The 144,179-nt window shown below is 39.0% G+C and overlaps 2 protein-coding genes and 1 long non-coding RNA gene across 8 annotated transcripts; 1 reads left to right on the forward strand and 2 right to left on the reverse strand.

Annotated features, from left to right (window-relative positions):
- The first annotated feature begins 37,160 nt into the window (after positions 1 to 37,160).
- ECI2 (enoyl-CoA delta isomerase 2) lies at positions 37,161 to 70,822 on the forward strand. Of its 5 annotated transcripts, none has more exons than XM_059836211.1 (11): positions 37,180 to 37,257; positions 51,659 to 51,714; positions 55,874 to 56,036; positions 57,321 to 57,419; positions 59,052 to 59,243; positions 60,067 to 60,136; positions 62,016 to 62,118; positions 63,761 to 63,881; positions 66,978 to 67,067; positions 69,103 to 69,246; positions 70,072 to 70,822. In XM_059836211.1, the coding sequence occupies exons 1-11, from the start codon at positions 37,231 to 37,233 to the stop codon at positions 70,225 to 70,227; spliced, it is 1,221 nt and encodes a 406-aa protein (XP_059692194.1). In that variant the 5' UTR covers positions 37,180 to 37,230; the 3' UTR covers positions 70,228 to 70,822. The 5 variants fall into 5 exon arrangements, with proteins under 5 accessions (XP_059692198.1, XP_059692194.1, XP_059692195.1 ...); XM_059836212.1 differs by lacking the exon at positions 51,659 to 51,714 and adding an exon at positions 52,201 to 52,250; XM_059836214.1 differs by lacking the exon at positions 37,180 to 37,257 and adding an exon at positions 52,201 to 52,250 and having other exon boundaries at positions 51,676 to 51,714.
- An 11,660-nt stretch (positions 70,823 to 82,482) lies between these two features.
- Positions 82,483 to 86,014, reverse strand: LOC132316719 (uncharacterized). The gene is made up of 3 exons (XR_009483933.1): positions 84,588 to 86,014; positions 83,718 to 83,763; positions 82,483 to 82,668 (listed from the first exon to the last, which is right to left on the reverse strand). It is a non-coding gene; the product is annotated as an uncharacterized LOC132316719 (long non-coding RNA).
- A 5-nt stretch (positions 86,015 to 86,019) lies between these two features.
- Positions 86,020 to 108,089, reverse strand: PRPF4B (pre-mRNA processing factor 4B). Of its 2 annotated transcripts, none has more exons than XM_059815247.1 (15): positions 108,008 to 108,089; positions 102,922 to 104,115; positions 99,728 to 99,901; positions 99,304 to 99,459; positions 98,488 to 98,569; positions 96,688 to 96,898; positions 94,186 to 94,259; positions 92,596 to 92,686; positions 92,074 to 92,221; positions 90,715 to 90,852; positions 89,363 to 89,516; positions 88,249 to 88,363; positions 87,591 to 87,742; positions 87,044 to 87,130; positions 86,020 to 86,529 (listed from the first exon to the last, which is right to left on the reverse strand). In XM_059815247.1, exons 1-15 carry the CDS (start codon positions 108,043 to 108,045, stop codon positions 86,326 to 86,328), a joined length of 3,018 nt encoding a protein of 1,005 aa, XP_059671230.1. In that variant the 5' UTR covers positions 108,046 to 108,089; the 3' UTR covers positions 86,020 to 86,325. The 2 variants fall into 2 exon arrangements, with proteins under 2 accessions (XP_059671230.1, XP_059671229.1); XM_059815246.1 differs by having other exon boundaries at positions 94,186 to 94,253; positions 108,008 to 108,077.
- Between the last annotated feature and the right edge of the window lie 36,090 nt (positions 108,090 to 144,179).

Raw genomic sequence — 144,179 nt, forward strand, 5'->3', positions numbered from 1 at the left:
AGTATATTCTGTGCAACAGAGATTTACAAAGGAAAAAAACCACCCATGTTACCAAGAAAATACAGCTTTTCCTATCATGGCTATCAGCACCTTGGAAGAAACAGGCATACGAAGTAATCTAGAGATTAAGGCCATACCCTAGCCACAGATTTTTTTGTGACTTTGGATTCACCCTTTCTGTGCCTTGGTTTTCCAGATAGAAGATAACAACAATCGGTTTGGGTTTTTTTTATCTTGCAAAGGTTTTATGTAGCTAAATATGTCAGATGTTTCAATAGTGAGTGAGACGGGAACCGTAAAAATATCTGAACTTATACTACATGACTGCAAGCGGAGCGGCAGTTAAGTCCAGCTCTGACATTTCCAGATCACATTTGCTCTCCCCAATTTAAAGCATACAGTCTTTTTAAAAATAAAAGGGAAAACTAGCATGGTTCACTAAGAGTACTTCTTTAGAAGCTAGAGGGTGGATTTGCCCCACTTCATATTAAACCGTTCCTACCAGATGGTTGCAATGTCAATGTAAGGACGAAGCCAATGCAGATTTTAGAAAATAGCAGTGTTGTGGAAAAAGTGCTCCCTCTGGTTATTTTGCTGGAGAATTAATTGCTTTCAGCAGAGGAGAAGTAGGGCAGAGGGCAGGTGGGTTTACCTGCATTGTTTTCACTATTACAGTCAGGAACACGGTAGTTTGTCAAACACGCATTTTTGCTTTCCCCCCCAACAAGGGCACACGTTCCTGACACACTGTTAGTTTTCTGAGGAGGTGACAGACGGCTCTTTCTCAGAGGCTGTGCATTTTCTGGATGCAGTAGGGAATGAAAGAATATAGTTTCGTACCCAGTATGGGAGTCATTCATTTTACCTGCTACGTCAGCCATGTTGTTACCAGCAGAGACCCAAAATGACAGACGTGACTGAGGCAGCAGCTGGAGCTAGCACAGCTTCCTTCAAACCCCCCTGATCTGACACAACAACAGTGCAGCGTGCTGGCAGTCCTGGAGGATTACAGCATCACCGCTGACTTTTCTGTTAACCCTTTTGAGCTCACAACCTGCCAAACGACGTAATGAGCTGTTGGGTGAAAAATGATGACAGTACCCAGCACTCAGAGGCAAAGTGTCTCTCCAGAGACAGTACCTTAAATAACAACACGCTTGTATAGTATCTGTTGCTAGTTTGGCACCATAAACTTCACCTGCCTTAATAACAAAAAAGAAAATTGTCTTCCAAGATTTTGCAAATTGAAAGAAAAAAAACAAATAGGTCATGCCAAGACATTGAGTGGAAATAACAGCACTAACTTCAAGGGTTATCACTTCAGGAGGAGAGTTAACATAAATCATTTGTGCATCCACACAGCAAAGTAACAGGGCCAGTTTCTGGGCAATGTCATTTAGACCGAGTCAGCAGGTACCAAAAATTCAAGTGCAGTGTGCTTGATTGCTGAGAAGAGATCTTCACAAACTATCGATTGCCATGTTAAAAAAAATAAAAAATAAAAAGAAGTAGTAGTGCCCAAGAGAAGCGCTGAACCGAAAACCCCAGAGAGTAAGTATAATCTCAAAATACCTCTTTGGGACAGTAAGGTGGCACTTCTGCTCTGCAGGTGCCCACCAATGCTAATTTCAATCTACTGTACATATCAACAGCAGAGAAGTTTTGGCATCTCAGCCATGCTGTCCAGGACCACGAATACTCATTTTGGGTGTCTGAACAGTGTCATGATTCCAGGGTGCCCTTCCAAGCTAGGTGGATACTAATGGGTATCGTTATGATACCTCCTAGTTAATGGCAATCACGCCTCTGACTACAATACGTTTGCTCTCCAGAGCAAACACAGGTTGGCAGTGCTACATCTACATTTTGCAGGGGGTTACCACTCCTCCCTGTAATGATCGCGTCTTACAGCAATACTCTACTGATAGCCTGAGGAAGGACCAGGAAGTTGGCCTTTTGCCCATACCAACCCTCAACTGCTTTTGATGTTGATGGTATGGGTTGTTTTTCTTTTAATATGTGTTAATCACCATATCCCTTATGTTAGGTAGCACAACAGAAAAATCATGGACTTTTGTTACAGGCTGTACCTATAACAATCTGCAATCCATGACCAGGAAAAAATGTCTGTTTTCTGTGACAGTCTGTAAAGGGTTTACAGATAACAAACATGAGAAGTCAAGACCATCCTACTGTGAGTGCTCAAACCAGTTTGGTTTCGGAATGTAACATTTTCTAGAACACATGATTTAACCGATACTTTTATTATTGCTTATTTTGCTCTTTATACTCTTTCTTCCTCCTTCAACACCTTATATATCTACATATCAGCAGGTCCTTTTAAGTCTCTGTCATTCAACATCTTACCCCTCCTTTCCCTTATTTGAGAAATTGCCTCCTCTTTCCTTCTTATAAGGACAAGAATATAGTTCAATCCCCCTGCCAACTCTCCTTTTTTTTCCCTTTCTTCTGAAACTATCAGTAAGGATGACATAAGTCACATTGGATAACATTGGTTGGACAACGCTACACTAGGAATTAGTCATAGATCAGCTGACATCCAACCTTCTTTCATTCTTCTCTTTTTCTTACATTTTCCTTTGAAAAAGAAGACCTTTTCCCCAAACTCCCAAATGCACTAATCCATGAAGCATTCCAACAATAAGGAAATGAATATTTAATTACTTTAATTCTACTATGTTATTGAAAGCACAATTTCAGGCAAGTTCATTTTACATGTGGTGATATTAAGGCAGTCAGTTTCAGTCCCCAGGTCTCATCACAACTGCTGAAGCCATGAAAAGATTTGGGTATATGTTGCATTGTTTCAGCGCATTGAAATTCTGACTGTGTGTCTAGTTAGCATTGTTCATTACAAGTTAAAACCAAAGCTCCTCCTGTCCCTCCCAATTTGCAAAAAAGGGCTCTGCACCTCTTTCTGCAAATAAACTATATTGCAGCACACGCAGAGCACAGCTACCAATTCTAGATTTTATCTAATCAAAAAAGTTCAATTAGAAAGCACTCCAAAGTTGCACAGAAGTTGGCATTTCTGATTATTCGGGCTGAACGATTCCTACGGGCCAGTTGTCAAGCACAATTTGCAAAGGCTCCTGGCACTCTGACCAAGGGGGAATTCCCCAATTTATGTTATAACACAGAGACCAGCAGTAACATTTTAATCAGATGGGGGAGCCTGCTGGGAAGCTCCATTATAAAGCATTGTTATGCCCAACGGGACTGCAGTTTGGTATGGCCGGGGAGTCTACAGTGGGCTGTGTTTCCTTAGTGCAGCCACCATGGATATCAATGCAAAATTAAACAAAAGATGTTTCCCCTCTCCCTTGACACTTCCACACTACAGTAAGTGACTGTAGTAAATTACTCCCTCTGCATAATAGTATAAGCTGTTTTAAGAGCTATCTGCTCTGAAGTTAGATCAGGGAATATCTTGTATGTTAACAAGGGAAGTCCCAATTAGGAAGCAGAGACAGAGGTCTTAATCTGGAGGACTCACAAAACATGGATGAAAGATGGATCCTGACAGCTCACTTTGGGCATTTAAACGCCTCTTAAGCATGAGTTCTCCATCTATACTAAACTCCTAAGTTATGTTAGTGAACACATTTTTGCAATCAGGTCTTTAAATCAGAAGTAGAGTTTCTGATTTGCGTTTATGTCAAAACCATTCTATCTTTTAAAGACACTGAGGAATGGAAGGGCAACAATATTAGCCTTCATCTCATTGTCTAGCTGAGGAGGCCTCAGTATAAAACCAAAAATACTTCAAGGAGAAGGGAAGAGGAACAAGAAGAAACAAACATAAAACTATGGATTCAGTAGAAAAAGAAGTAGTGTGTTTAAAAAAAAACCACTGTTCAAATTGAATAAAAAATATATAACCTTGAAATTTATATCCTATAAGTACAATAGTTCCTAAGTTCATGTTTTAAATATATGAACTAGAATTTTTCTTGAAGCAATTACAGTATTCCTAATTAAATTGTGGCTCTTGTACAGTAATATCAATTAGCTCTTTAAAAACCATGTTATTAATTTATCAAGAAGACAACTTGATAACATGGTGAAGGCAATAAAATACATCAGTCTGTAATGCCCACTGCTTGAGGGAACAAAATTCATTCAGAAGTACACGGCCAGTGAATCTCCACTAACTTCTGTAGAGCTGCACTGATTCACTCCTCTCAGGATGGGATCTGCCTTATTAACAATAAAACTTTCTTCTTTATGTGTTCTGTTGCCTGTTTTCTTTATACACAGCCGTGAAGAAAATCATATTGCAATAGAGTATGATCTGTAATGAGGTTGTGTTATAATCAGTTCTTCTTAGCTGTAAAAATGCATGTTAGTGTGAGGGGAAAGAAGATAAGGCCAAAAAATAAGTTTGGAGAGGGAATGAGAACTGAAATTAAAAAAAAAACAAACCAAAACAACAACAACTGCATTGAAAGGTATTTTAGCTACTGATAATGAAGTTTCCAGATGAACCAGAAAAGAAAGGAGGATTGGGAAGTACCTCTGGAAGCTATTTCTGAACAGCAGACAGATGGTTGGGATGGCTTGCATGTGTTTGACAGCAGCTACTCTGTGGAGTAATAAAGGAATAATAGACAACTAGTTGATCTGCTAGTGGGTTTGGATGGCAGAGAACCATCTGCACTTAGTGTCACTACTTTATGGAAAGAAAAATGTATTAATGCTCTGAAGAAGACGAATACAAACAAACAAGTGCAGACAGAGAAGTGGAACAAGCTTCCCCCACTGCCACAAAAGTATGTATGCCTCAATCTCTCTCACATGAGTGTTACAGGAAAAGTTCTTTGCAGCTCCTTGTTTACCAGGCTATTACACTGGCAACTGCATTGATATATATATATATCTCTCTAGATCAAATGTTTGGTGAGTATTTCTCTCAGTTCTGTTTGTTATATCTCACCAATTCATTACTCCTTTCTGTTTCTTCTTTTGACCATATTTCTAACATCATTTCCTTTACGCAGTCTTCTAGAGACAGTTTCTTCAGCAGGGCCCCACAAACATCTTCCTGATTTGCAAAGGCATCATCTGTATTTACATTTTTGGTGATGTCGACATACACCTGTTTTGGGCCATGCACATAAAGCATAATGTACAGCTCCACCTGCTGCTGGAGGTGCCTCCTGCTTGGCTCATCACCACCCAGTTTCCTGCAAATGCATTTAGGGAGGATACAAAGTTTGTGCCGCTGAATGGTCTTTGGGACTTTTATGCAGTCTGCAGTTCATGCAGGCTTCCAGATGAGCCTGTCAGCTTTGCTCCCATGCTCAGTTACAGGGATGACCCTCAGCACCGGACTTAGACTACCAGCAAACATCAGGCCCCAAAGCTGCCCTGCCTATGCTTTACAGATGCTTTGTTGAAGGTTTCTTGCAAATTCCTTCACTTGTAAACCAGAAGTATAGTGTCTTTTTCAAAGACACTAAAGCACACTTTGTAAACTGGAATATATTTTCTTGCAGCTGCTCTGTAGATCTGGAAAGACCAGCAAAGAAATGAGTGTGAAAGTCAACACATTTGTGAAAAAAAATATAAAATCTGAGCTTCTGATTTGGTAAAAAATTATGAAATACTAATTTCTGCCAGGTTTGTATTAAAACCCTTTTTTTAAGGGGAGGAGCAGGAGGGGAAAAAAAGAAAAGAATGAGAAGGTAGAACAAAGAGATGTTTCCCTCAAATAAGAACATATCATTTATTCACAGCTTGGCATAATAACAAGGATCTAGTTCTCAAGAAGACTGGAACAGACTTCGTGCTGCTCTGTGGCTCATTACTGCAGCTGGAGGCCTTCAAGCCCAGCCGTGACACTGCCCAGCATGGCAGTGTCCCAGCAGGAGAATTCCCGGCTCAGCCCCGCCACGGGAAAGACTGTGCAGAGCTCCAGGGGCTGAGGCTGGGGCTTCGAGTCCATAGCTCTCAGTATCTGTCTGATAAACACTGTCTTGGGTACATCAAAAATATGGTTGATGAGCTCAGCCTCCACCAAATTAAATGTTTGGAGTCACAGAACTGTCATTTTCGGGGAGGGGAAAAATTGCACCACTGGAAGATTTCTGTTTCATTTTTACCAAAAATTCAGGGGTGTTTGGTGACAAAAGTCACTTGAATCCTCTGGAATGTGATATAGGAAAATGATTCCCACTCTTCTAAATTTCTTTGAAAGAAGGAGGTACGCAGGCAAAAGCTAAACTGGTAACTAGATACTAGAGACCCACAAAATATTCCAGCAGGAGCATGAAAAATACTGCAAGACAAAGTCAGCCAGAAATTTAAAGTATAATTTTGTTCCGTTAAAATTTTCTTCCAGGAAAAGTATTTTTCTTTGCAAGAAATCAGCTACCTGGCAAGACTATTCCCATTGTGTTACAGATATCTAAAGTTAAATAAAATAAAGCTATAAAAGTTGAGAGCACAGATTTGGGAACAAGTTTTTTGTAGTCTTAACTGGTCAAAGCAACATTATTGAGAGAACTAGGTAAAAGTTTTCAAGGAAAAGTGGCTTTTTGCAAGACTCATTAAGAACTGTGTTTTCTAAATGATAGTAATAATAAAGACACACACCATGCTTAGTTATAAAATTGTTTTCCTACTTCAAATTTGGAGATAATCACAATATGGCACAATGATTTCAATATGGCTGAAACAATCTGTTGTTCCCCATGACAGCATTCCAGATAATCAGGTAAACTTCAAATAGTTTCAGGTTTGGATGAAAACCAATATTTCTGGCAGGTTTGACCTGATATAGAATATATAAAACTCTGCATCTTCAGCCCATGTATTGAAAAATATATATTTAAGCTATCTCATTTTGCATTTAAGTCCCAAAACATCACTTCTCACACAACAGGATCAGGAGGCAATAAGATTGTGAAAGACCTCTTGTCTAGCATGCAGGCAAGCACTATCACAATGCAGGGCTCTGCAACAGAAACTTCTGCAATACGCCAAAGAAAAGGTGAGAAAAAGACGAGAAAGACCTACTAAGCTGAAATGAATGGGGTAAGTACATAAACCAGATGCTCACTGCCAAACAAGTTTGACCAAATCCAGGAAAGATGGAAATAATTTTGCAAATGGCAAAGCTCCAAAACAGTGATGCCTTACATAAGGTTCAGAGAATGTTTCCTTTGAAGATATAAGGTACCCAAGTGTGAAATCTGTGATCAATATAGGAAGCAAAATGAAAAAGCAAACCAGCCACAAAAAAAAAATTCTGATGGCATTTTAATTCTACACGCATTAGACAGCACCCAGGGAGAAGACCAATGACTGTATATACTTTAAATAACCTGCATGTAAAATATACAAAGTGTTCATCCTTGATAGTATACATGTTTCCCTTATCAGTTAGGGGCTCCTTCATTTGCATTTTCTTTTTATTCTCTGAAGTCTTGAAGGAATGAGATTTTATAACATTAAATAAGTCTATACTTATTTGCTAAGGAGTATTGCTCCTTAAGGAGCTTCACGTAGCTATAAATATTTGCTCTTGAAGCATTTAGCAACTTCAGGAAGTATCATCAGCAATTGGAAGAAGAATGGATTAAATTTTGAATTAGATGGGATAAAAAGTTGTACTATTCCCACTGAAATTTCTCAGGGTGAAATATTGGCTGTGTGATTTCAAGAAGGCCTGGCTCTCACTGATACAAATAATCTAGTTAGGGAAGGCCTCGTGGATTGTCTGAAACAGCTTAAAACTAATTTTCCCACTGCTATATCTTTCAGAAATTAAGTACTACCAATTGATCTCTTGACTAGGGACAGACCTAAGGAACAAAGCCTGGCTCCAAAGATCAATTTTCCTCAAAACATGGCAAACATCTGGGTTTGGTTTTCCGATTTGTTTTCTGACTCCTGAAAATGAGATACAAAATTAGACACTTGAATGTGATATCTTTTAGCTAATGCCTGTTTTGTTGTCAGTTAGAAAGGAAAGTGCTTCAGCACCTCAACTGAATGCATGTTTAATACCCTGTCCAATTTTAAGCTTGTGAACAGTCTTGTTGATTTTAATAGGACTACAGTCAAAGTAGTATCTCCTATGTCTCCTAACATTTCTGATTTCCAGAAAATGGCTTCCTTGGATATAAGCTTAGAATTCCAGGATGGGATTTTTGATGGGTAGGTAGACTCATAAAAATGTCTCAGACCTCTCAAATTTTTAATATGCAATTTAGGCCCCTAATTCACCTTGATTTCATGCAGTGTTTTGATGTGTTTCTGTTCCAGAAGCTAGATGGAAATTGTCACTTTCTCTTTTCTTTTCTTACTTATCAGAATATTCTCTGCTCCAGAGTTGGGTAACTACAGATGTCCTGAAACTTTTCTACATATGAGTTGGCACTGTGCTGTGCAAGTCAGGGCATCATGTTTGGTCTTTAAACTTCTGTATTCACCGCTCAAGTGACTAAGCATATTTGTCTAAAATGTACAGTGTATAGACAAATATGAAGCATTTCTAGCCATTTTTCCATTTCTTTACATATGTAAATAGTATTCTGAGATGTTAGTTCAAATGTTAACGCAAGTGTTGGGAAAGAAATCTCTTTGATAAAGTTCTTTTTTAAAACACTTGAAAATAATTTGTCTGGAAATACTCTTTATTATTCCTAGCAAAGTATAAAGCGTTTAAAAAACAACCAACCAACCAACCCCAAAAGATACTTCAAGCCTCCTGCTAGTCTCTGCCATGACTGAATAGAAGGCAACTACATGAGAAATTTCTGCATGACAGATGGTGTTGGGCATACCTCTTGGCACATACCCCTTCAGCATCCACTGTAAAAGATCTGGACATACAAGGGCTTGTAGTCTATTAATTTGCATAGGTCTGTTTGATGGTGCTGCAGCACTGCAAGTTTTGCTTGTTCACTTTGTTTCTGCCCTAAGCCTTCATGAAAAAACACATTGTGTGCACTGGATTAGCAGCTGCTCAATGCTATATGCATCTGGAAAGCCTTGAGGTGTATGCAACTCATCCCTAAGACCTCCTTCAAGCCAAATACAGTCATCTACAATAACACTTACAACAAATACCTTTTGATTATTTGAGGTTGATGAAAGACTACTGTGGAGGGCCCTGTGGATGAAAAGTATTGCATTCATATCCAGTTTTAGGTCTGCTTGCTGACTTTGTATCTCAGGTATGCACTAACGCTCTTATGGACAAGAAAAAGCTTGGACATAAAACACTGCCTGACTGAAAGCATCTGTTTGATGCTGGATTCTACTGGAATTGAGTTTCTTTTAACTATAAAATAAAATCCCTCCTAATTTTCTTATCTTGTTTATAATTTGAACTCATTCATTCAGGAAGACATTGACTCTGATAATCGTAAATGCAAATAAAAGACTCCTGCGACTTACCAATAACAGCAAAACCAAAGCAACAGTAAACTGCCCAGAAAAAGCAACGATACCAATCTTGTGGTGCCCTGAGTAATACATATACTGTAAACTACAGATTACCAAGCTTGTGCAATGAATTTTAAGATCTGTTCGAAGGACTGTCAAAAGCAGTTGCTGATCCCACTAACATCCATTGATTTCAACAAAAGTGTAATCAGGACAAAATGAAGCACATCTAAGCAAGTGTACGTGTCTATCAGGAGCATGACTAGATCAAGACTGGAAACAATGCACTGAACTTTTGTTCTAATCCAATGAAAAAAGTGTAATTTGTTACTGGTTTGCTCTTTTATAAGTAAATATTAAGTAGAAATACAGTCAAACAACATATATACTAAACACAGCAGTTTCCAAGACTTCCCCTTAAAATGTAACTATACATTTTTATCCATGCAAATAATATCTTATCACTAAACTTACTGATTTAAGTGGGGTTCCATCAAAAAGAACACCTAAACTTCAGCTAAGAGAGTAAAATTTCCAGTAAAACTGAGGAATATCGAATTTTGGATCCTATATGAGGCTATGGATTTATCTTTAAAAATACTCAAGGGACTGACTGAAGTCACCTCCTTATTCTTGAGCACCATGTTTTGTAATTATAGGTAGGAGTTTTGTTCCAGCCTGTGAAATTTGTTTTCAGAACAATGTCCTCTCAAATTAGTCCTGCAGTTTACAAAACATTCATACACTTGCCTTTTAGTAACTGAAGTTCATAATGTTTTTGTTGAAGTCATTCACTGCCAACTAATGGTTGGGAAGACAAAATAACATGCATTTGAAAAAGTAATCAAGTTTATTACACTTTAAATATATCTGAAATTGACGTAAGGGAAGGCACAAATACCTTAATATTTGCAATATTCTGTTTCTCACTTGCTCAAAAAGGATGGAAGGGCACAAATTGGTCTATGATTTGTTCATAAAACTATTCATATCAAATAGAATTATCACATATTTCAATAGCTGAGCTGAGTACAAGCCAAGTTCTGTTTAGTTGCATTTATGTAATCCTGGAGATAAGGGCAAGTAAAAGAACTCGGGAAGTCAAAGAACTGGGCCTTAAATTTATCCTGGAAAGCTAAACAACAAGTAATCTCATTGAAACTATGGGATCATTTATAATGAAGTCTGCTGGCTCTCAAGGTCTTGGCCCTGATTACACTTCTACCAGCACCAGCGATGTGTAATTCAACTGGAGGCAGTGTAAAATGAGTAGGAGAGACCACAATCTTGCCTTTTGAGTCCAGTATCAACCTCATCACAACTTTTATTTAAAACAAAACGTTTTTCCCCTTATTTCATATTACACTTTTCTTCCTAGAAATCCTGGCAGAAAAATGGTCTCTCTTATTCTTTCTTTCTCTTTTACTCTTTTTCCTCAGAGGTACATAGAAATTACACAGCACTGGGAGAAGCTGCCAAGGACAGTTCAGCTATAAGTGTCATAACAGGCATCACATTTCACGCGTTTCTTAGCCAGCCTTGATGTAATGCAGGAAAGATCAGATGATCTTTGGCATGTGCAAATAGAGGACAGACCAATCTACCAGGTCAAAGCTACAGCAGGAGGAAGCTGGTGTGAATGCAAGGAGTTTAGTTCCCTGGAAATATTTCAGCCTCAAAACTCATGGAAAGCCCCTCAGGAAGAGCTTCAAAGCTTAGAGAACTAGGCAGGGAGCTGAATACTTGCATCTTGTGCATCTCCTGAATCTCTCTCTGGGTATTTACTGTCAAACTTGCACTGACCGCGTTACTACACATCAGACCGGCTCCTCATTTCTGCCTCCTGCCTTGTCATGTACAGGCTGTAGAGTAAAACAAGGGGCTCCAGGAACTGGTAGGCCTGTAAAGAGGACAGGTCTATTAAAGGCCAGGCTGCTGGGGAACCGAGCAGGGACAGCAGGGAAGCATGGCCAGTAAGAAAAGGGAAACAGGGAAATGTCTGTGACCTCTGTTACAACTCAAGGCACCTTCAACCTCCGTAATGCTGTGTTACTGACAGCCAAAACTGAGCGTCTGGAGGAATCCTGATTAAAATAAGAAACAAACCAGCTGAGCCCAGTTTTATGCCTCATCACCACCAGGAGGGCGGGTCTGGATCCCTTACCCCATCACTTCCTTTGTGCCTGTCAGACACAGCTCCATCATCAGGCTGTGCCTGCTGTAAAAGTGGCTGAATCCCACCTTTATGAACAGCGTAAGTTTGCATTGGTGTGTTTTAGGAGACTTCCTTGTTGTTTCAGGAAGTGGCAATTACTACTGTCATGGGAACAACCTCAACAATTTTGCAGAAAATTTGGAGGGTGAGTAAATAAATTAAGAATGGCCAATTTTAAACTTTGGTCCATAAGAACCTGAGCCAAAGATCACTGAAGACAGCAAAAATACCCTGGTGCAAAACCTCTGCTGGTGCAGCTATGCTGTTTCCAGATCTCAGGTAATAGCTGTACTCTAGACTGAGCTACAGCCTACAGACAGAATGGCTAACGGAACTAGTTTGGAGATTTCTGCGTTGTTATCTGTGATATAGCCAAGCTATGGGCACTGTTCTGAGACAGATACAGATGGAGTTTGAAACAGCATTTGTACCATCACAGTGGTAGTCAGCTGTCAACAGTAGTTTTTTCTAGGAAACTTTATGAGAATTCTGGAGAAAATAGGACTGTCCCTACATTGGTCTATTTGCAACACAAGTCCCACAGCTTTTTTAGCATCTCCTCCCACTACAGATGTTAATTATTCATGTATGCAGCTTTATTTTACTGCATCTCAGACTCCTATAAAGGCTTTTGTACTCTTCTCAACTCTCATAATTCTAATAACAGTTTTCAGGAAAGTAAGTTTCTGGTCTGCTTACAAGGGTCTTCCTACATGGAACAAGATTTTTAAAGTACTAAAAGTCCTTCAAATTTTATTTAAGTAAAATGTCGAGCCACCCACAATGAGTTCAGAGGTAGCCGGTTTCTGTTGTGATTTACTCCTTTGCACAATGGTTGAGATAGATTGAGACAGGAAGGGCAAGTTCTTATTGCACCAGCTAGAGCAGCAGAGAGGCTCCAGGGCACATATGGAGGGAGGGAGAAAAGGAAGGAAATGAGGAGGGGGGAGCACAATTTTTCAAGACAGGACGAGGACAATAACCTCTCATCTCCTCTAGCAGAGAAACACAGGTCTAGATGGAATATCGTAAATTAATGCCTTCAAGTCCTTGCTAAGGCATCCCTGCTAACCTCAAGATTATTCTATTGATGGACAACTTATAGCCATTTGTTCTTGGGACGAGACCAGGAAGAGGCATATGCCTTTCCCTTATTTAAAACTCAGTGCTTCCTTGTTGATAATAAAGGCAGATAAAACAAGATCTCTGTTTCACTCTTATTTAAGCAACACTTTCATCTAATTAAACCCAGTTCTTAGGCTTCCCTTCCTCCCTCCCCAGAGATCTTAAGACAAAACCAAAATAGTCAAGATGTTCTTCTCACTTTTACTTTACTAAAAAGGTTGTTTAAAAAAAAAAGATAATTTTCTTCAAATGTCGCTGCAAGTTAAAAATAGGAAGGTACCAGAAAAGCCTTTTATAGTGCAGTCATAACAGTACCACGTCATTGTTGAGCACCACAATTAAAATGATACATTATGACATTGATGTGATACATCTCTGCATTTGGTCTTTCAGGATGTAGCAAAAAATCAGTACAATTTTTGTTCTGTCTACCAACCTTTTTTTCAAATGGAGTACTCATATACTTTGAGATGGTAAAGTATTCTTTCCTTTAGATGCTGTGATATGGGTATTTTTTAAACACATTTTTGAGGTGTTAAAGCAGCATTATTGTATAGCCACCAAACCTGCTAAGACAACAAAAGGAAGACTAAGAAAAACTCTGGGATACGTAATACTTTTAGCTGGACCCAAGAGCCACAGTTTGTTTGGAAGGCTGCAGCCAGGATAGTCATGTTGCCTTTTGTGAATTAGATAAGAGTTGCAGGTGTGAAATTACTTTTGATATTTAGATAATTAAATTAATTTAGGAGACAAATTCATGCTGACATTTGTGAATGTGGGTGCTGCTAGAGTTCAGATCGAAAATGAAATGTGAAAACCCTTTAAAACTGAAGCCATTTAATGAGGCATTTGTGAATTATATGACTACTGTGTTTTCTTTATGGTGAAGGACCATCACAAGAGAACTGTTTTCTTCAAAAAAACAATCCTGTTCTATAACACATAAATGATTATAAGTGTCTACGGTACACTAAAATTTAAGTAGGTCAATCTTAATTTATAAAGAGCCTTATTAAGATATTCATGAATATTTTGTTCCTTTATACTACGTGAATTAAGATCAAGGAAAATTGTAAAGTGAAATGGATTTTCAGATGCATTTAGTAAGTAGATAAAAGGCAAAAAATTCACCATTGCACCAAATCTTGACTATGCAATGAATCACACCAGTGAATATGAATCTAAGTTTAAGCGCTTACAGGTGTTTGCAGTACTGTGTTAAAAATCGATGAGAACCCCAGTGGGCAGCCTATTTAAGACCCATGCTCATGAAGCTGCCCTCCACGTTGACTTGGCCGTGGAATCATCTGTTTGTGATATGAATGTCATGTACTCCAAGATGTTTGGTTGATACTTCTTTGCAGAGAGGACTTTCAGAAACTGCAGATTGTTTTTTAATAGATGACACAAACTTGCATACAACAAGACCAAGGTGTCTAAGTCAGTAGTATTGCATAAGTGGAAAAACTGGTATAGGGAAGAATAACCTCAGAAGGTAAGAGTCTAATTGCTGTTTAAGCAACATAACTACTTTTTATAACTCTAAGGACTGGGAAATTTAGATTATTTATTTATCCAGGATCGATAAATCAACACTGCAATTGGTAACAACAACAAAAGTGATATTGAAACTAGAAGGTAATTCACAGAAGAGCATGCCACCAATGTGATAAAAGTGTTACATGGACCAACACTGAGAAGAACCAGAGTATATAATAATGACATTTAACTCAGAAAAAAGGCAACAGGGGCAAAAACCCCAAAAAACCACAACTAGCTATCCTAAGTGGGGCAGGGAGTGAGGGGTATGACTGGTTCACCAGGACAGAGTAAGTTACTTCATATCATTACATGTGAAAAGCAGCATTTATAGACAAAAATATTTCCTGATGTTAATTGTAGTGGTAGGAACAACTGGAATATGGGACAGTATAAAAGCCATTTGTAGAAGCTGTACTACTGGAAATACCCAAAAGTCAACTGAAGAATAAACTGAAACTATTAGAATTGGCAGTTTTTCTACCACCTAGACTGTAACACCCCAACCTGGGCAAAAGGATGCTGTGTGAGACCTTGTGATCCTGCTAAAGTCAAACTAGACAACATCCACTGCTCCTTCCTCATCCATAGATCTAGTCATTTCATTATAACATGAATCAGGTTGGTCAAGCATATTACCCTTGGCAAATCCACACTGTCTGTTCTGGGCGACCTTCTTCTCCTTCATGTGCTGAGAACTGGCTTCCAAGAGGACTTGCGCCATAATTTCCTAGGGACATAAGCTAGGTTGACCCATCTGGTCCCATAAATTTGTACGGGTTGAGATTTCTTAAGTGAAACCCTGACTTGATCCTCCTCCACTACCAGTAGTTTGTCTCCTGTTTGAACCTGTCTCCAGGCACAAAGACCTGGGAGATCCTGGTAAAGACAGAGGCAAAGAAAGTGTTGAGTACTTCAGTCTTATTTGTATCTGCTGCCACTGATATACCCAGCACATTTAGCCAGGGGCCTACGTTTTCCTCATTTGTTCTTTGGCTGCTAATGTAGCAGTAAGCTACATGTTGATGTTTCACCTCTAGCTGAACTTTTGCTTTCCTACTACCAGGCATGCCATCCTGGGCAACTTCTATATTCCTTCTTTGTAGTCTGCTCCTGCTTCTGCCTCTTAACATATGTTCTTTTTGCATTAGAGCTCAGTCACGTGTTGCCTATTTGGTCAAGCCAGTCTTGTGATACTTATACTCATTTCCCTGAGTCCTGGCATGGACAACTCTTTACTCCTTAAGGACAGTATCTTCTAAGTGAGTCAGCTCTCTTGAGCTCCTTTGCCCTTCAGTGCTGCCTTCTACAGGATCACACCTATCAGCTCCCCAGATAAGCCAAAGTCTGCTCTTCTGAAGTCCAGGGTCTGTCCCCTGTTCTTTGCCTACCTCACTCCCCCGCCAGGATCTTGAACATCCTGTTCCATGACCTGCTCCATGGTCGCTAGGGACAAGGCTGCCGCTGATCCCATCAACAAACCACATCATCTCAGATCATAGTGTTCAAAGGGCTGAGGTACTCAGTCCTACAACACATGTAGTAGAGATCACTCCCGTAAAGCCGAAGTCCCAGGACTCAAAACGCTTGCAGAGGAAGGTTCATTGTGCAGCAGAAAATGTGTTTATTTTCTTCTCCTTCCTAAAAAATGTAAGAAATGACAAAGGCTGTACTGTGTGTATGTATGGATTTCATTATTTATGGGAATTGGTATCAGGTTTTACAAGATACATTTCTCAATCCTGACATGTCACATAAATACATTTATTCTTTATAGAATAGGGCACTGGGGGATTTTGAAGCTGTGCTCTTATCCACTTTCTTTTAAATGCCCAGCAATGACAACTGTACCAGTCTCCTATGAATTCAGAGGCAGATGTTTATTTCTTTATGCTTCACTGTCTTTCTCCACCCTGTTGTCTCTTAAATTGTAAGCTCTTTGTGGCAGAAAAGCCTTTTGTTCATTGTTTTGTGGTGGGGTTTTTTGGACAGCACCCAGAACAATGAGGAATGAGGTTCCTAAGCTTTACCGTAATACTAAGTAACACATGTTCATCCATTGTTTCTTCTATTTTTATATCTATATAGGTGACATTTTTGACCCTTTTTACCCAGCTCAGCCAAACTCCAGAAACTGCTTCATACACATCTTCCCAAAGATAGTGGTTTCAGCTGCTGTGAGCAGAAGACTGTTCCAAATACTGTTCTTCAAATGTGTAATGTAAATACTGCCCAATATGTCATCTACAGATATAATCAGCTTTCTGAAGAGAGGCAGAGGCACAAAAAGATGACCAAGTTATGCGTTGCTATTGCCAGAGAGAGCAAAGTGACCTTTGTCACCTTTGTAACAGTGAGTGGTTTTGTTCAAAAATAACAGAAAGACAAATTGGAATGAACATGATATTGTTCTTCATGAGAGAGGAAGAGTATTCTTATTAACTGCCACTGAAGAACTGGCATATTTGTACTTAAGTTTTTACAGTATACACTTAGGCCCAGAGAAAGGTTACTTTTTATCTTTGAAAGCTTTGGATCACCAGAACACCCGTAGAATAAACCTCACCTTTAAAAAAATCACACATTCCCCACAAGCGTAGGTGTACATTACATGGATGGTGAAGAAAGTGAAAACAGTTTGTCTCCAAAGGCTTCATTTCCTCTTTCACAGGTACACACGCTGTTCCTTCTACAATTAGTTGGTAAGTTGAGTTCCTTCCAAAGCTTAGCAAGTGCTACCTAAAACGGCACTACCTGCTGGGGAGAGGCAACAAAATATATACCTCTTGCCTCTGGCGATGACACTACTCAGGTCAGCAGAGAGGCGGTCCAACTACCTGACACCTGACCCATGTTTTTCAGACAGATCAGTATTGACAGTCATTCTAATCCCAACAGCTGCACTGTTTAACAACACGGTCTACAGCTATGTAGTCTGTTCAAGCATAATCAAAATAGCACAGGATTTCAGGAATACTGATGAATGACCCTATAGTCTCATTTGTGTCTGTATGTCAGAATGGTTTCATTGTGGTGGTACTTTGGGTGGAATGTCTTTTTGTTCCAGCAGCAACTATCTATTCTGAGCAAGATTTGAATAAATTAGTCTCTCCTTTCACCTATGTGAATAAATTTCCCAACACTTTTAAGCAACTGCAAAACAAAAAAATTGACCTTTCTTGAAGCCTAACTTGCATAATATTTTGTACTTCGTGTGTATTTTTCTTGAGGGAATCTCTCATACTCTGAAACCTGGGTTTATGCCACATGAATCTGTTAAAATTTCAACTATTTAGGCCTGTAAACTGTATTAAATATGTCTGTAATAAACTCCTGAAGCAAATTCACCACATCTGCCTTACACCATGCAATTCTATCAAAGATGGAACAACTGAGAAACAAGTATTATGTCTGAAGTGCAGCTGTAAAGCTCTTGCAGCCTGCACATGCAAAACATTTAAGGTGTGCCTCTCAGAATTTGTTTCTTTTATCATTTATTATTTTGTCCCCAAGTCTGCTAGTTTTTCTGAGATACTCATAATAACCACTTTACTTTAAGACATGACTTCCTTTTACTGCATGTGAAAAAGAAACAGCTAGATAATTTGAGCTCATTTTTAAGTGATCCTGCAAGCAGCAAAGGATTCTTGTGCATCATCTTACAAGGCTGACTTTTCTTGTCTGTTTTACAGTGAGAATAGAGTCCCTCACATTTGTACTACCTTTCAGTACTCCAGGTATTTCAGCTGAGGAATCACAAGGGGAAAGAGACTAATGAAGCCACAGTTTTCTACCTCACCCCATCAGTACTGGCCATACCAGGACATCATGCAAGACAGAAGACTGTGCTACCTTTTCCCAGCCAACATCAAATCTCTTAGAGTGATAAAATTCCAAGGAACCACCGGTGGTGCCAAGTCTATTTATAGGGGTTATCAGAGTCTTATGGTATACAGCGTGGCTTTTCCATATGAGCAGCTTTTCCAAGACGGTCACTGAAACCAACACTGAGTGCAGCAAACTCAGTGTTGTTCCTGCATCTACTGCTACTGCATTTATTTCCATAATACTAGGAAGTAATTGATGCTGTTTACAATAATACTGAATGCATGTTTGAAGGCTAAGTGCCGAAGGTATGGAAGTAGCAATGAAGGAGGATCTAATGCATGCCATTCTAAACGAGAACATGTAACATAAAATTCACACAGCTTCAGAAGATCCAGGTGTCCACCTAGTGTTACTCCAAAGCATTAATTCATGGGATACTCTCCTAAGAGCTCCCCAGAGCTTAAATCATATTGTAAATCCACATGTTGCCTGAACACCTGAACTAGACTTAACTAAAGCAGATTCAATAAAGTGCTGCACCCCTGTTCTCAGTGAAAAAGTGTTCAAATATTACTGTGTCAAAAGAGCAAGGCAGCTATAATTCCAGCTAGGAATAAATTTGTAGGAAGTGACAAACAATAATACAGAGGCAGAATGTCTCTTTTGTCAGGCAAGAAACAAATGCTTCAAGGCACAAAGGAATCACAAAGGATTAATTACTTGGCTGATATTTTCTACTTGAAGTGGGCACTTCAACCAATCAGCAGTACTTAAAATGACATCTACCAAGGAAAATTTAATACCATCTTTCAGACTTAGTCTTTTTCACAAATCATACCTTTACTGAAGCATTTTTTGCTTGCCCATGAGACCGTAGTAATGGAAACCTAATAGTTTTTTGGATGTTTCTCCTCAGTATAATGCCCATCATGTCCATATGAGTAGAGGCATCTAATAAAAGAAAGTGGATGCTACAAGTGTAATTACTAAGGGGTCAGGGATTCAAGGCACAGAGGGCCAGACAAGCCGAACTATCCATGATATCTGTTTGTCTACAATGTACATACAATACCTAGCCATTCGGCTGCCTACACATGTATTGGAATAGAAGATTTTTGTTTAGATTGTTTTCAAAGCCCTTTTGAAAGTACTCCCTTAATCCAGGTAGTAAATAATGCTTCTCGGACTTCAGAGGTTTTAAAAGGATTTAGTTTTATGAGAGAACTAGGTATCACAGAATTGCTGACCACCAGAGCACTTGTATACAGACATTTGGATAAACGCAATACAGTTGAATAATTAATCTAAACTCTTGCAGATGACAGAGGCCTAGGATTCAGAGGTCAAGAGAACGTTGCGATCTTGCTCAAAATACTCAAGAACTGGATGGATCCAGCAAGCAGTGATCAGGTGGCTGTCAGCCTGTGAAACTAGTCCTGCCATGTGTTTCTACAGAGCAAAGAGAAGACAGCTTCCATATCTGCCTTGAAAGAAAAGAGAAATGGCATCATAATATATCTACTAGAACTTTACATTGTTTTGGATCTCATCTAAAAGAAAAGGGCGCAGAGCTCTCAGGAAATAATGTTATAGTCAAACAAGACTAGTGTATTTGGACCATGTTAAGTGTTGCTCTAACATCCTATTTTTGCTCTGAGAACTGCCCTCCTCCCCCCATAGTAGGCTCAATTTTTCTAGATCACGATTAAAAAAACAGAACGAAGCAAAAAGGAGCAGCAAAGAATGCAAGTCGTGCTAAAACCAGCCCCAGGCCAGGTTGGTATTATTGCTGGCGTAAGTCTGAGCCAAAGAACAAACACTGCTAATAGTAATTTGCAGAGTTTGTGGAAAGTGCCTGGTCACTGGCAAAGCAAAACAGTGCAAAAAACTAGAATTGATGTGGTAATCCACACATGCTGGGGCACGGCAGTAAAATGTGCTGACAGGTACAACAGAGACTTACGAAAGTGTTTGTTTTAAGAACACAGCTGCAGATCACAACATGACAGATGAATGCTTTTTTGCATAGCTTCATCAATAAACTGCATTTTATCAAATGCTTGACCAAAAGAACAGTTAAAAAGATATTATTACAAGCATAAGCATGACAAAGGTATCTATAATACTTCTAGAATACTTAAAGCAGTTTCTCTGCTTTATGCTAGCCAAACATCACTGTGAGGAAGCCTAACTCCTCAAATTATCTGTGGAGGAAAGATGCACTCCTGTTATTTTGCTCTTAGTAGGTATAAATAAATCAGTCATTTTTGAAGACACAAATGTCCCTGTACTCCAGCTGGGGGAGTACAGCAGTCAAATCCTGCACAACATACCAGAAAAGGAGGGAGCGAGGAGAAAACCAAACGGAAGTTTAGTAAAAGAGTATACTCCCTTGGAATCGATACCTGCAAACCAGTTAATGGCCTTTGTAGGACTCCTGGTTACAACTTGCATTAGCAGTGCAAGGGAAAAATGAAAACACAGCCATTTTTGCAAACAGGTGAATTTATCAGTAGACCTCTTCTGGGCTTGAGCAAGTCTCAAGTTTTCCCAGCTCTGTCTCAGAATTTGCAGGAATTCACATGGCATCTGTATGTCCCTAAAAGTGCAGCAACTGATACTAGTGAAAGCCATTAACAATTCTTCTGCTCCAGAAAGTTGCAGTTTCACTCCAGACAGCTCCTGCTATGCAAAAGCTACCTATACCAGCTTGTACTCTACGCAAAAGTAAAGCTGGATTTGGGAGATTTCTGCAGTATTGGCCCACAGTATCATTTCCAGACAACTAACTGGCTGGCTTGCAGCAAATGCCCTAGAACATAGAGCTGTATTAGCTATAAACTTACACCATTCAAAAGACCAGTGAAGTAAAGGGTGCTAAAGATCATTTTGAGGTGGATTGGTGGGAGGAGAATTAGTAAGTTGTCTCAAGTCTACATTTAATTCCTTATAATTAACTTACAGCATATCTAGTGGCCTTTCTCCAAGAAGAAAGATACCGTGTATTTTTATAAAACAATGGGCATGTGTTATATTTCCTAGATTGTGTTAAGAATCTTTAATTGCTAAAGAAGCATGGCTTAAGCATTACAACTTGTGTTTGCCAGTAGGGGGGAGGGTAATGTCATTAAAAATACACATCAATGCTGCTATGTCCCAGGTTACCAAAGGCTACTAAACCCTGGACGTAGAGATATATTTTCAGAAAGCATCATTAGAATTTATGCTTCAGATTTAACCGATTGCTAATGTTTCTGATCTTACTTCATTTACTTATTGGGTTTGCATTCTGCCTCACATTTTCTATTCTTTGCAGCTTGCAATCTGAAAGCTATTCTACAGGAAAGCAAGCATACACAACACTTATTTCTCTACACTCAGTTACTTTAAGGATTTCACAGATTATGAATAATTTGATTAGTGGAGGTTTTTATATTGTATTTGATTATCTGCGCTGCTCCAGTACAAAGGATACAGTCTTAACATCTTCCTTGTCCTCCTTTTGCAATGCTTTACCACCAGGAGGAGCTGTAAGGTGACTTGTAACGAGATAGAAAACTCCCGGAAAATTTATCTTTGAACACACACCCACACCCACACCCACACACCCCCCCACACCCACACACCCCACCCCATACCACACCCCTACCCCCATTTGCTCCAGACAGCCACTACTGGAACAAGTATTTCTGCCAACTGCTTACAACAACATTTATAATCAGAATACTTAGCACGGCTGAAAATCAAAGGTTACACTATACTCTTCTCTCCTAAAATTATCCAATGAAATTTCTATTCTTTTAAAAAACACTTTTAGGTTACTAATAAAAAGAGTTAGCTATTATTCCTAGCTTCTACTTCTTCTCCCATATCCAGGATGAGTGGAACCAATTGTTTAATATATTTATCGATGATCTGGATGAGGGGATTGAGTGCTCCCTCAGTACGTTTGCAGATGACACGAAGTTGGGTGGGAATGTTGATCTGCTTGAGGGTCGGAAGGCTCTGCAGAGGGATCTGGACAGGCTGGATCAATGGGCTGAGGCCAGTTGCGTGCGGTTCAACAAGGCCAAGTGCCGGGTCCTGCACTTTGGTCACAACAACCCCATGCAACGTTACAGACTGGGGGAAGAGTGGCTGGAAAGCTGCCCAACAGAAAAGGACCTGGGGGTGTTGATTGACAGCCGGCTGAATATGAGCCAGCAGTGTGCCCAGGTGGCCAAGAAGGCCAACGGCATCCTGGCCTGTATCAGAAATGGTGTGGCCAGCAGGAGCAGGGAGGTGATCGTGCCCCTGTACTTGGCGCTGGTGAGGCCGCACCTCAAATCCTGTGTTTTGGGCCCCTCACTACAAGAAGGACATTGAGGTGCTGGAGCGTGTCCAGAGGAGGGTGACGAAGCTGGTGAGGGGTCTGGAGCACAAGTCTGATGAGGAGCGGCTGAGAGAGCTGGGGTTGTTCAGTCTGGAGAAGAGGAGGCTGAGGGGAGACCTCATCGCTCTCTACAATTACCTGAAAGGGGGTTGCAGAGAGGTGGGTGTTGGTCTCTTCTCCCAAGTGACTAGCAACAGGACTAGAGGAAATGGCCTCAAGTTGCGCCAGGGGAGGTTTAGCTGGATATTAGGAAAAAATTCTTTACTGAGAGAGTGGTGAAGCATTGGAACAGGCTGCCCAGGGAGGTGGTGGAGTCACCCTCACTGGAGGTTTTCAAGGAATGTGTGGACATGGCATTGCAGGACATGGTTTAGTGGGCATGGTGGTGTTGGGTTGATGGTTGAACTTGATGATCTTACAGGTCTTTTCCAACCTTAATGATTCTGTGATTCTGTGAACTGTTAGCACCGGGATTCATGCATAGTCACATGAGTGTGTGCATGCGAAGGTCCCTTCCGTATGGGAGGTTGGGGTTTTTTTCAAGCAGGCAAGTCTGCCACAAGCTGAAGCCTATACTAAACTAGCTGAGTTGTCTCCAGAGAAGAAGGGAAAATGGATTAGCATATATTACATTCTAATGTCTTCTAAAAATTAGTGTACACATTATTTTTAAATCCCAGAGGAGAAATTAGTCAAGAATTTTGTTTGAAGCCTATGGAATTTTATGTTATTTCCTGATCAATTTTACAGCAGCTTTACTATTTAGTTCTAGAGATGTAAAACACCAATAGCATACTGTGAACATGCTATTCAAAGCAATATTCATAACAAATATTTTACAAGCCAACCATACTTTGAAATGTTTTCACTGTTTTCCTCAGACCAATGACAGATTTCTTTATGAAGCAGAAAAGGATGAGAAAATAACTACACATTTTTCACCAATTAACAGGAAATAAGTATATAAAGGAAAAAATACCACTATATCCTTCTTTTCATCCTATTTTCTCTGTTTCAGCACCTAGTCTTCTCTCTCCTGAATCAGATACTTCAGTCATTTGCCGATATTCTGTCCCGACCTTGCCTTCTCATTCTCCTTCTCCCAATGTATGAGCAGTAGAAATCAGTTCACTCTTCAAGTCTGTTCATCCTTTTGCTTCTCTACAGCATGCTGCTGTCTACCAGCATGACAACTGTTGCTAGTGACTGGTATGATCTGGACACCTACTTGCTAGGAATTAGAAGCAAGCTTGATCTAATTCCATCGTATGCCTTTTTAGGTTGCATTTTACTTTGCAAAAGAAATATCTATTTCCAAACTTGACATGTTGTTCAAATACATCATCCCAGGACATTCAGTAAATAATTAATTTTCATTTTAATTGCAGGAACTTTACAATTTTGCTTTCAGTGATATAACAAACAGGATAATTCAGAGCACTGAGATGCTTTACTAATAGCTTTCATCACTTATGCTGAGGGTCTCTAGGTCCTCATATGAATTGGAGCTATACATAAAAATGCTGCTGTCATGAATACAATTGCATAGACCACATAATCTTTCAATAAACTAACATTCCATGTTCTTTGTGTTTTGCCAAAACAAATCCAAAATCCACAACAGATATATTTAGGGTCTCCAAAGATAAATCAGTTCAAATCTTCTGAGAGGCATACTATGGCTCTGCACCTTCCAAATAAATAATAGTTCAATGTTAAGGCAAACAGGTGGAAAACATTCTCCACACATGACTAAAAGCACGTTTTAGAGCTGGACAATGAAAGGGTATCCACTCTATATCGGATGAAGAGCACCATTATCCTTTCCTCAACCAAGCATTTCCACCATGACAAAGAGAGTGAAATTCTACTGACTTATTGCAACAACACTAAATTCCTTGTCAGGCATGGTTTGCCCCTTTAAGAATGAGGCAATGCTTATGGCTTACAGTGTTTATAGCACTGGTGGGATGCACAGATTGAGTGCATATGTGCAGGAAGGAGGCATTGTTTTTTTCAGCAAACTTTACCTACTTGTTTGAGAAACAGTCTTACTTATTGCAACAAAACAGGTGATGTTAGACTGAAAGATGCTAACTACTTCTACTCCTGGCTATGCCAAATTCATTTCATGCAGCTTGGGCTTCCCTTTTGAGCAGAAGCAGTCTTGTCTTTCATTTCACTCACAACTCAAGGCCATTTACTGGTGATTCTCAGGTTCTGTCAATGAGAAGTACAGTGCCCCAGGATTGCCCCCGTTCATTCTGTAATCAAGCTGGAGCCCAAGTTCTCACTTCATTCATAATCATGAGATCCCTGATTTCATTACTGGTGCTTCCATGCAACAGAAAGAAAAGTAGCAAGGGAGGGTCAGATCATTGTCAAATGGATAAATGCAGATAAATGCGGATAAATGCGGATAAATGCAGATAAATGCCTTGGTCTCCATTACAACTACATGATTTAAAGATTTTCTCCATGATCTTAGCAGCCAGAGATTTGCACGAAAACCAAAATATTCTAAAACATAATTGGGAAAAGGCATTTTTAGAAACACTCCCCCCTAAGAAAAGCATCTCCACCATGTGGATTACCCTGTCTTAAATTATTGACCGAATTGATTTAAAACAACTAGTAACACAGGAGCAAGTCTGAGGTTGGGGGGGTGGGGGGGGCAAGGGAAGCACAAGAGAATAAAGACTGAGAGGGTAATTTGAGAAAAGGAAACAAGATAAAGGGAAGAAAAACCTACAGGAAGAAAGAGAAATTACTTAAAAGAAAGTGAAGAGAGACTAGATTTTAAGTATCAAGATTTGAAAATTTTGACCAAGTATGGTAAGTTTTTACTTGAATTGACTCGCAAGTTACAGGATTCTTTAAAAGGTTGGGGGGGAATTTCCAATAGGAAAGTACTGCTATTATTGTAATGATTAATAGATTCCTTTATACGAGCAGCTTATCAACCCAATTTAAAAAATTGATAATTTTAAAACAAATTAAAGAAATCGGTCAGATTAGTTACACATCAGTTCTGAGTAATATACCCCTAGTATCAAAGCATCTAGGTAGCAAGTATACTTCCTTAACCTCATAAGATGCATATGATGTAGAGGCATTTTGATCCAATTCATACAGATGTGGAACAAAGATGCATAGAGTCGGCTCTCTTGTTTTAATTGCTATTCAGCACAAAACTGATGTTACAACGGAACTATCTATTATAACTTCAGCTATCTATTATAACTCCAATTTTGACCCTGACTAGAAATAAACGCTTTAGCATCTCTATTCAAAATAACCATTTTCTTCCTCACATGTATATCATTCAACATTTATCTGGACTGAATTAATCTGCCTTTTTATCATCCAGTCACTCAATATCATGATGTCCTTCTGAACATCTTTGCCAATTGGCACGCGTCATTCCTACTGTGAATAATTCCATCAGGATTATCAGGTCAGTGGATAAGAAAAGAGCAGTGCATGTTATTTATCTTGACTAGAGTAAGGTCTGGTCCAAAGGGACCAGGGGTGGAAATTTAATGGAAATACCTTTAAATTGTTGCAACCCGGGATTTGAGTTGCATGTTATGGGAATTACGTTAGCAAGAATCCCTTGTTGCTAGCCAAGCTAGGAGCAAGGGGAGGAGTTCATTGCAATGTTAAACCCTATGGTCTGGTCCAAAGGGACCAGAGGTGGAGATTGTAATGGAAATACTTTTAAATTGTTGTAACCCATGATTGGAGTTGCATGTTATAGGAATTACTATAGCAGGAACCGCCTGAACCAATGGAGGACAAGCCTTACAAGAAGCAATACAAATGCAGCAGTGACCCAATCTGAGCTGGCTTTGGTGCTCAGTAACTCCATGCAACACACCACCTCTCCTGTCCTGAGTGACCACCATAGCAGATGGAGCCCAAAGTCATGGACGAAATGAACTCAATGGACAATTTGTGGACATTTATGGACATTTTACAGACATTTCACAGGGATGGTCCATAGACTAAGGGAACGATATCTGTATATTGTATCAAAGGATGGGAAGGAGGGTGGTGATTAATGAGGATGTATTGGATATTGTGAGACCTAAGCATGACATAAATGGTATGGAATAAAGGGTGGAGAATGTGCTGGTTTTGGCTGGAGTTAATTTTCTTCATAGTAGCTAGTATGGGGCTGTGTTGTGGATTTGTGCTGGAAACAGTGTTGATAATACAGACATGTTTTTGTTATTGCTGAGCAGGGCTTGCACAGAGTCAAGGCCTTTTCAGCTCCTCACACCACCCCACCAGTGAATAGGCTGGGGGTGCACAAGAAGTTGGGCGGGGACACAGCTGGCACAGTTGACCCCAACTGATGAAAGGGATATTCCATACCATATGATATCATGCTCAGCGTATAAAGCAGGGGGAAGAAGAAAGGGGAGGACATTTGGAGTTACGGTGTTTGTCTTCCCAAGTAACCATTATGCATGATGGAGCCCTGCTTTCCTGGAGATGGCTGAACACCTGCTTGCCGATGGGAAGCAGTGAACGAATTCCTTGGTTTGCTTTGCTTGCTTGCACAGCTTTTGCTTTACCTATTAAACTGTCTTTATCTCAACCCACGAGTTTTCTCACTTTTACTCTTCTGATTCTCTCCCCCATGCCACCAGAGGGGAGTGAGTGAGCAGTTCTGTGGTGTTTAGTTGGTGGCTGGGGTTAAACCATGACACGCTAGGCTGCCAGCACACATATATTTTATTCTGTTCAGCTAAACAGTCCCACTGAGATCAGCAAAAATAGAAAGCATGTTACAGTTCCACATCTTACAGAATTGACAACTTAGGAAAATTAATCAATTGCAAATTATGAGCTATACAGCACAGTTACAATCTAAAGGAAAGACTGTTGTCTTCCAATGAAAAAGGCTTAACCAAGATGTAGTGGCAATTTTTATTTTTTAACGAATATAGAAATCTTTACCTGTATAGATAACAAATAACAGTTGTCTTCTCTTGAGCTTGCAACCCAGGCCAAATGTGAATCAGCTATTACTGCCTGGCAACTTGTTGCCATGGCCTCCAGCCAGCCCAGCTGTGGCTAATTTAATTTGTCACAGGTGCAGCAGCAATCGGCCAGCAGGAGCCAGGTCACTAGCCACAGGCATCCTGCACAAACCAGCCACTCACTGCAGGCAGGGAGCTTGAGGAAGTCAAGGCTGAGAGGACAGCTCAAAACACAGCTGCAGCTCCTTCAAGATGCAAAGTTGTCTGGTTCTCTTTTCTATCTGCCCTATGCTAATCCTATTGCCATTAAAATCAGTATTAAGTGGACAGCTTGTACATGGCTTTAGTGCTGTGGAAACTGCAGAACACTAGTAAAGCAATACTAAAACAAATTTAAGGCTCTTTTGTAAGAGCTATAGGCTTGAACCTAAGCCTCTCAAAGCCTGGCTGGGTGCTTTCACCTGTAGGTAATGTGTAAAAGATGGGCAATGCCTACTTTTCTTGCTCCATCCTTTTCCCTGCCATCTCCTTCATTCCTGTGTTAAAGGAAGAACAAGCTCTTTAAAGTTGTCTTGAGAAATGAAGATAGGTACATACCCTTGGGGAAATCCTATGGACACCACCCCTCATTGGAGGGTGATCCTGTCTGCAACCCTGTGTCAGCTCTAGAGAGAAATGGGACTGAAAGCATTCCCCTAAACTTAGCAATTCATGCCAGTGAGCTTCAGGCAGCTCCCTCAAGAGCAGATAAATTTTAATGTCATCCTTCTGAGGTCTTTTTCTCTTGTACAAGTGCATGGGAAATTAAAAGTTGGGCAACAGTAGGAGGCACTTCAATCCTTTAGAGGTATAGATCTCTTAAATAAAATGAAAGCAAGTTATACACCACTTTTGGATGCTGAACTTATCAGCAGCTACATAGACTCATACGCCACTGTGACTGTGGTTATAGATGCCTTTCCACTGAGAATGTTTTAGAAGATCTGGGCCTAGAATTTATTTTGTTGGTTTCTTTATTTTTCCATCTGGTTAAAAATTTGTGACAGTTCATGCATATCTACCACCACTTCCTCAGAACCATCGTTTTACTAACCTTTCCCAGTATCATCACCAGTACACCTCAGAATGGATCCAGGTCTCAATGTAAAATAAATGGAGGCTACAAAAATTATAAAATATAAGTATTTTAATACTGTTTTGTACCCAACAGATATGAAGTACCTGACATTCTGGGACCATTGCCTGCTCCTTTGACCCGTGTTGTCACTGCTATGTCTTGTCTCACTCAGTCATATCTGTATATTATCTCTTGATTTACAGTCTTACAAGATACTGTAACCTTAACCCTTTCGAAATGGAATGTCTTCTTGTGTCTATACAAAACCTATCACTATGAGGAGCAGGCCTATGTCTTGTGCTACCACAAGACAAGTGTTAAACAACGAAGAAACAAAACTTGGGCTTAACAACCCTCCAGAAGAGATGAATGCTCTGCATAGTCCCCTTGAGAAATTCAGAGCTGTTCTGTGCTAAGCACAAACTAAACTATGCATATGTATTGACAATAAGGGACAATTTAAGCATGCACCTGAATAAATCAAGGAGTAATTAAAAATCCTAAGAAGTGAAAAAAGTATAAGCACTGTCATGTAAAAATGCCAGCTGGAATGCCAGTCCTCATTTAAAAAAAAAATTCCTTAACCAGAAATTCACTACCATTCAAGACCAGTGCTAAGTAATAAATACCAAATTGGCTGGATTCCAGTAAGCTGCAGCAGGTGAGCCCAAAACATTCTGACAAACATTCTTTCGAAAAAAAACCCCAAAATAACTCACACTAATAATTATCATTTTTCACAGATGTTGTCTGTGATTACTTTGGCTACCTAGTTTAACCAAAAACACTTCTACAAGAAAGCAGGAGAGATGCTGTTCAAGGATATCCTGGTCCAGACAAAAGCAGAGAGAGATTAAGGGTTGTGGAGGTGCAAGCTAGATATCAACAAATAATCATCAGAGTACAGTATGAAACCTGTTTACCGAAGTGACATTATTTTATAGTTTATTTAAAATTTTTGCTTTTTCACTGTAGATTAACTGTCTGAATGTATTATCCAAGCCTTATGTCAGGCAAGGTGAGAAACTGCAGGAAAGCACTGTAATAGAGCTAGATGAGTAACTGTCCATCAGACTGGGGGAGGGCAGGGGGGCGAGAAAAGAGGATAGTGGCATACACTAAAGGTCAAAGCAACACAGACACATTTTGCTAGACTGCAAAGTTACAACTTGAAAGAACGCAAACAGTTAAACTTTGTTAGGAGACAATGTGATTACCTATGACCTCCTAAAAGGTAATACAGAGAGAGGTGGAAAGATGTCTGTCCTCCCTCAAATGAGGAGGACATTACTATCATCTTAGAGAGCTCCACGAGGGAAGTTTTGAGGTGAATTTTGCCTTTACTGGAACAGAATTGTCCTAGATGAAGAAAATCAGATGAGAAATCCTCCCTTAGCAAAAAGATATATTAAGTATGTGCTGAAGTATTTTGGGAATATGCAGACAAAAACCATTGAATTACTTAGCAGTTTAATTCAGACCATCCTGAAAAAAACTCTGCCCTTGATAAGTAAACCAGTCCTGCACAACAGGTAGCCTGCAAAATAAATTACAGACCGAGCAGCCAAAAGTCAGCACGTACATCCTGCAGTCTGGATGCTCACTGGGCCAAACTGGGATTGCTGAAGTGCTGGAGTTGTAGGAGGTGCAGTCCAGCACTGGCAAACCCACGTCTTAAATGGTTTAACTGCTCTAAGTTTATGCTGCCCTGAACTCGGCAGCTTGGTAGGAGTAATTAGATAGTTGATACCTTTTCCACTAATGTTCATGTTAATAAACCCAGGCAGAGATCTACCCCAGTTAGACTGTGGTCACCATATGGAAAGTGAGATATACTAACCTAGTGAAGGAACTAAGTCTTATTAGACACAGCGATGTAGTGCAAATATAAATGTTTCAACAGTCATGCCATCTTGAATGGTGACTATGCTCTGAGCTGTATCAGCTCCACTGTTTTTGTGGAGAGAGTAAATCAAAATGGGAAACTGGTTCAGCTGATGGGTTTTCTTGGGTGGGTTATTTTTTAACTAACTGGATCAGTTCTCTGATCCGGTTCACTGAACGCCCACACAAATACTGGTGTCGGCACAGCACAACGGGCTATGCAGGGGTGAACACAAACAAGCAGAGGTAGAGATTGCTGCCACTTACAATATACATCAAGGCTCAGAGAACCCCACACATGAGAAAAACCTTTACTACAACAATCCTTTGATGGAAGGTGAAACTCACAATGCAGTCTTTTGCTTACTGGGACCACTAATAGTTTCACTTTCCTCTGTAAGCCAAAAAAATGTGTAGGGACTTAATATCTCCCCCTACCCCTCTGTCAACTTTGGTTTTAACATGCTAATAGATGCACATTACTATCACTTTATAACTCACTTCCTAGAGGAGCAAGCTAACAGCCCCATTTATACCTACCTTCAGAAATACTTTCTGCAATATGAAAGTAAAACATTTAACAATATAAACAGCCCAAGACAGAAAGCTTACCAAATCCCCCAGAGGCTATGACAGAAAGTGAAACAAATCTCTCAGAGGCGATGCGTTAATGCTTTAATGTCATAAGCTGACGTAACAAAGCACTGCTGCTGAAAGAAGCAATCCTACTGCCTGTCAGGCTCCATTACGTCTCCCTCCTTGGCACTGACACCAGCATGCATTCAGTTGTGTGATGAAAAGGATCAGGGGTTTGATCTGGGTCACAATTAACCTTTATTCATTTACTTACTTGGTTTTGCTTGGTTAATTGTAACTCAGATCAATTCCCTGAACTGGTTCAATGCTTGGCCATGAAAACAGCCGTGTCAGCAAAAAAGAAGGCATGGGAGTGATCCGTGAGGGACTGAGAAAAATAGAAAGACTGCTCCTTTCAGTAGCAGTGTTTGCTTATACTGGCTTAAAGTTTAAACTGTGAAATGATGGCCCAAACCTCTTTTTTTTAAAAAAGTAAAAGTACAAAAAGTAGGAGTCCCAGTTCTTTGGCAAAAGAGTTTGATGAGCCCACAGCCAACACCTGCATCGTTCAGGAAACGAAAAAGGATTCCAGCTTAGGATGAACAACAATTCTGTTATTAGTTGATTCATATGTAAAATAAGACTCCTGTAACCACATCTCCTGATTGAACTCCTGCCAATAATGTTTCTTTCCCAGGTGCTCTTAGTGTGAAAAACCTATGCAACCCAACATACCACTTCAGATGCATTCAAACAGTACTTTCTCATTTCCTGCATTTCACAGATTATTTTTAAGTGTATATCTTGCCAGTCCTAGCAAATAGGATATGATATGTAACCTTTCACAAATAATTGTGGCACTTCAGAACAGCAGGATGAGAATGTACACATTCCATAGACTGTTAATAGGGGTTGCAAATCTACAACATATTTAAAAACACATAGGTCTTTCAAAAGCGAAATATATAGATTTGCTGGTTACCAGGTAAACCTCTACAAAATCTCTTTGAGGTTGTTTTGTGTGTTATTTCCTCAAAAAAAATATTATTTGTAATTGCACTTTTGTTTCTTTTCTGGTTAAATATCTTAAGAATAATATCCCTATGCAGTTTAAATGTTCAGTCAATATACTGAGCAACCTGCTGAGGAAAGTCCAGCAATTTCTGAACACCAACACACTAGTTACAGAGACAAGCCTGAAAACAAGATTACCAAATATTTTATTTAAACATGCAACAGTGACTTGCAAGAGCAGCTTAGTGCTGGTTATAAGAAGCACAAAAGTTATTATGACTACAGAGTATAGAGCCTTCTCCTGTTTCTGAATACTGGAAGCAAATGGTGAATGACCAAAGTAAATAGGAATCTGCCCATGTTCTACCTAAGGAAAATTGTACTAGACCCTGCACAACACAGACACCTCCTGTAGCTGTATTGTAAAGGGATCAGAAAGACTGTACAGTGAAATACTGAGAGAAAATATTGAGAGAGTGTACAGCACATAGAGAGGAGGACTAAGCAATAAAAATACAATGTGACAGCTAACTTTATGGCACACTTGAGGCAAGTCCTTCAATAGTGGCAAAGTGCCTAAATAATTACAGCACTTTCCAGACATGAGTCTTAGCCCTTCAGATCCTCATTTGTGAAAATATTTCAGTGAGGTAGGCCTAAACTTGTAGTACAGCTCCTATTATCTTAATAAAAATCGTATGTGTTGTCCAACTGAATGCTGAGAGTTTTGGAAAGATTCGTAATTCAAGATGGAAGAGATTATGTTTTTATTAGAGGAGGATAATCTGCAGCTAGATGAGGTAAATTAATTTGCATTCATGGTAAAAACTGCAATGATTTGGAGTAGCAAGGATGTTTTTGGATGGAACACTATTGCAGAGTGTGAGAAGACACAGACAGCTCAAGGATTGCACCAGTTGGTCAGTGGAGGTGATTAATGAGAACTTCGTATTTTAGATCTGAACTAAGGACAGTGCTGCAAAAAGGCGATTCCTCCAGAATTACTGATTGCCTGAGAATGAACCAGCAATCCAGCCAAGAAAAGTGGAGTAGAGCACTATATAGTTAGCTGCCCATTAGAGCTCATGTTTATATTTTTTCATCAATAAAAATCTCTGCTTAAGTAAATGGGTCCGAATCTAATTTCTTCTTAAGTGTCGGGAACTGAGCATACCTTTCATGCTGAGGTAAGAACGTAGCCCACATAAACAGGGGTTTCCAAAACCAGGTTTACAAAGACCTCAGTGAGTAATGCCTTTTGCTAACATTGTAGTTTCCTACACTGTAGCAGCAAAACTATGAAAACCCCTCTCCCACGTCTGAAACGGCTTGTCATCATCAATGCAAAAACCATGATAATATCTTCACACAAGTAAGTCCTGCAGGATTTATTGGACTGATTTTCAAGGGGAACGTGAACAAATCATCAAGATAACTTTCTGTTAAATATGTATTCAAGTTCCCTGTAGTGATAATGCAAAACCATTTGCCAAGGAAATCAAATTCTGAATAATAAAGTACCTGACACATCTGCTTCCTGGATAAACAATTTCTATCAAAGAGAGAACAGCTGCCTTGTCATGGTAAAGGATGACAAATATTCAACTCCTTAATACTGAGTTCAGTTCCATGATATTAAAGAAAGCGTATTTCAGAAAATCTATGGGGAAAACTGGCAAACACTCAACATAAAGACTGCAGAAATTATTGCGAAGATACAAAAATTATCATTACAGCAAAAAAAGATGATTGTGCTGGTCAGATTGTAGAATATTTTGCAACCTTGAAGAAACTGGAGATGCAGATTATACAGAGATCACCTTGATGTATCAGAATCAGCTCCCATAATGTCAGCACTATTCCTCCCTCCCACCGTGAAGTTACGCAAAACTTTTTTGTTCAAGCTTGTATCAGCATGTCAAAGAACATGCAATTATGCTGAAACACGTAGCACATAGATATAGATTACAACAGTCAAACCACTCATTCTGCAACCAAAACATCAGGATCCAGTGGTCTGAAAACTTACTGCATGATTTTGTGTTTCATAATAAGGACACAATAGTTTCTCTAGCATACACATAGCTTATAGTTATTGTGACAGGACATATATGGTAAAATGCACTCATGCACATATACAAAGGGCCAGAACAAAAGTGTGTAACATCAAGCCACATTTAAATCCCATCCTGTGAGGTAAGTGACTTTGCTCCCCCAGGATCCCACTTCTACGAGTAAGAATACATTGCAAAGAAGAACCAGTTAAAAGCATGCTAAGAAAATAAGTGATATCATGTATGTAAGGAAAAGATAACAAACCCAATAGAATAGAAAGATGTTTATGTGACACGCTATTCACAAAATGCTTTTTTAGTATTTTAGCTCACCTGAGCTGTCAGATGAATGCTAAATAGTTAAGTAGTTGTAAGGAAGACAAGAGAAGAAAAAAGACAGAAGAAAGAAGGAAGGAGGACATCTGGAGGTCTAGGTTTCTAGAGACAGACACATATAGCAAACTGCACTCTTGTAGACACAATACATGGATTGTGATATGTATCTTAGAGAGATGATGACAAAAAGCAGCCACTGTGGTTACCATTTAGCTATTACTCTGTTTGCTCTCTGGTGAGCACTGAATACTGCTGGTGTCTGTATTTAATTCCTGTAGCATACAATCCATCTTTGGCTGAACCCAGAGATGCTTTTTTGCTGTCTTCAGGCAAAACTGGAAAATGTTCATTCTCAGAAGTTCCAGTGTGACTTCATTAAAAAGGCAAGCATATTTAAACTGATACACATTCAATAGGAAGAAATTAAGAAAAATAAAATCTAAGATAGTTAATCTCAGATATTTAGCAGCAAAAGCTTTCTGCAAGTGGTATTGGGTGAGACGGAAGCTCCCAAATAAAGCACAGCTGCTGTGCTCTGTATTCACTTGCATAGAGGCAATAGAAACCATACTGCAAGAGACTATTTTGCCTTGGAATTGAAATGGGTGAGATGGGTCTAATGGGTCTCTTTCATTACTGTTAGTTATCTTCAACTAAGCAAATATATAAAAGGCTCTTATGTTTTTAAGAGGCTAATAATTTAAAGGCAAAGAGAATTCAGGAGAAGTGCACATTTTTTTCCTCCTCATGTAGCTTCTAGACAGTAGCACAAAATGTGAAGCTGTACTATTTTGAACCAAAGGAAAGAATATGAGAATTTTACACAACGATAAAAATACAGCCAGGAAAAACCTTTCATCTTACCATTAACAATAAAATGCTAGAGAGGCCATTGTCATTAGGGACTTGTTTGTCAAACAATAAATCTGAAGCAACTTATACTAAATGAGTTCTCTAGGGAGTCCTCTCTAGATTCATTACATTAGTGCTAACAATACTACTACAATAAACTTTCAACTGTTCATTATATTACATTTCTGCAATGTTTTTTTCTGGCCTTTTCAAACTACAAGACTAAAACTGCTGTGTTCATAAGCTTTCAGTAAAAAAAGTATTATTATTTGACAAAACAAATGCTAGCATTTTAGAGCCAAATTCTCTTTCTTATTCACAGAAAGCTTATTGCTATATCTCAGAGCAAAATTTAGCCCATAGTTTGGTTTTATGCATTCAAATAATGTCTCTAACAAGGTCCATACTTAAAAGCCATGAGTTTTGCTTAATTAGGGCTAAGTAACAATGTAGATCAAAACCAGCATTTTACTACACCACTTTCGGGAAGGTGCTTTCAAAGTCTTCTACAAATGTGAATTAATTTCACCTCACAGCCCTGTGTAGCAGAGAAGGAAATTGCCACTGGAAGGCTAAAACGCAAATAAATACCCATTTTAAGTAGGTCAGCTAGAGGTGCAAACCAGTGAAGTTGAGAAATGCATTGAGAAATGTGAGTCTTTTGGATCTGTAATCGTAAGTTCAAGGTGTATCAAGTTCAGAGAAGAACACCCGTACTTGGAATCCAAGGCTACGTTAGAAAAAGTCAGCTATGTGTGATTTGACCAAGGTCACACATCACGACCTTGGCAGTATGAGGAAAAAAAAGTGCCTTCCTAATGGCTAATCTCTAACGGTTATGTACACTTTTGGAAAACTGTAATCAAACATTCAAGAAAGGAGAACCCCACAGTTCATTAACTGCTTTTAAACATTTACGCTTGAGGGAGAACTCAAAGTCTTAAATGTGTTTACTTTTGGGGAGAGAGGGGGGGAAAAAAACGGGTCTAAAAGATGATTTTATTGCATGTGTTTTGAAAGGAGACTGACAGAGCTGAGTATCCGAATCATGAAGATCTTCCCAGCACCTGACCAAACACAGAAACGTCCTTCACAGAGCAGATAACATCAGCAAGAAAAATTAAATATACCCTCAGGAGCTGAAGCTGAAAGAGCAAAAGCTTAGCAATAAATAGCATTATCTTTTAAGTTAGATGGGGCAGACGCTAGCGTTTACTCCACCTTTGCAACCCTACTGAGGTACAGACATGGGGCTGTTCAGTGGCCCGCCACACGATTCGTGTGGAAAAACAACGCCGCCAACATTTTTAAGAGCTACCTAGCATGCAAAAATAGAAAGGTAACACAAGTAATGGCCCTGATTAATAATGTGATGTATGTTACAAGGCACTTTTGGGGGGATGAGCCAAGTCCGTGACTTTTACCCATGGAGGGGTTCCGGTCTCGTGTCCGTTCATTTTCCATAAACCGCTCTGGCGACTTCGGCCGCCCGTCAGGTTTGCAGGACAGCCTGTTTCACCTCTCACCCCGAAGTGCATTTTCTAGGGTATGGCTTCAGAGCGCTGCCAGGCAGCTGTGCGCCGTTGCTTGTAGCGACGGGAGAGGGGACTTGCCAGCCGGCCTCTCCCGCCGGCGGAAGCCCAGGCAGCCGCCTCAGGGCTCCCGCCAAGCCCGCCTCAGCCCCGCCACTGCCCCTCAGCGCGACCCGGCGAACCCGCCGCCCGCAGCCTGGCCTCCCCACGGGGCTGAAGGCGGTGCCCGCCCCGGGGAGGGAGGGGACGGCTGCCACCTCCTCAGCCGCGGGCACAGCGGCTCCGGTGGGGCGGGGTTTGCCGTCTCCTCCTCTTCCTCCCGCCCTCACTCCCCCATATCATGGCGGCCCCGGCACTGACCTTCGCCCGCAGGTTATGCTGGTGGCCGCTCCGCGAAATAAGGTGAGCCCCGATCGTACTTGCACCGTCCCTGTGGCCGGGGGTTCTGGCGCAGTCCTGCCTCGGGGAGGGACCGCTCCGTGAGCCGCTGTCTCCCCGCCGCCTTGCCGGGGTGAGTGGCTAGCAGCGGGCCCGGGGCGGCCTTCCCCCTCCCGCCGCCCTGCTCCTCCGAGGCTGCCCGGCGGAGCCCCCTCACAGGGGTCGGGGGCTCAGGGGGAGGCTGGGGGCAGGCAGCGGCAGGGCCGCGGGTGTAAGTGTCGTGGGGCGGCGGGAGGGCCGGCCGTTGCTCAGGCCTGGGCAGCCCCTCTCCCTCCAGCCAGGGCCTGGCGTGGAAACCAGGTGCCCTCCTGCCTGTGCTGCCTGATGAACTGCGTTAACTTTCTCTGTATGGCCCATACGTACGTAGTTAATGTGTAGGACGAGACATTGCTTTCATCCTGAGACGAGGGAGATCGGAGAGGGCGAAGGAGAGGGACCCTTCTAGCCATACTGCCTGCCTTTTAGGTGATTGAACACCCTGTGGCAGTGGGAAAACTGTGTCTGATGCCCTCCTGGAACAGGGCCTACACCGTCCTATTTCTGTCTCCTGAGGCAAATGTTTAGCCCCCAAAGAAACTGTTGATTGGGCTGGGAGTAAGGCATCTGAAACCATACTGAAATGCGGAGAAGAATGTGTGATTCTATGTTTTCTTGGGTTTTTTCCCCTCATCAGTCTCAGGAAAACAGCTTAATTGTGTGTCCAACTAATTAAGGCTTCTTGCTAAGACTACTCTGGCTTTCTAAATAGTGATGTAATATCTGCTGTGGTGTGTCTTTATTATGTATCGCTTTTAAGCTGTTTCCAAAGAAAGTGTTGCGTGCAGTAGTGTGCACCGTGGCAGCTGTGCACCTTCAGTGTTCGTTGGGCTGTGGGAAGCAGCGAGGATTGCTTGACTTGTGAGTAGACTTAGAATTGCGGGATTGCAATTTTTATTGAAAATGGTTAAATTGGAAAGTCTACTGTAAAATTGCTTGTGTATGAATAAGAATCACAAAGTATGTCAATTTGTAGAATTTCCTCTTCCTATCAAAAATAGCTTAATACTCAACGAAAAGTAAGCATTTAGTGTGTTAAGTATACTCAGTAAGCAAGTTCCTAAGTAGAATAGTGAAGCAAGCATCATCATACCAATAGATTAAAGACCTGTGATACTCTGATTGTTAACAACATGCAAATTCGAAAGTTATAATGCACCCTTTCATAAGTGAAAGGCTTTTACTCAAGTATCCCAACTATCTCCATTAGGCATGAGTGCATCTTGACCAGAAAACTGTAGTTATTTATGCATTAAAGTGTAATATTTTTCCTCACAGAGCTTTGCAAGCAATTATTTGAAATGTGTACATCAACATCTTAAGATACAGAGAGAAACAAAGAGAATGCGAACTGTGTGATCAGCATGACTTCTGCCCTAATTTCAAAAAAAGAACTCTTTAGGCAAGCTTTCTAGAGATAAATACTAATTTAATATAGCTAAGTTTTTACAATGAGAGGGAGGGAAAGTAATTCTAAATTGGAAAACATGTAAAAGACTGGCCTGCTGGACATCATTAGGCTAGTGGAGTCAGATGTATTTGAAACGGCAAGATTCTGTATGTGAAATAAGGTCATAAATCAATATTAATAATGGGTTAATGTTTTTGTATATAATCAGATATAACACAAAAAAGGTGCAATTTTTCCAATGGTGGAACACCAGACAGGTGGACTTTATTTTCTATAGCAGCAGTATACTAGCAGAATTATAACAAAGACACTGGCAGCCTTGCTGCACCAATGAATTTAGGAAGCTTTTTTTGCAGTCTGAACTAAAAGAAGGCATATCCATGGAGCACTGGGAGAGGAAGACTCATACAAATATAAGGGCAAAACGCAAGAATTCCTATTACTTTTTTTGGTTTGGGTTTTGTTTTTTAACTACGCAGGACATTCCTAATCCTTTCAGACCTGGACTTGTGAGTTCCATGGGCTCTTCTCCTGCATGCCCACTTCTTGTCCTGCCCTGTCACAATATCTAATTTTTCCAAGTCTGAATTTGCCTGAGGAGGGGGAACGCTGACACAAATGCACATTCAGAAGAGTCTTACTGGGGCTGTAGCCATTTGACAGTGTTTGCATTCAGCTGTTTGAGATTGGAGGCTCCACTGCTATGAGGTAGGCTGTAGCTGCATTTACTGCAGGTCAGACCACTGGGAGCAGAACGTTTGCTGCTGGGAAACCGGCATCCATGCTATCCTTGTTTTGGGGGTTTCCTTCAGGCTGGTTGTAGTATGATCCCAGCACTGAATGCCTTTCAGTGGCTGGAGGACATCTCCCTACTTTATGTAATCTAGAACGGATCTAACTTGTATGTGCCAAGACAGATCTGCAGCACAAACCAGGGGAATGGAGTTGGCATCAACTTAGAGATTTGCTCCAAGAGTACTCTCCTGGTCCAAACTAAGTAACATAGTCACACCCTAACTTCCTAGTTGGTACAGTTATCTCAGCAACTTTAAAGGAGGTCAGATCTTATCAAAGATCAATCTTTCCATGAGCTACTCTTTTATTTCTCAGCAGGTCTGAAGAGCCTTTTTCAGAGGAGTGCTATTAAATGCTGGTCTTTAAATAAAGTGAATTAAAAAATGGCTAATTTTCTCTTAAGCTGCTGGCTTGTCCTTGCTTGTGTGGCCTTGTTGGTCTCTGCCCATGCCTGGAACACTTCATGCTTACAGTATATCTGTCTTTACTACACTATCTGCTCTTCAGCTTGGGAGGCAGCAATCTTAAGGGTTCAAGTTCACTTCTGTCCTGGCTTTTGAGCAGAGTCCCAAATCTCTTTTTGGCTTCCCTGCATCATTTCATGATAAAATATCTGCATGTTTACAGCCCACCCACATGGCAGAAGCTCAGGTGCTATTAAGTCCCAGCACAATATGCAACAGTCCTTATTCAGTCTCTGCAGCCCTTTTCTGTTTCTGCCTGGGAATTAATTGAACCTGCTCTCTGAATTGCTTATCCTTTACTTGGTAGTGCAGTTGCATTCTTTGGTCATTATGTCCTGGGCCCTTTGATACATTTACGGCAAAGCAGGACGTTATAACCCTTGCATCTCCTCCTTTTCCTGTCTCTGACTGCAGACCTTATAGCTCTTATCTGCCTTCCCTCCCACTAAGCCAATCAGATGTAAGGTCCTGAGAAAAGGCCCAGGGGGTTTGTCTTTGCCGTGGAACTCTGCGCATTATGAGAACTCCTCTGTTGAGGGTGGAGGAAGAACTGGTCTCTTGCAGCTGAGAGATTATTTCTGGCTTCATCTAATGGCTGTGCTCTGGGGCCCCTCTCAGTGAGAAAAGGCTCAGTATTCCAGGTTATTCCATGAAAATACTTCTTTATTGCTGTTAACAGTCTATCGACTGCATCATGTTTTTTTGTTTGCTTGCCTTTAGTATGTGAGGAGGATGTAAACACAGTCTTCCACTGCAACAGATACGCGATAGTTTCCTGCATTTGGGCATAATTGCAGATGTCAGAACGCCCAGAGTACATGTAAGCCTTGCCTTGTGGAAAACCTCTGAGGCTACTATCATCCTGGAGATGACCAGTAAGTTTGGTGGTATCCCTTCTTCTGTCCCGTTTCCTTTTTCCAGGCTTGGCCACGAGGAGCTAATCGGCCTCGGAGGGAGTCTGCCTGGTATCCCTGAAGAGGGAAATGTCTAGTCCTTACTGTCAATCCTATTCAGATAGCTGTGGTTGGATACAGACATACAAGTTTTAGTAGCTTTGTTCTGATACTCCCTTGCCGGCTGAGCAAAAATTATACTATGGCTTCTTCAATTCTCACCCACTTTCCTGCTGCCAGGCCCTATTTCTGTACTGCAGCAGCTGCTCTCCTTCTCTTTCCTACTGTCTGCTGTCACCCCCAATCCAGTCCCCTTTTACAAGAAGGAGGTCTGGATTTTTGTAGTGTTGCTCTCAAGTAATATATCAGAGTATATTCTTAAAAACCCTGTTTGCTAACACTCCTGAGTCTTCTCTGGGTCTGTACCAAAACCTCTGGTGCTGGCAGTAGAAGTTGCTTTTATGCCTGAAACTTTTGCCTAGATGTTAGGTCTTGCCTGAGTTGGATATGGTTTCCCTCCTAATCTGAGTGTGGCATAGGCAGCAGGTGTCCTGCAGCCTCCTGAATGTCTGCCCACCAATTTCCCCATCTGCTAGCAGTCGGGTGGGAATGCATCCTGGCATGTTGACATAGGAAATGTGTCCATGTACAGGGTTGTGTGTTATCCACAGCACAAAATGCATACCCTGATCCTACACCAGGGAGGCCCTGTGGAGTATGCTTTTTACTCCCTGTTGCTGTGTTACATGGGCTCTTGTGTTTTGGTTTCCGAGTCTTTTAAGTCATGCCTCTTGGTGCTATGTCTCAGGCTGTACTAGCTTGCCTTGCTCAGCTGTTTGCTATTCCCTATCAGCCAGCCACAATTTTCTTGGGACAGATTTCTGTTTATCAGCTCTCCTTGGCGTACGCTGGATTCTGTAGGTCTCTGGTGCTCTGCTCTGCTCCTCCTGCTCAAGATAACTGCTTATCTTTTCAAACTTCCCTTCAGTAGGTCAGGCCTCTAGTTCTAGTTGATGCTTGTGAGCCAAGTTGTCTTGCCCAGCCTTTGACTAACTGTGGACTACAGATCCTTGCCTGACCACCAGAAAACCAAGCAGAGAACATAACTGCCTTGATTTTAAACCTCTTCTTTTTTTTTTCTTCTTTCAAGCTTAGTCTTTTCTGTCTTGGTGCAAGTCAATAAAAAGTTTACAGAGTTCATCATATTTCCCTTACTTTTTAAGTAGTAATAATTTTCTCTTTATCTGTATTTAATAAAAAAAAAAAATCACCTTCTTTCCTTTCTTGAAACCTTGCCCAATTTGACTTTTGCAGTACCTTTTTGCAAAATACTGGTAAGATCAGCTTCCCCTAACATTGTGACTGTAAGGTAACTTTCAGAGTCTTTCAGAAAGGGTCTTCATACCACTGATGAATCTTGAATTTCTCTTCTTCTTTAAGGGTTGGGATTGTGAAACATAGCCATTAGAGTAAACTCATCCACTGTCTTTTGAATACTGAGCCTACCTAGTCAATGAAAAACAAACAATTAGATTTTTTAATGGGAGGCTTTTTCTGCAAATACTGATGTTAATTGCATGAGTTATTACATCTTGTTTGCACATGCTGGTTTACCAATACAACTTAAAAGACGAAAGGTAGTGGTGAAATGATTGAACAGTTGTCCAGAAAAGCATCTTAATAAACTTATGTACTTATTTAAGCACCCTATTAAACTGTTTTGAACAAAAATACACGCAGCAGTTAAAATCAACAAAACAAAATCTGGAGGAGCAAGCTCACTAACTGTATGTAATGGAGCCGGATTTGACGGTTCACAGCTAACAGCAAGCTAAGGTGTCTGGAAGTCTTGAAGATGGATTGGCTTGGAACACAGCTTTGTGTTATGGTTAACTTGCTTTGAAGCAGCTGTTCATTGTGACCTTGTCAGCTTTGTCTGCTTAAGTCAGTGATCACTAGGTGGTTCTGTAGCAGCTTTGCTGTGGCGTTCAAAAGAATCTGCTAATGTGGATGCAAATAAGGTGGTGGTGAACTACACTTCTGGCCGTTGAATCTTGCTAGGCTTCAACAGCCATTCTCCTGAAAGTGGGCTCTCAGGTAGATCCCACTTGACATGAGGAAGCACAGTTTCTTTCTGCCCTTGCTGTATAAGATTTCTCTCCCCATCAGAAGTTAGTTATGACTTTCTCAAGGAGAATGTAAATACATTTTCAAATCTTTGTGTTTTTTTTTTTAATTTAATATGGTGCTAGGAATGAATTTTGAGCTTTTGCTAGGGTAGAAGATGCTGTCTTTGAATAGGACCATTCTAAGAAGCTACTTATTTCTCTTTTCCCTTGTATTTCTCCCCCTGTGCAAATTATGTTCTGTCTGCAACTGCGATCTAGTGAAGAGAGCAAGTAAGCTATACTTCATTCTTGCATAGCAGTCTTCATTAGGATGGAAATTGGTCTATTTGTTTCTAGCAAAATTTTTGGAACATTGCACATATGAAGAAATGAAAAACACTTGAATGTCAGGAATTCAGAATTAGTAGTGCAAAACATGACATTCTACTTGGGCTTGATATGCACACTTCATTCACTGTAGTGAACCTTGTTTACAAGTAACCATCATTTATAGTAATGCCAAAGTAGACCCTAGAGGTTTCACTGGTAGTTATCCTTGTTAGAGTGAAGATTCAGTCTTCATACAGAAGATTGAACCAGTTATGTCAGTCTCTTCTTTTTTTTCCTTTTCTTTTAATTGTTGTATTCAGCATAAGAATAATTGTGATTTTTTTTTCCCATTTTGTTACTGTTCTATTTAAAAAGAATAATTTAAACGTTGATCAATGTGAAATAATCTGCCTAAAACTATTATATATTGATATTCAGTTCAGTTTGGATGTTTCTTCATTATTCTGATACAGTAAATGATTGAGCCTTTCTATTGTGATGGGCCCACTGATTACAGCTAACGTTTTGCAGGTTCCCTTGAAGTTCATTGTAATAAAATTTGGACTGTAATCAGTAAACTCCAGCAAAAACTGTGAGCTAAGATTTTTAAGGGTCTTGTTAAAGCATCCTTTATTTCACAGAGAAACAGAAACCATTGCTAAGTAACTCAGTACTAGATACTCCACCAGAAAAGAGGAAGCAAAAGCTCTCTTGGAATGTGTTCTGGTTAAGGCTTCTTTCTTCCATCAAAACTCAGGCTTTAAGTCACTGAATAAATGGTGCTATTTGGCTTTGGAGAGGTCTGGCAGTGATTAACATGTAGCAACTTGATAATTTGCCAACATCCTGGTTTTTAAATTATCCTGGCAGTAGTCTTTATCACTGAAAGCAATGATATTAAAGAAAAAAAACAACACTCTTACAATTGTCTGAATAGTATTTTATCAGCTAGTGCTTTTAATACGAGCAGTGTTAAGTAATGCAGGTTAGCCAGCCATGGAAAGGAGACCATAAGCATTGTTGGTGAGCTAATAACTTCATTATTTTGTTCATAGGCTGCTGACTTTTCATGTTGACATAAATACCTACAGAAAGGATAACAGCACTAGATAACAGTAAATTCAGTAAGTAGACAGATTTCGTTTGAGCTGAAATCCAGAGAGAACTAGTGTAGTATTTTCTTACGTTGTTGTTTTGCAGTGTGTATGAAACTACCTTTTTTCTGATAACATGGAGTAGTCCAAGTGGAAACTTCTGTGATCCAGTCAGTGAATGAAGTCTATTTTAATTGAAGATTAAATGGAAATTATCACTGTGTTAATTTAGAAACAAGTAAACACAACTTTGCCCTCAGTGCTATCTGACCACATAGTTCATAGTAGGTTTTTGACTGTGTTAGTACAAAGCCATGTTTAAAAACAAACAAACAAACTAAAACCCCCACCCCCAAAACCAAAAATTTCCTCCTATTTGAATATCGTAAAGTCCTTTTAACCTGCTCACAAAAGTGTTGTCTTCTATTGGCATCTGACTCCCCAGGGGGAAAAGGTTTTTTCCTCTTCTCTTCTTCCCCCCCTGCTTTTTTCAATTTTCTTCTCCCCCCGCCCCCCATAATCTTATTGCTCTGACAAAAATAAGGTTAGGTTGGAGAAGGAAGCAACACAAAAGCTGTCCCTTGTAGGTCCTGACATAATTCTTGATATTTCACATATTTTGTCTGTAGCTAGGGTAGCTTGCAGATGAACCTCTCTCCTCGTGGCAGAGGGCATGTGCATCCACCCTTCATCCCAGCCTGGTCTGTGATTGTCTGAGCAATGGCAGAGGGTGGACCTTCGCTTTTAGCAAGTGTTATGATTTCAAGGAGTTCATACTGTACTTTGCTCTGTGAAAGATCTTCACTAATTTAGGCAGCCAGTAGTTTGGGGGATTTCTTTTTTCTGTCATGATCCTGCAGATTGATCTTTATGATTGGACTTCCTGGCTACAAAGACTGGATGAGTGCATTCATCTCGCTACTGTTTTTGTCCTTGTATGTAGATTGACTTACAGAGTGAGCCTGCCAGCTGAGAATTTAAACAGTCATAGTTCAATAGCAAATGTAGTCTTCCTATTTTCTGAGTGTCCTAGAACAGATCATTCCAATTCCTCCCCTGAAACAGCCTCTGAAGGGTTTCACATGAAGCCTAGAAGAGCTGTAGCTTCAACGTCTGGTCTAGAGATGAACTGTTAAAGTTAGCGGGCTGCTTGTGTACTACTTCGATATAGCTAGCAGGTTAAGTGTATTTGTTTTTCAGAATCACAGACTGGTTGAGGTCGGAAGGGACCTCTGGAGGTCATCTGGTCCAACCCCCCCTGCTCAGGCACCTAGAGCTGGTTGTCCAGGACCATGTCTGGACAGATTTTTAATACCTCCAAGGATGGAGACTCTACCACCTTCCTGGGCAACCTGTGCTAGCGCTTGGTCACCCTCACAGTAGGAAAGTGTTTCCTCATGTTCAGGAGGAACCTCCTGTGTTTAAGTTTGTGCCCATTGCCTCTTCTCCAGTTGCTGGGCGCCACTGAGAAGAGATTGGCTCCATTCTCTTTACACCCTCCCTTTTGGATATTTATAAACATTAATCACATCCCCCCAGAGCTTGTTCTTCTGTAGGCTGAACAGTCCCAGCTCTCTCAGCCTCTCTTCCTATGTGAGATGCTCCAGTCCTTTAATCATCTTTGTGGCCCTTTGCTGGACTCTTTCCAGTATGTCCGTATTTCTCTTGTACTGGGGAGCTCAGGACTGGACACAGTAATCCAGGTGTGGCCTCACCAGTGATGAGTAGAGGGGATTCCATTCTTAATTGGGAATAAAAATTATTTCTTGAGGATTAGATTGTGTTGTATGGATTCTTGCTGACTCTTTGGCCATCCAAAAATGTGGCTACTGTTTTTGCAGTAATGTGCTCTGATAATATTTATGGTATAAGAGGTATGTAGCTTGTACAAGACACAATAATTCTTGAATAATTTGGTCCTTAGAAGCCAACCATTAAATCGGAGTAAAATCTTTATTTCAGGTATGCTATTGTTTTATACCATGATAAATGTGCTTGTAAAATGCTTCAAACACTTCAGTATAGCAAGCCTGTTCCTGGAAAAAAAAGAATCTTTCTGGTTGGTTTTGTGTTGTTTTTCTTAATTGCCAGTAAGATGCCAGACGAAACACACTTTTGTTCTGGGGAAGAACTTCCAAGTTATTTGCGTTGTCAGCCACTTTCCCAGACCAATAGTTCTTCATAATCTCTGCAATGACAGCAGAAGCCAATATGACTCTGTACATTTTCATCCCCACTAAAAACTGCCATAATCTAACATGCCTCTGTCCTGGGAGCTGCTGCTATAGGTGCAGCCTTCGAAATGCTATGATTTAAGCTTTTTACAGTGTTTTAGTAAGACATGACTATTTCATGTCTTTTCTAAAAGTGATGTTCTCCATTTCATTTCTAAAAGTGATGTTCTCATCACTACACTTTGTAGTGTGTCACATCTACAAGCTCAATTGTTTTCTGATAAAACTAAGAGCAAGGTATATTACAGAGGGTATCCAAAGAGAAGGTTATCAATTGGAAGTTGATGAAACTTTTCAATAACATTGTTGTTCACAGAGCAGCTGTAAATTCTGCTGTGACAGAAATGCACTTGCAAGTCTTGCATGTATGCAAGAACTTTAGCTCTGAGCCCAAGTCACCATCAGATTTTTATCGAGTAAATTGGCCCAAGTCTTTACAGGACACCTGTAAGTTTGTCTGGTTGTGGGTGCTGGAAATAGTGCCAAAACCAAGAGCAGTGTGCTACTTGGTGTTTAGACCTAATCTGTTTAATTCTAAATTATCTGAAATAATTCTGGATTTGGACAAGATAAGCCATTGACAAATACTGCTTCGTTACTGTCATATAGCTTGTTCAGTATTCTTTGTGTCCATCCCCATTATATCTAGGTGTCATGGATTCAGGAGAGAAAGTAAGCTTCAGACAAATTGTTTGTCACCTTTCACTGGTTCAGCTGAACTAGCAGAAGTGTTGGTGGGTTTTCTAATGCGGATGGGGGCTCCAGCTGGTTGTATCCTTGGGAGAAACCTACCTACCTTGGCCAAAAGCCATGAACATCAAAGTGTACGCTTTCTTGCTCTCCATACAGTCAGCAGGATTTGTCCCCAGAAGCCAAACAAAAATGGCTTTTTCCATTCTCCATTAGCAGCAAAATTATTTTGAGTGTTTGTTTTTAACTGTTTTGTTAAAGTCACCTTGGATAAGGATGTGTAAAGAACCTATGTGGGTTTGTTGCTCTCCAAATACTACAATGATCTCTGAGTGATTCTCAGCAAATGTCATGTGTATGAGTATCACAGCTCTATATTTTTCTGCTAACATTCATGTTTATAACTTTCAAATGTGCTTCAGAGGATATCTGTCTAAATCTTCCTTCTTGCAGAGATGTCTTACATGGACTGAGGGTGTACAGGAAATTCTCTCCATGTCCAGTTAACTTAAGTCTGCTGGAAAGAGAGAGCTCTTGCAGAGATTTCATGTGATCCCATTTTCCCTCCCAGCAGCTGCGATGAGAGAGAATATTAACTGTGCCTGCGAATAGCAGCCCATTTCAGAGCTCGATGAATGGTAATTTAGGTCTTTGATTCTTAGCTGTTCTTTAATATTGAAGAAAAACTATCAAGCACAGCTGAACCACTTACATTAAACAACAATGATTCAGCACTTCAATTTGCCAACAGATACATCATTATCTTCTAGTTTTTATATGTCAAAACAGTGTAGGAGTGTAAAATAGTAAAAGCCAATAAGGATTTGTACACCAAACTTGTGTTTAGAACAACTATTGCAATGTTCTAATGTAAAGGAGGAAGTAATTTGACTTTCATTTCTTTCTGTTTATTAAAGCAGCAGTAAGTGAAGTGGTTATAGAGTATTTGCACTGATCTTTTCTGCTAGCTAGATATATTGGAAATACCAGAACACTAGAAGCATTCCTCTTACCTGATAGCAATACATTTTAGTTACTCCATACTGGCTACAGTACAATGGCGTACTGCCAGGGACTGTGTTGGTAGAAAATAAATATCCCTCCCTGTTGTTATGTTTTTTTAGGAAAATTGGAGTTCTGTCTACTGAGACATCAACACCTCCATGTTATCACCTTGATTAATAAAACTTTGTGTTTCCCCAAGTGAACCAAATGCATTGATACCTAGAGAATAACCTTGGTGCTGATAAGACTTACTTAGGCTACTACTGGTTTTTGGTCTAAGAGGTCATGTGCTTGTTATAATAGGCCTTTCCAGGGGCCTCGTGAACAGTAGCGTTGCTTTACCAAACAGACCTGTGCATTAGTTCTTGCTGCATGAAGAAATAAAACGACTCTGGCTGCTAAGCTGGTGATAACCTACTGCTAACCTGCTGCGACCTCCTAACTTGGATCACTGCTAACCTACTGCCATGATGTATGTTAGCAGGTGATAGCAATGTAGGACTCAACAGAGTGAGCCTATGAACTTATGTGGGGAAAGCACAGACTGCTTTGTGTGCAGTAGTTACTGCAAGTTAGTTGGCTTGTTGATTGTAAGGTGTAAAAGTTGCTGTCATGAAAAGTGTGGGGTTTTGGGTTTAACTTGAAGTAACTCAATTATTTAACTGTTTCCTTCTTTTGTAGTTGCTAGATATTAGAAAATACGCCAGTTACTGAAATTTGAGCAGACAAACATTGTTAGAGGCAGTCTCTGCTTCTCCATCTTCTGAATGAAGACTGAATTTCATCTGCCTGTGTTCTGAATTGTTTTACTTTTAACTAATGGAGGAGGATTTTGAAAGAGGTCCATACAAATGAGGGGAAGTAGAAGTTTTCACATGGGATGGTTATGGAAGCAGGTGCAGGCTTTTTCAAGATGACAGAAGGTGCAAAGGACAATGTTCATGTGTCAAATATGGTTACTCCACATTTCCCAGTGTAAGAGAAGAAACTTGAAAGGATAGGACTAGAAATTAACAGCTGAAGTAATTTGACTTTATTAGTGTAAGAACTGTCAAGCTGAGGTTTCTTTAGTATGACACCATCCCTGCCTACTATACAACTCCTATTTGTAAGAAAGCTTGTCTGTACAACTTACAGGCATACTGCTTTCCACCTAAAAGTCTGACAAGATATTGTAACAGACATCGTATTCATTTGATAGACACTCATGAAAAACAACATAATTCTGTAAGGAGGAAAAAAGAAACGACCCGAAAAGATTATATGACAAGAAATAGTGTGTATAGTCAAATGATCTGAAGTTCTATGGGAGAAGCCTGTAACAGGATAGCATAAAGAAAGAGAGGGTTGCTTTGCTTCTGCAGCTGGAAGAACCTCTGCCCATAAATTATGTATTAATTAACCATCCACCCCCCCACATACCACTCCTTTTTTTCTCCAACAGCAAAGGAGGAATGATTGCTCCAAACGTGCCACAGGCTGCTCAGTTTGCTTTAGCAAACTCTTTTCCTAGCTCCGCTCTAGGTAGCTTGTATGGAGACAGTAACTGGAGTACTGAGGGATATGGCAGAAATTTGACATTAGCCCTGTCCACCTTCAGCTGTGTGGGGAAAGCTCTTACATTACCGTATAAGTGCTCAGGCTCTGTAAAAAAAATTTAGGAATCCTTAATGTGACATTATTATGTAGATAAATATCTGTTTGGATTCAGTAGTATAACCAATGGCATGATGATTTGCGCAACCTGCAGATTAAAATTTCTAATAATTTTTATGTTAGCAATGTAGACAGTAGCTTCCTCTCGCTCAGCAAAATAAAGTGAAGTACAACTTTATTGCATGCAGAAAATACTGCAAGTGAATATGGAAAACAGTAACGTTATTTTCCTAGTTACCAAGAAAGCTACGAAATAGTGGTACTGCTAATGCTTTGCTCATTGTCATTATTTAGTTATCAACCTTTCTTTTTCCTTTTTTAATCTTCTTTTTAGAGATTCTGATATGAAGTCTTGGGGGAAAAAATAAGAGGGGTTAGTGTATCGGGTTGAATTTCTTTTTCCAGATGATCCACTTATTTTCTCACAGTTGCAGTTTAAATACTCACAGTTGATGTGATTGCTAACGGTGGCAACCTTTCCCACCAGCTCTGCTCCTGCATCCCTTGATGTTGCCAAACTAATGATCAAGGGTTGCTATTCCTTCTCTAGATCCCTTTCTTTCTCCTCCATGGAGAAAAATCAGGATAATTCTGAGGGAGGATCAAAATGGGAGAAGTGCTACTGAAAGAGGGGGACTGAAGACTGATACTCTGCTTGGAGCAGGAATACTCCATAGTCAGGTGCCAGCAGGCAAGAATTACCCTAGTCACCCCACCAGGGAGGGCTTGTGGTTCCTCTGCTGTGGATGTGTATCCCAACAGTAGGACAGGAAGTGAGGAGGTCTCATTTGGTTGCTCTCCTGCTTGACTTTGGAGCAGCCTCTTGGAGCAGTGGTTGCTGGTGCCAGAGAAGACCTGGTGAAGCGTTTGGGATAAGTTTCGGACTCATGAACCTTGTAGAACAGTTGAGGCTCTGGCTGGTGCCTCAGAAATGGTGATTGGCCGGGCTGGGCAACATGTGCTGTCTCTTCTGTGCAGGGACTCTGGAGAGGCACAGAATCAGAAGCTTGGTTTAGGTTCTAACCAAACACTTGGTGCCTTGATGTTTGTAGGAGTTGATTGCTTTGTATCCTAACTAAAAAAAAAAAAAAAAAAAAAAAAAACAACCCACAAAAAAAACCAGCAAAACCCATACAACTCTTTCTACAGTAACAGCAGCAAAACAGTATTTTGTTTAACTTTTCTCTTAGATGGAAAGAACATGAGCGGAAATATTGCCGCTTTATGTTGCTGTAATACCAGGTCTGTGTGAAATGGCAAGGGGCAGTTGCCGTGCTGCTCAGTGTTCTACATGAGGAATGTATGGAAAGAGCAGTGCAAAAGATCACAGTGCCTCGAGATAGTGATGATGGCAAAGAAGAGATGTCGTATGCGTTAATCTGAAGTATTACACATAATGTACAAAAGATATCCACATCTTGTATTAAACGCATGTTCCAGGATTCATCTGAGTGACAGTTTAATGTACTGCTTATTTCTGTCTGCCACTTCCTATTCTTTTTTCTTCCTTGTCTCTCTAACGCTAGTTACAATAATGTGAAATGAGCATTTTCCAGTTCTGTCAGGAGTTTTAACCCCACATGTTTCACCCACTGCTTTTAATCCTAATAGGATTTTTAACTGCTTTTGTCTGTGCTTTATTTCCCCAGGATCTACTAATGTTTAAAAGAAAACCTTTATTAAGTAAATGGAAGATGGATTTCAGGTATATCCATCCCTTTCTTTTGCTGAGCATGTCTGATGTTTGCTATGCAAAGAGATCTTTTGGCTTCTGCTTAGTCTTCATGAGGAAACTGCTAAGTTGCTTTAAAAGTTAAAAAGTGAGCAGACAGCATTTTACAAAAAGTTGGTATTTTTAACTCTATATTATGAAGTCCTTGTGCAAGTGACAGAACTACACTGTAATGAGGGGCCCTGTCTTTAACAGTCTTTGCTAAACAGTGAGAAACTACTTTCAGTGTAATTGACTTTAAAAATCTTAAACATTCAAACATAAGACTCTTAATTATCAGGAAAATAGACATTTATGTGAAGAGGTAGAATGAATAGGATGGGATGGCCTTGCAAGATATCTAGAGTGACTGAATGGGAACAAAGAGATGTCCAAGGCAAGGGAATAAACATGATATGATTGTCAGCCTGAATGTTTCAGGTTCAGGCGGTGATGCCCAGGATTTATTTCTTTTTTCAGAGCGTACCGCTTGCGAAGTACCAAGTGAATGATCTTGCAGGAGTGTGCAGGTATTTGTCGTGGACTTTGTGGCTGTTCTGCCAAGTTGTGACTCCTCTTACTTCTCTCTCTGGTGGGAGCTGGCTTTTTTTACCCAGCTGGGGAGGTTGCCGGGCCTTCACCATTCTTCCATGGGTGCCAGTACAACAAAGGTAACTTGTAGCAGTGGGGCAGTGGCAGCTAACTGCCTGCAGGGTGCAGGGCAATAAAGAGAGGAAACTTTGCAAAGGAAATAATTCAGCTTTGTGGGCAGCAAATAGATGAGAAGGGGGAATACAGAGGGGGTTTTGATTGCCTTTTCTAGGCTTCTTTTTCTGCTTGGATTGAAACAAATGCAAGTTCAATACCAGTAGTTTGTAGGTCAGGTTCCCGGCTCGCTGCCTGCCTTGTGTGGTTTCAGTGAGGCCGCTAAAATGAGGCATGGATTTGCTCAGTGAGGGAGTAAGAAGGATTCAGTGTCACAGCAAGGGAGCAGCAGATGGAGGGAGTAAGTCCTCCCCATAGGAGGCTACAGCCGCCCCTCCTGCTCCTCAGTCTGGGATTGTGGCACAGCGTCACTGTGTGATCCCAGAGATGGCAGTTCTGTTGCGTGTGCTGACATGTGTCGAGTCGTCTCCACTTCATTCTATGTGATCTACTTGGGGTCAAGGAGCTTTGCTCCTGCTATTCGTTTATCTCTCTAAAGAATGAGGTCCTGCCCAAGATTAATAAATTATGAAATAACTTAAGTTTTCCTTTGCATTTTTATCCTTTGTTATTTTAATAGATAAATAGTGGCAGTCAGCTTAGTCTTAGCGTGTTGAGAACTGGTGATCGTCACTAATGTACACTAAATGTCCTCTGAGATCAGAAGGCAGAGAGAAAGGAGTGAATCATAGCTATCTTGCAGAGAACTCAGCTACAAGCAGCAAGGAAGAACTAAAGAGGCCTTTTCTTATGAACTTTAGACTTTAATAAATGGCTAAGTTGCACAATCTCCTGTTACAAAGCAGTAGGTAAGGAGGAAAAGAAGAATGAAAGATGGAGTATTTGAAGTGGATAGATGATATATTTTACCCAGACATTTTTGTAGCTAAGAGGTAAAACTGGGTATAACCAAACTGCAAAGGAAAGTAGCTCTGAGTCTGGACTTAATGAAAGATCATTCCACTTTTCCCCAGCCAGATTTTCTTATTCACCTAATTGTTTTCTCATCCTCTTCTAACTTGACCACTTTGTATTCTTAATAAGGAAGAGAACTTGTGACTTGCTAAATGCCAAAACCCCATAACCCTGAATATATGTGCCTACGTACCTTCAGGCTGGCTGTTATGCTGTTCCCATCTCCCCAACTGCCCATCCTCAACTCTTGTTAATTTATGGTCACTATCAAATTGTATATAAAAGAGATTCTTAAAGCTTGTTTATAATATTGGCTGTAGTCACTGGAATGAAGTCCAGATTGTCAAACATGTTGTAAACCCAAATTTCCCTTTTTAAACGTTGCATCCACTTCAGTATAGTCACTGCCTAGGCTGACCAAAAAAAAAATTTGTATCAGGTACATGGATCATCTTGGGAACAGCAGCATTCAAGTAGTTGCAAAGATGGCTAGCAAAATAGGAAGGGAAAAAAAAACCACAACCAAAAGAAACCGCTAGTCATCTTCCTGCACTCTCATTTTCTTCCTGTAAAAGTGACTTTAAAAACATGTTCGGGGATAGGATCTGAAAGCGAGCATCATGTTCTGTGACTCCAGGACAGACTAATCAAAGAAACTCATTAGTAAAAAAACTTGTATCTATATCCATTTAGGTACACTTTTTCCTGACAAAGGGCTTTTATTGTTGCTGGAGGTGAAATCCACAAGTTGGCTAAATAGCCTCCCAGTTGGTTAAGTGATAAACTTGTTAAACTCTGACAGAGTCTTTGGAACACATCGGTTTGAATGTTAGTTAAGCTGGCAGATGGTTAACCCACATCTGTCTGGGTGCACTGCTTTCTTAATAAAGGCCTACAGCTGATCAATTTAGGTAAGAAGACTTTCTGTTCCTGCAGCCTTTTTTGGTAGCCTATTCCATTTTGTATTATTCAGATAGATTTCTTTTTACTAGTTTAAGATTTTGAAGCAGCTTCTGGAATTCTTTCTTTTTGAAAGAGTTTCTTTATATAGCAGAAAACACTTTTTCTGTTTCTGTCATTCGAACTTGGTAGCCTCAAAATACCAGGAACTTAGAATTTATTAATACAGAAGGGTTGTAATAGGACATAAACCCAATAGATCTTACAAACATTTTTTACAAGACAACTAAAACCTTCTCTTTGCATGAAATGGAAGAGTAATAAAATTAATTAGACACAGTTGGCATTCTTCACACTTCCTGCCTGCAACTTTTAGGCTTGCAACAGAAAATAAATGTTACTTACGAAATAAGAGCAGTGAGGATGTAGGCAGCAGAATTTCTCTAAAATTCTCATTAGGTGTGTATAAAAAGGCAGAATTTTCATGTTGGGTATGATTTTTAAATGATGATTCTGTAACTGAAATGTTAACAGATTAAATTAATGATTAAACATTCTGTCAGTCTGCATTTGAGATAATTTTTCAAATATGACTGGTTATGAAAACTATCATATATAATGTTCTAACATGACAGCTGTGTCTAAGAATGGGAAAGGTTGGGGGCTTTTTTGTCTTTTTTGACTAAAATAGAGAAGGAATGTTGATACATAAACTGCTAACATTTTAAAAATAGTAAAAATACTTAAATGTATATTGCAATTTAACCAAAGAAAGCTGAGACGACGTGCTTTTGCCTTATTCAAACAAGCCAAAATTATTAGACTTCTTGGCTTTTGATTCCAAACTCTGTTGAAGTAAACCTGCTTTTACAAAGCATTATAGGGTTGGATTAGGTTTGGTTCTTTGGAGTGGGGTTTGGGGTGGTTTTTTTTTTTTGGATGGAATTAAGTTTGCTTCTGGTGGAGAGTTCTTCTCCCACCTCTTTTTTTTTTTTTCCCCCCAAGTGTCTTCAAGCTGTTTTACAGCCAGCCCTTTTCCAAAGTACATTTTGAAATTAGCCTTCACTTAATGCTGCCCTGATTGGAGAACGAGCCTTTCAGATTGAAGCGTTTCTAGACAGAAGCACACAAACCTGAAAAGTTCACAAAAAACAGACAGGCTGCATACTCATTTTAATTCATAGACATATAAAGCTGTTAATGTTGCATAAAGAGATTTAAACCATTATAAAAATGTTCTGTTTCTTATTTGTTTGTCAGTGGCAGAACCTGTAGGGCTCTGATTCATTCCAGAAACAGCAAAACATTAGTTTACCACTGCTGCCATTTAGTGGTCTATATATGATCATCTGGTATATTGCTGCATAGTTTCTTTGTCATCTGGCAGCATTAAATCTAGAGCTTTACATAGAGAGATATAATGTCATATTCTCCAAAGGTTGATTATGTTGCAGCTAAAGCAAACTTCTAAAGCAACTTTCTTGTAATTTTTGTTGTTGTTTTAATCAGTGCAGGTACAAATATTTAATGTTTTACATTTATGTTAAATGTCTTTTAAAAAGCAGCATATTTGTTTCTCCTCTAGTCTTACACAAAAACAAAGCAATAGTATTTTTTTTCCACGTACTAACAGGCGAGTGCAAGCTGTTTGCATTCCAGCAATTCACCTGCATGTGACTGCAGCCACCATGCAAGTCAGCCAGAAAGACTTTGAAAAGGCTCAAGAACAACTGAAGCTTTTGAAAAAGGATCCTGGGAATGAAACTAAGTTGAAGCTCTATGCTTTGTTTAAACAGGTAGGCTTGACTTAGTTTGTTTTGCAAGGGGCATTTATAGTTTGATGGGATGGACCTGTAAAATACTTACTTAAAATAGGGGTTGTTCAAATGTAGTGTGTCTTAACAAGCTCTTAATTTCAGGTGCTCAAATTCTGTTCTTGAAATGCCAGCCCCTGAAATCCTGCCTGAATTCTGATAGAAGCTGTACTTGTTTCATCTTATAAATCACGCTTTGAATAGAAACCTTTATTCAAAGAAATAGAGCCCTTATTCAAAGAAATAGAGCCAATTTACATGCCTTCCATATAATATAGCACATCTTGATGCAACTCTGCAAAATGGCTTATGCTTAGGAAAAAGAGTATGCCACATGCTTCCTCTTTAAATTTGTTGTATCTACAGTCAGTCAGATGGGCCTATAATATAATGCTGTTGACATTCAAAGGCTGGCTTCTGGGGGTTTGTTTTCTTTCTTTTTTTTTGAGTGGTCGTTGTAGTCTTTTTTCTTTTTTTAATTCAAGGAACTGTTCTTCCACACTTTGAGTGAAGGTTATTCTTTACTACGGTATGGAAGGAGACCTTTGTAGAAATAGCTGCAAGTCCTTAGCAGGGTTTGTACTGGTATTTGGGGAAGTATTTGTGAAGGTTGGCTGCAGGGTCAGTACAGGCTGTGGCTTGGTATATTGAAGGCAGTCAATCGCTCCTTTAAATAAAAACTTAGACAGCTGACTGTTCCAGGTAGTTTTACTAATTAATAATAATGAGCTCATAAATGTATTCTTTCTTTTCTGCATCCCACTTGAAATATTTCTCTCCGATAGAGTACTTTTCTTCAGGAAAATTGATCATGGAATACTTCAGGATAGCTCAGACTCTTTGTGATCCAACGCCCTTGCTCATAGTAGGGCCAACTTTGAAGTAAGATCCAGCTTAATAGATCCTATGCAATGGTTTCTTTGTTCACATGGCTTACAAGTCTTTAACTTTCTTTTTAAGTGTAAAACTTCCACAATTTTTGAGATAGGAGAACTTAACATGCATGGGCGTTTTGGAAGCTAGTGTTTCATATTGGTTAGGTGCTTTTGAAAGCCCAGCACCAGGTGTTAGGAAATAGCAGACACTGAAAACTTTATGGTAAGTGAACTGTCCAAATATTGCCCAACCACTAGGTATTCCTTCTGTCTCAGAGTTGAATTCTGTATCCTGATGAGATAAATATTCCTAACAGTCATCATCTTTTCTACCAAGGCATCTGAACTTTAATCAAAGGTTTAAATAAGTTTTGTTTCGCTCTCTTTTCAGGCTACTGAAGGTCCCTGCAACTCTCCAAAACCAGGTATGCTGGACTTTGTCAAGAAAGCCAAGTGGGATGCATGGAATTCTCTTGGCAATTTGTCTCAGGTGACAATACCTATAATCTCATTTAGATACTTTGTAGATTACTCTACCTTGAAATGCCTGGTCTGTAAGTGAATGACTGAAGTCTAAACATATTATATGCTAGTTGGGTGACTCTGCTTCAGACACCAAAATGTTTTGCACTGTATTCTACGGTTATTTCACTTCAATGTTTGGAGGTTTTTTACTCTGTAAGCCTAGTTTTACGTTGTTACTATCAGCTTATACCAGTGTAAGATATCTTAGGTATGTGTTGACTTATAATAAAAATAGTGTTTTTCACACTATGTTCAGTTCTGCTCTTCCCTTTAAGAAAGATGGATTGAGCTTCTCAGTTCTTACAACAAAGAGCAAATTTGTGAATCCAGCATATTGATAACTTTGTAATTTTAAAATCAGTCTCTTCTGCCACTGACTAAAAGACTAGAAAAAAGTGGTATATTGAGAGCCTCTCTTCATTCTTTCTCAGTGTATCTTGACACCTTGAAGTAAAGACTTCTATAAAGTTATGAAAGGTATTCAAGTGAAGCAAGCAGGAAGAATATAGATGCAAAGATACATAAGCATTCTTTTTTCATGCAGACTGTGGCAAGTCTGACATAGCATATAGCTACCACAGTTTCTTCAGCTACTATTAAATGAAGGAAACATAAGCTTTACAAACCAGCTGTGTCACTGCTGCATTAGACCTGCTGTTCAGGAGTTGTTTCTGAAGTCAAAGATATTACTTAATACAGAGGGGGGTTTTGCTTTTTTTCTTTTAAAAGAAAACATGCTTGCATATTTCATGAACATAACATATTCTTGTGCTGCTTTGGGGTTTTTGGGGTGTGTGTTGATTTTTTGATTGAAATTTTTTTTTTTAAATGGCTCTGCAGCTTTTAGGAATAGCCAATAAACACTTAGGGAATAAAATCTGCTCTTGAAGTTATAGTGGAGAGGGAATAGACAATTTCATGTCCTACAGATTATGGATTATAGAATTGTTCAAAGTATATTATCCTTTCAAGAAAATAGGTTGTAACAACGAAGAACTTAGAATTCTTTTAAATCACTGCTTGCTGTTGAAATAGGGAGGCAGTATTCTTTAGGCTTTTGCATGTCGTTTTTGTGCTAAATGAAAACTAGTGTCTTCAAGCAACTTTAAAATGCCAGAGACCCATTTCAGCACTCTTATTTTCAGCAACACATGTTCTAAAATACAAACTTCTATTTTGTTGGAGAAATGTCCACTGGAAAGCAGAAACAAAGGATCCATAGAAATGTGTAAATGCTGAGAATATGACAGAGGTCTCTCTGGTAATCTTAGGTGTGGATGGTGGCACTTCTCCAACAAAATAAACGTCATCATCCCAGCATCTATGCACTTTTATTTTGTGGATCCATTGCTGCTGCTTTCCAGATGACTTTCAGCATGATCTGCAGCGTTTAAATACAGCATGCTCCTCTTCTCATCCTGATTATAGAATGCTTTCTAGTTGACATTTTTTTCTTTTGTTCTGAAGCACAGTCCCCTTTTTTTTTTAACCCACAGGTACCCATTTTATGAATAGCGTAACAAACTGATTTCCATTTCAGCCTTTGATAATCTTGTGTGATTTTTTTTATTCTTTTTTTGCTTTTCTTTCATTACAGGATAATGCCAGACAGAAATATACTGAACTTGTCTCAAGTCTGGTCTCAGCAGAATCTGCTGGCCAGAAGAAAGATGCTTCTCCAGAAGAGGGCAGACATGATGGCTATGAAACAATACTAGTTACCACCAAAAACAATATCACAAAGATAATGTTTAACCGACCTGATAGGAAAAATGCCATCAACCATAAGGTAAAGAAATTAACTTGGGAGGATTAATGATTTTTTTCTTTCCTGGGTAAGCTACTTCAGTTTTTAGAGAATCATTACTACAGGTTCAGCAGAACTGACTGAAGCATGGTGGTCTGAATTTTATGAGGGCTTAGTATCTTGACTCTGATAACCTAAGGAATAAATATCCAGTACAAAAGGAAACCATTCAGCTAAAATTTTACAGATTGGGCTTTACTGTGTCTTTTGGTTTTTTTCCAAACTTATTATAGGATTACAGTCTGCACTAAACTAAAATGGCAAACTGCAGGAAGACTAGCCTGTTCTGTGGGTCCAAGATTTAACTATAGCCTTATGTATAACAAAGTATGTGTGCAGCCTACTTTGGCTCAGCGCTGTTGTGCGTATGACTAGATAGTCTTCTGGTTCCCATAGCTATCTTCATGAGGAAGTCCATCTTGTTGGAAATGTGATCATCCTGTTTCACAACTGCAAAGATACCAGAACAGGGGCTTCACCCCACTGCTGCGAATTTTTCAATATATTATTTTTCCCACTTAAACTACTTCTCAGGTTTTAAAACTGTTTCCCATTAATGTCTGTTTTCCAAAGGACTTTATCTTGTCCTTTAGATTTGCATCGGAAGTATTGAGTATTGCAAGCATGTGTCTTAATGGTCAGAAATACCTCACATGTAATACTTAACTTTCTGTGGATGCAAATTTTTTTTGTACTTAAAAGAACCATATTTAATCTGTCTCAAGTTCCTTGTTGTCAGTGTGAATCTCCCTTTTTATGATCTTTTGTAGCATCACATTTGTACTTTGGTTTTCCTCTTATGCAGATGTACAGAGAAATTATCAAAGCGCTTGAAGAAGCTGGAAAAGATGATTCTACCATAGCAGTTATTACTGGTACTCCTTCATATGCCTTTCTTAGATTTGTTTTATATTATGCCAAAGTACAGTACTGACATGAACTATCTACTTGTATTTAGACTAAGATAGAATCGTGTGAGTGAGGAAATTCTTTCCTCTAGTATAGACCAAAAATTTTCCAAAGTGTTTTGGCAAATTTCTTTCAAGGTGGTGTTTCAAGTTCTTTAGCAAGCTTGCTGTTACATCAAAACATCTTTCTGAGATGAGAAGATAGACATGGAATACTCCTAAGGGAGTACTACTTTTAAGTAGCTGATGTATCTGCTCCACGGCATCTTCACGACTGCTTTTGAAGTTCATTGGTATGGGTTTTAGACAATTTTACCTACCTCTGCGATACATTGAAACACACTAAAAACAAGCCCCTTAAATCCTGCACTGGCATGGCCAGTAGAAAGTTTACACTGCATATTACCTATGATCATGGGAAAAACCTGATCCTTTATGGGGTGTTTTTTCTGTGGCTGCCATAGGAAAGGATTGGCCAGGCAAGCTGCAACTTGGCCCAGCTATATACATCCCAGTCACCAGATGTGTGCAGCTGGATGACTGCAGCAACAATGTGAAAGGGCAGCCCAAATTCATGCTGCCTGTGAAGTCTAGCTGTTCTGGGGACATGTCATTTGGATTTTCTAGAGGATCCTTTGGTCCATCCCTGATGCTGACTGAACAACACAGTGGCAAGGGCAGGTGGGAGGGACAGAAGGGCTGAGGGCAAGCGCTACCTGTCTGGCTCATCCTTGTTGTAGATAGATGTGTGTTTAGCAAATCAGCCACAGCTCAAGCTTTGGCAATTAAGTAGTGTGGATGCAAGGTGAATTTGGGCTCAATCCTGTTTACTTGTTACTTCTGAGGTAATTGCATATGTATTCTTCTCCGCTGTATTCTGTACCAACACCTTGTATTCCAAGGATGCTAAATTTCCTTTCGGTAGCAATGACTAGGCAGAACAACCCTTAGAAAATGAGAAGGATAGTTCACACAACTGGAATGCCTGGCACATGTGTAGGTAGGAGTAAATAGCAAACACCCCTACACAAATCTTTCTGTTCCATTTTATGTAGTTAGTAAGAGCACTGCAGCACAAAGTAATGGATGTGCTAACCAGTGAAAGGTCCCATCCTGTGAATGTCCTCATGGAACATAGGATGATTTTGACAATTAAATCATGCAGTCTAGCTTTTAAATACTCCTTACTTTTTTGATGGTGCCTCAAACTGACTTATACATTCACTAACAGGTTGTCTGCTTCTTACTGAATAATACATCTTTCAGTACAGTGATTTCAATGCAGTGCTGTCAGTCTTATCCTTAGAATGCTATGCCTTTTCCTTAATTGGTCATAAAAAAAGAGGTGAAACTTCTACCACGTATTAAATAGGTTATTCTGTCTACTTTTGATTCCCTCATCAGTTTGAAGGGGGATGAAGGGAGATGCATAAACTCAAATTTCCCTTTTCCTGTTTAAAAAAAGGTTTCTCACATCCTACTATGTGAATGATTGTGAATTGGCAGGAAGAAAAACAACTGAGCAAGTATGGAGGGAAAGAAATTTTTTTTCTCTTTTCCATCTGAAGCTGTTACGGAAAAAAGAATATTTTTTTTTTTCCTCCCCTCCAATCTTTTAATATTCTTTGGCTTTTTACCCATTGTTTTTCAGTGAATTTTCAGTTAAAACTTTTTTTAAAACTATCCATGTCCTTTAAGGTAGTGTGTATACTTTGAGACAATCCCTCCAATTACTTAATAATGTTAGACACTTACAATGAAGTTCTCTTGTAAATCTTGTAAATAAGAGCTTCTCTTACGTACTCAGAAATCATTGGTGCATTTTTTTCTTATGTGTTCTCTGCAGGAAATGGAGACTACTATAGTAGTGGAAATGATCTGAATAATTTTACTAATATCCAACCTGGTGAAATGGAGAAGATGGCAAAAGATGGAGCAGTATTACTCAAGTAGCACATCTTGGTTTCATATATGCATAAGTTACTGTAATGGGTAAAATATAATTTGCAGGCATTGTTAGAAAACATGGCAGCAGGGACCCAGTTATGCTACAGTACATCCACTGAGATGACTGTGTCTAAGAGCTCACCATGTGCATAAACACAAAGATCATGTGGGAGAAGTAGTATTAATTGTGTGAAATAAATGAGGAAATGAGATTAATATTATAAATCTGAAGTACAGTGATGTTGAAGACTCGATTTTTATTTTTTAGTCCCCAAAGTACAGGCAGATATAATGACAAAAACATGATTTTGACTGTATAGTTTGTAAGCTGCAATGAGAAATTTGTGGGGTTTTTTATATCCAGCAGTGTCTACACTAAAAGGATATTCCAAAATACCTTCACTGTCAGACATCTTTGAATAGAGACAAGGTGTAATGAACTTGTTCAAAATGGCCCAGGAATTCTGACATCTTGCTTCCATCTTTGAGTCTGAATCTACCTGTTTAAACTAACTTATTTTCTAAGGCCAAGGACATCAGGGGCATCATCTGACACAGTGGCTGAAATGTGTTTTTTTGGGACAAATGACATGTTTCTTCCCTATTTAAGCAGATTTTGTCTTCTCTTTTTTTTCTGTATGCGTGGTGATTACATCTGAGAGATGTTCGCAAGTTGGATTGCTTCCTCAAGTACTTGCAATTGATAGAAAATCTAAAATACACAGAAAAGCAAATAATGTTTTTTATTTATATTTTAAAGATGAACTGCAAGTAAAGTACTCAGTTTTGCAGCTTTTACTTAAGCAAGCTGTGGATCGCAGTTGCCCCTACAAAGTGATAATCATGCAGTCCGAATCTGTTGCAAAGATGTTATTCAGTGGTATCTGGCAAGCGTTCCAGCCTGCAGTGTTTTGTAGGGTGTTCAACACAATGCATAGTTTCAGGTGTGCTTTATAGTCTTTCATCTTGCTCTTGTGAGAAGACTGTATTTGCTATGCTGGTACTATTACACAGCACAGTGCCTCATTACAACTGATGCACAGAGGTGCCGGAGAAGTAGAGTTTTTACAACACTGTTCACTTTTGAAAAATACTCTATTTTGAGAATGTATTTTCCACTTCTTGGATGGAGAAGTAGTTGTCAAATGAAACAAAACACTGTTTCTCAAAACCAAGCAGAACAGCACTAGGGAATTCCGTGTTGTGGTAGTATCACAGTTTTGGTGCCTGCTGGGGCTTCGCTGCAGAACAGAATCTGTGAAGGGAATGGATATCCCATGGGTGGAGTTTAGATGGGTATATAGGTGGATAGATAGACAGGGCAAAAGACTGTTCTTGTTAGTGAGCTGTATTCAGTAACTGTAGCTGAAGAGGACAGCACTTTCATAACGTGATTGCGGGAACTAGGAAAGCTGTGCTGTCATGTACGTGTTTGATTCTTAGTTGGTAAGAAAATGTGGGTATTTCAAATAGTTCTTATTTTCTTTGTCAGAATTTGTTTGGGAAAGCGACAAAAACATGCTACACAGAATCTAGCTCATGGTTTTTGTTATAGAGTATCTAATCGTGTGTTTTGCAAGTTTTTTATTTTCGATGAAAAAGACTAGGATGTGTCTCTTAGATTCTGTTTTTCCTTCTGTCTAGAGAGTTCGTGGGTCGTTTTATTGATTTTCCTAAACCACTGATTGCAGTGGTAAATGGCCCAGCTATTGGAATCTGTGTAACAGTCCTTGGATTGTGTGACATTGTCTATGCTTCTGACAGGGTAAGTATGTTACATAGCTGATCTCAGGGCAGTCTTTAAACCTCTTCCTGTAGCAAATATTATTTGGTTTGGGGTAATCTGACAGAAAAGAACACACAAGTGTAAAGGCTTTTTATATCACATCAAGGAACACCTATATTGCACAGGAGTGCATCAGTCAGTGGTTAACATGCGTGGAATTTCCCTGCTGTAGTTATGGTTTTCAAGTCACTGACTCCAGTTTAAAAACTCTTTACTCTATCAGTGGGTAAAGTAAAGAATAGCTAATGTGAAATAATTGTTGTAAGGCCCCTTTCAGGTGTGGCCAGGGGAGCACAAGATTATTACAGAATGGAAGTGCAGTAACTGGCATTTTATCTAACCTGTGTTCCAAGGTAACTTTGGAAAAGCTTTGGTTTATTCAGCTTAAGATTTCCTTTTAAGGTAACTTGCCAAATACATAACCAAAAGCTGTATTAAGGCATAGCACAGAATCCCATTATATGGCTTATTTTTTTTATGTTCTGTACTGTTCATTTGTATAAGGTTATTAAGCAGCTACAGAACTTAACCCAAGGCCTTAATTAATTTCAGGCAAGATTTTGCTTGCAGAAGTGTCTATGATGGGTGGTACTTTGACTCCTGCTTCAGCACTATGTCAGATTTTTCCTCAAAGTCCCTGCTGGATTGGGTTTGTCACTATGAGACTTAGGAAAATCCAGCTGCAAGGGACCAGTTCCTTCTGCTTGCCCCATAACAGGATCAGCTAGGACCATGTCACTCCTGACATATGGTTGTATAATATGCATGATTTATTCAGTCTGTTCTGGTCCCTAGATCTTTTCTTTTACTAGAAAATTGTTGGGTTCTCCCTCTTCCTCTCCTCCCATCTGATTTTTTTTTTTTTTTTTTTTTTTGCTGCAGGGTGAACCTATTGTTTCTGTTTCCTGAATTTAAGGAATAGACTATTTTCATCCTCCATTAAAATAGCCATAAGTGTGCTTAGTCATCAGTATACTTAGGCTGTTAGGTATTATCTTAGGTTTACATCCACTCTCTCAATCTTTTCTTTTTTTGAGCTAAACAGCTGCACTTCATTCAGTTTTTCCTCATGTGCTTTCTTAGGCCTGCAGTCACGTTCCTCTGGACTCCTTCCAGTTGTTCTGTCTCTCTAAGCATAGTGGTACAAATTGGACACATCACTCCAGCTCGTGTCTTACTGATGTGAAATAGCGCAGAACTTATCCACATTCTGTAGACTGTATTTCTGTTTTGACATCCCACAGTCCTACTGAATTCACGTACTTGTGATCTTCTATAACACCTGGATCCCTTACTGTAGAGTTGTCAGTTAAACAGTTGTCCCTATCATATATTGGATATTGCATACCAAGTTATTTGTGCCAAACTTTAACTTGTCCATATTAAATAGCATCTTCTTACTTGTACATCTCCACTTTATTAAGACTATTTTGAGTTCTAATCACTTCCCCCTCTACATAAGATCTCCTACATCCGTAAGTTAATATAGGTTTAGTTGAAGTTTACTCCAAAGAGGCATTAAATGTTTTGTCCTGTTAATAGTATCCTTCTTTCTTGAAGGATTCATACTTTGAGATTCGTACGTGAACTTCCTTTTACTAGTCGTATACATAATCATTGGTAAATGCATCTTATTTTTGTCTTGTATTTCTATTTTTTTAATCTCTGCATGCTCATATTCATTTCATACTTAGTTGTCTGATGTAATTTTCACTTTCTGTGTACTTGTGTTTAAAGTCAGTGATGAGCTCATGGTTTAGCTGAGACAATCTGTTAGTACCGTCCTACCTGCATGGGGACAGCTTTTGCTTGTGCTCTTGGTAACAGTTCTTTGAGGATTTCTGTAGGGTCTAACTTAGCTTTTCACTTAGATTAGTCTTCATGAGAACTTCCCTATTAACTTCAAGTTTATTGAAGCCTTCTCAAAGGTGATTGTTCTCTATTCTTCCCTTTCTAGGGTTGTGAACTCCTGTGCAGTAAGGTCGTTCTCATCCAGATTACTACTTAATTTCACATTCTCTGGTTGGAGTGCCTTAGGCATTGACTACCTACTCCAGAAGTGGCCAGTTTTACTATGTCCAGGATCTGGTTTTATTCTCAGTCAGGTACTCCCAGAGTGGATTATTACCAACCACATGTACGGGACACTGCACAGCCCAGTCTGACAACAGATCAGCATTTTGGGCAGTCAGTTAACATTGCCTTCTGCACTGGATTTTGCTCAAGTTCCTGGGGCACCAGTTTGTACCCCTGGTATAGTTCATCTCCCCTTGCTAAAGCAGGACCAATTATATTAGTCTGTATCCTGGCAGATGTTGTCTAATCTTTTCTTATAGTGATATAATTGTCAGTTTCTTCCTAGGAAGTCTATTGGCTATCTGCAGTGCAGTAAGAGATTATTACCTTCTATTACAGTGAAAGCTGCACTGGCAACTTGTGCACTCTTTGTTTATTAGTTCATATTTTTAAATAGAAATAAAGGCAAGCGTTACGTCTTCCTTGCTTAAAGTTGATGTAAGTTGTCAAAACATAAAATTCTGCAGTTCAGTTCTAACTTGCAATTAGGGTATTGTTTTGTGTGATCCCATGATGCATTTCTGCCACAGGTTCTTTTTAAACTTGCATAAAATTTGAGGAAATAATATTCAATGACTTGAATTTTTCAGGAGTAGAATAAACTTAGTGTGTATTCAGTAAGCGAAACACTCGTTACCTCAAGTTACTTGGGGTATGTATTAATAACTTCTAGCACAGATGAGTATGAACATATTTTCTATAAAGATTTTGCACATGCAAATTACTTTCTCTAAGCACTGCATTCAAATAATGTAACTTCATCAGTGGGGTTGTTATGATAAGGGGATTGAATTAGACAGATAAAGTCAGCTCTTAAGTGCCTGAGAGGATGAAGCAGTGTTAACGGATGATATTTAAAGACTATTATGGTAACGATTCAGATGTATTTCTGGTGAACTCTGTCACAGTAGAAGCTTTAAAATGAAAACTAAATCCTAGTACTTTAGTCCTGTGCTCTGTTGTGAGATTTGCTTGTTTTGTTCTCTTTTTTTTTCCCAGGCCACATTTCACAGCCCATTTAGTCAACTTGGACAGAGCCCAGAAGGATGTTCCTCTTACCTGTTTCCAAAAATCATGGGCTTAGCTAAGGTAAGAATGTCTGCACTGTATGTGGTATCATCTGACCTTTGTGTGTTGGGTGTCCTCCAACTGTAAGAGCAAGTGGAATCACAGCAAGAATCCTCAAAGAAAGCTCCTGTTTGCATCTTTTGAAGCGAAGATGAAGAGTGTAATGACAGTGTCAGCACAGGCACCATAACAGAGTAGTGACCACTTGTAAAGCCATACTGTGATACTGATGAAGGTTTTCTTTCTCATGGCTTCCTACAGCTTCTTGAGATAATTTCTATATGGCAAGACGTTGTATCTTTCTTCCAGCAATGGGAAGGAATGATGTAAAGAAGGATTTAAAAAAAAGAAAATAAGAGCACTCTTAACAAATGTCTTGGTAAGCTGCCTTTATCAGGCAAGGGAGCAGGCGTTGCAGTGGTTTCTGCCAACCCTGTGGGAAGCTAGTATTCAACCATTCCTCCAAATGTGAATTTGAAGCAATCCATTTACGTATTTACTTCCAGACCTTTTATACTATCTATTTTGTTCTAATATATATTGGTCTTCTGTAAATACTTATTTTCTCTGTCTACTGTAGAAATAAGGAGACTAAATAATAGTAATTCAAAAAAAACCAAACCACCAGGAGAGACAGCAGAATCTAAATTTTCTTTTCTTAGAATGGCATAACTCCTTTTCTGCTGCTTTTGATGTCCCACAGAAGAAAACTGGATAGTTTCAAATACTTGTCTGATATTATTGCCGGCATTAGTATAATGTATTTTTGTTGAGCAGGGTTTAAATCTGTAAGGAGTAGAGCAATTGCTTCATAAACATCCAAGTATCAAGGGTAGTCTGTTGAGTGAGACAGAACCTACCAGTACATGTTCTAGAAATCTTGGAGTCACTGCAGGAAGCGAACAAACACGTTTATGATGAGGTAATTTCAGGTGACAACCTTGGAGCTCTGCTCAAAAAGACATATAGACTCTTGGTGAACAATAGGAGCTGGAGGCCAGTCAGTAGTGGTATAGCCCAGGGGCTGATACTGGGTCTAATACTTATTTAACCTCTTTGTTATGGCCTGGATGATGGGACTGAGTAGATAACGCAAAACTGAGAGGAATGGTTGGTAACACCAGATGCATTGCCATTCAAAGGGACCTGGACAGGCTGGAGAATTCAAGAATCTCGTAGAATTCAGCAAAGGAAAAGACAAAGTCCTGTACCTGGGAAGAAATAATCCCATGCACCAGTGCATGCTGGGGGCTTACTGGCTGGAAAGCAGCTTTGCAGAGAAGGACCTGTGTGTCCTGGTGGACAACAAGTTGCCCATGAGCCAGCAATGCACCCTGGCAGCAAAGAAGGCTAACGGTATCCTGGGTTGCATTAGATGGAGCGTTGCCAGCAGGTTGAGGGAGGTGATTCTTCCCCTCTGCTCAGTGCTGGTGAGACCACAGCTGGAGTGCTGTGTTTGGGTTTGGGCTCTGGCTACAAGAGAGACATGGACATACTAGAGCAGGCCCAGCAAAGAGCCACAAAGGTGATGAAGGCACTGGAGCATATTACATATGAGAGAGCTGGGACTGTTTTTCTGGAGCAGAGAAGGCTTGGGGGTATCTTACCAATGTTTATAAATACCTGATGGGAGGGTGTAAAGAAGACAGAGACAGATTCTAGTCAGTGGTGCTCAGTGACAAGACAAGTGGAAGGGAGTACAAATTGAAACACAGGAAATTCCATCTGAATGTAAAAAAAATAATTTTATAGTGAGAGTGGTGAAACACGGGAACAGGTTGTGCAGAGATGCTGTGAATTCTTCATCCTTGGAGAAGTGTCTTCATCTGTGGAGGTATTCAAAACCCAACAGGACACAGTCCTGGGCAGCCTGCTCCAGCTGACCCTGCTGGAGTGGGGGGTTTGACTAGACAGTATCTGGACGTCTCCTCCAACCTCATCTCTTCTGTGATTCTGTGTTCTTTTCAGAGGGTAGACATTAATGAGCAAGAGAGTAAAATAAATTACTCAAGTCTTGTGTCTCGTTGAATCACACTTTTTACTTTTCTTTACATAGGCAAGTGAGATGTTGCTTTTCAATAAAAAGCTGACTGCAGCAGAAGCCTGTGCCCAGGGACTTGTGACTGAAGTCTTCCCTGACAGGACTTTTCAGAAGGAAGTTTGGGCAAGATTAGAAGCTTATGCAAGCCTCCCCAAAAATGTCAGTATTTTGAATTTTTCTCACCTTGTAAGCCTGTAGCATTCCCAATCCTCCTGCCAAACCTATCCTGTTACTTGGTTTCATTTCATCCCTAATTGAAATAGCAAGGCTCAATATATTTTCCTTCAAGCACAGATCTGTCCCTGTCCCTCTGCTGCTGTGAAATAGATACCTCTCTTCTACCCTGGCTGAATCTAAGACAGTGCACTGTACACAGAGATTCGATGGCTGAAAAGCCTTAAAAACTAACTAACTAATCCACTTGCAGTCTCTGTGTGTATGCCTTGATGCCTTCTCTTAGATTTTTATTTTGGCAATAGTTTAGGTTTAAGAGCCTTACCATCGGTTCTACAATATTAATTGTACTGTGTGCACTGTGGGTGCTCAAGATGACACTTGGTGGCTTTACTTTTTGCTGAATTCAGTCATCCTGCTCACTAGTTTAGGTTTTGCAAAACTACTTGAGTCACAACAGTGTTCTGTTACCTTGGACAAGAGGAGGCACTTGTGCCAACTGCTGATAACGTAGGTTGCATTTGGCACTGCAGACAGTTGAACAGGTTTCACTTCTTATGCCCATCTACTCTGATTATGAGCGCTTAGTGGACTGCTGTTTCGCTTCCCATGAACCTCCTGCACCTTATTAGCAGCCTTAGTAATTAAATGCAATAATAACTTCCAGCGAAAAGGTTGACTAAAAGTTAAGAAGTACAATGTTAATACAACTGTGTTGGAACGCCAATGTGTTTATTGTGCTATTTGCTGAAACATTAAATTAAGGTACAGAAAACATAACTTCCTAATGTTCCTGTCTTTCTCCTCCAGTCCTTGGCAGTGTCAAAGCAACTGTTACGAAGTGTGGAAAAGGAGAAGCTCCATGAAGTCAACAGTAAAGAGTGTGAAGTCCTGAAGGAGAGGTGGTTATCTGATGAATGTGTAAATGCTATTGTCAACTTCTTTCAGAAGAAATCAAAACTCTAGTCTTCACCAGTAGAATAATTCACCTTCTGGCAATAGCTTAATCTGCCCTTATTGTTAATAAACTTTCTCTTCACATAATAATTCTTATACCTTTTGATGTGGTATATTTCTGTTCTGAGTACTGGGTTAAAACTGGTTCGTAAAATTAATACAATGTTATGTGCCTTGGATCCATTATGGATGTTTAGGTTGGGGGAAAAAAGGTTCATTATTCTGTAGGCAGCAGTGATGTTTCTGAATAATACTAAAGTAGTTTCTCTTCCAAAAGAAGCAACAGATTCAATAGCACCATATTTTGATAGCTCTTCAATAAATGTCTTAGATTCTTTTTATTCATCTGTGAGGAAGGAAATACTGTATTAATGAAAAAATAAACAGAAGTATTTAATTTCTGTTGTGCTGATTCTTACTCTTTCTGTAGGACAGCCTCCGTGAGAGGGAAAGTAGTTCCTGGAGGTGTGTTAATATAATAGAAGTATTCACTTGACTAACTTGAAGATTCTCAAAGATGTTTGTTGTGAGCTTTATGGTTCTAATCTTAAATATTTTTTTCTATTAATTGCTTCATATTTCCCTTTTTCTGTGAAAAATCCCATTAAAGATAGTATGACCTTTTACTGTGGCCATTTTGGAGTTAAATTAACAAAACAATTATTTTTCAACAGAAAATTTTTCTGTTGTTCATGGATGTCTTTGGGTAGAGAGTGTACCAGGCACTGCAGAGGACAGGGTCAGACTGCTGGGAGTAGGTAGGCATTTAGCTCCTGCCAGCGAATGGGAATTGTGGAGAAGCAGCAGTTACTCACCAGGAAAAGCCTCTCAATGACAAGGAGCTGATTGTTGTGGGGAGGAAAAAAAAAAAAATCAATCTTTAAGTTCAGTGCTCTAGACTCTGATTTCAAGAGCATTGATGTTGAGAGATCCAAAAGGCGACACTCTGGTTCTGGCCCCGCACGCGTAGGCAGGTATCTACATAAAAGCAGGGGTGCAGTGGGTGCCTACAGGCAATGTGGAGAGAGGCTGGCATAGGTGCAGCGGAGGTTGAAATGGATTCTGGTTTCTTGTATGGATGCAAGTTGCCAGAGCACCGGGGTGCAGCACAGGGGTGGGAGCTGCTGGGGCAGAGCAGCCAGCTGCGAGAAATGGATGGCTTTGGGTGCTGCCAGCAGGCCTTGGCTGAGACTTGCAGTGCCGCTGTTGGAAAGTCGCCTGGGCAGCATGGACGTTCAGGATGGCTGCTTGGCTATGGCACCACTACCTGGCATGGTAAGTAGGTCTTAAAATCCAGGCTTTGCCTCGAACATGGTACCTGGCCCTTGGGATTTAACCACTGAGAAAGAAGGAAAAAAACAAAACCAAAAAAGTGGGTTCAGAGAAAGAGAAAATGAGAAGTGTGGGTATGCATTGCTCAGCTATGCTATAGCAGTTACATTTAATATTTCTTAGCATCCAATTTACTTAGGGTCCTCCTTAGCCTTCTGTGAGAGTCAATGCTGCCACACAGGATTATCAGCAAAAAGAAGTCTGCTGTCACACACAGGATGGCAGAAGCAGGGCCAACAGAAACACAGGGAGAGTGAAGCAGTAGAGAGGTACAGGGGAGAAAGAGGTTAAATCTGCCAGGGAGACATGAGACCAGCCTTGGACCCAGCTGACAGGAAAGAGGGAAACCAAAGTAATTTCCTGTTAATCATGAAATAACATAGAAGAGGGCCAGGGAGGGCATGCTTCCAGCAGATGTGAAACAGCCAAGGGGCAGGGGGGCTCTGCTGCCTTCCCTCCCTGCACCAGAGAGTGGATGTGGCCCCAGGACCCAAGGTATGGCGGTGGGAGGAAGGATGTCTCTGTGAGGCAGCGTGCATGGGCAATGCTGCAGGGCAGGTGCAGCGGTGGGACTGAGGGGTGGCTGAGGCCTGGGGAACGGTGGCAGGAGATGCAGCGAGAGAAGAGTCTGGGATGGAGACCCAGGTGGGAGGCGAGTGCTGCCACAGGCTAGGCAGGCTCTGGGGCACCATGGTGTGGATGGGGCAGCTGCTGGGCTGCTGGCAAAGAGCCTTGCTGAGGCAGCGGGTTGCCCACTGGGGCCACACTGGCTCAGGGCAGGTGTTGCTGGGGTGCCCCAAGGTGTGAAGCTCCGTGCTGGCTGCAAAATGGCAGCAGCTTAGTGGGGCGAGGAATAAGCCGAGAGCATAGCCAGGGATTAATGGTTGTTCAGTCTTTTGAAAGTTCTTTATTAGCAATAATGTTTAGTAGTACATGAGCTATGTCATCAAGTGTATTTTGTGTGTGTGTGATGTGTTTGATTTCCTCGAAGAAAAATGTAGCCATTGATAATCAGTTGATGGATGAAATAGCAGAAACAGGGTTTCCTTGATCAGTAGATGCCAGCATACCACTCACAGCAATGGGAGATGAACCATTACTGGTTTTGTAATGAATTAGATCTGCCGAAATATTTTTTCCTGTTCTGACTCTCTCTGAGTAATGAGACTAAACTAACATTGTTTCTAGGGAATAGAACTCCTGGGTGTTTTTAGTTAACTTTTTGAAAAGTTAAATCATTGTCTCGGATCACTTACAAAGTTCACTTCATAGCTTCTTTGTTCACAAAACCTTTGTTTCTGATTAGCAGCATCTTTAGCAATTTTTACATGTTTTGTAGTTGCCTGGAATTAAGAACAACAAGATAAGTCTGATGAATCTCTTCAAACAATTTCTACTCACTCCTTACAACAAATTAGCAACTTCAGATAATTTCTTCTGAAATACAGTCACTTATTAATTATATTTGTTATAATTGGATTGTGAGGATTACATCAAATGTTCCTGAATACTCCTTATGTTCCCTTCAAGGTATCACCGTTGGGTGGTGTACATCTTGCTAACATGGGGGTGCAATGTACAATAGGATTCGGGTCATGCTTGGCACAATTATACATGTGCTTAATAATCTGCCTCTGTGTTTGTATAGAATCACAGGTGAAGAATCAAATAAATCTCATAGAAATACCAATGGCAAGATACCAATGGCAAGATATCTGCACCTGGTTTCAGAAAGTAAGTTGTTCTAAGCTTACACTGGATATAAGACCTGCAACATTCATTGATTATATTCATGGTAGTTACTGCTGATACAACACCTGTCTGATGAAAAGCAAGTGTGAGACCAGCAATTGGAAATCCAAAGTCTGTCAAAAACACAAAACTGCATGTGAGGGCATTGTGAAACATCACTGATATGCTCCATATTTTTATCATAAATGATTCAGTATTTTCAGGCTGCATCATGATGCTGGCTTTTATGTTTCTATGCTTCTCCTGTGTTACAGCTGAATGTGAATACGTCCATGGGAGTAATGTAGTAGATCTCGTATCTAAACAAGGACTTTTAAGTTTTTCAAACAAGTTAGAATTTTTGATGAAGATGCAGAACTCTGAACCATGGCCATTCTTAAAAGGTTTCCTCCATCTATAACTTCCCTAGATACTTAGGGACAGACAACTGTGAATGTTACATAATTTTCTTGTAGTAACTAAAGAAAATATTTTCATTCACAATATTTTCTCTTGGAGGATTAGTTTTCCTCTTTGATTTGCAGTTGAGCAAACTTTAAAACACAGTCCGTATCACCTGCAACAACTGAAATGTAATATCAATACATTTTAGCCCGAAGTAGGAGGAATAGGTCTAGAATACAACATTTAAAAAACCCCAAACCCAAATCCTTTTGTGACTTATTAACTACTTCTCCATTCACTATAATCAAGACGTGTACAGTTGAAAGCAGTTTGTATAGAGTGTTTAACATGATATTGCTTTAATTAATTAGTTGCAGTGGAACACACCTGGGATAGCAGTTCAGCAACTTCTCACTGAGACAGTTACGCAGCACAAGACGACAAACAGAACGGGCAGCAAACCTGCAGAGCTTCGCGAGGCAATCAGTTCAGGGTTTGCAGAGCACTGGAGCAAAAAGGCTAAGATTGCTATTGTTGCATTTTCCAAAACTTTGGGATTGAAATATAAATCTGTATGACTGAAAATTCAATAGTAGCTTGTCAGGCAGTAGCTACTCTCTGGATCAAAGGGTATTTTTTCCTCTTCTGACAGAAAACCCAGACTGTCCTCAGGCCTTCTCTCATTGCCACCCAAAGATCAGGTTGAGAGCTGGTAGGATGCTGATGAGGACCTCTATCTATTAGTCTGCCACAAGTGGGTACAGGTGAGAAGCATCATCTGAAGGAGCGCCGAGCTGCCTGCGGATGGTTGGTCTTAGCACTGCTGCAGAGGGGTTGCAGCACAGTGTGTGTCCCTACATGAATCCTTCTGCCATCCCAGGGGCGCCCAGAGCTCTGCACTCCGAGCTGAGATGTTCTTTTCTGGGACTTTTCCTGAACCAGCACTTTCCATGAGTGCAAAGTTTACATGCACCTGTATTGTGTTAGAGACATAATGTGCTAAGAATATAAACAAAATAAGGTTTGTAGGAAGATATCCTTTGTCAGAGTGGTTAGGGTAGTGTAAAAAGTTGAAAATTTTTCTGGCATATAGCTCTTTCTTCATGTGTCCTCAAAAGCACACACCTTTTCTCTGACTATGGCAATTAGTTTTATAGAAGTTATTTCTCCCTACCTGAAATCCCCATCTTGTTCAAATGCGGACACAACATTTGAAGTCTGTTGTTAAAAGCCAAGTTCAGCTCACTGAAACTAACAGATACATGCTTGTAACAGGTTAAAACTTTCTAGTAAAAGATCATACAAAAAAAGTGATAATTTCTGAGAAATTCTCACATGCACTATATCCCAAATTGGTTTGCTCTCTTTGCGGGACTCTTGCAGACTTCCAGTGCACCTATTGTTAGATTTGAGGTCATCTGAGAGTAAGTGTAGCATGACACAGGTGGACTTTTTTGGCCAAATAAATTAAGTATCCTGTTTTATTTCATATTCCTTGTGCTCATTCTGAAACATGTTTCTGATATTTAAACAAAACTGTTTTCCTTGCTTTAGCTAACTCAAAATATCAGAAGAAGGAATGTTTCATGCCTGGAAGAAGACACAAATGAAGCCAAAATTGCTGTAAGCAGGTAAAATAATGTTTTAATAATTACATCAAATTAAGTTGAGTAGTTAATGTCATAGCCATCCAGCCAGGCTGAACAGGTGAGAGCAGTGCATGCAAAGACATGTTAATGCTCTGTGGAATTAAATATCAACAGGTAATTATCAGCTTATATATTTTCTAATTGGAGCACTCAAAGGGCTTTTATTAATTGATGTAAATTTGTTTTCATTAAAGTTAAGGAAGGGCACTTGGGAGGTAACAAACAGTATGTTCAAGTAAAAGCCTTTAGTCTCTTCTAGAGCATGTTATTTTGTACTATAGTCACACCCTGAGGATGCTTGTACATATCTAAGTATATGATCCATTAACTCCGTTATTAGTGTAATTTCTTCAGTAGACTCTCTGTATACTCTGTCTGATGCTGGTTTTCATTATTAAAGGAGTAGTATACAGCAGAGAGGGAGATTCTTGTTTGGCTGTTTTGCTTTTATTGGTACTGGGCTTTCTCTTCCAATTTAGTTAAGACCCTAGAACGGTAAGAACCACGTCAGTACTTTTGATTGCAAGCAGCATTTCTCATGTACCACATCTTCTAACGTATAGGAAATTTTTATGCAGATTGAAAACTTCAACCTGAATTTTGAATAATTCACTTCCCTTGTTTTTTCTAAATGTATATGTAAATAAACTGATGGTATCTCTAGTTTGCATCCCTCATGATACTATATGTTCACCTTAATTAACCTTTTGTGATGGGTAGGGTTTCATATTTTTCAGCCAGTAAAATATCTATTGCAAATGTATTTTTTACCTGGCATTTTAGATAAAAGAAGTATAACTGATCTTACAGATATGAAATAAGGAATTAATTACCTATTGATATGAAGGTTAATTTAAAAATCTGGAAAATATTTGCATAGATAAAAAAAAATTAGAAATTAAAGTACTTACTTAGAGAAATTCTGTGGAGTTTGTAACAACATACCTAAAAGAAGATAATGGAACAATCTGTAAGTTGTTACAATTTGCATTGATTGAAGGGATATTTTTGCTGTCTCACAGCACTGCTGAATATTGTTCTACTTCTGACATTTAAAGTGCTTAGATTTGTGTAACATCTTAAAACTTTTCTTTAAAAAAGTATCTGAGCAAGAAAAGGGCGGAAGCTAACTTCTGATCACATTGTTCCATTAGCCCTGATCTTCTAAATATGTGTGGCTTTACCTTTCATTTGTGATACAAGGACAGAATGCTTAATTTTTTTATCAAGGTCTACTATTGTACAAGGACAAGTAGCAGAAGGTACAGTTAAGTACATAAAGCTAGTGGAGAGAGTTTCTTGGAAATCTCCTCCCTACTCTGCAGTAATAAACCAGCACAAAACATAGTCTGTATTTGTCAAGGAGAAACAATATCAAACTGACCTAATTTCCTTCGTTAGTGTGACTGGCTTGGTGTATAAGCGAACAGCAGTGAATGTAGTTTAAAGTTTAGAAAGGTTTTTGTGCTCTCCTCTATGCAGCTGCCATAAACAGTTCTGGGAAATGTGATCTAGATTAAATCACTATTGTAGAGTTGTAGTATTGGCTGAAACACTCTACTAAGCAGTAGCCATCAGGTTATCAAAGTGAGAGGGCATAGACTGGGACCTGACAGGAGTTTATTATGGTGTTGCTTTTTCTCAGTGTGTTCATTAATGAGTTGGATGTCAGGAGGAAGCATGATGTTATAAACTATGTGGCTAACACCACGTTTTAAGATCATCTTGTTGAGTTGGATTGTTCATAATCAACAGAATTAATTTCAATAAAGAGAAGCACCTTTCTGCTCATAGTACTACTGCTGAATTTTCTTTTGATGGTTCTACTTATGATTAGATTATCTTCTAGTGATGATGAAATTAGATACCCCAAGAACTGACATAATTGCTCTAAAATGGTTACCTCAGAACTATTTCAATGGCGATTATCTTATTTTAGCAAAACCCTAATTATGTTAGTTTGAAATTTAGTTCTCACTAATCTACCCATCAAGGGAGAACAAATTCTGCCATATAGGTAAGAACCCAAAATACATGCAAACAAACACTTCTGTTAAGCACTTCCCTTTTCCAAGCCCTCCACTTCCTTCATAGTTCTTCATCTCCGAGAATGTGCTCTTCCTTTGTGCTTGTTGGAAAACATAGAGAAAGGTGAGTATAATGGGGTGGAGTGGGCAATTGTCCCAAGTTTTGCTACTCCGTGCTGTAGCTAGCAGAGAGCACACTGGTAAGTTTTTGAAGGGTTTTTCATATGCTTTTGCAAGCTTTTTGTAAACTACATATTTCAGAAGATTTAGGAAGAATCTCCATGAGGTTGCACTTCCCATTACAGGACATTCCTGTGGCAGGTGTGCCATCTGCTTCTATAGGAAATCAGGAAAGCAATGAAAATAGGCTTGATTGTCCCTTCGGGGAGTCAACTGGAAACTAGGAGAACCATGATGATGGATTCTGCCCATCTCTCCTTCCCTACTCCGTAAAACCTTGTGGAAGTCCAGTGGCTAAAGCAGTGGTCAGTAAAGGTAGATAATATTTTACTTCTCTGATGGATGGTAAACCAAGAAATGACTTCAACTTTTTTTAGTTCCTTTCACTTGCTTTGGGTGCAAAATCAGCTTTAAACAAACTAGTTTCCCTTGTGCCTTTCAAGCTTCATTTCCTTTTACCATTCCTACTGCAGATAAACACCTTGATATCACTTTGTTTTCTTCTTCTGGAGAGTATCTTAGCACAGGTATTCATCACAGGGCACTAGGCTTCTCCTGGTTATTGGAACAAAGGAGATTGGAGCTCGAATACTTTTTAAACCAAAACCAGACTGCTCTGGGTTTTGTTATTTTTGCCCAGTATCTAGCTGTGTTACGGTAGTTTGGATAGTTTTTAAGTCATAACGTTGCAGGGCATACTCTGAACAAGACTGTGCTTTGCCACAGTAAAATTTCTTTCATGGAGGGTCAGCTGGAAAGAAGCAGGGAAACCTAGAAGGTGATACATTGGTGGTAGTTTGTTTCCTGTGGTTTGATGTCTTGGTCTATGCTAGTGTTTGCTTTGTTCTGTGATTGGTGTATTAGAAAAGCAAAAATACGTACTGTGTTGTGAATCCAGTAGGAACAGTGCAGAAAAAGGTCCTCTGTCTCCCCCAGCCCCCTCCTGGCTCTAGGAGCATAAGAAGCTAAATTGGGTGTGCATCTTCTCATGGGAGTCCGGGAGAAACTTGGAAGTCTGTTACTGTTACACAGGATTGGTTTCAGTCTTTGGAGCTGAACATGGCTCATGTAGACTACAAGAATGAATGTTCCTTTTGGGAACACCCATTTTCATGTAGAAGATAAAGAACACAGGATTACATTTTTAAAAATAAAATTTACATTACATTTTTGACAATAGAGTGGATGAGTTGCAAGGTGAATATGTAATACCCTGGAGAGAAAAACAGAAGATAGGTAACTCAGCATGACATTCAGCTTTTGATATTTTAATAAAAATAGCAATCTTGCATTTATACTTGAGTGAGGGAAGTAGAGTTGGTTTTTAGTTGCTTGTAAGCATTGAAAAACAGTTTGAGCAGTTAGTCCACATTTATTATATGCTTAAATCAAAATAGCAGCAAATTCCAAACAAATCTATTGGAGTACTGCTTGCTTTCTTGTGACGTGGAATACCGACAGCTGCACCCTTAGCATACAGACTATAACGACAGTCAAGATCTTTACTGGATTCAGCGGGGCCACTATTTCACCTCTAATTGGAATCTCCAGTTTATTTCTCTCTTTTTTCCTTCCTCAGACACACCAGTAAGCCTCCAACGGAAACTCCAGCTCACATAATTCTTAAACTTCTTTGCTGGTAATCATGCAGTGGGAGGTAATGTGAATGAATATTAAACAGCATCTTATACTGATCTTCAGCAGACATCAATAGTAATCTGCTGGACAAAAGGAGACTGGGGTGTTTTTTCAGTACTAGAACTGAAGCCGTTATTTCTAACTTTGAGCCTGCTACTGAATGCAGTGCTGAAGATTCCCTGTCTGTTTCCAAATGTAGTTTTGGGTAACAAAACGGTAACACGGAGGACAGTCTTTTAAGAGAAGAAAATAATGCAGCTGAGAATGAAAAGATAAATGATGGTTTGCCCAAATCTTTCAAAAGCACAGATTTGAAGTTAAAGCCATAAGCAATAGAGAACAACTGAGGAACTAATACCCAGAAATGAAAACAAAATATTCCTCTCTCCTCCCTTCCCCACCATTCATTAGTCTTTACAAAAGGCAGTCTTTTCAAAATAGGATAACCACAAGTTAGGTTTTGCTCTGTCCCCAGAAGGTGCTAATGTGAAACTGTTCTCTCATCTACTGGAAATGGAAGGAATGCAGCATCTGCCTACATTCCAGGAGAAGACCAACACCTCACAGCTTTTCCCCTGAGGGTTGTTGGCAATCAACCTATTTCTTCAAAAGTCCACCCATCAGTCAGCCAGGGCTGTCTCATGCTCCCGATCTTCAGACAGCTTTTAATCAAGAAAAAAATTCCAGCTGCTGTACCCGTGAGCAGAGCTGTTCACAAAGTGTTTGCCCGTGCTGTGGCACAGGCAGGTGTGTAGTGGAACACCCACCGCTGGCAATTCAGTGGTGAGGGACACTAGAGCATCACATGTTGCTCCAGAGAGCTCTGAGATGCTCACGATGTTAAACTCAGACATATGCCCATGAGGAGATCTTCCTCCTACTCTGTTGCTGAACCAAGCTCTCATTTGGCTGTTCTAGTAACTTCAAAGTTACAGTCACCAAATACGGCTGCCACCTACTCTTTCTGTGCCATGGTATATGAACAATATAGGACCCAAACCTCTTCAGAAAGAGCTCAGTAATGAGTAAGCTTGTGTCTTGGCAAAAAGATAGAATCTGTCTCTTGCCATGGCAAAGCTGAAATACACTAATACTGAAAAATATTAAATGTCTTGAATTCCTACTTGTTGTGAGTGAGTCTCATTCAGCATTGCTGGTTTAGTGTCATTTGTAAGTTAAATCAGTAAGTGTTCTCTTACTGTTTAGAAGTGATGGGTAAGACCTCATTGGAATTGAATACAATTGTTATAAAAAAAATAAATTTCATCCAGTTTATGTGCCAGGAACTTGAGACATTTTGTAAGACCTCTTTATAAAACTAGCTGGCACATGACTGTCTTCCAAAGGGCTTATCCTTGCTACAATTACAGCTTTTGTCAAGTATTTGTAAAACAGTAATAAAATGTAGCATACAGACTGCTTGTTAATTACAGTTGTATTACTTAGCATAAATACATTGAAACAGTGTAAAAGTGGTGGTATGACTTACAGTCTCTGGATCACATTCCAACTGTCTAAACCTGGTGTGGGCTCAAAGCTTCAGGCTCCAGTGGGGTTACTCATATTTACCTTGGTATAAATGGAATAATCTGTAAAATAGCTTACTGGTAGCCTGACTGTTCTGCAAGTGGCAGAGTTAAGAGCAGCTATGGAACTGTTAGAAAAGTGGATATGTAGAGTGTCAAAACCAGACTATGACCCTTTCTCCTGCTTAGACAGTAGCTGACTTCAGGTAGTTGCCACTGTATCAATGCAGAAACTCACCTGCATCCTCACTCTAAGAAATTGTACTCCTGCCCGATAACGTATCAGGTTCTACAATAGATCTACCTATCCAAAGGGACAGGTCTGTTGTAGCTGCAGGTCTAAACAGGCTGTCAAAGAGACAGCTTAACTAATAGTCTATTAGAAGATCCATTTCCTGTAATACAGGAGTAGGGTTTTTGACATGTTACAGGAAATCAGAGTGCTTTCTTTTCTGAAGAGCAGGATCGGTTTGCCCCTTGCAAATGCAGAGAAGGCTTGGTACAGGGGTACCACAGGCTGCAGGTGCCCACTTTCTGTCCTTGTTCTTAATGGGAGCCCTTGGAGAGAAAGCCCCCCCGAAACACCCGGCACCTTGCACATGCAGCTAGTGGCAGGGCAGAAGAGTCAGGAGTCATGCTTTCTTCATTCTGGCATGACTGCAGACACCTTCTTGTGCCCAATAAACTCCTTTACCAGCTCCACATTTCTTTTTAAAGCCATACAGATTTTCTCCGATTACTATTCTTGGTAGCAATTATCAGTCCTGTTCTTTTAACAGGGTGTACTTTAGCTGTCCCCAGTTACCCCCTCCTAGTTTCTTTTTACAAGAACACAAAGCTACATTTGTTGCACTCTCATTTGAAAAGTAGCACTTTTGAGACTGAACCATGAATGGTTGTTAAGTAGACAGTGACTGTACCAGTATCTACTTTCTGGGTTATGACCTATACATTTCTACCTGCCCAGAAGAAGCTTTACATTATGTCTCATTAACTTATACTGAACACTGAAACTTTGTAAGTATTCTTCATGTGTTTTCACTATTTTATGAGTAATTAACTCATACCCACTTTATAGAAAGTTCTGGGCCACAATCATCAACATCAGTGTTTATGAGGAAATAATTGAGACAATGAAGCATTCAAGAGGTGTATCATGGAAGGAAGGGCCAAGTTTTTCATTTAGAGAAAGTAACTATTTGTCACAAGTTGAAATTTAGTTATTTAAGTACTTAGATTAACAAAATTAAGACATGGCAGTCTGAGACATGTTTCGTAGCTTTGCTCCTGTACTCACGTAAAGAATATACTTAGATTAATAATTTGAAACATAATTCACAAGTCAAGTGAAAATACACACTCCATCCCACTTCACCATGCTGCTTTTCCCTTTTGACTAGCCTCAACTTTTTTGTTACAAAGATTAATCTATAAATACACCTGGCTTCCCTTCTGTACTACAATGTAATTCTTTCATCCCCTAAATCCCACAGGCTAGTACCTCCCTATAAAAGATGAGAAAAGGCATGGGGAAAATCAAAGCGAAATCCACATGCAATCTTTGGCACTGGCAGGGCTTCCAAAACCAGGAGAGAGGCGACTTAACAAGAGACAACAGCTCTATTTTACACATATTCAAGAAGATTGTTTTCGCAGATACCTAAGCAGACCCCCCCCCATTCAAAGAACTATGCTTTTAGTATATTTAAAAATTGTTCATCTATTTAGCAGCTTTGCATTATGACATTTGTAAACACAACAGAAGACAGGATGCAATTAAGTTTTAAGCATACTTTATTAATTTCAAGCCATTGCCACTTCCCAACATCCTCCACCCAAGTTACAACTTTACACATACTGTAGAAGATCGCTCTATCTCCAGTAGTATCACAGACCGGTCTGCCTTCTGTGTATGGGTCAATATACACATAAAGGTTCTTCAGAGGTTTAATGCCACTTACCCTATGTATGGAGATAAAGTATTATTAAAAAGGTTTTAAAGGAATCATCACATTCTATCAAAAACAGTTTTTAGTTTTTACATTACAGTAGTACACACCAAGGTAATAAAAACACATTCTAACTGCATAGGGCTGGTATCTTGTTTTTTCTGAATGCCTGGCAAACTATGTTAAACGTGAAACTCCTTGTCACCATGAGGGAGAAGGAAACAGAAATTAGCACAGTAGATTTAGCCAAACTTTCTGTATGTAGGACCTCAGGTGAAGATGCAAATGACATCTTCATGTACAGGAGGAAAAGATAAATTATCCTCCCTCTTACATCAGCTGAGAAATCATTCAACATGAAAACTTTGTTGCACAGCTGTTCTGTTTGCACCAAGCTGTGACCACTGGAACTCAGCTGACTGCAGGGGCGCTAGTAGCTACACTGCTACTACAGCCTACTGGGACAGGTATTGCCGAAAACTGCAGAGGTTCCTTAACAGTGCCAAAAAGTCCCCAATTCCAGAGGCTTCTGAAGCCAGAACTAAAGATTTTCTGTCGTTACCAACAACAAGTACCAGCTGAGGCTGATACTGGATGGAGGACTGAAATCCACTTGTTTTGAATAACCCCTGTCAGCTAGTCTCTGTATCAACAAAGTTTGACAAAATTAAAATGAATAATGAACCTGCTGAAGTTAAAGAAAAAAGTGGATCATCTGCTTAAATATTTACTAGTTAGAACACATGTATTTTAATCAAACAGAATGGCAGATTTTTTTCCTAAATTTCATAGGTTTTGTACTGATCATTCTATCATTTTAAGAAAACGGCATTTAAACAGTAATGCTTATTTACCTACATTTAATCACAATAAAAAAAAAATCTCTTCAACAAGAAATTAAAAAAGCACATCTACGTAACAAATTCTAATACAGTAAGTATGTTTCAGGAATTATCAGTACTGCAGCAGTGCTAATCAATTCTAAGTTGGAATGCTGGAAACCAAAAGATTAAGACAGAACTACGCGAAGAGTATTTTTCGTATCTTTTATAGGACAGAAACCTTTGTTCATGTCTTCTGGTAGCCATCATCTTCTTTTGAACTGCACCTACAACACAAAGAACAAGTAAACGAGCAACTTTATGCTTCTCCAGAATAGCTTAAAACAGTTCTGTAGGCATTAAGGGGAATCTTTTCTACTGCTTTGTCTCTGTATCACCAACTCATCTCATTGTTCTATATTCCTATTTTAAGAATAAAGTACAAAGCAACAGAAAGAATAAGCTATTATTACATCTGTGTAAAATTGCCCTCAGAAGTGCTGCCTATGTTGTAAAAGTGCAAGTTACTTTCTGTATTTAACTAGCAAGCAACTAGTATTTCATTAAACGTGAAAGCTAATTTTTTTTTATTTCCTGTATGAACAAGATACCTTAATATGTGGAAATAAGGAGAGATTATTTTTTATTTAGAATTTTACAATATAAATTGAGAAGAGACAGGCTGAAGGTTCCAAATAGGCATACAAAACCACCCATCTCCTGCTTGTTTTCGTAGTTTAGTTCATTACATCTCCTCGGTGGGGTATTCCCCACCAGCAGAATGACTGCTTTGTGTCATTTTTCCATTCTTGAGTGCACTAAGAGTGCCATGATTGTTGCCATTATGCACCTAGATGGATACAAAAACCCTTCTTAGTTCAAAGAAGTATTATAAAGTACGTGAAACCAGTGGGGTTTTCACAGCTTTTCAAAATATATTAATAAAAATGAAAAGATGAACTTCTTAATATTGTCAGAGAGAACATTAAAACAGTAGAATGGACCTGAAAAGTTCGATTCTGGTTTCCTCACGCTGTATAACCAACTCAAATGTTTCAAGCTGTTTTAACTTGTTGCTAAATGTTTATCTACACATGCTGTCAGAAATAACCTTGTTAGGAAGGTGAAGTTGGTGTCTCAGCAAATCAGACCCATGGAGTAGGCGTTGAGTGGCCTGTGACTCGCTTTCCTTTTTCTCTTTCAGCACCATCAAAAGGAAAAGTGAGAAAAACAGCACAAACATTAGTTAAAGCCTGAACTTAATCCCATGTCCTACAGGAATAATTTAATTACAATGAAAGCAGACAGACATTATCTGTAGGGTTTTTTGCTTTGTTTTTGTTTAAACAGTGATAATTATATATTGAATTAATATAGCCTATAGCTCTCCCAAAGATCGTAACGTTTAATAATCCCTTTAATTAAATGATTAATAGGAAATGCAGGGGTGGTTCTTACGAATTACCTGATTTACCATCACTGAAGACAGATTCTTTTAAAAATGGCTACAAATGCCTTGTTCACAAAAGACTTTATTATCTAATGATGCATACTGAAAACATACAGGAATCTGCATGGTCCACTTTACATGCAGCAGAACAATCTTCACTTTACAATAAGTAAGTGTCAACTGTTTTATGCAAGAGACAACACTTTAAAGTCACATTTCTTAAAGAAAAGCTTCATTTACAAAAGAAATAAAAGGTAAAGAAGCAATTACCGCTTTTAAAAAGCAGCTGCTTTGTTCAAGAGTGGAAGGTTTATGCCTGTATTGAAAGACAACATGATCACAAATAATGAAAACAATGAACAAATGAAACACTTTTAGCATAAAGCAGTACACTTTCAAAATGACATACAAATAGTTAAAAATTTCATTATGTTGTCTAGCTATCCTTTAGATGTAAGGTCTTTCGAATGAGATCCCAACATAGGTAATTACTAAATGAAAACTCTTCTGTAAGTATTGGTTCTATGTCATAGTGAATTGTATTTAACAAAATGTATACAAAGTCTATATAGCAAGTTGATTAAAAAAATTAAAGTAATAAGAAACAGTACACTGAAGGCGCTCTATCCATCAAGTGCGCACTCTCAAAATTTTAAATGTGATGAACAGAACAGAAGTTGTAACTATGCCACGGTTGCAATGCCAGAAAATAAAACAAGATCATTTATCACACATGCAGGGAATTCTGCCACAATGCTATTGTCTCTCATTTGTCAGTTGTTCCAGTAAAATAACAGCTTAAACACCAGTGATGTTGATGGGTTAGCTTACCTTCAGTGTACTGAAAGTTGTACACAACCTGCTTTAAAAGAGGAGACCATCCCTGCGGGCAGGCTCAAGAAGGAACAGACCCCCTTCGGCACTGACTACACCAAGGGCATGCTGCTGTGGCCTGCACACACACACCTAGGAAAACGTGAATATAAACAGCATTTATGCTGGCCATTTTTTAAAGACAAAAATGAAGCCAAGTCTGCTAAAAACAAATCAACCACCCAGTATTACTGCTCTTTTTTTTTCTTTTTTTTTTTTTTATAACAGATGCTTTTTTCTTTTTATAATATATACGAACTGCAACCATATACATTAGCATTGTACTTCTGTGCAGTCTTGGCAATTAAAACAGTTCTACAGTGAAAATTTTCACATAAGACACAAAACAGAATTACTCTAACATTTCTAAAAGAAATTATCAGCCTTGATGTTAATTCAAATGTATCATTTCTTCCTCAACTTTGCGGGGGAAATATCTTATGTTTATATACATTAATAACTGCTGTGAAATTTCTTCAGTCTTTGTATCTTAATTACTCAAACCCTTTGAACTTCTTCATCTGGTTTAAATTTTTTCCTGGATGAAGGCGTGCTGCAGAGCCTGGTTGATGCTAATCCGTTTAGCTGGGTCTAACATTAGAATCTGGTCCAACAAGTCCTTTAGCTGGTGTACTTTTTTACGCTGGTCTTCAGGGAGTCGTTGGCACCCAATCAAGTCTGCTAACAGGTCCTTGGTTGGATTAATGGTGCTCATAACAGTAACTTTCTCCTACAAATACAAAAACGGCAACCTTGTAGGAAAGAAGTAATGAACAAAACCCCTATCCCTTTTACAGAGCTTCAACGGGAACTCTTCTGCAGAGTTATCTCACATCTGATCAGCAACGCCCTTTGCCGTCATACATCATCATTAACATATACTATGTCAAAATGATACACAAAGTAATAGTGACCTCCTACAACATAAGCACATTATACTGAAGTTGGACATCCTTCTCTAAAATGAAGGCAGAATTTCTTTTATTAGTAATTTAAGGATAGATTATGTGGAGATACCCTGTATAGCTACCAGGATTAAACTTAGATTTCTCTTAAACGCGTTCCTAAACTGTAGCAAAAATCTCTGTTGCCAGTTTATAAGCATGTAACCTGTCCATACTGCTGCAAAAGGACATTCTAATAGTTTATAAAATTTTATTTTTAATTAAGGTACATTTGAAAGACCGTAATAGTAGGAGAGCTTGGAAAGAAGTAATAGGTTAGTTGACACATTAAGGACTTACCCTTTCTGTCACTTTATCTACTTCTATATACATAAAGTTGAGATTTTGATCAAAGTGCTGATCTTTGAACACACCTTTTCGAATCATCTGGAAAACGAGGGAGAGGCAAGAGTTTCAGGCAAGTTCTTTGTGTCTTACAAATTCCACAATTAGCATCAATGTCTACTAACTTATTGCAACATGGCTAATTTAATACTAATGGAAAATCTATCAAAAGGACAGTAAGAAATGTCTAGATTGAATAAAAAAAATACAGTTCAAACCAGCTGAAAAAGGACACAGTATCTTCCATTGACTTACGTATTTTTTTTCAGGTCAGTGCTTAGAAGGTTTCTGCTTGCACAGAAAAAGAAGCTGTATACTTTCACTTCGTAAGATTTTAAATCAATATTAATTATACAGACAGAGCGATGTATGATATTTACTTGCTGTTAAGAGAAGATGTATATGATAAACAGAATTCAGGGAGAAAAAAGAAAGTGTGTTCTACTGTTCATTAGAGCAGTTTCAGACATTAATTAAAAATCATACACTTATTTTTTCTTACCTTGTTTGGCATCTTTCCTTTGAGATCCATGGCTAGTTTCAACATATGGTTATTGGTTTTGCCAGGAAAGAGTATTTTTCCTGTATAAAGTTCATATAATGTGCAGCCTACAGACCACATATCTATACCATAGTCATAGATTTTTCCTATAACTGAAAAAGAGCAATTCCAGTTAATTCCATAAAGGCAGCCTTAAAAGATGTAATAACACAAAACCAGACAGATGAAAAAATTCTGATACGTAAACTATATTGGTGCTCCTCCTCTTAGGAATAAGAAGTCACCATAAAAGAAGGATGCAAGCTTTTTAACTTTTACAGTATCCCTATTTTAGACAGGGAGGTTTTTACCTAACACCCAAACTAATCAGCATGAATTAAGTTAGTAAAAAACAAGAAGTCACAACAATACCTCTAAATTAAAACATAACTATAACCAATCAGAATGACTTCTCCCTGTCCTCACTGAGCTGACCACCAACATACATGAAGAGTCACACAAAGCTTTCAAAGTCTGAATTTTTGACTGCCATCATATTTCCAGAGTGAGGTTTTGCTAAGACCAAACAGAGAGTAAATTCAAGTCAAATTCTCATTTGCTAGTACCAGTATATCCTGCTGCCGCTTATGATACATGTAGCCAATCCAAATGTACTTACTGATTTCTGGAGCTCGATAAAATCTACTAACTAGATATGGTGTGATGTCATTATCTGCAACATGCGAAGCTGATCCAAAATCACAAAGCTTTAATATTGTTTTAGACTCATTCACCTGAAAGTTAAGCATAAATATCCACTAGCACTATTTGTAGACAGAATTACCAATAGCACTGTGAAAGTAGCAATAAATTTAAGTCAGAGATAAGAAAAACATTCAGTCTTGAAATTGGAAGTTCTTCCTATATTTCAATCCTTCCTCTCTGTATTCAAAGGAAACTGTAAAACCTTCTTAAATTGAAAGTGACAGTTAATGTCTTCAGATCCTAGGAAATACAAAAAAGGTCAGTTTCACATACTTTTCCCTTACCAAAATATCCTTGGTGGACCTGGATTTCATTCCAGATACTGAAATTGTATCAGTTTAGACTTCCAGCTCTACTATCCAGAGTACCACTCATAAACCAGCAGATTATTCACATATCTCATGCTTACATAGATTTTATTGTTGTGATGGCAAGAAGCAAACATTTTAAATGAAGTGAAAATCTGAGTTTTTCACAGGGATGACTACCAAGAAAACCAAAGGAAACATGCTTGATTTGTTTGATGGAGCTCTCATGCTCTGCTAACCAGAATGTTTAATGGAAACAGAAAAAAAAAAAAGGGGGGGTGGGTGGGAAGGAAGGCATTAAGTACATTAAGTACTCTTCCCCATTATCTCATGCACATAAACAAAATCTCCATCCAGACTCAAACTACTTCCATTTTGCAGAAAGCAAGAACATTTTTCAACCATTGATGGAAAAAGTCCCAAGATTTCTCCTAAGAAAGGATACTGCCTTACTTTGGAAGATCTGCTTTCTAAAAAGATACAAGTGGATGCAGGTTTGTTTTAGAAAGACTGTACTAAAGATAATATTTTATTTAGATGCTGTATTGTATTTCTTACTATTTACACCACAATAGCATTTTATATCAAAACATGAACCCTTAACGTGTTCAGTCATAGTAAATTTTGACTTCATCTACATTAACAGAATGTTATTAATTTGAAATACTTAATTTTACATGATAGACTGTGCAAAATAAGTTTCAATTATTTATCACTTACCAAAATATTATCTGGTTTAATATCTGCATGTAGGATATTGCATCTTTTGAGAAGCTTTAAAGCCAGGAACAACTGCTGGCTGTAGGAACGCACAGCTTTAATATGGAGTCCAACATCCTTCCCATACTTTTTCAACACCTCTCGTAAATTCATACTATTAGAAGAAAGAAAGGGAGAAAGAAAGAATAGAAAAGAGCTTAACAAGGGAAAATATAGTGGCCTCCTAAACTGTAAGACAAATTTGAAGAAACCAGTTAGCTTTAGACGTTTTTGGAGAAAAGCAACATTCAACTTAACATACACACCCCTCTGCAATGAAATGAAAATGCTGGTCAATCAGATCTATCCTATATTGTATGATTACTTACTAGACTGGACTTACTTAGTTCAGAACACATTTTTAATCAAGATTAATTTGAGAGGATTTATTTGCACATAAACAGCATTTTCTTAACAACTGTACCACCTTTGTACTTGTTTTCTGAAGAAATAAATAAAAAAGGAAGTACACAAAAAATACAAGTGGAGGAGGCTATTTTTTGATGACTTAAACAGCAGATAAAAAGACCACAATTTCAGGACATAAACATCATTGGATATAAATAATGTACAAGTGTGTTATAAAGAGATAGTGCAGCACAAGAAAATAATTTGTTGTATTGCTTATTAATGAAAATATAATAGTAATTTCATAAAAATTCCTTTGCTTCAGCATATAACTTATCTTCAACTCAAATATGGCAAAAATTAAAATATGACATACACAGAAAACTTAGGATACAAACAACTGATGTCTCTAAGCAGGAATGGGAACTAAGGCAATTAATATACCCAGATCTATCACAAAACACAGTGTCTACAATTAACCTGTCAAAAGAGCCTAATTAGTTAAAGGAAAAAGTGAGCGTGCAAAGCACTAACAAATTTCTTCCTTAGACTGCTGTTATATATGTACTCTTCACAGAATGTACAGCATTTGCTAAACCTCTCTGGGAATGCATTCTTAATCCAAACCCATAATAGGAAAACTAATAAAAAAACTGTCTCACACACACAAATAATTAAGGACAGCACTGGTGAGATGATCCATCTTTAATAATACATTATTTTGTTTCAAATATTGTCCAGACAAAGTTCACAATGATGCTTTAAGTAAATCAGAAATCATTCAGTAGTCTATGGATTTGTGCCTCCAGACTATATATATATATATTTTTTTTTTTGAAGTTCCTTGCATTCTTGAATCTTGGCAACAGAACAAGGTATCAAAATAATAGCCAAGAACAGAAAGGCAAAGATCACTCAATAGTACTTTACCTTTTACGGAGAACCCCAAACTTTTGTCGTCTTACCTGAGTGGCTCAAATACCAGACAGAGATGTTGTTTGTGGTAGAAATGCCTAAACAATCGTAGACAATGAAACTTGTCATCAGGATCTGCATCATTGAGCTTCTTCAAAAATTCCAGTTCTTTCAGGCCAGTTTTTTGCCTGAAAACAAAGACATATGATTAGAAAACAAAATCAGTGAAATTCTAATACCTTTTTTAAACCTAGCCATTCACTTGCATGCTTATAATGATCAGGAAATGAGAAGCATCTTGTCATTACTTAATGTACCACTGCTTAAAAAAAAAAAAAATCACAACAGTGGTCTACTGTCAGCGTCTACTGTCTTTGTAACCTACTTATCCTTTCCTCCTCCCTCCTGGTCATGTGTAAAGCTAAAATTAGATTTCCTCCTGTAATATGACACCTTAGTTTCAAACAGCACTCACTTGAGAGGTTTACTTTTTTAAAAAAGTACTTAACCTCGTACATTATTAAAAAAAGTTTTAAGCTAAACTGACTATAGAGTCAAGTACACACTCAAACTGATTATCTATACAACATAGCAAACTGAAATAGCTTACCGCCCCCCCTTTTTTTTTAAAAAAAAAAAAGCTTTTCTAGATACCTATTCATATAACTTGAAGTAACTCAGTTATACACACAGTAAGACAATTTTTAAAACTTCCAAGGCAAAACGCATGGAAAAGATTTTCATTTAAGTTGTCTTTAATGGAAGAGGACATAATACATGACTGTAGAAATACTGCAGCAGATACTGAAAATGAGTATTATAGACAAGTCCTCACATAACGTAGTTTAATATATCATACTTTTTAATGTTCACTCATTCTGAAAAACCTCAAATTTTTTTCTTATTTCAACAGAGAGAGTCCCACCCCTTTTTATATATCTTATATACATGTAAACATATTGAGAATATAAAAAAATAATTAATGTACGAATGTCTTTTTTTAAGTTGCAGATGATCGATTAGGATCAAATCTATCGCCTGCCAAATCCATTTGGTCCATCAAAGAAAAATTTTTACAGTCCACAACTCCCATCTCAAAAAATTTAGGGCTGGGCAGGCCTCATAATTAACTGTAACCTTGTTTCGTGTTACTACTGTTCCCTGCAGTTTTCCAAATGTGAAAGTGCCTGATGAAAATGCAAGTACCCTTCTCCTGTGATAGCTGTAAAGAAGCGTGGATACATAGTCCTCAAGCGCTTCCCATTATCTGGCTCATATTAGCAGAAAAGGCAGGAATCACAGCTGTAATCTGTTACTTCACTTGAAACAAAGGGAGATTCAAATCACATCAGGAAAAACTTCCAACTGTTACATATGCTTTATTATTATTAAACAAAAACATTACTTACATAAGTTCATTGTTCCTGATGATTTTAACCGCTACTTCTTGGTTTGCTCTTGCCATGTCCCTGGCTCGCACTACGTTACTGAAGACTCCCTGACCAGTGTAACCATAGACATTGTAACGTTTATCTAGAACTTCACCTATATTAACACCTGAAGGATAAAAATCAAGCAATTTAAAGAGTTGTGAGCGACATACATAACGCAACTTTTTATGAAAACCATTCTGTATCATTCACAAAAACAGGATAAATGATATAATCACTTAATTTCATAGTGTACAATGTTTTATATCACCTAGCTTTGTGGAAGTTATGGGGAACAAACTGTGATTCTGTAAGTCTCGAATCTTTTCATAACTGAGGTCAAAACCTGCATGCTCATTTCATCCATTACATTACACACTCAGTGAGGGCACTGTGGTACATTTACATTAGAATAACGTTTCAGTACTTTTCACCATAAGGATCTTTTCCATTCTGCACCCTCGTTCTCACTGTCCTTGCGAATCAACAAATACAACTTACGGTAATAGCCTTCTGCATCGGTCCAGTTATCCCTGAGATTGGGGTTTTCTTTGAAGTCCTTTCCAAACCCAGCAGCCCTTAGACGAGCACTCTGAAATAAAAAGTAACAGCTTTGCTTGTGTGCTTTGTGCTTTTCCTTGATGTTTACTTACCAAAAGCTCTTTTTCCCTGCCAAAACACTGTTCCTCTCCACAGTACAAATACCCTTATCTTGTATGAGAGAGAAAGAGAAACTACCGAACACAAAATGCTATTTACATACCAGTATCTAAAGACTGATACAAGGAAAGAGGATGGGAACAACCAACAGAACTGTTATTAAACATAAATGGGCAAAGTTTCAATCAATACCCACAAGAAATTTATACAAGTCATGTCAGAATGCACATTTTGGACCATCTAAATAACACTTTTTACTTACAGTATGTTTGTAGTAATAAAGTTTAGCAATTTGCGGGGAAAATGTAACTGTTTAAGCCTTGAATTTCTGTTCATTCAATGCCACTTCACAGATCTCATACTATTACACTTACGATCATAAAATTACTACAATTGCTGTTGACATCTCTTAAGAGATTTGGCAATATATTTTCACAAATTCAAATCTATGAGTAGTAAAGAATATCTTCAATTGAGCAACAGTTTCTGGAAGGGGGAAACTGCTCATTTACAAGCCATTTAAATCCTACTTGTAACTTTCAAGTTTTTAAAAGCACACACACCACACCCTCCCCCAGTATTCTTCAAGTATTTATCTTTTTCCAGGTCAAAGGGGTTTTGATTTTTTTTTTTATTTTATTGTTATTGCCAGTGTTACTAGAGGGACATCATGGCAGCCTTTTGTCACCAATGCTTCTGTCATAACTAATAGATTATGTCTGCCATAAACCAAAATTAACCGGAGAATTTCTAAGTTAAGAAGAAAATTGTTGTCTTGACTTATTTCTCAGTGTTGTGCATCAGCAACAATGAGGTAGATTTACAAAGAACAGCAAGTCGCAAAAGTAGTCACTGGACTGCCAAGATTTGCAGGCCATTTCAGCACATTTAGAGAAAAGCTGTTGGAACAGTGCAAAAGTAAAACCAGGAAATGCACCTCTTCATTCAAAAAAAATAAATCCACAACCCAAAACACAACCCACCAAACAAACCACCACATTACTCCAACACAGCATCATTAGCAAATCAAAATATCTTACATAGACGCTTTCTAATTAACCATACATGAACCTCCGAAAAAAGCGCATATTTAGAACAGTGCAGCATGGTAACATTAACATAAAGCGTAACTTATTTATAAGTTTGTTACTGTGTGCCATTATAGGTCCTATTCAAACAACAGGTGAATTCCCTAATTGGTTACTCTGGTAAAACTCCCACTAATTTCAGCAGGCTTTCTTTCACTGAAATACTAATTAAGAACTACTTTGTCTGCCTTGGCTGATCAAAAGACTCAGAACATACTATCCACTCAGTTACACATGCTTTTACAAATCAAAGTTCCCACAAACCTCATCTGACAGTAACTCTCTAACAAAAATCAAGCAAAAAAAAAAAAAATCATACATCACATCTCCAAGAATTACCTACATCAAAGTATGCAGCGAACATATCATCAGATTCTGTGAACATATCAGGAGCTAGCAGTTTCTTCTGAGCTGAACCTTAAAATGAAATGTAGATTACTCAATACGAAAAAGACGACAAACTAATAACTCTGTTACCAGTATAATTTGTGACTTGGTATCTTTACAATATAATCTAAGATCAGTATGCTGGCAAACAGGTAGCTCTACTGATGTTTCTAGCAAGCACCATTTTACATTCTAGAAATACAAAACTCAGATTGGATAAGTTCTTTGAAGCACTCAAAAATTTACACCTCCTTGAAAAATTAAGTATAATAGCTTGCAAATAATTCACACAGCAGAAAGCAAAAAGTACATACTTACATGATCCCTACAGATAATGACACTATATATATATACGTATAAAAAGAAATATAAAATGACTGTGTGTATGTATAAAAAAAATAGACATGTTTTCAACATACAAATTCAGGCTTCTCTGCTAATCGCAAGGTATTTTACTAAAAACCAAAGTTGTAAAGCCTAAGAGTTGTTTCTTTGGAAAACGTTTTCTTCAACCCTGTCGAAAAGGACCTCGCACATAGCTTTTAGTTAAAGATAATGTTAAGTATTATGTTTACAAGAAACATTTTTGAAGTGGGCAAGATTATCCCTTTCTCACCTTTTAATCATCTTTAAAGTCGCAAAGACATTTTACTTGGTTGATAAAAGCAAAGAAATATAAATTAAGTACACATCAGTGAAAGCAAGTAAACGTCAAACTATTTCATAACACACATTATGGTAGCATCCCTTCAGACACTCCCTTTAGGGTATTAAGCAATGGAGAAAAATAAACATTTAACCTCAGATGCTTCAGGTCTCATGACGCGTATAGCCAACCACTTTCATACAAAATAACTAGACTGAAATCTTCTGACAGCATCAAAACCCCTCATCCACCATGCTGACACCGTTGTTTCAAGGTATAGACCCTTCAAGCATTTTCCTCAAATCTTCTTCTTAGTTCCAGTTACTCACACTTGCACTGGACTACAATGAGTTATTAACTAGTTCCTTAGCAACTTACTATCCTGCCTCTATATGAGGTCAGGATATAAATAAAAAATGCCTCTTACAAAGAAAGATGATCCACTGCTTCCATCTGTTGTTATAGCCACCTCCAACCCAGAATCCTACCAATATATGAAAATTCCCAGATTTGAGTGTAACTGATCTGTTTTTGAAAACAAACATTTTTCATAGCTTCAAAATGTCTAAGTAGTTAACAGTTATATTTTCATATACTTTAGTGGACAAAAATAGAAAGCAGTACATGCCTCTGACAAAAAAAAGGAAAAAGATATTGTTTGTTACACATAAGAACACTAAGTCTAAACTTGTGGTATGCAAATAAAAGAAAAGTGCTTAAGATAGTTTCCACCTGCATTGCAGGAGAACAATCTGAAAACATACTGCTCAAGGGAACACCAGGACAAACTACAGAGCAGTACACCAGTCCCAAAGAGATGCAGCTTTATTACTTCAAAGAGAAGCATCCACTAGAACATAGCATATTTAGCCCCCAAGGATACATCTAGCACATGACATGAAATACAAGCTAACTGTCCAACCACTTCCTGAGGGGTTGGGCAGGTTTCACAGCCTTTGTTAAACAGCGTGCTGTTGCAATTAAACTGTACAGCGAAACTGAATTAGTAAAAACTAGCTCAAGTATGTCCACACAGCCACTAGTCACACCTTTTGACTACTTGGAAGATGTACAGTAATCCACTTTCAGAAAGACAACAACAACGAAAAGCACATTTTCAATATTACAGGGTGCACTGCAAGATGCTCTATGTTCCTTTTGTTGCACCAGACACAAGGCAGGTTTTATATCAAGATGTATTTCATTTCAGTATTGTTGTACAATAGATTATGTGCAGGGAGGAAGACGAGGAAATAGCCATTTCTTCAGCAAGAAGTTATGCCACCAAAATGGACTTACTAGCAATGACTCTCAAAAGCCTTAATCATTCTAAACTACTACAGACCCACCTATATTCTTCTAACACAGTGGCTTTGACAAAAAGAGGGACAAAAGGAGCATGGTTTCCAGCCCAAAATAAAGACTAGGACTATATTAAGCTTCTAAGAAAACAACAGGCATAAGTGAAAAGAAAAATTTTGAAGTTAAAAAGGGTGATTCTTAACTATATAAAGACAAACATAATTATTTGCTCTTCCAAATTTATAGCATGAATTGTATTAAGAGTTACTAGAAATATAGACAGCATATTCCATTCATACCATCCCCCCCAGTGAGCAAGCTTTGTTTTAATGTTACGTTTTAAGTACCATAATATTCATGGAAACATTCTCAAATTCTGTCCAAAAAGTCAATCTACTTCCAAGCCTGCAAGTATATAAGGAAACTAAGCAAAATGCCTCTTCTGAAGTGCTCTGCTTAAGAGCTGAACTTCCATAAATTGCACTACACAGTGAGATTTCAGATTCTTACCGTTGTTCTGTTCAACTGTCATCAGGTTGTGCTTGGCTTTTACTGATGCCTCAAATGTGTCCACATTTTCCCGTTCATATTCCTTAACATCTGCAGCTACTCTTTCTAGGATGTCATCTGGTGAATTTGAGCGACTACGCGTACTACTTTGAGGACTGCTTGGTTCAGATGGTACAGATATATTACTGTCTTCTGTCTGGCCTTTGTATTTCTAAAAAGAAATTTAATTATTAATCTCACCATCACAGCTTACCACAATTTAAATATTTTTATACTCAACTCTTTCGATGGTTTGTGCTAAACCTTAATCTTTGCTTTCATAATCACCTACATCTCTAATGGCAACAGATTATTAGTAGAACGGGATACAACTTTTGAAAACTCATTTTGCTACAATGCACCACAGCCCACACCAAAAAAAAGGACCAAAAACTTCATGTGTGTCCTTGAGGCTTTTACATTTCTGTAAAAAGCTATTTTTATTGAAGATTAACTATTTTGTTCTGCATGACAAAATGTCAGTACCAATAGATTTATCAGTAAACCACTCCGGCACACAAGTAGTGAAATAAAGTCTTTAAGGAAAAATTAATGATCTTATATCTTACGTCCTAGAATCTTCTCCATTTTTATTAGTGTTATGGTACAGAAAAGTAGTTTTTAGATTCAGGTTTTTTATTTTAATTGGAAATCCTGTTTATTCATTCCTCCTTGTTGAAAATTTTCAGATGCATTAAAAAAGTTCAAGACAATGCCTTTACAAATTATTTTTAACTCAGCTAGTATGAAATTATACAAATGTCACTTCCTCTCCCAAAAGTTAAAAATCAAACTGAATAAATGCTGGTACCACTCAGTTATCAAGGTCAAACTATTCAATAATACAAGCAGAGGTTTCCTATTTAGGGCATGAAGTTCTGGAATTTGCGACCTGCATGGCCCAACAACAGGTGTAACCGGCTTTTAGAAATAATTTACTTTACATGGTTTTGCTCAGTCACAGTTCTGAAGGATTTTACAATGGGCTTTGCATAAAAGTCAAAAGATGAACAGTATTTTTAGTGCTGCTTAAAATAAGCAGCACATTATAACAGTTGTTTTTATAACTAAGTATTAAGTAAATATGCTACAGCATTTTGCTTACTGTGATCTGTGTGCCAAATCCCAACTTTAAAAAAAAGTTACCCAACTTGTGCTGTAGAATTACATCCCCTTTGGCCGCAGCTCCCTTTCAGGGGTCTCAATCACACGTTACCTGTCACTACTGTTACCTTCTTACCAGGAATAATTAGTTCATGGGAACTCACACGTGTAACTGAATACATTCTCTACTTCATGAAGAGGGAACCTATGTCAGTGGCTTTATGAGGTTTTGGAAATGGACAAGGATAATTCTACTTGAAACAAACTGACCAGTTAGGTTAATTGATATGTAACTTAATCCTATATTGACATTATGGAATCAATGATACAGCTATGAAGAAAACCTACAGATTAAGGTAATTGAAGAACATTTTTAACATATCATAGGACTGCCAGAGAATGTTTAACCATAGCACAAAAATGACTCACAGAAGATTTGCTTCAGTCTTAAATGCAAGGCTGTTGCGATAGAAGTGTAAAGTTTAACTGAGATTAACATCTACAATAAATTAATTGGAAAAAATATAACAATAGTAAATATTACTGTAATAATTATTACTGTAATGTAGTAATAGGCTAAGACTCTTCCTTTATCACATTTTATGCTAAAAGCATAAAATTAGTTTCTGTAACCCACATGATAATATAACCGTGTACCTGAACAATTGCTTGCCGCTGTAATCTTCTTTGTCTTATCTCTGCTTCCTCATCCTCTTCTTCCAAATCAAAGTCTTCAAGACTATAAAAATATAATTACTTCTTATATAACATCATAAACATAAGATTATCTACTGTATTTTACCAAATGCTGTTCTTTGGTGTAGAAAGCACATAATATATTAAACAATAGCTGTTCAACTGATTCAGAAAGCAAAGTTGTATTAAATCCCAGTGTGCGTATTTACATGTCCTTACAGAGAAAATTTATTTTTTGGTATCTCATTGGGACTTTGAGTATTTAATTTTTAACTGCAAACAATTAACAGTAACTGCTTTTAAAAGGAAAAAAAACAAAAAAAAACTTGTTCATTTTCATTCCACCATCATTCCTCCTTGATAATTTGATTAAGAATGCATACTCTTGTGCAACTGGATTAAGCAGATATTTAGCAAATATAAAAGCAACCTGCAGACAGCAATTAATCCTTTCAGCTGTTACAGTTTTTCCTCAAGCAGTAAACTTGAGGAAACAGACCAAATATTTTCACAAGGTACTGATCAAGTTGAATTTAGAAACCGAACAACACATCATCTCCTCAGGTCTGCCCCCTAGCCAATAGGTCTTGGTATCTCTTGCATACTCCAAAGTTTTCCAGATCATCCCAACAGTAATTTGACAAGATCATAAGACGTAAAACATGATTAAGGTTTTAGGTGACAACCCAAAATCTACACCATAAATGTCAGTTCATTCTCCATACCAGTGGATCTGTATTTTTAGATAATCAGCACAAGTTGGAAATTAATTCTTACTTTTCATCTGATGAAGACTCCTGTTCAGCTTTCATACCCTCAGAAAGACTACCTTTAAATTTGTCTTCTTTAACTTTGCTTCTGCTCCTACGTCTATGGCCACCGCGTGACCTGGACCTCCTTCGAAGGCGAGATCTACTTCTTCGGCCCCTATCCCTGGTAAACGATAAGAGGGGGTTGGTTCTTTAGGGTTTTGGTTTGTTTTTTTGAAGAAAAAGAGGAAAACCTATTCATAAAACATAAAGGTACATAATGACTCCAAGTAATAAACCAAATTAATTAACGGAGGACAAAATTAATTCAACTATGCTAGTGCGTATAAATGTTGACAAAAAATGCATCATTTTTTTACACACAAGATAGCAATCTTTATTCTTTTAGTAATATTTTACAAAATATATTAAAAAACATAGTGTGTCTTTACCTTCTCCGAGGAGACCTACTCCGCCTTCTTGGAGATCGGCTACGTCGAAGGGGTGAGCGAGACCGCCTTCTAATGGGGGACCGAGACCTTCTTCTGGATGGCGACCATCTACTGGGTGGGCTAACATCTTTTGATCTTTCACGTCTAGACAAAAGATCGTCTCTGGTCCGCGTTCTTAAAATAGAGGAATAGAATGGTAGTAAAATCAGGAGCAAGCTGAAAACAAAAATTACAATTCCCTCTAAAAGTTCACTTTAAAATCTTACAGCAGGTGAGGGACCACCAGTTGGGCTTCTGAGGGAGGGATGGGTAAGTATGCTGCAGAGCTGGCTGCCCTTCTTGTGTGTGTCCGCCCACCCTGGGAAATACATGCCCATACATAGGTCTAGTTCAGGACAATTCTGGAAACAGAGCTTGTTAATTAATACCACAAAGCTAAGAGAGGTTTTAAAACAAAGCTTGTGTTTAGGTCTTACATTAAGTAGTGGCCTGTTTTCACATGTTTATCATAAAGAGTATTTAAACAACAAATAAACCCCCAAAACTAATTCTTGAGCATTTTCTCAGCAACTTTACAACACAGTCTTGAAATTTAGGACCACGCTACTCCACAACAATGACTTCAATGTCTATTTCAATTTGGGCACTAGAACTGGACAGCTTCAACATTTCACACATTCTAATACAGCAGCTGGAAACTAAAATTCTTAATTAACATGTAAACTAACACGTCTCAAATTAAAAAATAATTCAAGTTTGACACTATATACCATTCAACATTTGTTCATTCTTGTCTACACAGAGCCACAATTATTCAAGAAAAAAAATCCTTGATGGGATTAAAAAGCTTAACAGTATTCCACGACAGCAAGACTTCAACCAAAAACTGGAAAGGATAGAAGTTAAAAATATTTAACAACTATTCTAGTGAGGCTACAACAAAAATTCTTGGAAAATATTTCTACACCATTGTTCAAAGAAAATGTTGCTACTCTATTTCTTTTTCTTTTTTTTTTTTTTTGATCAAATTGGGACAAGTTATTTCAGGTGTTATCTCTCACCAATGATTAAAATCTCTTGGGTCTGAAAGATTAATTCCACCCATTCTGTAATAGTTTGTTGTTTGTTTTGAGACTGTTATATCAGCTTCAGTTACCTTAGCTGCATATAATGACCAGGCTTACAGAACTGATGCAAAATAGTAAACAGTGGGACAGAAAGAAAATCTATGCACACATAGAAGTACTGGCAGTTTCTACAAGAAATTACTGTAGACTCAAATGCTGGAGCAGGCTGATCCCTTTAACCCATTTAATTTATGTTACGTTCTTGTGAACAATATTACAAAAAAAGTCACAGGATGAACTGACAGTTCCAGGTTTCCTGGCTAACAAAGTGGCTGTACTACCAAAACCCAATCCAAACAACTGTAAAAAATTAAATCAGTTCAGGGATCATAGGTATGAGATAAAAAGTAGAAGCTGATTAAGAATTCATAGTAATGTCACATAATGAGTAACTTCAGCCAAAGACCCAAGAAGTATCTTACATGATTAGAACACTGGAAACAAATATGACAAATAAAATTACTGGGAATTTTTGGTTAAAACTGTTCATTAAAGCTCCTGAAATTCTCTGGCAGCGTGAGTAATTACAGGTAGTTAAAACTCAAACATAGTTGGAGTTAATTCAGGATGTCCGAGAAAGATAGATTACTCCTGCTGATTTGCAAACACTTCCAGCAGAAAATATTTCCTAGTGGTCCCCCACTCACATGCTGCTCACCATGGTGTTGTACACAAGTATGAATTTGATAGCAAAATTCTATACACATGCATCACTCGAAATAGCGTCTAGACAACTAATTCAAACTGGCTGCAGTGCAAGCTGTCATGAGAAATGAAAACTGAATGATGCAAAATGGTACGGAAGACAAGTCAAATACTATGTCTCTAAGAAACGTAGTTGTTGTACCGATACATTCCTGATTCGCTAGAAAGCAGTCAGATAAACAGCTAGCATTTACAATACTTGCTTAACCTGGTTAACACCAGTGGGGCCATCCTCCAAAGTACCTGCAGTACTGCTATGCAGTAGTACAGACAAATAAGCTGATAATGCGCCCATAGAAGACATCCCATACTTGAAACCAGAGTAATGTTCAGTGATGCAGGCAGAAAGACTTTGACGTTTATTAGGCGCTTATTTACTGAGCTACATCTTCGTGGTTCCAATACATGGTTTTAAATTCATACTTCTTTGTTCTTAATTCACAGAGTGGGTGAAGCTAAACCCCATGATAAAAAGTTTGAAATTATTCATTATCCAAAAGTAATGCTGAACTCTTCTGCCCGTTGAACTTCTTACATTTAACAACTTAACTTCCAAAAATGTATACATTTATATTGTTCTCTGCTTGGGAACTTAACATCCAGGCCTTATCAGCTTCAGAGAAGGAGATGCTAGTTAATTATTTCTCATAGTTTAGATTAAATTTTAAGGTAACTGCTTTCATGGGCTAAATTGTCTTTTTAAAAGATACTAAGACTAAAAATACATTAAAAAGATTTCAGTCTTTCTCCTTTAAGTGTATGCAAAATATCATAATGATATACAACAGACTAATAATGAAGCAACACTACCATACCTCTAGCAAATGAAAAACAGAAAATATTTTTAAGAAAAAAAGGACCGTGAGAAGGACATCTTGATATAAAAGATCTGCTCACATTCACACATGTTGAGTATCGTTACAGGGTTTTTTTGTGGAAGAGGGGCTAATTACCCACTTTTAGCCAGCACTGATACGTAAGAGTGAAGGGGACTCTCACTCCACAGAAATTCCTGAAAGCAGCAGAACTATTAACTAAGAAACAAAATAGCAGCCAAATTCTGAATCCAACTGAGTGACAAAAAGGAGAACCTGAGCTACAGAACTTGTTCCCAGTAATGGTGTGAGCAGCAAATAACTCAGCACTTCAACAAACAAAGCTGGCATGTCTGACAGCTGGGGGGAGTATTTTTTAAAAACTGAATACATACAAAGTAAGCTTATAATATAATGCACAATCTGATTACTTTTTTTAATAGCTATTTTCAGAATAATAATAAAAAAAAGAGAGATAAACACAGAACTAGAAGATAGTTCATCCTGTAATGCATTTTTGTGATGGTTCATGACATCTTTAAGTTACCTGGGAGAAGAAAGACGCCTCCTTTCTGATTCTCTTCTTTTCCTTTCTGCAGATCTACTCCTCACTCTTCTAACTGGAGACCGAGTTCGAGAGGGGGATTTACTCTGTTTAGATCTACGATCATTAAAGAGAGGGGATCTGCTTCTTCTCGACTTTTCACGTTGTTTGGGAGACAAGCTTCTTCCTTTTGGGCTACGGCCAGGTCGTCTAGGGGACCTGTTTTCTTTCCCTGAAGAAGCGTCTTTAGAAGGAGATTTAATTGGCTTTTTTTCTTTCTCAGTCTCTGATCTCCTAGGTTTTCTATCTTTGGACCGTGATCGTCTATCTTTGGATTTGCTTCTTAGTTCTGTTGGTGATTTAGATTTTCTGCCACGATCTCTGCTTTTGTTTTCATTTACAACTGGAGACTTTCTGCGATCTCTTGATTTACTTTTATCATCAGCCTTATTTCTATCCTCTGGGGGAGACTTAGACTTTCTGTTTTTCTCCTGAGATCGCCTTTTAAGCATTGGAGATCTAGATTTCCTTGTCTGATCTTGAGATTTACTTCTCTTATAAGGGCTTTTGGATTTCCTCCTCTCTTTTGACTTGCTTCTAGTTGTCTTCTCTTTGATTCCATCAACTCCTACCTTGCCTTTCTTTTTGTCAGATCTGTGCCTAGTCCTTTCTTTCGATTCACTCTTACTTCCTTTCTTGGAACTAGTTTTGTTGTCCACAGGTTCTAATTTCCCCTTAGTGTTTGACTTAGCTGTAGGTCTCGTTCCATTTCGCACTTTTTCATTAATCTCCCCCTCTTCTTCAGATCCTGACTCATAGCCTTGTAATATTAATCCCATCCCAGACTGGACTTTTCCTTCCATTAATTCATTTTCAAGTTCAGCTTTCAGTAATGCTCTTTGTTTCTCCAAGTCTTCCAAAGGAGCTAAAAAATCAATTTTAGTTCTTTTAGCTGGTCCATCTTCCTTGTCAGAGGTATCAGCTACCTCTTTCCGTTTATGTTTCTTATGTTTGTGTCTGTGTTTATGTTTTTTGTCCTTATCTTCTTCTGAAGAATGTTTATGTTTCTTGTGTTTACTTCGGTGTTTGTGTTTCTTTTTTTTGTGTCGGCTGTGCTTGTTCTGAGGTTGGTCTGCCTCTGATACTTCCCCATTTTCTTCATTTACACTTCTTTCAGATGCATCAGCATCCTCAACCCTGCAAAAAATAAAAACTACACATCAGTACTATCAACTCACTGCAGTCCTTAATCTTGTGTTAAATTGACATTCTTTTTTATGATAGAAACTAACTGGCACTTAATTACCTACCTTTGGGAGAATTAAAAATGTATGACTAATGTAACCAAGTTATAACAGCAGACACACTTCCTCATGAACAGACAGCGCTGACTACAAAAAGAAATACTACGGAAGGAAGACACAGCAAATGCACTAACAAAACAAAACGTGGGTGAAATCAATGCTTATGCTTTTAGGTTCAATACTGACAATATCTGTTAATAGTATATAACAGTGCTGCATATTTATGCATCCTGTCAGTCCATCACCTATCTTATCTGCTGCTCCACTCTGATGCCTAACCCAAGCTATGCCTTTTAAAATTATTTTCAAATGGCAAAACACAGTTGTGCTCCGAAGATCAACCTTATTTCAAGGGATGATGCTGACCGCCTAATGAAACCATCTTGCAGAATCTCACACAGAGTCAACTGATTCTCTGAACTGCTATTTCTTTCTGTAAGTGTAGCCACCTGTTAAAAAATCAAGAACGATTCTTATTGTGCGTTTATATTATTCATGCAATACAGGGAACACTACTGAGGAACAGGATAAATTAAGGAAGTCTCATTTCGGAAAAGCTTTCTGACAGTATACAGCAGACTGTAAGCTTCCCAAGAAAAAAGTGGTAATCTTTAGACCGGTAAAACAGCATTGGACAAAAAAGCAGAAAATAAGTCTACAGCAGGTTATTAAAATAATAATGTATAGTGTTTTTTCTAAAAAAAACCCACAAAACTTCAACTAGCTAGTCACAGCAACAAGCAATTTAAATAGTGTACTTCATAACTTAAAAAAATTCTAAAACTCAGTCCTGACATTATGCATTCACTTACATTATCTTCCTCAGATGCTGAAACTGGTTTACCAATATATTTTTTTACAATGTTTAGCAAATACCTCATGATCTCCTTTAGAGTATCAATTAAGTTACTGTCTGTGGTAAGACGGATATTTGCCTTTTGAAATCTGTTGCCAGATACTATAGGTGCCAGAGTTCACTATTCTACAAACTCACCCCACCTAAGGTACAGTTTTGGAATTTACTAGCTAACACTTTAATAACTTAAATATAGCTCTTTCTGTATCCCAAGCCTCATTCATTGCAAAGAAGTTCCCTAAACATGATGGTCAGAAGTGGTGGTAGGATGTACACAAAAACGTAGAGGTCTCTTCCCAACTCTACTAGTTTCACAAGACAGATGTTTCTGAAGAATATATTTATTCTATGGGATCATTCATCATATCAGAGGTATTCTAAGCCAGGTCTAAAGGATGGACCTTCACTATAAATTCAATTAGTGTCTTCCTAATGAAAGACAGGATCTTCAAACAGTGCACAGTTACTGATTCTCTCCTGCTTGATTTAATGCAAATTCTAGAACTAGTAGATAATCCAGACTTTTCTGCAACATACACTAAAATTACTTGCTAAAACCATTAACACTTTAGTGCTCCGAAATGAGAAACTTCCTAAGGGAACAGACTGTTTGAGTTAAAAATATGCAATATTCAGAGTCTTAAGTCAGAATGCTGAATATTTTTTCTTCTACATCTTTCTCACTACTTCTGCTTACTCAAAGCATATAGAAAGGTGTTTTTCTTAGTTGCTTCCTTCTGACACTCCACACCATTATGACAACAGAATATCAGAAAGAAAGAGGACCAACTGCCTTAAAATGAGTTTGCTATATGTTGCATTTGGCACAAAAGACACTAAAAAGAAGGAAAAAATATTACATGCAAAACTTTCTGAACTTGGATTTGCAAGTATGTCAATGATATAAGTTGTCTAAAGGGCAGAGAAATGTCACAAGGAGAATTTTAAGGGAACTATGCATCTTTCAAGATTTTTTTTTTTTAATCAGATACAGGATGCTGTGTAAGTCCCCAATAACACATTAATGGTACTTTAATACATTATAAAAATATTACAGAACAACAAAAAAATAACATCCATTCAAGCTGCTCCAGATTAAGTCTTCCTTCTCTTAACAGCAGAAAGTGGCACTGAAATCTATAAGGAAGTTATTTTGTTATCGTATGTATTTCAATATTATGTAATAACCTCACCTTACATTCCGTAAAAGCAAGTTGGTAGCGGAGGCAGACAGATGAGATACAGCACCACAGCAGTATCTCAGGCCACTACAGACTGCTAATACGACTGCCAGCTTTCTTTGCATTTGTACCTCAACTATAAAATTACTTTAAACTTTGTTAATATGCATTAAATGTTTCGGAGTTTATTCATGTACAGGAATCTGTTTATTTCAAGTAATTCCATCACAAAGTGGTTAAACTTTTACTTCATTTAAATTCTTCAGAGGTGTAAGAACATGGATGAGAAACCTTTTAAGAAGATTTCACAGGGTCATGAGGCAGATAGGTAACTACATGTTTAGGTGGCTTTAAATAGGGAGGAACTGTGACATGATCTTGTTATAGCCCCATTTTCTCTTCTGAATTCAAGGAGAAGAACAGTAGGAAGTTCATGAAGATCTGCAAAGAGATTTCACCCATCTTTTCCTACATTCAGGCGTCCTATCAGCAGTTTTTACCTTATTACTCTTAGTTATATTTCACTATACAATACTAAATGCTCTTCTTCATGTGCTCATGCGTTTTACATGGTTCACATGTACATCCACTGCTTTTCCTCACCTGTTTTCTACTCCCACTTAACAACAACAACAAAGCCTCAAATCGCTGCTTTTTAAGGGAGAAAAAAATACAGAAAGCCGTTTATATGGCTAAAATATTTATACAGTGAAGAGAAGCAATAAAGTAAACATTAGGTTGTCAGCTCCGGGCAAAAGTTCCAGAGAAGAAAGCGTTCACAAGCTCGTGAGTGTCGACAAACCTAAATCTGACGACGCTAACCGGGGTGCCAGGAAAACACAGCCCCGGAACCCCGGTCCGGCGGGGAGGCGGCAGCTCGTTCTTCGCTTCCCAACGGGAGCCGGGAGTTGCCAGTCATTTCAAGGGCTGGAAGGAGGGGCTGGCAGCAACAAATCGCTTTTTGCTTCCACCAGCGCAGGCACTTCTTATAACGCGAGAGCGCCCGGGACTCGGGGGAGGTGGGCTCGCCTCAGGGCGGGCAGCGGCTCGGCGGCAGGCGCAGCCCCGAGGCACCCGCTGGCCCGGCTCTCCCCTCGCCCGGGGAGGCCTCGCTCCGACGGAGAGCCGCGGCCCGCAGCGGGGGTGGGGGCGGATCCCGGGGAGCGCCGGCCCGGCTTCGCCTCAGGGATGCCCGAGCTCTGCGCGCCGCCGGGCACCCGCCCGGCCCGGGAGGGCAACAGCCTCGCAACCGTGCGGAGGAAGAGGATCCCCCCTCCCTCCCCGCGGCAAACCCGCTTCCCCGGGGAAGGGCAGGAGGTGCGAGAGCGGGAAGGGCAGCGCCGGAGCCCCCGCCGAGGCGGGAAGGCGCACGCGGAACTGAGGACACGCGCCCGCAGGTCCCGGCTCCGCTTCCCCTCCCCCCGCCCCCAGCAGACCGCCTCACGCGCGCCCGGCTCGCGGCCTCCTGCGCCGCCGCCCCCCCCCGCCCTTCCCGGTCCCCAGACGGCGGGAGGCGGCTCCCGCGCCCCGGCCCCGCTGGGCCGCCTCGCGGCGGGGCGGCCGGCTCCTATAGCAACCCCTCTCTCCCGGAGCGGCCGCCTTCCCCCATCTGCCTCCTCCTGCCTCGCATTCTCCACACGGGCCGCTTCTCGTCCTCCCCCCCTCCCCTCGCCCGCGCTTCCCCCCCGCCTCCCGCCTCCCTCCTCCCCAAGGCGCCATCGCTAGGAGCCTCCCGGCCGGTCTCTTACTCGGGCGCTCGCAGCTCGGGCTCCGCCGCGGCGGCCATTTTGAACTTCCAAACTCCTTCGCTGCCGCTGGGGAGACGCGGGGCCGCGGCGCACGCGCACGGAGGCGCCGGGCGGGGAGGGGGGGCGGGTTGAGGCGGGGGCAGCCGGCCGCCGGAAGTGAACCCCGCGTCCTGGGTAGGGAGCGGGCCGGAAGCTCCGCCCCCTTCTCCCCCAGGGGCGGCTGAGGGGAGGCGGCGCTCAGTGCGCGGCGGGAGCGGCCTGGCGCCGGTGAGGCTGAGCGGCGGTGGGCTCGGTGCTGCTGCTGTTGCTGTTGCTGCCGGGAGAGGGTGGGGGGGTGGAGCGAAAGTGGGGTGCTCGGCCCCGATACCCGCGTTCGCACCTCCTCACCTCCCGGGATGGCCGGGCCGCGGCCCCGGGCGTCTCCTCAGGGGACCTCGCCGGGACGAGGGCGCCGTTTCCAGCCGCTCGAGTTCGGAAAGGGCCTGGCGATGGGCGAGGCCGCCGCCGCAGCCCGGGAGGGGTCTGCCAGGCGTTTCGCTGCGGGCTCTCCAGAGGCAGCTGGCGCGTCTTGTAAGGCGTTGCTTCTCTTAGGTTGCTTTTCCAGACTCCATCTGACTACACCGAGCTGCACGGAAAGGGTCGGCGGGCCTTTACCGACGGGGCACCGGGCTGTATTTAGGGTACGCTGGTAAATGTTTGCGGTCCGGAGCCCCCCCCCCCCCCCCCCCCCCCCCCCCCCCCCGTATTAGCGGTGCAGGTTTCTCACCAGCGTTCTTTGCTTTAAGATTAATACCGCCTGTTTCTTAACAGGAACTGTTATAAACTTGACACAAAAATGCCGTAATACTACTAACCTGTAGTTAATTTCAGGAAGTGATTTGAGTAATCATTTATTGGCATCATTTTTCTCACGGCAAAACCCTCACTTCTTTCAGATAGTCTTAAATAAATCTGCAGACATTCCTAGGACTGGAATCTGAATCTAGATTTCACTGTGGCCTAGAGTTTTGATAAAAGATATTTGGAATCATGAAGTAGATTTTAACTGTTTTGTTTATTGTCTTTTGTAGATTTACCTACCAGCAACTACAGAAAATGAATTAATTTAAACACAAATACCAATGTGTTCTGTCAGTGAACCTGCACTGCCCCGAGCGAATCGCAACATCCCAGTTGTATGCTGCTGTGCTTGGGGGTTTTGAAGCCCGGATTGCTGGCCTGGTGGAAGTGTTTCTGGTGGAGGTATACAAGTGCAAGCTCCGCCAGTTCACAAGCAGCATCAAATGTAAGATCAGGACACACCTAGCTTGTGTGCATGAAACAGATACAGTGTGTCAAATTTCAGGCGGTCTGAAAACAGACGAAGATGAGAATGCGTATGCGTCGTATAGCATGGGAGATGAAGCTAACCAAGAAAATAAAGTCGACAAAGAAAATGTTTCAGAAATGTCTGTCTTATTACCTGTGTATCAGGTGCTTCAAAATAGGAGTCCTCACTGTTGTGACATAAGCCCGGGCAGTCGGAGCAATGATCCTCATTCCCCTCACTCCTGTGAAGCGAACACCTTGTTTGGAGAAGCAGCAGCTAATTTGCAGCTTGAGGCACTGTTCTGCAGTGCCGACTTCTCTTTTGTATTTCATGGACTCCAGCGAATCCAAAAAGAGCAAACATGAAGCAGCAGCCCAGTCTGTGCCTCTTGGCCTCTGTCATGTTTCCAGTGTTAGAAATCAGACCTTAGCTGGGGAGATAAAACCCCCTAAAGCTGAATCAAGGTGTAAAAATTACAAAAATCAGAAGAAAGCTAGATGTGACAGTAAAGGGTTAGCTCATCCTGTGAAAGATGCTTGCCCGTTAAAGCTGGATTCTGAGAGAACGCGGCATTTCTGCAGCACGTGCAACATGGTGCTGAAGTTGAAAGATGCTGTAAAATCCATGAAAAGGGCCATGATGTGTATCATGGCTTTAAATGTGTTCATTGTAGTTGTTGCATGACTGAGTGGGACTTAATGGAAAATCATTTAAAATCACACAAGCAGATAAAAGAAATCTACCAGTGCCTCGTCTGTGAAAGTGGTTTTGTGTCACAAAGTGCCTTGAAAGTGTGCAAAACCAGCCATCAGAGGAAGCCTCATGTCTCAGCGCAGAATGTGATCATCTTTTGAAACTGAACAGATAAGAAATCTTCATGTAGCTTGCTGTTATCAGGATATGTTTAAATGCCCGCACTGTGATTTTTACCAGTAAGTCAATTTCTTTTTTTATTCTCATACAGTTGCCTCAGCTATAAACTTGTCTGTGCACGTAATTTTATTTGGTCAATGCAAAATTTATTAGAGACATGAGTGGTAAATGCTATCATGAAAAGCTATGGCAAAGCGTCTTCATACTGATTTAAAAAAAGGCAAGAATTGCAAAAATTCTAAAAAGTGTTGTATATCTTTAATTTTTGATAATGTACCTTCATTCTGCAAATTCCTGGCTCATTTTATATTTTGGATTCTGAATATTTGTGGGAGTAGTTGACCCTCATATTCCAATAATTTCAAGATTATTAGCTTTTTAATGGCTCTGTAACATTACTCTAAAGGTACCTCTATCAAGATTAATGCTTTTTATCTCTAAGTTGTGTGACACAACTAATAGTTAAATACTATCTTCATTTATAAATGGAGGTCCTTTGCAGAGGAACCTAATCTCTGTCTCTTAAATCACAAAAGGACAGCATTCCAGTATTCTAGTGCTGTTCTTTGCATTAACTACAAATGTTGCTTTTGTACCAATTGTACTTTAGGCAAGGAGTGAAAAACTTAATGTTTCTGCTACTAATTGCAGGTGTTTTGCCCTTAATAAAGCCATGCATTTAGCGCTTACCTTCAAGTCTGTAGGTAAAATCTTGAAAGATTTGTGTACAAAGGTAGTCTGGGCATTTTTCTGTTTAACCATTCAGTGTTACCGGTGATTGTAGTGATTGATTGATTTTAGCAAGGTTTCTGTGGCTGCTACTGCTAATATAGACCAAATTCTTGCTGTCTGGGTTGAGCTACTGAATCGGTTCTGATTGCTCAGTAAGGCTAGCGCAAAACCAGGTAATTTATGTGAAATAAGATGATGGCTTACAGGAGTGCTCTGCAGTTTGTGGTGGTGGTCAGATAAGAAAACAGGCGACGTTAGGAGCATTGGGGAACGTGGAATAACAGGGCGCCCTGTGGTTGTAGCCAGGCCGGGCATTGCATCTGTGTTGCAGTGCTGGTTTTGAAGGGTTTAGATTAGATTATGTGCTGTGCAGTCAAATTTTGAAGTCGTCTTGTTTGTCTTTGGGCTAGGTAGGGTCGCTCTGAGCTTTTACTGTTTAAAAGGGCAGGAGGTAGAATTTTCATAGAAGGTTATTGCAGAATTCTGAAGGAAAAGTAACTAAAAAAAAGTCTTTTTTAGAACTAAAACCAAAATGAGTATCTTACTTGCTTCACAACAACATATAGTGTCTCCGCTTAATTGTATGTGACTATAAACCGACAGAGGGGCTGCAGTCCTGTCTAACTTTTTCTCTAAGAGTTTGGGAAGGAGACCACATAGACAGCTGAAATTCACAGTATTTCAAAATAGAGGTGACTACAACAGTGAAAAGATTTCCGAGTGCTCATACAAAGAATGTTTTCTTAAGTGTGGATGAGGCATTGTAGGACATGGTTTAATGGGCTGGTGGTGTTAGTTGATGGCTGGACTTGATGATCTTACAGGTCTTTTCCAACCTTAATGATTTTGTGATTCTGTGAAGTGAAAGGAGAACAACTGTTTTGTATTGACAAATTGTAAGTTGTCTCTTGAATGGGTAATTTCCTTCCATTTTTTTGGGGAAACAAAAATCAAAAATCTATCTCCCTTGCAACTGTAGTGAGAAAACAACTTGGACTAGGTTTTCTGGGATAGTCTTTTGACAATTTCCATCATGTCCAGGGGGCAATGGATTTTGAAGATTATCACTTACTATAATGTTAACGTATGCAGAAAGTTTACTTAATTTTAGCTTCCTGTTGAAAAAATTAGTAGCTTAAATACTTAATAACTTTTTTAGCTATTGATAGTATTATAGAATTGTTTTAATTTTTAATAGCGTTTGCATTTGTGTGATAAATGTGAGCAAAGGAAGCCTTTCTAAATATCTGTTTAACACCATGCTAGTTTCTATACATTTTTGAGGTGGAGAAGAAATGCTATAGAAATTGTGAATCATCTTCAGATTGCTGGTATTTTTCAGATGTTTTGTTCCATTAATGAAAGAGAGTTTTACTTGTAACATTACAAAGAACTGTTGTCTGCCAATTTGTTATGCCTGTGGAGCTGATACAAGGGCTGTGCGAGTCTTCCTGCTTGCTGTGGGGATAGTTTCTGAAATAAGTTTTACCTGTAGCTTCTTAGCACTAAGTTTGTGTTTAACTTAGTGTCAAGTTTTAGCTGTAATTGCTAACATTATTTGCTGCAGTATGCTTGTTATAACTTTTAACCTACGTGAAAGCTTAACTGGTTAATGGAAGAAATGTACAAATTGCTAAAATACTTCAGTGGAGTATGCTGAAGTTTCTTCTTAATTTCTTATTTAGGACAAAGCTATCAATTTGTCATGCTGAGAGATTCTTGTATGTGGTTATGCAATATTATTTGTTTTTTATTTGTCTAAATTAAAACAGTTGTCAATATTTGTATAGGCTGTATAGTGACAGTTTACCATCTGCATCAGGGATAAAGAGGCAAAAGACCTGAAAGACTAATCACGCTGCCTGTTATCATTTTTGGTCTTTGAATCTTAAACCTTTAAAAAAGAGTCCAGAAGTTCCTAAAAAGTTGAATGATTTTTATATTAAAACCTTTACAGGAAAGGGTTAGTGGTCTTGATTGCGTTTCCCAGTAAACGGAAATCCTCTATGCAAAACCTGCAACCAGTACTTTCTCCAGACCAAATTTAGACTGTCAGCAGATGTGCTTAGAATAAAATGGACAAGTAAAGTGCATTGCATCTCGCCACTAAAAAGACTCTTTTGAAGCTTGGGTATTTTGATGTTTCCTAAGTATCTGTTCCTTCAGTATTTTTCATATGCTCTATAATTCACATCAAAATAACTCCACTGCAAGTATATATTTTGCTAGCTCATTTTAAATTGTGGTTTGAAATCTTTGAGAACTGCTTGTTATCCTGTTGTTTTTTGTTTGGTTTTGACGTTGGGGTAGAGGAGCGCATTGAGCATCTTTAGAGCTGAGCTAACCTTGCTTTTGCCACCAGAGCACCCACGGTTAAATTGTGTCTTCATAATTAATAATTGCTCTTTCTTCTGAAATACTGTGCATCTTAGCCAAATTCACCATCATATTGCTTAAATAAGCACAAAATGCTTTAAAACTACATAGGAGTTAAGCTTGAACTTTTATGTTAATAATTGTTTCATGCAGAGGTAAGTCTTTTTCTTCTATTTTAAATTAAAGTATTTAATCTGATTTTAACATTATAACAAACTGTGGCTTTTAATACAGATAAGGAATGGATCAAGGTCTACAAGCATACGCAACCACGGTTACAATTTCAGACTGCATCCATGTACTGAATGTGAGAGATGTGGGAGATGTTTCTTCCAAATGTAGGTGGTTTTGTAATTATTTTTATTCCCCCCTCCCTCCCTTCAATAGGTCAGTCTTCTACTTTTTTTTTTAACTGCTTAGTTTATAACGTGCCACAAATGCTTTATAAATACTATAAACATGTACTGGATTCCTGATGAAATGTTTTACCTCTGTCTGCTTTTATAGAGTGGAGGTGAATTTCCCAGTGCTAAGTGTTTGCTTAATGCAAGTGTACGTACAAGTAAATTTGTTTTAATTGGTGGAAGAAGGCTTTATAATTCATTAAGCTAGATTGAAACTGTTTGAGGGGTGGAAGAGGATTAGGGACTTCTTACAGTTTGCTTGAAGGCACTAAACAAGGATCCCCATCTTAAAAGGCTGTTGGTGGCAGTGGGATGTAGCAGCTGCATTGAGCTTGCAGCTGAGCAGCTGTTAAGTAGATAGAGGAGAAAAGAAGACGATGACAGTCGGTGCAGGGAATCTGGATATAGGACATGATGAGATGCTTGGGTTTTGGATGCGTTTTATGTTGATTTGAGTTTCTGATGGGCTTATTTTGGCAACTGATAATTGCTTGGTTAGATAACCAGTTGTCTGTTAATATAAAAGTAAATTATTCTTTGTTACGTTGGTAGTAGCAAGTTTATCTTCTTTCATCAGTCTTACTCAGTGAGAGCTTCATTTCCATCAGCAATAGGTAGAGATCCTTGCTTCATACAAGGAAGGCTCTGTATTACCTCACAGTTTTATTGGATTTTTGTTATCAAACTGGGCTCTTCACTTTTGGGGGTGGGGGGATGGGTTACTATACCGCTTAAAATGTCAAAGCGGAAGGATGCTTCATGTCTGAAGCTTTTCTGACTTTAGCTTTATGTCAATGTGACTGGAGTAGCGCCAGAATTGTAATACTCTGAGTGATGGCCAGCCAGGTTCAATCTACAATTTAGATCTTTTTTTGTCCAAGATTTTGGTCTCTTTCTGATTCCTTTTTGGACATTTAATGATGTCAGAAGCACACGTTGCAGTTCGTACTGTTAGCAGTTCCAATTCCTCAGACTTTGACTTACAAAGTTCTAGACTTGTGGTTAGCACAGAGATATGTGGAGGGACTTGTCCCTGTGTCTCTGATTTTTGACGCTGTCTTCTGTTAATCTCATTAGCTGAAGCAGGGTGACTCTGATGGGGAAATGTATAGCAGCCTATCAATCAATATATATTTACTTTAGTTCCATCAAATGAGCAATACTTACAACTAACTTCAATGCTTCTTAAATCCTAAACCAACTTTCAAAGGACTGTATCCAGCTTTGTCTCTTGCAGGGTGAACAAAATGCGGGGGGGAAGCTGTGCATTCTTATACCTTCAAATTTGATTTTTTAATTTATTTTTTAATAGTGGTAAGAGGCTATACATATCTAGCAGCAGTTCCTCTTCATGCTGATAAATAAACTTTCCCCAAGATTGTGTTAAAAAAGGCCCCTTTTAAAAAAGGCCCCTTCCTCTGAAAACAGAAATTAAATTAATTTATGACACATGCCTGCCTATCTCTCACTTCTTCTGTATTTTAACTGCTTACTTCACATTTAGTGTTACAAAACCACACTGCATTTTTTTTTTTACTAATCTAGATGCTCTGCTTTGTTACCAATGTTGCTGTTTATTTAAAAGATACTGTTTTCACTTGCTTTCCTGTCCTGCTTTTTTGTTTGTTTGTTTAAACTGTATTGGCTGAAATTTTTCATGTTGGTTCTTTGCCTCCAACTGACACTTTTCCTTTAAAAACAGATCAACAAAAACGATTCAACCAATTTTCTAGAATGCATGTAGGGGAAAACTTTCTGTTCATAATGTTTTCAAGTGGAACTAGTAAGACTGTGTATACCTTTTATTTAAAAAGCCCTAATAGTCCATGGCTTGCAGGAAAGATGTAAGCATTTTTCAGATGGTGTCTTCTGTTAGAATAGTGAAAGGCACACTCCTGATGCAAAAGTCAGTTGAGATTTGGCCTCTTCACAGCCTTTGAAAAATGCAGTGAACAGTGAAGACACCTTACTGCAGGAAGCTAATTGTGACAGACTGTTTTAGGGAGGCAGGGACAGGAACTAAGAAAACTTGCCAGTTTTCTTTGGTACCTGGCTGCAAAGGTTTTTAATTCTTTCATAGAGAGCATATAAAAAAGTTGGATACTAAAGACCAGTGGGGCTGGAAAACCTATGAGAAGTTATTAGAGGACATGATGAGATGAGGAGATGAACTCAAGCAGAATTTGGCACGTTAGGAAAAACGCTACTGGGACAGGGAATAGTGGGCAGAAAATGAAATAAAGTGGGGAGTCTCGGAGAATGAAAATAACTCGGGCAACAGGGTGGCCTGAAGTGGACAGAAAGGATTTAGAGTCTCAGATACGTGAAACAGCATTAACATAACAGGGTACGCCATCACTTCTCTTTACTATTGTTGTCATTACTCAAACGACAATTAGTTCAAGCATCAGAGGTTTCTGGTGTATCTAAGGGTTTCAGCAATGCCAGTCGGCCCAAATATAAGCCACTGTTGTGAAATCTAGAATTTATGTTTTAACTTCTTGGTTATTTTGTTTCAAAAAATAAAGTCTAGAACGTGTTAAACTTATTTTTTAAAAAACCCACAAAAAATTGAAGAAAACTTGCAGTAAAGGTTGCAAAGTCAAACACTCATCGTCTGTGTGGGTGGATACACTTGCAAAATCTTCAATTGCCTGACCTGACTGTATACAAATTTCTTTTTTTCCCACGTGATCCTTCCAAAATTCAGTGTGTAGAATGGGTAGTGCTTTGTTAGCCTTGGTTTATTGTTTAGTGAGCAGAGAGTACATACACAAAAAGCAATGAAATTAAGGTTACCAATGCAACTTTAATTTTGGCAATTCCTAATTTTTATTTCTTGTAGCAACCTTAATGAGCTGGGATTTTGTTTTTTAATATAGGATTTATTTTGTGTTGTGGGAAATATGTTGGGAAGCTACCTTAACATATTAAAATAAATTACCAAAAATGCCATCATCTTTAGTGGTATGTGCTGTATGTTCTTAGTTACTAGCCTGTGAGACCATACAGTACATTGCTATATAAAAGTTCACATATTTTTTCCTTAGGTCCTGTGATGTCTAGACCCTTTAGGGTCACTGGCTTCAGCTCCATCATGACATGCTAACATACACTGTGTTGGTGGTGATGTATTGACCACCAAACCACACCGGAGCATGGAGCTGGTATACACTGAATGGAGGCTCAGGTAAGTGTTTGTTTATTCATAATACTGTCTTGAATATACCATCTCAAAAAAGCATGAGACACTTAAAAAAATGCTTTTAATCTGTAAATGGTCATAAAATTGGCAGTTTATCCTCCCTTTTCCCCCAGTCACTAGAGGCTCCATAATCCAGCAGGGTCTGTAATCTGATGCTTGCTGTGCCATCACATTGAAAGGAATTGGCAATTTAATAAATAAGGCTTGATGACACTGGGTAAGGAAAAATATTTATTTTTTTCTTCCTGTAAACAATAGTGTGCTGAAATGTCTTACATTACCAAGCCCTTGAGGGGAGCATTTGGTACATACTGCTTAAGTTGAAGGATTTTACAAGTCACCATCAGAGCTGGCGCAACTGTTTTGAGATTGAATAATTGACATAACAATTAACATCACCTTTTGTATCTTGTTTGTAGGCTTTGGGGAGAGGGGGGGTGAAAAGAGAATTTTTGGTACTTTGTTGCTTAAATAATTAACTCAAACAAAATCAGTAATATGCAAACTATGTCAGGACCAAAAAGATTGAGTCAAATTAAGTGGTTCTGTGCCAAATTATATTTTCTGTGGATGAAAGTATTCCCCTTGCTCTGGAACAAATGCTGGCTATCTTCTCAGTCGTCTAATGGGCTTATATAATTTTTTTCCTAGAAAGGAAACTTAATATTTGGATATTCCTAACATAATAAATCAATTTCTTGCAACATAACAGTTATATTATGTAAATATGTTGCTTGTTCTTTATCTACATGTAGAATGATCATTGGAAGTTTAGCTGAGGAAACTTAGAAAAGACAACTGTTTAAAATGTGCATTGTTAGATAAAGCTTTTGTATGATAAATACATTGTAATCTGGTAAACCCCATGGATTCAGGTCAAATGAGATGATGATGTTTTTCCTTCCTTCTTTGACACTTAAAAAACAGGGGTATTTATTTTGGTGGCAAGTGTGTCAAACATAGTAGTGACTTTCCAAATGCTATCATTTTTATCATTATACTTTGTGCTTATTCAATTTTGGTTTCCTTTTTTTTTTTGTGTGTTTGCTGAGCAACACTGTGGCAATTTTATAATGAAAGTACACATCCAAGAATGATAATCTGTACTTCTGGGGTGTGTGTGAATGGCAGTTAAACATTGCTGTAAGTCATCTGCCTATTCATTGTATTTACAACACGTGCAAAAGTAAATGGAGCAGTTCTTTCCTCAACATTACCTATATTTAACAACTTGGATCTAATCCTGCCCTGTGGTTTATTAAAAACAAACAAAAAAACCCCCACCAAAACCAGAAAAACCCAACCCAAAACAAAGAAAAAAACCAACAAAACCCCCCTGACCCAAACAAATGGCTTGTCTAGCTTTTTTTGAGAAGCTTTCTTCCCTTTGGGTGTGTGTTTCACAAACGTAACACAGAATGATCAGCACAGGTGTTTTTCTCTGTTAGTGGACTGAATTATGAGGGTTACACTATTTCAAAAGTCCCACTACAACCTTGTCTTTCACCTGAAAGTATCTTATATCAAATTCTTAAGTCTTTTCAGTCACTGATGGTAATGTAAAATATTGGTTGATACTGTATTTTGGGTTTCTCTTTGAATTAGTTAACTTATTTCTTAATTGGCAATCTAGAGCAGAGTTGAAAGAGCATATGGAAAATCACAAAACTTCTATAGCCCTTCTGTCTTCATTTTGGGATCAAGTATTCAAAACCAGATGTCTGGACATCACAAACAAATCCATCGCAAAAAAAAAAAACCAAAAAAAGAGAGGAAGAAAAGAAGGAAGACTGAAGATAATCCTGCGTGCTTCAACACAGAAGCGGCTAGAAAGAAGGATTCAAGTTAATTTACGTGCAGTACCTACATTAGGTATGACCTGTGTTACAGTAAAACTTGCCATTGGGTTTGTTATGCTTCAAGTACTTCTGTAGATCTTCACTGCAGAACAATTGATAATGTGGCATGCTTATTTATTTATTTATTTATTTACTATTTTATTTTTACAAGAAAGTTGCCCACAGATAGCCTGAACAGAAATAAGGTATCCTGTTCAAATAGCTGTCTTCTACTTGCTTTGTGATAGTACCAGTCTTTTGAATAAAGTAAGTAGGGGCTGATCAAAAGGTGTTTCTAAAGGTTTTCTCTTACATTTTGTTACAAGTAATAACAAAGGAGAGCTACTGAGATGTGCTGTGAGGCTTCTTGGAATTCTGTGTGTAAACTAGATGAAAAAACTGTGACAATGTACAGCTTCCTTTGCAGTCATGGCTACATTTCCAATGGGCATATTTACTGAAGCACCAATTTTACCAGGTAATGCAAAATTCCACTTACCTACAGCTGTAAGAGTTCACACTAAGACTTTGTATGACCTTAAGTGCATCCTCTTTTCCAAAGAGAACTTGAGAAGGCATTTGATGCTTTCCTGTTACTCAGAAAAGATCTTTTTTTTCTTTGTTAAAGATAATAGTGATCTCTGGTAGCCACCTGTCCATGAGTTGACATCACGCAATATTCTAATGATAGCTTTTCTAGTATTTAGGTAGAGAAGTTAGCGTACGTTCTGTTTCTCTAGGTTTCTTCTAAGTATGTGGGTTTGGTTTTGGGGATGCTCTTTTTTGTTGTTTATGGCCATATATACGTCTGTTATATTATTGAAAACATTTTCTCAGTTTAGCTAGAGAAATCGCTTTCTGACTTTTTGAAGTTGTGTATTGTAATCTAAATTATTCAGATTGTCAAAGTTTTTTTCCCCAAATAACTTCTTTTACCCCACTATTTTCTAGGACTGAAGTAATTGTCTATACCAAATCTGGATTTCCTGTTTTGAAGTTGTTATTGCTCACAGGGAAATAAATAAATACATATTTTAGTAGTTTGATGAAATTGGTGTGATAAAATTAAAGAAAAAAAAAAATTGGGTTTGGATAGTCAAAGGCCTGATTACTTATAGTGAACTAGCAGCTTTGCTAGTAGGTAGGGAGTAGACTGACGTGCTGATGATGTACTGTTCACATAGGCATCAGTTTTTTTTTTTTAAATTAAGTAGTTAGTTAACAAGCCTTTAAAATGAAAACTTTAAAAAATGCCTTTAAACTGAAAAAGATCTGCTGTCACACAGTTGAGTTATCAGAGAAATGTAGGTAACTACACAGGGAACAGCTGTTTTCCTGGCTGTATTGTGGTGCTTTTTTTGTTTCTTTTGTTTTTCCCCAGAAGGGGGCAGCAAATGAACAACATCACACTGGCTTTTACTTTTCAAATGCTTTTTCAGTGTTCTTTGCCTGTAATCCGCAGTGTAGACTACCTACTGATATTAGAGTTTAAAATTATGGTTTCTGTCTAATTTATTTGCTACAAGGATGGATGGAATTTTTGAATTAGAAGTCTTCATTCTTTTCAGTATTAGGCAGTAGAATTTATTCAGTAAAATCTATTTCAAGTTTATAAAAAAGGCAGTTCTATATGAAGGTTTAAGAGTTTTATGATTATGGCATTAGGTGTGTGTATACTTTAAAGGATAAAATAGCTGAACAACCAAACCCCATGACTATTAATGTCCCCTAAGTCTTGCTTACATCTTTCAAATATTAATTGTCTGTATTGTCTATATTTCAAGTTAAATTAATGTAATATTACAATTCAAAATAATGTTCTCATAGCCATTTTTCTTCCATCAGAAAATAAAACTGAGAATACAGTAAATATAGTGATGCTTTTAATTCATGTATTAATGCATTCATGTACAAGGATGGCTTATGTATTCTGCTGGCAGTGCATGCAAGTTAAAGGCCTCAATTCACAGGGAATACTAGTGATACTCCACAATATAACCAAATTTTATTGTCTTACTTCAGCCACGAAGTACAGTTTTATCTTCTAAAACTTTATGGAGGTGTACCTTATTACTGATTTGGTGTATTAGTTTTCTTATGATTATATAGGAAAATGCTGATTAATACCTATCATTGTGATTTTCTTGAAAGTGTGTGGCCATAATTCTGTTTTAAGTTACAGATCAAATAGTTAGCAAGAAGCCACAGAGAGAGGGCAGTCTAACCTTTTCAGTTGCTGAGTTTTATCTAATAGTTCATATAAAGAAGGGAAAATCATAGTGGCATCTGTGAGGATCAGCTGCCTATAATCAGTGTTGAAAAGCTAACTGGGAAGAATGAAACTGATACCTAACAAGACTGATTTATTGATAGTCTTGCGTGACTGTTTCATTAAAATTGTGTTACAATGCATGTGGGACCTTTATGGAGCCTAAAGCTTAATCAAGAGTACTCAAGACCCTTTGGTCTTAATGGGTCAGAATATCCCACTGTCTCAAAGACACTTTATTTACATTTGAAGGATTAAAGGTTAAATCGTCCACATTACAATTCCAGGTTCCTTTGGACTTTCACTCCTTAAGCTTAGAAGATTGAACCAGCCCTCCTAGTAACAGTGTTTTCTTTCTTTTCTCCTTAAAGAAAAAAGAACACATCAGTGTTTGTGGGGAGTTTGCACCACAAGCGCTGTGTAAGATAGGCACTGCCCGCAATACTGTCAGAATTCTGAAATATGCATTTAAAGCTATTACATGTGCTGGAAATAGGCAGCTATGCTTACATGTGTTTTAAGGAGTAATTCAAATAGCTAGAAAATCCAAATAGGTCTACTTTTCTACAAAGCATTTAATCCCCTAACAAAGGAAAGTTGTTCTGTTATGTCATTGTGAAAGACGTGTCCTTTAAATGTAGAAAAAGTACGCTTTTAATACTGATTTCAGTGAGTAGAAATGGTAACAAAGAACGTTTTCCTAGTTTGTGAACCAACTTGTTATACCTTTGAACTACTGTACTTGTATTGGATTCACAAAGATACTACAGAAATTAGACCCTGCATTTTTGGTCTCTGCTTCATAGCTCTAAAAAGTTCTGTCTGTCCTAGAATCATAGAATCATTTAGGTTGGAAAAGACCTTTAAGATCATCAAGTCCAACCGTAAACCTAATATTGCCAAGTCCACCACTAAACCATGTTCCTAAGCGCCTCATCCACATGTCTCTTAAATACTTCCAGGGACGGTGACTCAACCACGTCCCTGGGCAGCCTGTGCCAGTGTGACAACCCTTTCAGTGAAGAAGTTTTTCCTAATATCCAGTATAAACTTCCTCAGGGGAAGTTTAGTAACTTAAACTCCTGTAGGAGTTCAGAATCTAGATCTTTGACAATTTTTTTTGTGGTGGTTTTTCTTCTTGAAGATCACAAATATTTAGGGAAGAGGGGAAAAATTAATACAAAGAGTTATTCAGAATGGCACAGCTTGCGTTTCAGTGTTGGCTTTCCTTTTGAAGCCTGCTGTTTAAATACCAGATTTTTCCATATAGGCCGTTGGTTTTACTGAGATCATTGTTTTAGCATTCACACCTTCTATGCATTGAACACTCCAACAACTCCCTGAATACTTAAGTTCCCTCATGCAAGTTAAGGGCTTTTATTCTTTGAGCAATGTAAGCTTTATTTCTCTGGTGCAAGAAAGTGTTAATCCACACAAATAACTGAGGATTAAATCCCCTTTCTTGTTTTAAATAGTGTTGCATAAAGTAACAGCTGTATGATTCACTCTTAATTCAGAATGAGCAGGAATACTCTTACCAGTAGAAGTCTTGAGTATAATATAAACTAATTTAGTTGTTTTCTAAAATTCTTTGTTTTCAAAATATCAGGACTTTAATTACCTTCACAAATGTGTCATGAAAATAGCTATGTTTTCATTATAGAGTGTTTAATGAGTAATCCTGTTTATTGCATCTAACATGTGAATGTAGTGCGTGTATTTGGAAATTGTATTTACTTAGTAATTAATTATTTACAGGTATTATTCAAAAGGACATTGTTTGCTTTTGCTGATTGTTGATCAATAATCTGGATAGAGATGTAAGAACCTTTTAAACCTGCTATAGTTGAATTCCACAAGACAAGGATTTTAAAGTTGTTCTTTGCTTATATTTCTCCCTTTGAAATTATTGTGTGTTACAGGTGTGACATTACAGCATTATAGACTTGTTTGTGAATTTGTGAACAACCAGTGCTTCCTCTGTTGTTGCTGAGTTTTGAGGAACTCTAAGTGCTTAAGACATTGAATTAAATGGTTTTGAGGTATTCTAAGCGTGGTGTGGGGAAGAATCTGGAAAATCAAGGAATTTGGAACAGCAGATCTGTGATCTGTGCAGGCCTTTTCAAATGTTCTACAATTTTGTTCCCTAGGAATCCTCTCTTTGTATATAAGCACACATATGATTTTCATATGCATTATTTTTCCTTCTAAATGAGTTCTGCTTGCTGGCCTGAAAGAGTAGCACATCATGCAGTGAGAAACTAGAATCTTTTTCATCCAGACAAAAAAATTCTAGAAAACTTAGGTGGACCATTCAAACATCAAAGTACAACAATCCAATATAATCATGTTGCATTATGCAGTATTGGCTGCTAGTAAATTACTCAACACAGCAAAGTATGTCATTCTGGGAATATAAATAAATAATTGAAAGAGAATAAAATAGTAACTGATTGTAGACAGGTCTGATAGGAATCTTGGTGCTGTCATCCCTCCCATAATGATATCAATCTTTCCTAACTAATAGCTTTAAACACTTATGATAAAAGGCATTAAAAGCCTAAATTAACACAGTAACTGAGAAATGGGATCCCTTCAGACCACTTACACAGGAAGAATAGATTATGATTTTCCAGCTGTGACAAGGTTCATTTCCTTTCTGACAGGAAGCGTTCTTATAGTTAGCTCTGCAGAAACACATGGGAACCCATGCTGGCATCAAAGCCTTTCACTGCCAGCACTGTGAATACAAAACAAGGCTCAAGGCCTCTCTGACACAGCATATGTTAACACATACAGGTGGATTACATGTATGGTGTCTTTATGTTACCACTTAGATAAACTGCTCAGGGAGAAAAAAACCGTACTCTACAGTTGAATATTGAATGCTGTGTAGGAGTGCTGCTTTTGTGCTGTGAAAAGGACTTCTAGAAGAAAGGTTTTTTTTTTTTTTACTTATTGCTAGTTCTCCCTCTTGCGTTGAATATGCAAAAACCAAACATTTTTCCTGATTTAACAAAACATTGACGTTTTTAACTTAAATGTGTTTTGTGGCATTGAGGGATGTTGATCTTTAAGGATATGTTTGATTTGCCTTCCTGAATATGAGTATATTTACAGAAATCCTGGTTTAGGATCTATATTCAGAAGACACCTATGCAAAAGTATACATACTGCAAAGACAAGAACAGCTTATGACCCTGGCTCGTTAACTGAGAAGGATGCCTTTGCTAGGTCAGATGGATGTGGACTTCAACCAGTTCATAATTTTTTGTTCCGTATTGGTACTCCATGGCCAGAAAAGACTGGGAATGTCTGCTGAAAACTTTTAAAATCAGTTTGCACATATTGGCCTATTTCAAGATTTTTGATATAATAGATTGTTGTTTGTCCACCTTGGCTACATTCCCTTTCATTTTCTGGAAAGCTTCCTGCTTCAGTTTTCTGTTTTAAAGTTCAATGTTGAACCACTATCAAAGGCCCAGCCTCTCTATGACTGATGCTCTGGGGTTCTTTCTGTCTTGGTCAAGTGATGTGTTTACACAGACTTTGCGTTGCTATGGATATATTAAGTCCATCAGTCTGGCAAAAAAGGCACTTGCATTAGAAATTCTGAATTTACACAGAAGAACGTACTTTGTATCACTGTCTGCCTGGAACTGTTGGATCTGTTCCATCTTGTTGGTATTTAAAAAGTGAAGCCTTTCTCCTTTTTTCTGAACTGAGCATTTTACAGGATTAGAAAATAAGTTTAACTGAATGAATAGGATGGGAACGTGCTATGTTGTGTTAATGGCCTTTGGAAACCTGCTACTTGATGTGTGCAGTGAGTGGGTGGACAGGACAGTGGGGAGCCAATTAGCTGCTTGTGATAATATTTAAATAAATCAGCTTGTGGAGAACTTGCCCTATAGGACCTGGCAGCACAGTGAATAGGGAGAATCTGTTTTTCTCCACACTGGCAAAATTAACTTTTCAGCAAGTTGAAGAAATGAAATACTCTTGCAGTGGTTTGGCAGGAGTGCAGCGCTCCGACACTTGAGCGATGTGGGTGGTGCTCCATCCTCCGGTGTTGGAGTCACGGTGTCACACGTGGCAGCAGAGGAGAGTAGGCAGATGTCTGGCAGGAAACACAGGTGTGAAGGGGGCTGATAGACGTCTCATGCTGCTGGGACAGATGGCTCTCAATCTCTGTGGTAGCAAGTATGCCATGTGTTCAAAGACAGACATTTGCTCTATTAAATATTCTTAGCTTATATAGAAGGCAACTGACAGGGCTTCAAAAGGTACAGGAAAAGGAGAGTGATACCCAAAGAAGGGATGACTGACTTCTCTTAGCAGGCTGACTAGGCAGTGTGGTTGCGCATTGTTGATGATGTTCAGGTGCATAAGTAAAAAAGTGACCAAAACCGTGCAAAATAAATTAAACTTGCAAAAAATTAACAAAATAAGTCACTGTCTAGAAAAAGGATTGCAAATCCAGAACTGTCTCCTATTCCTTGTTCTGCAGCTGACCTGCTATGTAACATACAGCAAACATATTTAATGAGTTTTAGGAAGCTGCTTATTACCTATGAAAGTGTAATTTTTCATCTAGATACCAAGCCATTGACAACTGCTCCTGAAAATGTCATCAGCCTCTTCCTGTTTGCTTCCCCATTGACAACTAGGGGTAAACATTAAAAAATGGTTTGATTTCCACATCATGTTGACTATGCAGTGATCACGCAATGTGATATCCCCTGCATTAATTCTTAAAAGATAACACTAATAAAACTGGAGCTGGAGAGTTAACTTGTAATAATGTTGGTGTGAAATGCTGTTTTGAGAATTTTTACTATACCAGGGTTGGTGTTAGGACTTAGATTCTTAAATATGTTCACTTTTCATTATTTTTTAACTCAAATGTATTTATTTGTTTGCTTTTGTTTTTATTTTTGGCTGCAAAAATGAAAATAGGTTTGCCTATTTGGGGGTTGGACCAAATGATCTCCAGAGATTCCATTCAATGTTGACCATTCTGTGATTCTGTCTCATTGTTTTAAGTTGGTTTCCTTCTGGTTAGGTTCGTTTTAGGTTCTCCACTGTAAGGCTAATATTTCAGAATTTTAGTACATCAGAAAAATATGAAGATAAATATTGTAGATTAGAAATAGTGGGAATGTAGATGGAAGGGGAGGTTAGTCCATTAAGAATGTACCTCTCAATGTTTTTGTTATTGAAAGTCGTTGTTTTCCTTTGTATTTGTGACCTAAATGTTGTCCTTGCTGTCTTTACAGAAAATTCTTTGTGTGTTTTCTTCATTAAGTTAAAATTACTTTCCCTTAATGTAATTTCCTTTTGCTGCTTGAAAACTTCCTGTTCTGCTACGTTTCCCCTTTCTGAAGGAGTTTGTTTGTTTGTTTTTAATTGGTGACATAGAGTACGCTGAGAGTTGGCTCTCTGAACTTTGATTCAGAAAAAAAGATCCAAAACTAAATTTGGGAATGGTTCTGGCCAGTTTGTCTTGAATAGACTTACGGTGGAAGCCAAATTTAGATGTATTACGTCTCCTTACTGGTAAAACACTGTAACCTTTAACTGCCTGGACCATTATCTAAGATCACACTTCATTAGCAACAAGATCATGTGAAAGATGATCTGTGGCTTTGAGGATGTGCTGTAAATGCTAATCCACTGATTTTCTTTTGAATTTCCCCCACATAATTTGTGTTCCCATAGAAGATACTACATCCTTCATATTTGCTTTCCATTTCCTGGTAGGGTGAGAAGCCTTTCAAATGTGAGATCTGCTCTTACGCCTCCATTGATGCAAGCTCTCTGCAGAGGCACTTCCAACCACACACTAGTGAGAGGCCCTACAAATGTTGACTCTGTTCATATAGTTGGTAAGTGTAAATAATTCCTCTGTTGGACAAGTTCTGTAAATCTGCTGGCTTTTAAAATACAGCAACAAAACCCCACACTTTAAGGTATGCACTCCTACCTGTTAATAGAAGCCAAGTCAAGCATTTAAATATGTTCCTGTTGGAAGCTTGGCTCTATGAAGGTTTTTTGTTTAAAGGAATCGCTTTCTATCCCCTCTTTACACCTCTTTCTATACAGTACAAGTACTGCAGAGACTGGGAGATGTATGGAACACTAATGTGATAAATACAAAAATACCCAGTAGAAGACGGTGATGGTGTCTGTATGTGAAAGGGTACTGGGACAAATGGTGGTGACTTGTATAAAAATCATAAGTGTTCTTCACTAACTGTATGTCTTAATTTGCTGTATTAGGTGTACTGTGTTGCTTTTTCGTACTGATTTTGTCTGCAGCTTTGCTTGTAGTGTTTTGATTTCACTCTCCCACTCCTGCCTGTTGAGGAAATGATCACATTTCTGACAGTGCTAACACATTTCATTTTGCAGTGTTGGCAGAGTGCGTTACGTGATGAGTGGGAGCATTAGCTAGGCTTAGTAAAGCTGAAGTACATGTTGAAAGTATGTGCTTAGCAGCCTTACAGGCTGTTTAAATGTTAAATTCTTGTGTGTTTAAACTCTGTACACTAAATGATGTACTGTTTGGTTTGGGTTTTTTCAAACTCAAAAGGTTTAAACTAAGATAAGCTAATGTCCACAAGTCACTTGCTGAGGTATGCAGTGGTTGATGAAGAGATGGCTTGATGAGTTTTGGTTTGTTACTTGTGTGGGGGAAAGCTTAATTTACTCCTTTATCTGTCATAATAAAGGTAATTGTGATTACAAAACTAGTGTTCCTTTTGGAGAGTCTTTTGATGCCAGAATTAAAATCTGGAAATGCATCTATCAAAAGTGATAAGATACCTTGAGCTTAAAATAAGCTCCTTCTTCACTGAGAGCTCTTTAGTATCTGGTAATGGAATAACAGGGAAAAAGGCTTTTTCCTAATTTTTGTGGCAGCTGTGTAAAAATGCAGAATTGTAAACATATCCAAATGTTGTAACAAAAAATGAAGGAAACTTGTATAATGGAAAGGTCACTTACTGGCCTTGTTACAAAGACAGGTATTTGTTTGCAGATATTTACTTTCTAGGAAGTATCATGTATGTCCTAATACATGACCAGGAGAAAATAGTGGTTGGAAAATTTGAGGGGAACAGTAATGGTGAACTCCACAGACTACAGAGTGCAACACTGGTCACCTATTACTCTTTATGCATTGCTATAGTAGGCACAAGAAATCCATTTTCCTCTCCTATCAGATAAGCTTTAGTTATAGGATACAGTTAAGCGTGACAGGGGACTGTCATTAAGTCCTGTACTACTAAAAATCTATTTTCTAATAAACCATTCTGTAATACCTGTCATTGTATTTTGTCTCTTTTTGCAGTATTACTTTACAAGCATATACTTTTAAATTTATTTGTCAGCCCTACTTACAGGAATCAAAGATTTTGTTGCTTGCAAATTAACAGTGTGGCTCCTTTGCCCTGTTAGATGCACATTAGCCATCATAATGTAGACACTTGCATGCTTAACTTTTGCTGTGGAACTAGTTCCATTGGAGTTAATAGAGTTGCTCTTTAATAAGTTAAACTTATATAATGAGAGTCTATGGGCTCAGGAAGTGAATGTTTTAACCAGGCGCTGTAAGAGTAAATGATAACACTGTCTGAAAGTACTCTTTTCTTGTATGTAAAATCTATACTTAAAAAATATTTAGTTCCCGTCTGCATAGCGGTAACTGCAAATGCCTGCATAGTGTTCCAGTCCTAAATAGTTTGGATGTTTGAAATTGCCCCTTGTGAAACAGTTTGCCTGAATTGGGTAAATACAGTTAAGGTGCTTTTTTTCTTAAGTAATCTATTTCAGGTCTGTAATGGTCTTAAGATTTTTAAGCACACTAGAATATAATGCCCTTTATTTCTGAAATTGTATCAAAAGTACAACAAAATGTAGGGATACAAAAGAAGAAAAAAAAGAAAGACACCCCCCCCCCAAGCAAACCCAACTCTTTTCCAGTCCCCAAGCATATACTTTACACCCACGTAGGATCGATTGACTGAGTCAGTGGGCTGTATTCAAAAGTGAGGTGTAAAAGGGTAGATATCACACATGAGCACGCAGGTCTGAGTGTAAGCAAGACTAAAGATGGGATAACTGCAGTGATAAAATATAGAGAAAAGTGTAATCTCTAAACTTTTCTGGTATTCTGATTTAGTTTGTGAATTAATAGATATTGTTTACTGATATTCAATTAGAAAGGAGTTTCATTATTCAAACTCTCACCTGTTAAGAATATTTGTGCTTTGAGTTTACCAGAGATATTGAATGAAAAACAAGATAGTGAAATCTGCAGTGGCAACTGCTCATCAAAATTCAGGATTATAGTGAAATTTAATTTTAAAGTGCATCTCTGTGTGTATTGATATAGGTGCACACATAAATATGCATATGTAATGAACTCAAGACTTAAAATGTGTATGTAACTGGGCTGCTTACAACATGTAGAGTCTTTTTACTTTAAGGCTTTTGTCATATCAAGAGCTCAGAGCTATCTAGAAAAAGAGACGTAAGTTTGCTTGAGATACCTGCCTTGTTTAGTGACTGTGAAGAGTCAGATGACTGTTTCTGATGGCACAGAATCTGACAGGTTCACATTTTTGTTAGTTTTGCTGTCAAAGACTGCAAGAGGATTTCCTGAAAGTTCTGTGTTCCTGATGATGGTACAGATAGGGATTTAAAGAGTTCTGTTGAATGATAGTTTTCGATTGTCAGAGAAGTAAGGAGGGGGGTCAGCAGAACTGCTGCCTTGGACTTCCGGAGGGTTGACTTTGGCCTGTTTAGGAGCCTGGTGGACAGAGTCCCTTGGGTGGGAGTCCTGAAGGGCAAAGGAGTCCAGGAAGGCTGGACACTCTTCAAGAAGGAAGTCTTAAAGGTGCAGGAGCAGGCTGTCCCCATGTGCCGGAAGACAAGCTGGTGGGGAAGAAGACTGGCCTGGCTGAAGAGAGAGCTTTGGATGGAACTCTGGAAAAAGAAGAGAGTTTATGACCTCTGGAAGAAGGGGCAGGGAACTCAGGAGGCCCACAAGGATGTTGTGAGGTTTTGCAGGGAGAAAATTAGAAGGGCCAAAGCCCAAATAGAACTTAACCTGGAGACAGCCGTAAAAGACAACAAAAAAATGTTTCTGTAAATACATTAGCAACAAAAGGAGGGCTAAGGAGAATCTTCATCCCTTACAGGATGCAGGGGGAAACGTAGTGACAAAAGATGTGGAAAAGGCTGAGGTACTTAATGCCTTTTTTGCCTCAGTCTTTAATAGTAAGACCAGTTGTTCTCCGTGTACCCAGCCCCCTGAGCTGGAAGATAGGAATGGGGAGCAGAATGAAACCCCCACAATCCAAGGGGAAATGGTTAGCGACCTGCTACACTGCTTAGACACCCACAAGTCTATGGGACTGGATGGGATCCACCCAAGGGTACTGAGGGAGCTGGTGGAAGTGCTCAGTAAGCCAGTTTCCGTCATCTACCAGCAGTCCTGGCTAACCAGTGAGGTCCCACTGGACTGGAGGTTAGCAAATGTAATGCCCATCTTCAAGAAGGGCTGGAAGGAGGATCAGGGGAACTACAGGCCTGTTAGTCTGACCTCGGTGCTGGGGAAGATTATGGAGCAGATCATCTTGAGTGCCATCACGTGGCACGTATGGGACAACCAGGCAATCAGGCCCAGTCAGCATGGGTTTATGAAAGGCAGGTCCTGCCTGACTAACTTGATCTCCTTCTATGATGAAGTGACCCGCTTAGTGGGTGAGGGAAAGGCTGTGGGTATAGTCTACCTAGACTTTAGTAAAACCTTTGACACTGTTTCCCACAGCGTTCTCCTGCAGAAACTGACTGCTCATGGGTTGGATGGGTGTACTCTTTGCTGGGTAAAAAACTGGCTGGATGGCCAGGCCCAAAGGGTTGTGGTGAATGGAGTCAAATCCAGTTGGTGTCCAGTCACAAGCGGTGTTCCCCAGGGCTTAGTATTGGGGCCAGTTTTGTTTAATATATTTATCAATGATCTGGACAAGGGAATCGAGTGCACCCTCAGTAAGTTTGCAGATGACACCAGGTTGGGCGGGAATGCTGATCTGCTTGAGGGTAGGAAGGCTCTGCAGAGGGATCTGGACAGGCTGGATCAATGGGCTGAGGCCAGTTGCATGCGGTTCAACAAGGCCAAGTGCCGAGTCCTGCACTTGGGTCACAACAATCCCATGCAACGTTACAGACTTGGGGAAGACTGGCTGGAAAGCTGCCCAGCAGAAAAGGACCTGGGGGTGTTGGTTGACAGCTGGCTGAATATGAGCCAGCAGTGTGCCCAGGTGGCCAAGAAGGCCAACGGCATCCTGACCTGTATCAGAAACAGTGTGGCCAGCAGGAGCAGGGAGGTGATCGTGCCCCTGTACTTGGCGCTGGTGAGGCCGCACCTCGAATCCTGTGTTTTGGGCCCCTCACTACAAGAAGGACCTTGAGGTGCTGGAGCGTGTCCAGAGAAGGGCGATGAAGCTGGTGAGGGGTCTGGAGCACAAGTCTTATGAGGAGCGGCTGAGGGAGCTGGGGTTGTTCAGTCTGGAGAAGAGGAGGCTGAGGGGAGACCTCATCGCTCTCTACAATTACCTGAAAGGGGGTTGCAGAGAGGTGGGTGTTGGTCTCTTCTCCCAAGTGACAAGTGATAGGACAAGAGGAAATGGCCACAAATTGTGTCAGGAGAAGTTTATACTGGATATTAGGAGAAATTTCTTTACTGAAAGGGTTGTCAGACACTGGTACAGGCTGCCCAGGGAGGTGGTGGAGTCACCATCCCTGGAGGTTTTTAAAAGACGTGCGGATGAGGCACTTAGGGACATGGTTTAGTGGTGGACTTGGCAGTGTTAGGTTAACGGTTGAACTTGATGATCTTAAAGGTCTTTTCCAACCTAAGTGATTCTATTATCTCTGGTGTGTGTGGCTGCATGCTGGTGCAGTTGCATCCTAAGGACGTAAATGCATATAGGTCCTATTAAGTCTAAAAAGTAAATTGGGATACTTGTGCTTCTAGGAGTTTAGATTCTTAGTGCCTGTAGGGAGGTTTTATTTTTAAAGAACAGATATATCCACAGGTGTACAACTGGCACTAAAATACAAATCCTGCTGAAAACACGGTGCGAACTCCACTAACTTGTTCCAGTGGTAGGAGAAAAAAAAAATGGTGAAAGGCGTCATCTTTCTTGTGTAAGATGAGGCATTTTAGGTCTAGAAACCCTCCCTTGGGAATACAGCTAGCTGTAAGTGAAATCATTGGGTTAGGAGTCAGGAGAGTTGTGTTCTGGTCTAGCTCTGCCGCTGGACAGAGCCATGAGATCTTGCTAGGGATGACTCATCCTCTGACCTACTGTTTGGCTATTTTGGATTTATGAACACTCCAGATAGATACTGACTGCCTGTGTTTGTGCATTGCTCACTGCTACTGATGGCACTAACGACTGATACATTTTAAATTTTTTTACAGCATTTAGAAGAAGAGCTTGGACCTTCACATACGCTGACATCACACTGGTGAGGCATTTGGCTGTAGTTTTTGCTGCTATTCTTCCCCTGACAAACAACTTCTCTGAAAACACATTAAGAAATATCACCTGGGTTCAGGAACCAATGCCCAGCCCACCTTTACCCTCAAATCACTTCCTGTGGAACATTAGGTTCTTCACACTTAAAGTTCCACCAGAGCATCCCAGCAAATAAAGAAGCTGTCAGACTTTTGTGCTGAAAGCCAGGGGTTATCTGGAAGAAGAGAAGAAATGGTCCTTATGTGGCAATTAGAAGCACTTAGAATGGTCTTCCCAAAAAGCTTTGTGTGTGTTATGGTACGGGTGGTAACTCCAATGTGCTGAGAGGAGCGTGGAGATTTGTGTTGCAGAAAGGATGGACATGTTGATTTTTGTTCTGGTTAACTCTTGCTGATATTACAAATGAAGAGTATGACATTTCAAGGCAGAATGCGTTGAAATGTACCAAAGCTGACAGTGCACCCTACAGGTGGTTTCTGTACTACAGCTCTCATTTTTAATACAGGTCTCTATATAAAACTGTAAATGATTCAAGAAAATCTACTGATGGTGTAGCACTCATAATATGGTAAAAAAAAAATCATTAAATTTCTTCATGGTTATTTTTTATAACAGAACGTGTCTATTATCATAAGCTAATTCAATGTTGAAATAAAAATGCAAACTATTGAAATATGACATCAAATAAACTTGACTTGAAAATTCAGTGATTAAATACATCTGTACCTTATTTAGCCAAATAGAAATTGCTCGCTTTAAAAAAAGATTAAATTAGAAGAATGGAATACTTTCTAATTTTAGGCTGTTGGAGAACTGGTTTCACTCTAAGACTCCACATTTATTCTTTGACTATGGTGGTTTTGTGGAGTCTGTTACTAGCTATGAATGTTACTCAGGAAATGTAACTCTTGCTAAAAATAAAAAACCTAACATCCCAACTTCCTACCAGACAGGAGCAAATAGTGACTGAAGTGTGCCTACACTGTTCTCTTGAACACAATTGTAAAGAATATACTACTTCAACAGGATAAAAGTTTCCCTTCAGGTAAGTTTTAGAGTTCTTGATTTACAGGAAAATGTTAGTAAAAGAGTTATGTGGAGAGTAGCTACTGGCAAATTGTAGGTAGAATCTTTAATAAAGAATTAAAGAGAAACTTTCTTCAGAGAAGAAAATGCTTTTACAGTTAGAAACTGACAGGCATCATGGACCTCATCTTCCTGTTGTACTGTTGGAACAGAAAAGGTTGGAAATGCATACCAACCATAAACACTTAGTTCCTCTTCATCGGGGAGTATAATAGTTGGACATTTGTAACTAAGCACATACCTAATTACTAATGGGAAGTATTTTTTTTCCTTAATACAATTTACATTTCTGCATTTCAACTTGTTTGTACAATAGTCTGATGATTCTTTAGCTTGAAATTGCTTGAATGGTAAGTACTCATTTACGACAACAGCAGTACTTTACTGTGAAGGATTCCAGAAGCTTTTCTCTAACTTTGCACTGGGGAAGTATTTTGATCCTTGATGTTAGACCCAGAGGATGTTAACTTAACATGTTGGTTGTTTAATAGCATTTAGCAGTAGCAAAAGATGTGAACTGTGGAGGGGATGTAGGTATGTGGAATTTAATTGACCAAACTGGAATTCAGCCAAAACTCAGATCAACAGTCCCAATCTTGCAAAAAGCACAAGGGGACTTCTAATAGTTGGTAAGTGAACTGAGCTTTCATTTTAATGTCACCTTGACAATTGTGGTGTAAGCAATCTAGTACCTACTTTTCTAGGGAAATTATTCAGTAATGCTGTAAAGGATAGTCTATACCACTTACTAAATTACTAGTAATTACTAGAGATTATTTCTGGCAGCATTCTATCCTTTTTTTACGTCGTTCACATAAGCACCAAGCTCAACCTTAGCATTTCAGAACAGGCAAGAGTACAGCTTGGAGTAGCAGAGCTGCAGGCATAGCATGGTGCAGTTGCATGCCCACTAGAATTTCTAATGTGCTGGGGTTTTTTTTTCCCCATTTTTTTCCAACTGTTGTTAGTGCAAGCTGTATAATAGTCTTGATAAGTTAATTAGGAATGGGAATCTTGAATATAAAATAAGTGCTTTATTTCTTTTTTATATATTTATTAGCCTATTGTAAGTGGGCAGAAATATTCAACATTTGCTAGTTTACTGAAAAGACTGACTGCTGATAGCAGTTTTTGTACATATACGGTATGATTTATAGAGCCAAATTCTAATTTGTTCTTTATACCAGCCTCAGGCAGTACAGTTATTCTGCAGTAAAGTGAAGGATTTTGGTATGTCCTTGTAAGTGATCTTTCAATATGAATATGACATGGTCTATCAGAAATACTTCCTTGCTCACTAGAAAAGGAACCAAATTTAGATACAGAAAGTAATAATCTTGACATGTTTCTTGTTTGTTGTCTGAGACATCTTGGAATACTAGCCTTTTATCAAAAGTCTATACATCCTGGTTCTTCAGGAGTAGCTATTAATGGAAGACTAAAGTAGCTATCATGTAAAACTATCATTGGTTAACATTAAAATATTTTGATACAGTTAGATCAGTAAACAATTAGTTTCTAGTTCAGCTGTCACATATAATAGAAAACTTCCAAGTCTGCTTCTGGCTCCAAGCACAGTTTTTCTAGGAATATTTGCATTAGTATGCTTTGTTTTCTTTCTGTGTAAATCAGCAAACAGGGATGTGTGTGGTTTTTTGGATGTCAATTTATGCGAGTCCGAGAGGAAACAGGTAGGTTTTCTGTGTGACTGGTATAAAGCTGTTAACTGTGCTTCCTCTTGAACAAACTGTCCCTTGCATTTCCTTTCCTTCTTACTTCCCTTTGCTGTCAGGAAAGACCTTTCATAGAGCAGTAGTTCCACAAAGCGCAGCCTCGGCATGGGTTAGGGGCTGTAACAGAGTTGACAAAGGACTCTTTGTCTTGTTATATTCAGGCAAAGGTTCTACTGCTATAAATAATGCATGTTTTAATTGGAAACTGCAAATGGAAATATCAGTCTCTACAGGCTTGTTGATTTCAGTATAATCTGTTAGGGACAGATTCTGTTTACATGCTGAACACACAACACATTCCCCAAATTTGTGGTTGGTTGTTTTTGTTAGTAGTACCAGTGCTAGTGAGTTCCTTCCTATGAATTAAGACAAATGTAATGTCTAGCTAATCATCTGGGAATTTCTATCACTGTATGTTATGAAAGTTGCCTAAAACACTATTACAAGACTGGGTACCCCCTGATGTTAAGAGTTCTAGATTCCATTTCCCTTGGTCAGTATTAATAGCATCGTGCAGCATACCTGCTGAAAGTAAGTTTAACTATTAGTAGGGGATGAGTTTAAAAGCAGATAATAAACATACTCATTTCTTGCCAGATTTCCCTGGGATTAATCACACTGTGCCTGATGTTAGCCACAGGTTTAGGCTTGCATGCACAATTACTGTGGCTAAGCTGATACCTGGCTAATTCATGAAGCTGGAACATTAATCGCATCTAAGAGGATAAGCACAACTTTTTATACCATTTTAATTCAATTGGTTTAAAACCACACCTTAAGGCCTCTTCTAAACATAACGTCCTACCAACTTCAGTAAAGGTATCTGACGGTTGCCTAAATGGTGCATAAGTGTGTGAATACAAATATGTGTGAAGGCTCTTAGTTTGCTTTGAGCTAGATTGAATTTTGCTTTAATTCAGATAATTTTTATTTGCATGCATTTGCCAATCTAATTTTAAGCTCATTTAACAGTGTCAAGATTAATTTTTCACATTTTTTTAGTAGTTTATGGATATTAAAATAGTAAATGAGCACACACACATCCCCCCCCAACTTGTGGAACTGTAGAAAAAGGTGGAAACAGAGTAGGGTGGCCCAATGTCATTTTATTGCTGTCCAGTTTGGGCACCCTAATCTGCTGCTGTTTGTGGGCAAGTCTGAGCAACGTATACCTAGAATGCTTCTAAGAAGTAGAATTTAGGATTAAACCAGATTTTAAATGTGTAGAACTCCTAAGCCATGTGAAATCTTTCTAGGAGTGACTGAAGGCTGATTTCAGAAAATGCTGTAGGAACACGAGACCCCGAGCTTTGAGTGCCCAGAGCAACCCAGTGTCCCAGCATGGGTATGTATTGAGCTACAGGTGAGCTGGGTGCCCCCCAGTCCAATCCAGAAGATGCTGATGTTGAGCGGGGTGCCTTCAAGTTAAAGAGGCAAGGCTGAATGTAGGATTGAGTTTTACCCCTAATCTTCAGACTTGCGTACCTCTAGCTGGTCATGATTCACTCGTGAGCTCTTACCTCCTTGTTTGATGGCTGGAGTTCGCTTTGACAAAACACAACCAGGGAAAGTCCTGGGGCCTCTACGTTAATGTATTTGCCTATGTGTAGATACCACATGGCAGTTCAGATCTCTCCTTTGCACAGGAGGACAGGGTTTCATATTCTGTGTTTCCCAAGAGAGTGCAGAAAGGTAAAACATTTTGGAAGTGGGGTTTATCAAGTCCTCCTATGAAAGTGTTATTTATGCATGAAGAGACAAAGCTTCTCATTTCTATGCCAGAGAATATTTAAATCTTCTGTATTAAATGGAACAGGGGTTAGGTTTCAGCATTCTGTGTAGGACGTTTTAAATGCTATGTTGTGTAGACGTTCTCTTCTTTCTCTGTTGGCTAATAATGACTGAATTAGTCTGTGTGCAAAGCAGTGGTTTCAGATGTTCTCCTAGCTTTATGGTGTGGGCCTTTTCTTTAGGGTAATGGGGATATCATCAGGCAGAAAGTTTTTTGAATTTTTCCTTTATTGAGGTTACAAAGCAAGTCAGGGACAGAAGTTAGGCAGGGAAAAAATACTTCTGTCTTATGCATCAGTCTTTTCAAATACACCTGTCCTTTGTAGGACAGTAGTAAAAATTAGAGAAGAAAGGTTACTTCCTTCCCTTCTTCCCCTAGAAGATTCTTCTTCAAAACAAATTCAGGATAGCTAATAAAAGGTAGGAAGGAGAAGTCTGACTCTGGTGGAATTGTTAAAACCTGATTTTTTGGTGGAAGAGCAATAGTTAAAGGATTAACTCTGTGTTCTGCAAGGTAATGCATTGTATTAGTACATTATTCTTCTATTGATCATAACTAAGCAGGGCTTAGTGATATACATGATGTACATTTTTGGACTGCATTGATTGAAAGCATCTTGGATAATTTTTCAAGTTGATTGAAAATCTAAATCAACATTTTTAACTTTACATTCTTCTTTTCAAAGGTCATTCTGCATATAACAGGAAATGTAAAAGGTCAACAGAAATAAATTGGCTACAAACACAGCAGCAGTGTCAGCAGAAAATATCTCAAAAACATTTGTGGATTTTGTTTCCTCATTTACAATGTATTGATTATTTTCATAATAAGTAACTGCCTGTGGACTTTTAGATACAGAAAACACATGCCAAGAGATGGCATGTGAAGATGAACCAACTGACATGGGGTAGGTGAAAGTTCCACGCTATGAACTGATATTCAGCATTCTTTTGGGTCATTGCCTTGATAACTCCACGCCCAGTGAGTAATACGGTCATATGGCAGTGACAAGCCACTATATAGCTCAGGGAGAAGGAAGCTCTTTTTGTGTTCTTAACCAGGTATATTCAAAGGTATGCCCATAAGCTGTTGCTGAAAGTGCTGACTGCATCTAATTATTGGGGTTAATTTATTCTGGTCTGAATTGTACTGATTAATAGCTGTTAGCAGGAGCAGAGGAATTTCCCTCTTTATAGGTGGGGCTCAAAGCCTTGTCAGTTCAAGTCTTGCCAGAGAACAGAGTGTGCTGCTGTAATTATTAGTAATTCTTATCCCTGGGGAAAGGAATCTGTAGCACCTCTCTTTTGTGTCATGAGGAATACTTTGGCTAGAATTTTATTCTTCTTGCCAGTATAGGCTGGCAAGAAATCATGGCTCCTTGTCCCATCTGTCTCTCCAGTGGCCCTGCCACTGGTGTGTGTGCACTAGCAGCTCTTGTCCAGAATGAGATTGGTCAGGGGGTTGTTCCCAGATTTTTGCCACTGAAGCACTTGCTGTGAGACAGTGTCTCTCTTTGGCTCCTAGTTTTTAGGGGTGGGTGTGTCCGGTGTTAATGTTACAGGATGAGAAGAATGTAGTGCAATGCTAAGTAGTTGCATTACTGTTTATTGTTGTTATTCTTTGTTCATACACAAATATAAGGAAACAACAACCTAATATAATCTTTTTACAAACTCAGAAAACATCACTTCCTCAGAGTTAGTTAGTGCAACTGGCTCAAGGCGTTTGATTGTTGTCTGAATTTCGGAAATGATGTATTGGTGACTGGAATGCCTTTTCTTCACTTGCCAGCTGCTGCATGGAAGTGCAGCAGTTCTATTTTCATGTGGCAGCTTTAATTTCTGTTTCCTTAACAGAAAGTGAGCAATGCAGAACACCTTTCACAGGATGCAATTAAACCTGCCTTAGTCACTGCTGGAGGAACAGGCAGGAACAGGTCATTTAATAGAAACTGTCTCTAATAAAACTGAGACAAATGTGTCCTGTTAAAGATTTGGGGAAATCTTTTCAGGCAAAAAACCTGCTTCCTAAGGATGGACTTTGCATGGCCTTCCTTCTATTGTACTTTCCTTCCTGTAGATGACAGATATGGTTAAATGCTGGTACAAGTCATGTTACTGAGAGTGAAGCCAGGATTTCATGTGCCATGTCTGCAGGCAACGGCTTTACTCCCCACCCTGCTAAAAGGGGTCACGCTGGCTGCTACTGCATCTTCCCAGCCTGATCTTGTATTAATTTTGAACTCTCCTGGAGCCAGATGTGTGATTGATCTTTCCAAACTTTAGTAGCCTAAGAAGTCATGCATTCCATCTAAAATTAGGCATTTGGATTCCTTCTAGAGCCAATGAAGGCAACATTTCTTTCCTGGGAGTAACTAATCCCACCCTGATTGGGGGTGGTGGGGTTGCAAGGTGGTTGCTTCCTAGGTGTAGCCACAGCAGGAAGTGTTCTAACAGCCGGTGCCTCTGCTCTCTGCAAACTTGACGTTGTGACAGGATCTGCCGAGGGATCTCTTTCCAGGTTAGATTTTCAGTAAAATGAAATGCTGTCAATACTCAAACTGGTTATTTAAACTCCTTTGTGGGATCTGTCTGAAAATTGCAATGGCATTTAAAAAAGAACAGTCCCTGCAGTCTAGTGCTGAATGTGGAATTCTGATGAGTAAGAAAAGGAGTATTGTCTGTCATGATTTTCTCTATTATGTTTTAGAGAGCTCCTCGGACTAAGATTGGTGAAAGACCCCTACTATATGACAGATTTGAAGAAAAGTAACACACTAGTATAGATTTTAAGAGATCATCTCCCAGATAGCATACAGACCACATTTAGCTCAGAAGATAAACTTATCAGTAGCCATAGCACAAAATTGCTTTTGTAATATTTTCACTTAAGCAATTCCATGAACAGCAAAACCAACGAAGCCTTTTTTCTAAAGTGTGTGTATGTGTGTCTCACCTCCTCCCATGTGGATTCTCTCATGTCTAATGTTGCGGCCAGTTCCTCTGTGGGGAATATGAGATCCTCTCTCTTTTGTCTATTTTCACAAATTATTTAAAGGTTTAGTATTTTAGAAACCTCCTACCTTTCTGTTAAAGTTGGTTAAAATTTTTCGCTGGGTTGCAGAATTACTAAGAGGCAGTGGACAGACCCATGTCTATGTAGAGCACAAAGACACGTATTTTATTTTCATAGGAAACTTGGCAACAAATTTAGAGTGAGGGGTGTGGTGATGTGTTAGAGTATTGAGAAATGACTGATTTCAAAGTGTGGTTGGCCCCAAAAAGCACAGAAAGGTGCCTGTGTCAGATCTCCTACCTCGCCTGTACTCTGTAGTTCATTCCACAGAACCTCTGTGTGCCAGCTCCCACTAGACAAGAGGTGGCTTGTGTTTTATGAAAATACTGTATCATTTAAAGCCGAAAAAGAAATGTACTGCTTCTGTTCATAGTCTGTATCAGCAATGTGTCACAGTTAAAATGTTGCTTATTTTATTTCTAAATTTGTGTTGTTATTTTTAGCTTTAATTTTTTGCTATTGATTTTTGCAATGCGTTTCTCTGCTAGGTTAGGCAACCCTCTGAGACCAGCTATTTTTCACTGTGAAGGTGTGTGTGTGTGCCGTAATTGGATCATTCTTGATCTTCATTTTTGATAAACAAAGCACACTGAACTCTTTTTAGGCCCCTGTGGTAGGGCATTTTCTCTAGCCTTCATATTACTTTGGCTCTTCTCTTCACTCTGTAATTGCAATCAGTGTGATCAAAAAACAATTTATAAATTACTTGTCAGATTCTGTCTATAGTATGCTTTCTAGCTGGTACAGAACCTCCAGAAAGAGAGCAATACCCTGTTTCCTATCTGCTTTGCACAGTAAAAACGTATGATAATGTAAGGATGGCAACATCAACTGTTTGGGTTTTTTCTGTTTTCCCAATGTGGCTGTGAAGATGCTAGTACAGTACAAGCTGTAAAACCAGCTAATTTATGAAGTTGCATTTTTATAATATTTATCTTTAGTTTTCCTTTTACAGCTCTTGCATTCATTAGCAAGCATTTGTTGAACCATGCTGTTCCTTTGAGATCCCTAAATGCCCTGCTCAAAACCAAGCAGTGTGTGTATTCATGAAGATGTTGGCCTATCACACCATGTTTCCATTTTTCTCTCTATGAGGATCAATTTAAATTTATTATTGCCAGCTGTTTCTTTCTGCGATGTATTTTTTCTCATGTCATTAGCGATCCTTATTGATTCCACTCCTTGCACTGCATGGGGAAAGCATCAGGGCTGTTCCATTATGTTAACTTGTCTGGCAAACTAGCATCACAAAAGATTTAAAACCGTAAGCAGAAAGAGCAGGTGTTTGACCAGATTTTGCTCTTTTAAAAATGCCCTCCAAAGTAGTAATTTATTTATTTTTTAATTACAAAAATAAACAAATGAGGTTAAGTTTAAAGTTTGTCTCAGTTTTATCCAGAGTGGTCATCCTATTGTGTTTTTCTTGGGTAAATACTTGCATGAGTTTTGTTTGCTTGCCCCTATGTGATGCATGAGAGCGTCATCTTGTTGCCTGCTGAACCCTCTTGCTCATGAAACAGCGACTGTTCCATGCAGACACAGTGATATGCTTAATCCTTAGTCTCTGAGGATGATCAATAGATTCAAGTTAACCATTTCATCTTATGGCTAAACATTAATTATGCAGAGTGTACTAGTGTCTTTTTTTTAGAAACATTTTAACCTTATGCATTCAGTGATTAAGTGCTGGCAGGTCATTTTTTCCTTTGCTGCTGTGAAGCAAAGTTAAGCTTAGCTGGCTGCAACAGTGGCTCTCGCTGTGTGGTGAGTTGTATGGATTTAAGACGACGCTACTGACAAAATGGATGGGTTGAAAATCAGATTCTTTTGTTGTTACAAAACAGCCAGGCTAGAATGAAATGGCAGTGGTTCAAGTGCATGCTAGGCAGACCATATGTTCCTTACAGTGAAATGGAGTGGTGTTGTATATTGTATTGCCAAGCATAAGGACAACAGCTCCAGCTTCCAGAACTCTGGCAGGAGTCCTATACATAGAAGAAATGTACTCTTCCTCTATCCTTCAGAAGTCATTTAGGAGTGAAGCCAGTGTCTGTTCCTGCCAGTCTCATGCTAGAGCAAGATGTACTAGGAAGACATGCCTGATGTAAAGTAGTGGACATCATTAATATATTTCAACTATATAGGCAACTAAGTTCTAAAATGGTCAGCTAAAATTGCCGCAAAACTATCACTTCTGAAATACAGGACTGCAAAGGATCTCTCGGGTCATTGAGTCTTATCCCTCCTCTCCCAAGAATTAAATGAATTCTGATTAATTTATCAAATTCCATTTTGAGAGTTGTCATTTCCCCCACCTATTGGAAAGCTTCTCCAGAGCTCTGATTCTCTCCTACCTTAAAGTAATTTTCTAATTCTCACCACAAATTCTAGACCTATTTTCTATATTTTGATGACTGTTTGCATTTGCTCTGAGAACTCTTCTTTCTCTCCCTGGTGCTTCTTTTGAGAATGCCTTTCTAGAGACTGTGCTCTCTTCTGCAGAGCTTGTAAGCAACCAGAAGCAACAGGAAAACTTCTCTGTGGTGTCTGGTAAACCAGCGTTTTGGGCGAGACTTCCTTTATGAACTGTACTTGACACCTTAAAAATGCTAAGTTCAAGAAAAGCCCAGTCTTAAGAACATGTTTACATTGACTTTAAACACATTACTCTGGATTGGAACCATGTGATTTCCCTCTAGGGTTCTCAAAGTATTTTTTAGATTATCACTATAATGGTGAGGGCAAATAATAATGGAAATGGTCAAATCAAAAGTTGTGGATCTGCAAGATATCTTCAGTGAAGAAGAAATGAGGGACTTATCACTGAGGTTGTATTGTGTCAACCTGGGGGCTTTTGTGGGACTCTTGGCTGAGTAAAAACACAGGGACCAGGCCTAAGACAGCTACTTGTAACCCTATATGAGTTTAGATGCCAGCAAGTGGCAGCTGATTTGTCACTTTTCTAAAACTATAAAGTCTGCACTAGAACATTGCTGGTAGTGGACGGATAGGGGTGCAGTGTCAGGAATATCAATATAAGTGTTAAGCAGCTGTTTGAGTGCAGTGTAATTTCTTGAGGAAATTCTGGCTGTAAGGTGCATTGTCTGTGTCCCAAACTGTCCCCAGGTGAAATGCTGTCTGCCTGTGTTGCTGGACATTGACAATGTGCTCTAGAAGGTGGAAACAGGACCCTGTTGTTTTACTTGAATGTTAATATTGAAACTAATGGGAGCTTCATTTTGGTCTACCCCTTAAAACTGCATTTTACTCTTTTCCAATTTAAATCACTTAAAATCTAACTCCACAATTGTGTGTGTTTAACCTGGGGTACGAGTATTTCAGGTCTTATCCAGATTGCATGAGGAGGGTGAGGTGAGGTAATGTGCACTGGCAGAAATCAAGGTGAAAAACACATTCCCTGTATCTTTGCTAGGTAAGTGATTCTTCAACGTGTTAACTAAGGCCGATGCTTCTTCAACGTTTCTTCTTCCTGTAGAGAAATCCTCAGTGAATAGCAAACATCTTGCTCTCACCTGAGAGCTCCGTTTCTGTACTTCACTGTTGGCTACTTGTGAGTGCCATTAACAGCATTTGAGATTTTTGAGAGAAATACCCAATTGCTTTGTGGCTGGGAGAGGAGTTTGAGATGACGAGTGGAGTTTGAGTAAAAGTGCTGGCTGGAGACCTAGTTGTTGACGCTTTAGAGCTGTGTGGTAGAAATGGCAGTTATTCCAGTGTGCAAGTGGTGAGTGAACCACATCATCCTCAGGTAGGTTTGCTGGAAGGCTGTGGTTTTTCTCCTTATCAAGAAAAAAAAAAAATTAAAGTCCTATCATTCCAGCTTTACAGTTTGCATGACCTTAACAAGTCACTGTACACACATGAATTGGTAAATCTCCGTAGGAGGATAGTTGTATAATCTCACCCT

The sequence above is a fragment of the Gavia stellata genome, chromosome 3 (assembly GCF_030936135.1).
Source record: "Gavia stellata isolate bGavSte3 chromosome 3, bGavSte3.hap2, whole genome shotgun sequence".
Taxonomy (NCBI): domain Eukaryota; kingdom Metazoa; phylum Chordata; class Aves; order Gaviiformes; family Gaviidae; genus Gavia; species Gavia stellata.

Excerpts from the sequence above, each read along its gene's own strand:
- ECI2 (XM_059836211.1), top strand. The coding sequence starts at position 37,231 with ATGCTGGTGGCCGCTCCGCGAAATAAG. Across the intron at positions 51,715-55,873 it reads AAATGGAAGATGGATTTCAG|GCGAGTGCAAGCTGTTTGCA; the intron begins GTATATCCATCC and ends ACGTACTAACAG. Across the intron at positions 63,882-66,977 it reads TTGTCTATGCTTCTGACAGG|GCCACATTTCACAGCCCATT; the intron begins GTAAGTATGTTA and ends TTTTTTTCCCAG.
- PRPF4B (XM_059815247.1), bottom strand. The coding sequence starts at position 108,045 with ATGGCCGCCGCGGCGGAGCCCGAGCTGCGAGCGCCCGA. Across the intron at positions 92,687-94,185 it reads TGTTCGCTGCATACTTTGAT|AGTGCTCGTCTAAGGGCTGC; the intron begins GTAGGTAATTCT and ends TTTTTATTTCAG. Across the intron at positions 92,222-92,595 it reads CGATGCAGAAGGCTATTACC|GTGTTAATATAGGTGAAGTT; the intron begins GTAAGTTGTATT and ends TTTATCCTTCAG.